General features: G+C 45.4%; 3 protein-coding genes and 1 pseudogene across 3 annotated transcripts; 2 read left to right on the top strand and 2 right to left on the bottom strand.

Annotated features, from left to right (window-relative positions):
- The first annotated feature begins 45,046 nt into the window (after positions 1–45,046).
- LOC137362617 (histone H1-like) lies at positions 45,047–45,736 on the top strand. The gene has a single exon (XM_068026970.1). The coding sequence runs from the start codon at positions 45,047–45,049 to the stop codon at positions 45,734–45,736; it is 690 nt and encodes a 229-aa protein (XP_067883071.1).
- Positions 45,737–47,539: 1,803 nt separating this feature from the next.
- On the top strand, positions 47,540–47,950 carry LOC137362636 (histone H3-like). The gene has a single exon (XM_068026985.1). It carries the CDS (start codon positions 47,540–47,542, stop codon positions 47,948–47,950), a length of 411 nt encoding a protein of 136 aa, XP_067883086.1.
- Positions 47,951–48,672: 722 nt separating this feature from the next.
- LOC137362611 (histone H2A.J-like) lies at positions 48,673–49,059 on the bottom strand (annotated as a pseudogene).
- A 1,281-nt stretch (positions 49,060–50,340) lies between these two features.
- Positions 50,341–120,583, bottom strand: LOC137362634 (putative uncharacterized protein DDB_G0282281). Its single transcript, XM_068026984.1, has 3 exons — positions 120,483–120,583; positions 81,323–81,611; positions 50,341–50,529 (listed from the first exon to the last, which is right to left on the bottom strand). The coding sequence occupies exons 1-3, from the start codon at positions 120,581–120,583 to the stop codon at positions 50,341–50,343; spliced, it is 579 nt and encodes a 192-aa protein (XP_067883085.1).
- Between the last annotated feature and the right edge of the window lie 23,596 nt (positions 120,584–144,179).

Below are 144,179 nucleotides of genomic sequence, written 5' to 3' on the forward strand. Positions count from 1 at the left end.
CAGTTCCCATTAGCTCATTGTACAAGGACATAGTGACAGAAATTGAGGATTTGGGGCAGGGGATGTCTGGCGAACACGGACTGAGTGGTGATGATCTGGAACTTACTTCCCATAAGGGAGCTGGAAGTAGAGACAATCAATTACTTCAAGAGATTATTGACACAGCTTTTGAAGGTATTAAACGTGCAGAGCTACAGGGATCGAGCGGTGGAGTGAGTGTGACTGGACTCAGCGGACACACAAACACAGTGACAATAGAGCCCGTCCCAGAGTTCCAGCTCCCGGTTGTTAAATGTCCTCATGTACACAGTCTTTGCTGTGAATCTCTGGGGTTAGTTGCCGATTCCTTGCCCTGTATCCCTTAAACACTCGGAGCCAGGAGATCATCGCTCTCCCTTTTGAAAGATTTATTGACAGGAATTTTTCTAAACTTTGGCTGAGTCGATCATAACCTGCTGTTCAATCATAGTATTATTCAAAGAATTAATGAGACATTCTGTTCACTACTTGGGTCTTGAACCCGTTTTGAGCAGATCAACATTGAAAGGTTCAACATTTTTGCAGAGATAACAGACAGAGCTGGATAGAGGGACTCAGGGTTAATCCTGCACACACAGGACAGTAGGAGTGACAGTCACACAGGGACGGGAACTGATCTCGATTCCGTTGCCTACTCACACAACAAGGACAGTTCGGGACTGACTAAACATCCAACTCACTATAATTCAGTGCCGGAGAAAGACAGCGGCTTGTCCACTCCATCTTTCCTTACTGTATCTGGGACATTATGTAAGGGAAAGTGTTCCAGTGCCTCTCACTCGCAGACAGCAACTGACATGTGTTGAGACAGTCAGTGTTAGTCTTTCACTTACCATGAATAGGCGCCTCTCCAAGAACCTGTAAATCCAATATCCCGAAGCAGCTGTTCTACTCAGAACTTGGTCAAGGTAGGAGAACCCCAGGAGAACAGTGGAAACACTTCAGAGATGTCCTCAAATCATCCCTCATTTGGGAAGACATTGTACACTTCAGGGATATTTGTCAGGAACATGCAAAAGTGAACTCGAGGCAGCGAAGGGAGCACCCAAACCTCCGATACAGTCATTTACCTGATCCTTCCAGCACCACCTGTCCCTGATGTGACAGAGTCTGCAGATCATGCATTGGACTTATCAGCCATTTCAGAACCCATAAAACTGGAGTGGAAAAAAGTCATCCCTGATCGCGAGGGACTGTCTGAGATGGCAGAGAATAAATAAGCCAATATAATGATCAGCAATAATAATGAACTGGATAGGGAGGAGATCGAGAGCAGGGCGATAGAATAGGGAGGGGAAGTGGCCTGTGACGTTTATACAATGTAACACATTGACAGAGATCCTGTTCTATTTGGGTAAATACTTATTCAAGATAGAAAAATGTGAACTAGTCTCTCGCTGACATATTGTACCAGAGCCAACCTCTCTATTATTTCCAAACTCAAAACAGGGCCAGATTATGAACAAATACTGTATTTCTCACTGAACCACTTTTACCTGTTGGACTCTCTGCAGATTCGCAGGTTGAATCTACACACATTACAGATGTTACCCGATTCTTTCTATTTTAGCAAGGATCCTAAAGGTTACATTCTTGCTGATGCCAGAACTTTTTTTTCTTTAATTCTGCCTTCATCTCATCTCTCTGCCTGCAAGGAGTGCTGGTGTCTCTCCCATTGTTCTCACACAAAGGTTTAAACAAAGTATAGACTTGAAAACACATTTCATAATAAAGCAAGCAACAGATCAAACAGACTTCAATATATTGATGTACAAAGCATATCATTCGTCCGATTACTTTCGCTGTCCTTATTTTTTACAAACGTAAAATATGTCACGGTCCATCGCCCCCACATTGTGGATTCTCCTCCAGCTACATGACTTGCCTTTTTTTCCAATGGCTACGTGCATCTTCCACACTGACACATTTCTCAACATGACATTTTGACATAGTTCAGTGAAGCTGAGCGTCATGCTTTACAATCCAACCTTGACATTGCGGTTCTTGCATAAATGTAAGCTATGTAAATGCTCTAAACTTTACACAGCGGTGAGCAGTGTTCAGTGGTGCAGTGGTTAGCCTCACAGCTCCAGTGACCCGAGTTCAATTCTGGGCACTGCCTGTGTGTAGTTTACAAAGTCTCCCTGTGTTTGCGTGGGTTCCCTCTGGATGCTCCAGTTTCCACCCACATGCCAAAGACTTGCAGGTAGATAGGTAAATTGGCCATTAGCCAATGTGTAGGTAGGGAAATATAGGACAGGTGGGGATGTGATAGGAATATGGGATTAGTGTAGCATTAGTATAAATGGGTGGTTGATAGTCGGCACAGTCTCGGTGGGCCGAAGGGCCTGTTTCAGTGGTGTATCTCTAAACTAAACTAAAATCTGGTGTATTGGACAGAAACTATCAGTTGATCTATCAAAGTCTCTTGGTGTTATGCTCCTAGCCATGCTTACAACACAACTATTCTTTTCTTCTTGAAAAGCTTGGATAGATGGCTCTGGATTGTGTATCTCAGTAAGTGGTTGTTCTCCTTACAGCAATGTGGATTGAGGGGAAATTTGATACAGGTGTACGTAATTTAGACAAGGAGAACCTGTTCCCATTAGTTGATGGTGCAAGAACTAGGAGAGAGAGAAAATTGGTTTTGGGGAAGAGATGCAGGGGAATGTTGTTTTACCTGCTGCAACTGTCTGTCCACAAGTGTGGTGGAAGCAGAGACAATCAATGATTTCAATAGGAAACTGGAGAAACACTTGAAGGAAACAAACTTGCTGCAGAGCGACGTCGAACAAGCAGGAGAATGAATCTGATTGGATGATGAGAATATTTTATCAACTTCAATTCTGTCATAGCTTTGACATTTTATTCCTTTGTAAAATACTGCAACATAAAGATGACCTGCGATTGGACATTGCGGTGACCAAGCTCAACAGCTCCTTGCAGATCTCCACAATGTACAAAAATAAAGCACCATGCACACCGGCTCTGTTAAGATCCACTGACAGCCTCTCAGAAAAAAATCGATTTACTGCAGTTATTTGAATACCAACTGCTCACATTTCAGCTGAAGGTAACTTAGAGATCTCCGACAAGACCGTTAATGGATCAGTTCGATCATTGCGTCACTTTTTAATTCCCTGCCTTAAAATAAATACCGACCAACGATCTGTATTGTACCTGTCAGTTCCTGGGATGTGAATGTTGATTTTACTCTGTACCTGTCAGTTCCCGGTATGTGAATGTTGATTTTACTCAGTACATTGCAGTTCCTAGTATGTGAATGTTGATTTTCTTCTGTACCTGTCAGCTTCTTGTATGTGAATGTTGATTTTACTCTGTACCTGTCAGTTCCTGGTTTGTGAATGTTGATTTTACCCTCTACCTGTTAGTTCCTGGTATGTGAATGTTGATTTTACTCTGTACCTGTCAGTTCCTGGTTTGTGAATGTTGATTTTACCCTCTACCTGTTAGTTCCTGGTATGTGAATGTTGATTTGACTCTGTACCTGTCACTTCCTGGTATGTGAATGTAGATTTTACTCCGTACCTGTCAGTTTCTGGTATGTGAATGTTGATTTTACTCTGTATCTGTCAGTTCCTGGTATGTGAATGTTGATTTTACTCTGTACCTGTCAGTTCCTGGTATGTGAATGTTGATTTTACTCTGTACCTGTCAGTTCCTGGTATGTGAATGTTGATTATACTCTGTACCTGTCAGTTTTTGGTATGTGAATGTTGATTTTACTCTGTACCTGTCAGTTCCTGGTATGTGAATGTTGATTTTACTCTGTACCTGTCATTTCCTGGTATGTGAATTTATATTGTACTCTGGACCTGTCAGTTTTTGGTATGTGAATGTTGATTTTACTCTGTATCTGTCAGTTCCTGGGATGTGAATGTTGATTTCACTCTGTAACTGTCAGTTCCTGGTATGTGAATGTTGATTTTACTCTGTATCTGTCAGTTCCTGGTATGTGAATGTTGATTTTATCCTGCATCTGTCAGTTTCAGCAATGAGAGGGGTCAACAGAAGATCGTTAGCTCTTAGAAGGAGAAGGTCGAACACAGTCAAGAAAACACAGCAAAGGAAGAAGAAGGAGAGAAGTCCGTGCCGCAGCAAGCACAGAAACAAGAACGGATGTTGTGTGTTACTGAATATCTATTACCATTGTTAAGTATTAACTTTGTGCATCTTAGTTAAGCCTAATAAACTCTCTGACTTGGTCACATAATTTGAGTTTGTACCTTGTAGGTCTGTCTTGGTCAGGAATCTAAAGGTGAGATGTGTTGGGTATTCTCTGTCTCACCTCTGTTCAGGTAACATCTACCTAAAACTTACAGCTCTTTACTATATGCATACATTGCTATGTATTTTGTCCTCCTCAAACTTCGAAAATGTGGGCCCGATAAAAACATTATTCTTTGTACAGTTTTCTGCGTCACCCCACTGCATAGTTCTGCCTAGTAAGCAAAAAGGATCAGTTCACGACGAAATTCTAAAGTAAAAGCAAAATAATGCGGATGCTGGAAATCTGAAATAAAAACAAGAAATGCTGGAAATACTCAGCAGGTCTGGCAGCATCTGTGGAGAGAGAAGCAGAGTTAACGTTTCAGGTGAGTGACCTTTGATAAGAATATTTGCAGCACTTTCTGTTTTTATTTCAGATTTCCAGCATTCACAGTATTGTCTTTTTATTAACGTAAACTTATTGCTCAGGTACAAGTTAAAATGATTGCAAAGCGTTCTGTTAATCACACCGACGCCCGAAGCAGACCGTATCGTAAGCGATGGTGGTAAAGCGGTGAGCACAGCTGCCTTCCAAGCGTTTGACTTGTGTTCGATTCCCGGCCGTCGCACACTTAAATTGCAGGTTTACTTCATGTTGCAGTATTTTACAAAGGAAAAAAATGTCAAAGTCTTGACAGAATTGAAATTGATAAAATATTCTCATCATCCAATCAGATTCATTCTCCTGCTTGATCAGCGTCGCCCTGTAGCAAGTTATTTTCCTTCAAGTGTTTCTCCAATTTCCGATTGAAATCATTGATTGTCTCCGCTTCCACCACACTTGTGGGCAGATAGTTGTCGCAGGTAAAGCAAAAAGTGCTTCCTCACATTTCCCTGCATCTCTTTCCCAAAACCATCAATCTGTGTCTCCTAGTCCTTGCACCATCAACTAATGGGAACAGGTTCTCCTTGTCTAACTTACCTATACCTGCATCAGATCTCCACTCAATCCACATTACTGGAATGAGAACAACCACTTACTGAGATAACACAATCCAGAGCCATCTATCCAAGCTTTTCAATAACAAAATAATAGTTGTGTTGTCAGTAAAATAGATGGGAGCATAACATCAAGAGCCTTTGATAAATCTGATTGTCTCTGCCCAACGCACCAGATTTTCTGTATCACCTGAACACTGCTCACCGCTGTGTAAAGTTTAGAGTATTTTCATAGCTTACATTTATGCAAGAACTGCAATGTCAAGGTTGGATTGTAAAGCATGACGGTGATCTTCACTGAACTATGTTAAAATCTCATCTTGAGAGATGTATCAGTGTGGAAGATGCACGGAGCCATAGGAAAAAAAAGACAACCCATGCAGCTGGAGGGGGATCCACAATGTGGGGGCGATGGACCGTGACATATTTTGCGTTTGTGACAAATAAGGACAGCTAAAATAATAGGATTAATGATATGCTTTGTACATCAATATATTGAAGTCTGTTTGATCTGTTGCTTGCTTTATTATGAAATGTGTTTTCAAGGCTATACTTTGTTTAGACATTTGTGTGAGGTCAATGGGAAAGAAACCAGCACTCCATGCAGGGAGAGAGATGGGAAAAATTCAGAATTAAAGAAAAAAATGTCTGGGATCAGTAAGAATGTAACCTTTAGGATCTTTGCTAAAATAGAAAGAATCGGGAAACATCTGTAATGTGTGTAGATTCAACCATGAACTAACTAGTGTCAAACAATGATGTCAACCTGGACCAATTAAGACACTTAGAACAATTCAAAACTAATATGGTAACATCTTTGCACCACAAGAAGGATAAAAGAAAGGGTTTAACAGTACATCGTCAGCACACTTAGACAGGGGTCAACAGATGATCGTTGGTACTTAAAAGGAGAAGATAGAATACAGTCAAGAAAACACAGCAAGGGATGAAGAAGGAGAGAAGTCCGTGCCGCAGCAAGCACAGAAACAAGAACGGGTGTTGTGTTTTACTGAATATCTATTGCCTTGTTAAGTATTAACTTTGTGCATCTTAGTTAAACCTAATAAACTCTCTGACTTGATCACGGAACCTGAGTTTGTACCTTGTAGGTCTATCTTGGTCAGGAATCTAAAGGTGAGATGGATTGGGTATTCTCTGTCTCACCTCTGTTCAGGTAACAGCTACCTGAAACTTACAGCTCTTTACTATTTGCATGCATTGCTGTGTATTTTGTCCTCCTCAAACTTCAACATTGTGGGCCCTATCGAAGTAATGTTCTTCGTACAGTTTTCTGCGTCACCCCACTGCATAGTTCTGTCCAGTCAGCAGAAAGGATTAGTTCACTACTAAACTCTAAAATAAAAGCAAAATACTGCGGATGCTGGAGATCTGAAATAAAAACAAGAAATACTGTAAATACTCAACAGGTCTGGCAGCATCTCTGGAGAGAGAAGCAACGTTAACGTTACCGGTCTGTGACCTGACTTCAGAACGAGCAAATATTCGAATTGTCAAAGGTTATAAGCAAGTAAAGCGGGGGTGGGGCAAGAGATAACAAAGGAGAAGGTGTAATTAAGACAAGGTCACAGAGTAGCTTCCTATCCTTTAACCAACTACCATCTCATACCAGTGTCAATTTTAACATGCATTTCTATTCTACATGTAAGTCTGTTATTCACTGCTTGATTGAATGCCTTTGGAAGAGCATATATCCAATAATTACTGTACTACCTTCAGTCACTTCAACCACAAGAATTCAATCATGTTAGTCGCACATGATTTGCCCTGAGCAAATCCGTACTGGTTGTCCTTTATTAACTCACCAGTGATGTCAAAAACAATAGTCTTTGTTACCAGATTTTTCCTTCCCCTGATTCTGCCTGCTTGTAATCATGGTAATAGGGTGGATATGGGATATTTTGTACAAATCATTATCATCATTCTTTCAATAATTGTCGCTGCAAACAACCTTTGAATTATATAGATCAAAAGCAAATTAATGGTAACGTGTGTGACACTGAGACTGGAACATGGTCGGAATAAAGCGGAGGAAGGGGTGAGGGGGCGGCTCCTAAACTGTCCAAACGGATCTCGTCGAAGTGCAAAAGTGAATCCGAGTTTTTGAGGGATGAAAGTTAAACATCTGATAGTCTCTGCTTAATGTCATCAGAATGAATCTCTCAGTGACTGAAAATATATCTGAATGGCCTTGTCCTGCGAATCTGCAGAGAGTCCAACAGGTAAAAGTGGTTCAGTGAGAAATACAGTATTTGTTCATACTCTGGCCCTGTTTTGAGTTTGGAAATAATAGAGAGGTTGTCTCTGGTACAATATGTCAGCGAGAGAGTAGTTTACATTTTTCTATCTTGAATATGTCTTTACCCAAATATAACAGGATCTCTGTCAATGTGTTACATTATATAAACGTCACAGGCCACTTCCCCTCCCTATTCTATCGCCCTGCTCTCGATCTCCTCCCTATCCAGTTCATTATTATTGCTGATCATTATATTGGCATATTTATTCTCTGCCATCTCAGACAGTCCCTCGCGATCAAGGATGACTTTTCTCCACGCCAGTTTGATGAGTTCTGAAATGGCTGATAAGTCCAATGCATGATATGCAGACTCTGTCATATCAGGGACAGGTGGTGCTGGAAGGGTCAGGTAAATGACTGCATTGGAGGTGTGGGTGCTCCCTTCGCTGCCTCGACTTCGCCTTTGCATGTTCCTGACAAATATCCCTGAAATGTATAATGTCTTCCCAAATCAGGGATGATTTGAGGACATCTCTGACGTTTTTCCACTGTCCTCCTGGGGTTCTCCTACCTTGACCAAGTTCTGAGTAGAACAGCTGCTTCGGGATATTGGATTTACAGGTTCTTGGAGAGGCGCCTATTCATGGAAAGTGAAAGACTAGCACTGACTGTCTGACCACATGTCAGTTGTTGTCTGAGAGTGAGAGGCACTGGAACACTTTCCAATACATAATGTCCCAGATACAATAAGGAAAGATGGAGTGGACAAGTCCTGTCTTTCTCCAGTACTGAATTATAGTGAGTTGGATGTTCAGTCAGTCCCGAACTGTCCTTGTTGGGTGAGTAGGCAACGGAATTGAGACTATTTCCCGTCCCTGTGTGACTGTCACTCAAACTGTCCTGTGTGTGCACGATTAACCCAGAGTCCTTCTCTCCAGCTCTGTCTGCTATATCTGGAAAAATGCTGAACCTTTCACTTGTTGATCTGCTCAAATCGAGTTCAAGACCCAAGCAGTGAACAGAATGTCTCATTAATTCTTTCAATAATACTATGCCTGATCAGCAGGTTATGATCGACTCAGCCAAATTTTATAAAAATTCCTGTCCATAAATCTTTCAAAATGGAGTGTGAGGATCTCCTGGCTCCGAGTGTTTAGGGGATACAGGACTAGACATCGGCAACTGAGCCCTGAAAATTCACAGCAAAGACTGTGTACATGAGGACATTTAACAACCGGGAGCTGAAACTCTCGGATGAGCTCTATTGTCACTGTGTTTGTGTGTCCGGAATAATCGCGGCAGCTCCGTGTCTCTTGTTTAGAATGAAACGATGAAGATCGCAATTCTGTCTTACTCACATTGACCGCGGGTTTCACTCCGTTTAGACAAACCATTGCTGACTGAAATTAATTCTACAAGGTCCCAGCAAACACACCGACTCCCTCCTTCCTCCCATGTTTCTGTCGGATTGTTTTGAGAGGAGGGTCTCAATAATAACAAACACCCTGCAGGGAGAGACGGTAATTTGAACATCTAAATGGGATACACTCCCGGCTTTCTAGGTTATAGATTCCCTCCACCCCTCCCCACCCTCCCTCCACCCTAACCCCATGTTCAGTTTCATTGTTCACACATTGACGAGGGTGAAATGGGGAAAGTTGCCATTGAGTTTTGAACGCTGAATTGTTGCAGAGATCTGCGCAAGCGCAGTATAGCTCCGCCCACTGGGACGTCATAATGAAGTGAAGAGCGCATGCGCACCCCTCACCCAACACTGTCTCTGAGTGTCATTCAGTGAGTGAGCGGAAGATTGTTCAAATCATCTGCGAATGGAGACATCCGGGTCCCGGGGTAAGTGAACAAACAACATCTGCGTCCAGCAGCAACACCAGGTTTGAGAGCGAGTCTGCAGATGTGTTCAGAGATTAACATTGAATAGCGGGAAGTTCATCGGGAGTCGGGGACTGTGTGGAATGTACACTAGAGGCCTGGATACCCGTGTCCAACCCGAGCGGGACCCGAGCACATGTGTCCACCTCGGCTCGGGCCCAGCTTGCGGCTCCGGCTTTCGGACTCGGGTTCGGGTCGGACACACTCGGTCAGTCTCTGCTGGTCAGTATTGAAATTTTAAAAAACCGACCGGAGCTGGGAGTCCGGGTCGGAATTGAGTCTGCGCGGTGAGCCGGTGCCGTCACTTTGCCCTCATCATGCATGCACTGCAGCTTCTTGCAGGCTGAGTGTCAGGAAGGGAAGAAAAGGAATGGTCGGGTAAGGTCGGGTTCGGGTCCGCTGTGGTTCGGTCAGGTACTGTGTGTGTGTGTGTAGACTAGAGTCCTGACAGTGAATAGGTTATATTTTTAATACAAATACTGTATATTTTATCATCATTTTGTAATAATTAATCACTCAGAACATTACTGCACTTTGCATCTCAGCTGCTCACTGGATAAACTTGCAGCAAGTATTTCAACCTGGAAAGCAGGAGTCTACATAATGTATAATGATATTTACTGAGCCTTTGGGCAATCACTGTGTTTATTTTAAGCAATACAGATACTGGTACAGTGTGGCACAACTCCATGGGTTTCTGTTTAACTCATGACCAAACAATCACTGACGTCGTGGCTCCAATCTTCATCTTTTTAAACAACCTTTCAAGTCCGATTAATACTGTGTTTGTCCGAACCGAGCCCAAGAGCTCGACCCGGAAGAGTGATCGACCCAAACCCGACACACGTCGTCAGGTCCTGTTTTGTTCGGGTCCAGTCGCAGGCCTTTAGCAGGTACTGGTCCTGGGACATGGAGTGAGCCAGGAGAAGAGAGAGGTATTTCTCAGACAGTGTCTGGACAGGGTGAGAGAGACAGAATGAGAAGAACTCACCATTGAAAATCATTGCTGCTTTCTGTCTCCAAACTGTCATGAATGTTCCCGGTTCAGATCCAGAGTCTCACTGTTCATTGTTATTGGACAGTGAACAGCAGTAAAAAATGGCTGCACTACAACGATGCGGCGGTTTTTTAAAGACTGGGTGAGAAGTTTAAGGACACATTTTAAACAGTGTCTGCTTGTTTTCCCTTCAACAACAGGACTTGGAAGTAGAAATCTGACTTCAAGCCTGGCTGCCTGACCGAAACACGATTAAACCCGACTACATGTGTCCAAAGGTGATTTTACACTTCAGTGCACTATGGATGTAAAACAAATGCTGTCGACTGGAGAATGTTTAGCAGTGGAAAGTCCTGTAGCCAGAAAACGTAAATCTTCTGTGTGGGAACATTTCAATGTTGTTGTTTTCCGCAATAGTAAAAGTTCAAGTGGATTTGTACAATGCAAATCTTGCAAACTTCTACTAAAATTTTAAAAGTTGTACTTACTGTTTTCCTTGTGTTCAAGTTACTTTTGGCGCGGGAGGAACCGGAAGCTGGACGGCAGCAAGGACTCCTGGGTAGGTATTTTCTTTAAAGGTGCGCAAGCGAGACGCACGGATGGTTTGTTGCCTACCTGGTGCCAGGGTCCGTGATGTTTGTGATCGCGTCTTCAGGATCCTTAAAGGGGAGGGGGAGCAGCCAGAGGTCGTGGTGCACATTGGCACCAACGACGTAGGAAGGAAGGGTGGCACAGATGTTAGAAGTGAGTTTAGGGAGTTAGGCTGGAAGCTGAAAGCTCGGACGGACAGAGTTGTTATCTCTGGTTTGTTGCCGGCGCCACGTGATAGTGAGGCTAGGAATAGGGAGAGAGCACAGCTGAACACGTGGCTGCAGGAATGGTGTAGAAGAGAGGGCTTCCAGTTCTTGGATAATTGGACTGCATTCTGGGGAAGATGGGACCTGTTCAAACAGGACGGGCTGCATCTGAACCAGAGGGGCACCAATATCCTGGGAGGGAGGTTTGCTAGTACTGTTCGGGAGGGTTTAAACTAGTTTGGGAGGGGGATGGGAACCGGACTTGTAGTCCAGGGACCAGTGGGTCCACTCAGAAAGACAAAGAGTGTAGTGAGGTATTGGGGAAGGTAGCACTGTCGCAGAGGACAGATGGGCACGGAGAAGGGTTAAAGTGCGTATACTTCAACGCAAGAAGCATCAGGAATAAGGTGAGTGAATTGAAGGCGTGGATGGGCACTTGGGACTACGATGTTGTGGCCATCACTGAAACGTGGATAGGTGAGGGGGAGGAATGGTTCTTGGAGGTACCTGGTTATAGATGTTTTCATAAGATTAGGAATGGTGGTAAAAGAGGTGGGGGGGTGGCATTGTTAGTTAGAAATAGTGTAATAACTGCTGAAAGAATTTTCGAGGAGGATCTGCCGACTGAGGCACTGTGGGTTGAGGTCAGGAACAGGAAAGGAGCAGTCACCTTGATGGGAGTTTTCTATCGGCCCCCCAATAGCAGCAGGGAGGTGGAAGAGCAGATTGGGAAACAGATTTTGGAAAGGAGCAGAAGTCACAGGGTAGTAATTATGGGGGATTTCAACTTCCCAAATATTGATTGGCAACTCTTTAGATCGAATAGTTTGGATGGGGTAGTGTTTGTGCAGTATGTCCAGGAAGCTTTTCTGACTCAGTATGTAGACTGCCCGACCAGAGGGGAGGCAATATTGGATTTGGTACTAGGTAATGAACCAGGGCAAGTGATAGAGCTGTTGGTGGGCGAGCACTTTGGAGATAGTGATCACAATTCTGTAGCATTCACTGTGGTAATGGAGAGGGATAGGTATGTGCAACAGGGCAAGGTTTACAATTGGGGGAAGGGTAGATATGATGCTGTCAGGCAGGAACTGAGGAGCATAAGTTGGGAGCATATGCTGGCAGGGAAGGGCACGGTCGAAATGTGGAACTTTTTCAAGGAGCAGATAGTAGGGGCCATTGATAAGCATGTCCCTGTCAGACAGGGAAGGGATGGTCATGTGAGGGAACCGTGGTTGACAAGAGAGGTTGAGAGTCTTGTTAGGAAGAAGAAGGATGCGTATATAAGGTTGAGGAAAAAGGGCACAGGCATAGCTCTGGAGGGATACAAGATGGCCAGGAAGGATCTGAAGAAAGGGATTAGGAGAGCTAAGAGAGGGCATGAAAAATGCTTGGCGGGTAGGATAAAAGAAAACCCCAAGGCCTTTTACGCGTATGTCAGAAATATGAGGATGACTAGGGGGACCGTAGGTCCGGTCAAGGACAATAGCGGGAGACTGTGTGTTGAGCCGGAAGAGATAAGTGAGGTTTTGAATGAGTACTTCTCTTCGGTATTTACGAATGAGAAGGGGTGTATTACTGAAGAGGACGGTGTGAAACAGACTGGTAAGCTCGAGGAAGTGCTCGTTAGGAGGGAAGATGTGTTGGGGTTTTTGAATAACTTGAAGATAGACAAGTCTCCCGGGCCTGACGGGGTATATCCAAGGATGTTATGGGAAGCAAGGGATGAAATTGCAGAGCCGCTGGCAATGATCTTTTCATCTTCTCTGTTGACGGGGGTGGTACCAGGTGATTGGAGGGTGGCAAATGTTGTGCCCCTGTTCAAGAAAGGGAATAGGAACAACCCTGGGAATTACAGGCCAGTTAGTCTTACTTCGGTGGTAGGCAAGTTGATGGAAAAGGTGCTGAGGGATAGGATTTCTGAGCATCTGGAAAGACACTGCTTGATTCGGGACAGTCAGCACGGTTTTGTGAGGGGTAGGTCTTGCCTCACAAGCCTGATTGAATTCTTTGAGCAGGTGACCAAGCAAGTGGATGAGGGTAAACCAGTGGATGTGGTGTACATGGATTTTAGTAAGGCATTTGATAAGGTCCCCCATGGTAGACTTATGGAGAAAGTCAGGAGGCATGGGATAGTGGGGAATGTGGCCAGTTGGATTAAGAATTGGCTAACTGATAGAAGGCAGAGAGTGGTCTTAGATGGTAAATACTCAGCCTGGAGCCCAGTTACCAGTGGCGTGCCACAGGGATCAGTTCTGGGTCCTCTCCTGTTTGTGATTTTTATTAACGACTTGGATGAGGAAGTCGAAGGGTGGGTCAGTAAATTTGCAGATGATACAAAGGTTGGTGGAGTTGTGGATACCGAGGAGGGCTATTGTCGTCTGCAAAGGGACTTGGATAGGTTGCAGTGCTGGGCTGAAAAGTGGCAGATGGAGTTTAACCCTGAAAAGTGTGAGGTCGTCCATTTTGGAAGGACAAACACGAATGCAAAATACTGGGTTAACGGTAGGGTTCATGGGCATGTTGAGGAGCAGAGAGACCTTGGGGTCTATGTGCATAGATCGTTGAAAGTTGCAACTCAAGTGGATAGGGCTGTGAAGGAGGCATATGGGGTGTTAGCGTTCATTAGCAGAGGGATTGAATTTAAGAGCCGTGAGGTGATGATGCAGCTGTACAGGACCTTGGTAAGGCCTCATTTGGAGTACTGTGTGCAGTTCTGGTCGCCTCATTTTAGGAAGGATGTGGAAGCCTTGGAGAGGGTGCAGAGGAGATTTACCAGGATGTTGCCTGGAATGGAGAATAAGTCTTACGAGGAAAGGCTGAACATTCTAGGCCTCTTCTCATTAGAACGGAGAAGGATGAGGGGTGACATGATAGAGGTTTATAAGATGATCAGGGGAATAGATAGGGTAGACAGTCAGAAACTTTTTCCCCGGGTGGAGCAAAGCGTTACAAGGGGTCATAAATTTAAGGTGAAGGGTGGGAGATATAAGGGGGATGTCAGGGGAAGGTTCTTTACCCAGAGAGTGGTCGGGGCATGGAATGCCTTGCCTGGGGAAGTTGTTGAGTCAGAAACTTTAGGGACTTTCAAACGGCTTTTAGATAGGTATATGGATAAAGGAGAATGATGGGGTATAGATTAAATTGTCCTTGACAGAGGACAAAGGATCGGCACAACATCGTCGGCCGAAGGGCCTGTTCTGTGCTGTATTTTTCTATGTTCTATGTTCTATGTTCTATGTTCTATGTTCTATGTTCTATGTTCTAAGTTCTATGTTCTAAAATATCACAGCAAAAAGACAGGAAATTCATCTTTGCAGCGGCATACTGTAAAAGGATGTACTCGACCCGCAGCAGGGCCAAGGCGGTCAGACTTAACTTCCTTTGTAGGGACAAAAAAAAAGATACCCACTCACAAGAAATCAGAAATTATAGACAAATGCGTGAGTTTCTGTTGCAAGGATATTCGATCTTTCCACACTGTCTCTGGTGAAGGGTTTGTTGAGCTAGCACAAGAGCTTATCAATATGGGTGCGACATACGGTCAAGTATCAGCATCAAGTGTGTTACCAAATCCAAGTACAGTTTCAAGAAGGTGTCGTGATGTGGCCAAAGAAAAGAGAAAAGAACTAATTTCTCAGATTACTGACATACTGAAGGATGTGAATGTGGGAATGACAACTGACATGTGGACGGACGACTACAATAAAATCCATTAGATGTCGATAACTTGTCATTCCATCACAGTAGATTTTAAACTTCATGTCAAAGTTTTAACAACAGCAATGTTTCCACTGGAGGACGTCAAAACTGGCAGAAACATCAGGCAGGAGATTTTAAATCTGCTCGTGAATACATTTGGATTCGACCCAGCAAATTTAAATAAACTAGTCTGGGTGATAGATCAAGGCACTAACATAGTGTTTTCTCTTAGACCAGATCGACGTCTGGATTGTCAGGACCATGTATATAACACGGTCCTTCAACATTCACTTGATCCAAAGGAATTAGCTTCTGAAGCTCCGGATGTTGTAGAAACTATACATCATGCCAAAAACTTGCTGAGATATATTAAACAGTCTGGTCTTGCTGCACAGTTGTTTAAAACTTTAAATCCAATGGAAGAAACGAGGTACAGTACTGTGTATCTGACACTGAATTCAATTCAGGATATTTATCATGAGCTGCACGAGAAACTGGAACAGCGTGAGGAAAGCTCCAGGCTGGAAAATATCACCCCTGATGTCTTGCAGTTTTTGGTGGATTTCCTCCGACCATTTTATGAAGCTCAGAGGGAACTCGAGGGAGACCAATATCCTACATTGAACCTGGTAATTCCGTGGTTTGAGAAAATTAAACGACTCTGTATGCCACTGTCTTCAGATACTCCAACACAAGCAGTTGTCAGGGAACGGAACAGACAGTGGCTTCTCAAGAAAGTTAAAATAAATGACGAGCACAAAATACCGACATTTCTCTGGCCGAAATTTAATCAGCTGCGAATGTTATCCAGCCATGAAAGGGAAGAAGTTTATTCTGAAGTGCGCAGACTTATCAAGAACAATAAAACAGAAGACCCGGTGAAGGAAACGACACTGGTTGATAATGAACCTACAGCTGCCAAAAAAGCAGTGACTGCATTTGCTGAATGGGAGAATGTTCATGAAGAAATAGACACAAATGATGAAGTGCAGCAGTACACAGCACAGAGACCTGCTGTGTCGGCGATGGAAAACGAACGTGATCTGTTGGGCTGGTGGAAGGAACACAGTGTTACATACCCTAAATTGACCAAGCTGGCTAGAAGTATACTTTGCATTCTGGCGAGCTGTCGCATCAGGGAGAGGAACTTCAGTGTAGCTGGAAGGACAATCAACCAGTGGAGGACTGTCCTTCAGCCTTCCACTGTTGACTCTATTCTTTTTTTACATGACAATTTATAAGACCTTTTGTTCTTTTCTTTGCTATGTCTATAACAGAGACTACTGACTTGCTGTGGCTGTGACTGAGACTACATACTTGCTCTGCCTGTAACTGAGACTACTTACTTGCTATGTCTGGGACTGGGACCACTTACTTGCCCTGTCTGTGACTGAGACTACTTACTTGCTATCTCTGTAACTGAGACTACTTACTTGCTCTGTCTGTGAATGGGACGACTAACCTGTTATCTCTGTAACTGAGACTACTTACTTGCTCTGCCTGTAACTGAGACTACTTACTTGCTATGTCTGTAACTGAGACTACTTACTTGCCCTGCCTGTAACTGAGACTACTTACTTGCCCTGCCTGTAACTGAGACTACTTCCTTGCTGTGTCTGTGAATGGGACGACAGACCTGTTATTTCTGTAACTGAGACTACTTACTTGCTCTGCCTGTAACTGAGACTACTTACTTGCCCTGTCTGTAACTGAGACTAATTACTTGCTATGTCTGTAACTGAGACTAGTTACTTGGTCTGCCTGTAACTGAGACTACTTACTTGCCCTGCCTGTAACTGAGACTACTTACTTGCCCTGCCTGTAACTGAGACTACTTACTTGCTATGTCTGTAACTGAGACTACTTACTTGCTCTGTCTGTAACTGAGACTACTTACTTGCTCTGCCTGGAACTGAGACTACTTACTTGCTCTGTCTGTAACTGAGACTACTTACTTGCTCTGCCTGGAACTGAGACTACTTACTTGCTCTGTCTGTAACTGAGACTACTTACTTGCTCTGTCTGTAACTGAGACTACTTACTTGCCCTGCCTGTAACTGAGACTACATACTTGCTATGTCTGTGAATGGGACGACTGACCTGTTATGTCTGTAACTCAGACTACTTACTTGCTCTGTCTGTAACTGAGACTACTTACTTGCTATGTCTGTGAATGGGACGACTGACCTGTTATGTCTGTAACTGAGACTACTTACTTGCTCTGCCTGCAACTGAGACTACTTACTTGCCCTGCCTGTAACAGAGACAACTTACTTGCTATGTCTATGAATGGGACGACTGACCTGTTATGTCTGTAACTGAGACTACTTACTTGCTCTGTCTGTAACTGAGACTACTTAATTGCCCTGCCTGTAACTGAGACTACTTACTTGCTATGTCTATGAATGGGACGACTGACCTGTTATGTCTGTAACTGAGACTACTAAATCCAATGTTCACCTCACTGCTGATTGGGTGCCTCGTTGGAGTAGGCTGTTTGTTTTCTTTGTAATCTGCGGTTTGACACGATTTGTTTCTGTTTTATTTGGTTATTATCACAGTGCTGTTTGTGGGAACTTGCTGTGGGCAATGGCTGTTGTGTTTCCTACTTTAGAACAGTGACTACAATTCACAAAGAACTTCATTGGGTGGAAAGTGGTTTGGGACGTCCTGTGATTGTGAAAGGTGCTCCAGAAGAGCAAGTCTTTCTTTGTGGAGAGAAAATGGAAAATCTCATGAGAAGACTGCTTAAAAATCATGAGGGAGTCAAGACATTGTTTTAAAGTCTCAGAAGGGACAGGCTGATATTTCTGACAGAAAAGAGAAACTATGTCTGTATTTGAAAGTTATCTACAAAAACTTACTTCCACTCTGAGAGTTGAGATCTTTAATTTTATGTACTCAAGGAGTTTGAAGTCAGATTTTCAATAAATACATAACTGTATTTGATAACTTTTAGATTATTTGTTTTGCATTTTAATACTTCAAATCAGGGTTTCTGGGATGTTTTATCTCTTCTGAGACTGAACTGTAATCTTATAGAGGAACAAGACAGTCCAGTGTGGAAAACAATTAACAAGCATCACTTGCGGATTGTTTATCTGGCAGTGCTACAAAAACTTACAAAGATCTAAAGCATAGATGGACAATCTGAAAGCTTTGGAGGGTTGAGATTCACCTGTGACATCAAATAATCTGTGTTAAGAAAATTTTCTTTAAAAAAGTGACAGGAAACTTTATGTAAAAATGTTTTAAATGTCAATGCTAGAAATTGTTCAACATACTTTGTCAACATGAACATATATGTTTTGTTTTCCTTTGCAGGCTATTCAATGTGCAGGCCATTATGTGTATGCTGATCAACCAGATGTCTTCAATCAATCAGTACTGTAGATCTGCAGTACTGTAAACTAATGATCAGACAGCACCGGGAATCTGCAGTACTGTAGACTAATGATCAGACAGCACAGGGAATCTGCAGTACTGTAGACTAATGATCAGACAGCACTGTGAATCTGCAGTACTGTAGACTAATGATCAGACAGCACTGGGCATCTGCAGTGCTGTAGACTAATGATCAGACAGCACCGGGAATCTGCAGTATTGTAGACAAATGATCAGACAGCACCGGGAATCTGCAGTACTGCAGACTAATGATCAGACAGCACTGAGAAAGCCTGCTATCTGATCTGTCATTTTTCCAACCAATCAATCTTTCCTTTCACTGAAGATAACTTGCAGGTACAGCAAGCAATTAACAAGGTAAATGGGATGTTGGCCTTCATTGCAAGAGGATGAGTATAGGAGTAAATATGTCTTGCTGCAATGAAATAGAGACTTGTTGAGACTGTACCTGGAGTATTATGTGCAGTTTTGGTCTCTTACTTATAAAAAGATATACTTGTCATAGAGGTAGTGCAAGGAAGGTTCACCAAACTAATTCCTGGGATGAAGGGATTACCTTATCAGGAAAGATATAGCAGACTGGGCCTTTATTCTCTGGAGTTTAGAAGAATGAGAGGTGATCTCATTCAAACATACAAAATTCTTACAGGACTCGACAGGGTAGATGCAGGAAGGATGTTTCCCCTGACTGGGGATCTAGAACCAGGGGACACAGTCTCAGAATAAGGAGCAGGCCATTTAGGACTGAGATGAGGAGGAATTCCTTCACTCAGAGGCTGGTGAATCTTTGGAATTCTCTACCTCAGAGGGTTGTGGATGCTCAGACATTGAGTATGTTGAAGATGGGGATCGGTACATTTCTATATATTAAAAAATGTCAAGGGTTACAGGTGTTGAAGCAGACCAATCATGATCTCATTGAATGGTGGAGAGGGCTCAAAGGGCTGAATGGCTTATTCCTGTTCCGAGTTCATATGTTCTTGTGCTGTGGTCAGGGTAAGGGGGAACAAAACTGAGCTGCTGTACGTCAGTGCTGTCCAACACTGACACTTTGTGTCACCGGGTTCCCACTGTGTAAATGACAATGATGAAACTGTAAAGTTCTAACCCTCACCTGTTCTTGTCTTACAAGGAATACTTCTCCTTTGTGCAGGAACCGGAATCGATGTGATGTTTCCCAGGACCAAGGAACAGTGCAGCCCAGATCCTTCTAACACACAGTAGGTACGTGATCATTCCCAGAGTGTAAAGGCACAGACAGCTCACCAGTTCCACTGTCAGGGACACCAGAAGGAATCAGTCTCACACTGATCCCAAGATCCAGACACACATTTTCAATCCCAACAAGGTAAACAGGGCAGGTGAGACAGACATTGTATCCAGTTCAACCCAATTCAGTGCTGCTGAGAGGTAGAGACATGAATCCCAGGTCAACTATCAGATTTAAACAGAATCAGACAGTCATTTACAGCCCAGAGGAGGCTATTCGGCCAATTGACTCCATGTTTACCCTCCACGAAGGAATACAGTCAGTCCCACTCCATGGCTGGATCCCCATAGCCCTGCAATTCTATTTCTCTCGGGTGACCATTCAACATCCTACTGAAGTCAGTGATTGTCTCCACTTCCACGTCCCTTGTGGACAGTGAGTTCCAGGTCATTACCACCCCCTGTGTAAAACTGTGTTTCCTCATATTCCCCCTGAATCTCTGGTCAAAAACATTCAATCTGTGTAACCTAGTCCTTGTACCATTTGTTAATGGGAACAGTTTTTCCCTTCCCAGCTTGCCTGTTAATATCTTGTACACTTGAGTTAAATCTCCCCTCAATCTCCTTTGTTCTGAGGAGAACAAGCCCAGCTTTTCCAACCTTACCTTGTAACTAAAATCCTCCATCCCTGAAACCATTCTGGTAAATCTCCTCTGCACCCTCTCAAGGACCCTCCCATCCATGCTGAGGGATTGTGACCAGAACTGGACACAGTAATCCAGTTGGGGGTCTAACCAGAACTTTATAAAGGTTCAGCATAACCTCCCTGTTTCTGTACTCAATGTCTCTGTTTATAAAGCCCAAGATCCCATATGCTTTACTAACCTCTCTCTCAATATGTCCTGCCAGCGACAATGATCTCTGCACTTGCACCCTCAGGACCCTCTGTTGCTGCAAATTCTTTAGAACTGTGCCAATAATTATATATTGCCTCTCCCTATTCCTTCTGCCAAAAACATCACCTCACACTTGTCAGTATTAAATTCCATCTGCCACCTCTCTGCCCATTCTACTAGCCTATCTATGTCCTGTTGCAGGCGGTAAATATCATCCTCACTGTTTGCCTCACCTTCATGTTTGGTGTTGCCATCAAATTTTGAAATAGACTCTGTGCAGGCTGAGCTACAAATTAAATATTAGAAAGATCTGACACACTGTACTCGATTGAAAGGTGTTGGATTCATACCAGGTAGATGCTCCAGGACACAAATTAAAATGTCACCCACTTTACCTACAGTATGAGTTTAAACAATATTCATCCCAATAGTGTAACCTCACACCAAGCTTCGATGCAAGTTCAAAATTCTGTGCAGTATCAGATTGAGTGATGCTGTAAAATAAAGAAACCCCGAGGGACAACTTTGATCACAGTTCAGCATTCATCCACATTATACAGCTGCAAGATGCAGTATCAATTGTTTTCAGCCCAGAGCTACACATTACATCCCATTTCAAACTGAAAGATACTGTGTCAATTCCATCACTGTACATTGAGTTCCAGAATACAAGCCAGTCAAAAAACCTCATGCACTATCATTAGTGCTGTAAAGCTTGGACTAATAGTATGTCTCTCTCTTGTGATTATAGGGAGACTGAGACAAAACTAGTTAAAAAGACTCTCATAATAGTTAAATAAAACCAACAGCATCAAACACTGTGTTGCCATCATTTAAATTAAATGTCAAGCAAATATATTGTGCGGGATTAATTCTATTACTTTCAGTGTCTGTTACTGTGTGAGAGTGTGGGATTAATTCGGTATCTGTCAGTGTCTGTTACTGTGTGTGAGTGTGGGATTAATTCTGTATCTGTCAGTGTATGTTACTGTGTGTGAGTGTGGTATTAATTCAGTATTTGTCAGTGTCTTACTGTGTGTGAGTGTGGGATTAATTCTGTTTCAATCAGTGTATGTTACTGTGTTTGAATGTGGGATTAATTCTTTATTGGTCAGTATCTGTTACTGTGTGTGAGTGTGGGATTAATTCTGTATCTGTCAGTGTCTGTTACTGTGTGTGAGTGTGGGATTAATTCAGTATCTGTCATTGTCTGTTACTGTGTGTGAGTGTGGGATTAATTCAGTATCTGTCAGTGTCTGTTACTGTGTGTGAGTGTGGGATTAGTTCAGTATCTGTCAGTGCCTGTTCCTGTGTATGAGTGTGGGATAAATTCTGTATCTGCCAGTATCTGTTACTGTGTGTGAGTGTGGCATTAATTCAGTATCTGTCAGTGTCTGTTGCTGTGTGTGAGTGTGGGATTAGTTCAGTATCTGTCAGTGTCTGTTACTGTGTGCGATGATGTGATTAATTCTGTATCTGTCAGTATCTGTTACTGTGTTTGAGTGTGGGATTAATTCTGTATCGGTCAGTATCTGTTACTGTGTGTGATGATGTGATTAATTCTGTATCTGTCAGTGTCTGTTACTGTGTGTGAGTGTGGGATTAGTTCAGTATCTGTCAGTGTCTGTTACTGTGTGTGAGTGTGGGATTAATTCTGTATCGGTCAGCGTCTGTTACTGTGTGTGATTGTGGGAATAATTCTGTATCTGTCAGTGTCTGTTACTTTGGGTGAGTGTGGGATTAATTCTCTCGCTGTCACTCTCTCGTACAGTATGTTGTTTGGGTCTAAGTCTCTAGCTGTCATAATCTGTTACTGTGTAAGTGTTAAATTAGTTCTGGATCTTTCTGTCTCTCTCTCTGTTGTCCGTGTGTGTGGAATTTATTCTGTATTCACTCTGCTCTGCTATAGTATGTTAGTGAGTGTTTCGGTCTGTATATGCCACTCTATGGGAATCCGGATTCATTCTGTCTCTGACTTTTTCTGCTATTGTATCTTTGTGTGAGAGAAATTGATTCTGGATCTCTCAGTCCCTGGTGCAGTTTGTTCGTGTGAGATTCATTCTGCCTCTGACACTCTGATTCAATATGAATGAGAGATTAATTCTGTATCACACACTGTCTGGTACTGTGTGTGTTTTTGTATTTTACCTGCATCTGTCAGTCTCTGCTATTTTTTCATGTTTGGGATTAATATTGTTACTGTCAGTCTCTGTTGCAGTATGTGAGCATGGGATGGATTTTATATTTATATCAGTCTCTGCTACTGTGCGTGTCGAATTCTACCTGTATCTGTCTGTCCATGGGAAAGTGTGTGTGTGTTTTGGATTCATTCTCCGTGTTCATTACTCTATGAGAGTGTTGGATACTTTCCCTATCTGTCTCTGCTACTGTCTGTGAATGTGGGGTTCATTCTGTATCTCTCAGTCACTGGTACTGTTTGTGTGTGTTAGATTCTTTCTGTCTATGTCAGTTTGTGCTAAAGTACGAGTGAGTGATTAATGCTGTTTGTGTCATTCTCTGTTGCAGTCTATCAGTTCGAGTTTAATTCTGTATTTCTCAGTGTCTGGTATTGTTTGTGAATATGGGATTCATTCAGTATTTGTCAGTCTATATAGTTTATTGTCAGTGTGCACTATATTTTTTATCTGTAAGTCTCCGTTACTGCATCTGAATGTGTGTGTGTTTTCTGTGAGAGAGAGAGAGAAATTCATTCTCTGTAAGACTCTGGTAATGTGTATAAGTGGGATTAATTCTGTTTTTTTCAGTCTCTGGCACTGTATGTGAATGTGTGGTTCAGTTTGTCTATGTCAGTAGTGTGTGTGTGTGGCATTCTGTCTGTACCTATCAGTCTGTGGTACTGTTTGAGGGGTCTGACATTCCCTGCTACAGTGTGTAAGCATGTGATTCACTCTGTTTGTGGAACTGGAGGAGAGTGTGAGATTTAGTCTGTATCTGTCAGTCTCTTGTATGTTTGTGCATCTGCTGGTCATTTGTCAGATGTATTTCATTTGCATCTCACCTCTGGTCTCTCAAATAATATATTTAACATTAATACCTCAGTAGGTATTTACGTCACATTTAATTTAAATGATGACAACACTGGGTTTGATTCTGTAGATGTTATTTAACGAATATGAGAGTGTTATAACTACCATTGACTCAGTTTCACTGGAAACACATCAGTGATACATAATTTTACCCCAACCTTTACAGCACTAATGATAGTGCATGAGGTTTTCAGACTGGCTTGCATCCTGGAGCTCAATCTGCAGTGATGGAATTGACACTGTATCTTTCAGTTTGAAATGGGATGTAATGTGTAGCTCTGGGCCGAAAACAATTCATACTGCATCTTGCAGCTGCATAATGTGGATGAATGCTGAACTGTGATCAAAGTTGTCCCTCGGGGTTTCACTATTTTACAGCATCACTCAATCTGATACTGCACAGAATTTTGGACTTGCATCTAAGCTGGGTGTAAGGTTACACTATTGGGATGAATATTGTTTAAACTCATACTGTAGGTTAAGTGGGAGACATTTTAATTTGTTTCCTGGAGCATCTAACTGGTATGAATTCAACACCTTTCAATCGAGTCCAGTGTGTCAGATCTGTCTAATATTTAATTTATAACTCAGCGTGCACAGAGTCTATTTCAAAATTTGATGGCAACACCAAACATGGAGGTGAGGCAAACAGTGAGGATGATATGAACCGCCTGCAACAGCACATAGACAGGCTAGGAGAATGGGCAGAGAGGTGGCAGATGGAATTTAATACTGACAAGTGTGAGATGATGCATTTTGGCAGAAGGAATAGGGAGAGGCAATATATAACTATTGGCCCAGTTCTAAAGATTTTGCAGGAATAGAGGGGCCTGAGGGTGCAAGTGCATAGATCATTGCAGGTGTCAGGAGGTATTGAGAGAGTGGTTAGTAAAACATGGGATCTTGGGCTTTATAAACAGAAGCATTGAGGACAAAGGCAGCGAAGTTATGCTGAACCTTTACAAAGCTCTGGTCCAGTTCTGGTCACCATACCTCAGCATGGATGGGAGGGTCCTTGAGAGGGTGCAGAGGAGATTTACCAGAATGGTTTCACGGATGGTGGATTTTAGTTACAGGGTTAGGTTGGAAAAGCTGGGCTTCTTCTCCTCAGAACAAAGGAGATTGAGGGGAGATTTAACTGAAGTGTACAGGATTTTAACAGGCACGCTGGAAAGGGAAAAACTGTTCCCATTAACAATTGGTACAAGGACTAGTTGACACAGATTGAATGTTTTTGACCAGAGATTCAGGGAGAATATGAGGAAACACTGTTTTACACAGAGGGTGGTAATGACCTGGAACTCACTGCCCACAAGGGAGGTGGAAGTGGAGACAATCACTGACTTCAGTAGGATGGTGGATGGTCACCTGAGAGAAATAGACTTGCAGGGCCACGGGGATCGAGACAGGGAGTGGGACCGACTGTATTGCTTTGTGGAGAGTAAACATGGAGTCAATTAGCCGAATAGCCTCCTCTGCTGTATATGACTCTATTTATATCTGAGAGTTGACCTGGGATTCATGTCTCTACCTGTCAGAATTACTGAATTGGTTTGAACTGGATACAATGTCTGTCTCTCCTGCTCTATTTACCTTGTTGGGATTGAAAATGTGTGTCTGGATCTTGGGATCAGTTTGAGACTGACTCCTTCTGGTGTCCCTGACAGTGGAACTGGTGAGCTGTCTGTACCTTTACACTATGGAAATGATCACGTACCTACTGTGTGTTAGAAGGATCTGGGCTGCACTGTTCCTTGGTCCTGGGAAACATCACATCTATTCCGGTTCCTGCACAAAGGAGAAGTATTCCTTGTAAGACAAGAACAGGTGAGGGTTCGAACTTTACAGTTTCATCATTGTCATTTCCACAGTGGGAACCCGGTGATACAAAGTATCAGTGTTGGACAGCACTGCAGTACAGCAGCACAGTTTTGTTCCCCCTTAACCTGACTACAACACATTAACAGAAGAACTAGGAGCAGGAGTAGCTCATTCAGCCCTTTGAGGCCTCTCCACCATTCAATGAGATCATGGTTGGTCTACTTCAACACCATTTTCCTGCACTATCCCTGTAACCCTTGATGTTTTTAGTATATAGAAATGTATCGCTCTCCTTCCTGAACATACTCAATGACTGAGCATCCACAGCCCTCTGGGGTAGAGAATTCCAAAGATTCACCAGCCTCTGAGTGAATAAATTCCTCCTCATCTCAGTCCTAAATGGCCTGCTCCTTATTCTGAGACTGTGTCCCCTGGTTCGAGATCCCCAGTCCGGGGAAACATCCTTCCTGCATCTGCACTGTTGAGCCCTGTAAGAATTTTGTATGTTTGAATGAGATCACCTCTCATTCTTCTAAACTCCAGAGAATAAAGGCCCAGTCTGTTTAATCTTTCCTCATAAGGCAATCCCTTCATCCCAGGAATTAGTTTGGTGAACCTTCATTATCTCCCTCAATGACAAGTATATCTTTTTCTAGGCAAGAGCCCAAAACTGCACACAATACTCCAGGTACAGTCTCAGCAAGGCTCTATTTCATTGCAGCAAGACATCTTTACTCCTATACTCATCCTCTTGCAATGAAGGCCAACATAACATTTACCTTGTTAATTGCATGCTGTACCTGCAAGTTACATTCAGTGAAAGGAAAGATTGATTGGTTGGAAAAATGACAGATCAGATAGCAGGCTTTCCCTGTGCTGTTTGATTGTTAATGTACAGTACTGCATAATCCCGGTATTGTCTGATCATTAGTCTACAGCACTGCAGATTCCCGGTGCTGTCTGATCATTAGTCTACAGTACTGCAGATTCCCGGTGCTGTCTGATCATTGGTCTACAGTACTGCAGATTCCCGGTGCTGTCTGATCATTAGTCTACAATCCTGCAGATTCCCTGTGCTGTCTGATCATTCGTCTACAGTACTGCAGATTCCCGGTGCTGTCTGATCATTATTCGACAGTACTGCAGATTCCCGGTGCTGTCTGATCATTAGTCTACAGTACTGCAGATTCCCGGTGCTGTCTGATCATTAGTCCACAGTTCTGCAGATTCCCGTTGCTGTCTGATCATTAGTCTACAGCAATGCACATCCCGGTGCTGTCTGATCATTAGTCTACAGTACTGCTGATTCCCGGTGCTGTCTGATCATTAGTCTACAGTACTGCAGATTCCCGGTGCTGTCTGATCATTAGTCGACAGTACTGCAGATTCCCGGTGCTGTCTGATCATTAGTCTACAGTACTGCAGATTCCCGGTGCTGTCTGATCATTAGTCTACAGTACTGCAGATTCCAAGTGCTGTCTGATCATTAGTCGACAGTACTGCAGATTCCCGGTGCTGTCTGATCATTAGTCTACAGTACTGCAGATTCCCGGTGCTGTCTGATCATTAGTCTACAGTACTGCATATTCCCAGTGCTGTCTGATCATTAGTCTACAGTACTGCAGATTCCCGGTGCTGTCTGATCATTAGTCTATAGTACTGCAGATTCTCGGTGTTGTCTGATCATTAATCTACAGTGCTGCAGATTCCCAGTGCTGTCTGATCTTTAGTCTACAGTACTGCAGATCTACATTACTGTTTGATTGAAGACTTCTGGTTGATCAGCAAACACATAATAGCCAGCACCTCGAATAGCCGACAAAGCAAAACAAAACATATATGTTCACATTGACAAAGCATGTTGAACAATTTCCAGCATTGACATTTAATACAATTTTGCATGAAGTTACCTATCACTTTTTTTAAAGAAAAATATTCTTAGCCTAGATTATTTGATGTCATGGATGAATCTCAAACCTCCAAAGCTTTCAGAGTGTCCATCTATCTTTTGACATCTTTGTAAGTTTTTGTGGCACTGTCAGATAAACAATCTGTTTCAGCTGGTTGAAAGATTGTTTAAAAGATGATGATTGAAGCACAATGTCAGTGATTGTTTGGTCATGAGTTGAACAGAAACCCATGGAGTTGTTTCCACACTTTACCAGTATCTGTATTGCTTAAACTAAACACAGCGATTGCCCGAAGGCTCAGTAAATATCATTATACATTATGTAAACTCCTGCTTTACGGGTTGAAATACTTGCTGCAAGTTTATCCAGTGAGCAGCTGAAATGCAGAGAACAGGAAGGTCCTGAATGAATAATTATCATAAATTGATTATAAAATATACAGTATTTATATAAAAAAATTAAACTGTTCACTGTTAGGACTTGAGTCCACACACACACCAACAACCCGACCGAACATCAGCGGACCCGACCCAACACTTCTTGACCCCCAACCGGCAAAAATCTGCAGCGCATGCGTGATGACAGTAACGGCACCGGCTCACTGCGCAGACTCAATTCCGACCCGGACTCCCAGCTCCGGTCAGTTTTTTTTTATTTCAAGACAGACCAGCAGAGACTGACCGAGTGTGTCCGACCCGAACCCGAACTGGACCCGAGCCCGAAAGCCGGAGCCGCAAGCTGGGCCCGAGCCGAGGCGGACACATGTGCTCGTGTCCCGCTCGGGTTGGACTCGGGTATCCAGGCCTCTCGTGTTCATTCAACACAGTCCCCGACTCCCGTTGAACTTCCCCGTTATTCAATGTTAATCTCTGAACATATCTGCAGACTCGCTCCCAAACCTGGTATTGCTGCTGGAAGCAGATGTTGTTTGTTCACTTACCCCGGGACCTGGATGTCTCCATTCGCAGCTGATTGAAACAATCTTCCGCTCACTCACTGAATGACGCTCAGAGACAGTGTTGGGGGAAGGGGAGCACATGCGCTCTTCTCCTCATGATGACGCCACCAGTGGGCGGGGCTATTCAGCGCGTGCGCAGCTCTCTGCAACGAAAATTAATGGGAACTTACCCCATTTCACCCTCATTAATGTGTGAACAGTGAAACTGAACATGGGGTTAGGGTGGAGGGAGGGTGGGGAGGGGTGGAGGGAATCTATACCCTAGAAAGCCGGGAGCTGATCCCATTTAGATGTTCAAATTGCCGTCTCCCCCTGCAGGCTGTTTGTTATTATTGAGGCCCTCCTCTCAAAACAATCCGACAGAAACATGGGAGGAAGGAGGAAGTCGGTGTGTTTGCTGGGACCTTGTAGAATTCATTTCAGTCAGCAAAGGTTTGTCTAACCGGAGTAAAACCCGCGATCAATGTGTGTAATACCGAATGGCGGATCTTCATCGTTTCATTCGAAACAAGAGAGACACGGAGCTGCCGCGATTATCCCGGACACACAAACACAGTGAAAATAGAGCCCGTCCCAGAGTTTCAGCTCCCGGTTGTTAAATATCCTCATGTACACAGTCTTTGCTGTGAATTTTCAGGGCTCAGCTGCCGATTTCTACTCCTGTATCCCTGAAACGCTCGGAGTCAGGAGATCCTGGAACTCCCTGTTGAAAGATTTATGGACAGGAATTTTTCCAGCCTTTGGTCCAGTCGATCATAACCTGCTGTTCAATCATAGTATTATTCACACAATTAATGTGAAATTCTGTTCACCACTCAGGCCTTGAACTCGGTTTGAGCAGATCAACTACTGAAAGATTCAGCATCTTTCCAGATATAGCAGCCAGAGCTGGATCGAGGGACTCAGGGTTTACTCCTGCACACACACAACAGAAGGAGTGACAGTCACACAGGGATGGGAACTGGTATCGTTTCTGTCGCCTACTCACCCAACAGGCAGAGTTAGAGACTGATAAAACATCCAACCCACTGCAATTCAGTACTGGAGAAATACAGAGGCTCTTCCACTCCATCCTTCCCTCCCATACACACGGCAGATTGACAGCACAAGGCCTTTCAGGTGTCATTTCCGTGACCAAGAGTTTCACTCCGCATGATATTAAACAGATATTTATTCTTCATCCTGGAAATACTCGGACTCACTCTTACATTTCGACCAGAATGTTTTGGCCAAATGAGGAGCCGCCCCTGCACCCGCTCCCCTGCCTTTTTCAGACAACCTTGCAGTCTCAGCGTCACACACGTTACCAATAATTTGCTTTTGATGAATATGACTCAAAGATTGTTTGCAGCGCCAATCACTTCAATAATAATGGCAGTACAAATATCCCATATCCTCGACATCACCATAATTCCTTCCAAGCAGAATAGTGAAAGTGCAGGTAAAAAAAGAAAAATGTTTGCAAGAGATTATAAGAAAATATTAATGAGTAACAACAGAGAGAAACAAAAATCATTGATAAATATACAAAAATACGAAATGATGGTGCAAGAAATTGCGGACCATTTAAGGATAAAGAAAGGAAATCTCCTTGTGTTGGAAAAGGTAATGAGAGCGTTATATGTCTGTTCATAAAAGCAAGGATGAAGTTAATGTCCCGGTAGAGAAGGGATACAGAGATATTGGATAGAATGAAAATAGACAGAAAGGAGGTTCTCAATAGATTGGGATCACTTCACGTTAATGAGTCCAGATAGAAAGCATCTCAGATTACTGATGCAGATAACAGAATTCCTGACGATAATGTTTGGATATTGAAGTAGATCCAGTTGCCTGAAACAGTGCAAATGTTACAGACCTGTTCTAGAAACGGGAAGGAAAATGCTGGTGACTGCAGACCAATTAATTTTATCATCAGTGGTCGAAAACAATTGCAAACAAGTGTCAAGGATCAAATGAACTTCAACTTGTAGAATGATGAGTTAATAAGGGACAAGCAGTACCGATTTGCCAAAGACAAATCATGTGCGACTAACCTGATTGAATTCTTGGGGTTGACTTTGCTGAAGGTAGTACTGTAGATATTGGATATCTGCTTTTTGAAAGGCATTCGATCAAGTAGTACATAACAGAGTTACACAGAAAATAGAAGTTCATGTTAAAAATTTATACTGGTATGCTGAGATGGTAGTTGGCTAAAGGATAGGTGACAGAGTGTAGTAGTGAACTGATGTCTTTTTAATGTGAAGAAGTATGCAGTCGGCTGACACAGAAACCTTTATTAACAACATTGCTTTCAAGGGACCATAATTTGGAAGTTTGAGGAGGACAAAATACATAGCAATGTATGTAAATAGTAAAGAGCTGTAAGTTTCAGGTAGATGTTACCTGAACAGAGGTGAGACAGAGAATACCCAACCTGTCTCACCTTGAGATTCTTGACCAAGATGGACCTACGAGGTACAGAGTCAAGTTCTGTGTTCAAGTCAGAGAGTTTATTGGGCTTAACTAAGATCTACAAAGTTAATCCTTAACAACAGCAATAAGTATACAGTAACACTCAGTACTGGTTCTTGCTTCTGAGCTTGCTGGGACATGGACTTCTCTCCTTCTTCTTCTCTTGCTGTGTTGACTATAGTCTATCTTCTCCTTCTAAGTGTGCCAACAATGTTCTGTTCACCCCTTGCTAAGTGTATCGATGACATCCCATATCACCCTTTCTTTTACCATATTAAGTTCTGAATTGCTCCGAGTATCCTAATTGGTTCAATCTATACACTTTTCAGATGCTTCCTGTGTCTTTCACATTTAGCAAGGATCCTTGTGTTCCTGGTTCTCGTCTCTCTCATAAGGGGAAACTTCCTCTCAGTATCCACCCTGCCAAGTGCTCTCAAGATCTTATGGATTTCAACAAGATCACTTCTCATTCTCCTTAACTCCAATGGATACAGGCCAACCTGTCCAACCATTTCCCAAAAGATAACCCCTTCATCCCAGCGATCAGTCGAGTGAACGTTCTCTGAACTGCTTCAAATGCAATTTCAGTGCTTTCATCAGTAAGGAGACCAAAACTACACAGCATTACAGATGCAGTCTCACCAATACCCTGGACAACTGTAGCAAATCTTCCTTACTTTAAGAGTCCATTCCCCTTGCAATAACTGACATCATTCCATTTGTCTTCCTAAACTCATGTTGTCCGTGCATACTAACTTTTTGTGATTCATGCAACAGATACCCAACTCTGTCGCGTTGTTTTACTGTCTGTTTCAGTTCCATGTTGATTCAGCGCATTATGAATGAAACGGCTGCAAGTGATAATGTATTCGTGAGGGCCGAGTCAAACCGAGCTGTAAGACAGTGGGGGATCTCGGACGAAATAAATGAAGCTGCAAGGAGTCAGATTTCATAATTCTTCCCGCCAAATTATGGTTTTTTTTAAATTTTTGCCTTGTTTTGCTATCTGAAATTGGCGGGCTTTTTGAGTTCGATTACATTTCAGTTACATTTCAACCAATCAGAGAGGGGCATTTCCCTCCTCCCTTTTCCTTCCCAGAGCTGGTTTCAAACTTGACTGATGGACGGGGCTGCATCCAATCACAACACTAGGGCGGTCCCTCTACTGTCTTAAATAGACAGTCCCTGAGCAGCCTCAACATTTACAGTGTCTTTGTTCCAGATCTTCTCCCATAATGCCCAGAACCAAGCAGACAGCGCGCAAATCGACCGGAGGGAAAGCTCCCCGCAATCAGCTGGCTACCAAAGCGGCCCTCAAGAGCGCTCCAGCCACGGGCGGAGTGAAGAAGCCTCACCGTTACAGACCCGGCACTGTGGCTCTGCGGGAGATCCGCCGCTACCAGAAATCCACTGAGCTGCTCATCCGCAAACTGCCCTTCCAGCGCCTGGTGCGGGAGATCGCGCAGGACTTCAAGACAGACCTGCGCTTCCAGAGCTCGGCCGTCATGGCCCTGCAGGAGGCCAGCGAGGCTTACCTGGTGGGGCTCTTTGAGGACACCAACCTGTGCGCCATCCACGCCAAGCGAGTCACCATCATGCCCAAAGACATCCAGCTGGCCCGCCGTATCCACGGGGAGCGCGCCTAAACTCACCCTGCCCCGAACTGAGTTTGGCATCAAATAACACAACGGCTCTTCGAAGAGCCACCAAATCGGCAAAACAAAGAGCTGCGATCACCTGTTATCAGAGAAATGTGGTCTGGAGCAGCGATACCAATGTGCACAGATCATTTTATTAGAGGGGCGATCATTTTAGGACTCAACAAAAGCTTTATTTGTGCAGAAACGCTGGAATTGTTAAAATGCCTGACAAATATCTCCAGTGGCAAGCGGCTAAATCCCGAATCATACCAACACAAAGCAGCGCTTGCTTTATAAAATTGCCGTCTCTCAGACAGGTACCAGCCCTTTCACAGATAAAGTGGGTGTCTCTGAAAAGAGCCTTTGGGCCAGCTGGAGTTGTCTGGGGATGATGCGGGACTTCGTGTTGTTGTCCCGGGCCGCGTTACCGGCCAGCTCGAGGATTTCAGCTGTCAGAGACTCGAGCAGAGCAGCCAGATAGACCGGGGTTCCGACACCCACACGCTCAGCAGAGTTCCCTATTTCTCAGGAGCCAGTGAACATGGCCCACCGCGAACTGCAATCCAACCCAGGAGGAATGAGACTTGGCCTTGCGCCGAGCTTTGCCACCGGTCTTCCCTCTTCCAGACATTATTTTCCCCCCCAAAAAATATACTTTATTCACAAAAATCTATAAAAACTACATTACAAAACAGTTGAGGAAGAATGATCAAATCTGCCCACTTATCCCTTCTGGATGAATGATAGTGAGGACACTGGTGATTGGTCACTCTGTGCAGCTTCTCATTGTGTTGTTCATGTTACCAATCAGATAGTTGCTTAGTTCACAAATCCAGAGACATCACGTTAATAAGGCGGAAAATAACCGCGCCGGATTGGCAGACTCCAAACCGTTTCTTTTTCAAATTTGAAAAGCCCGCCAACAGAATTCTAAAACAAGGAGCGGCTTCACTGCATATCAAGTTATTAGATCATATAGCCTTACGACAGGGATGTAAAAATATCCCCCATATTGTATTATTTAACATTTTCTCACAAGTTCCAGATTCGCTTTTCCAATCCGGCATCTATTCAGTTTCATTTTCTGTCCTGTTTTGAAACAGTCTGTAACCGGCAGGCAAAAAGCCTCATTCACAGCATTCTGTAACCGGATACATTTCAGATCAATGTTAACAAAAACACATCACACATTATAAATTGGTCCCGATTCGTGGGAGACAAAAGCGGAGTGTAGATTTTCAGTGTGTGGTGTTAAAGATTGAGACTGAGGGTTCCTGCACCAACGGGGTTTCTAAATAATGTACTTATTAATTATTGAAGCTGTGCTGATGGGTGTCTGGGCCTTTCTCTTTGTTCGTGTCCGATCTGTGAATTTGGAGTTTAATCTGTGCCTGTCAGTTTCTGCTCTGGAAGGTTGTTTGATTTTCCCTCTGTACATGTTCGTCAGTAATATGTTTGTGTAGCTTTGCACTGCACATGTTAATTGATGACAGGTGAGTCTGGTTTTCACTCGACATGTCAGTCTCTGGTTTGGAGGCCTCGACTATATTCTGTACCTATCAAACATCTATATATGAGGGTGGGTTTTAACCTGTTCCTGTCAATATGTTTTATGTCAGTACTGTTTATTATCTGTATCTGTAAGTTTCTGATGAATGAATGTGTACGGAATCGCATCCGAGTCATTGATCATTAAGAGTTATTTTACACTGTAACTGCCAGTATCTGATATGTGAGTGTGGGTTGTGATCTGCATCTGCCCGTTTCTGGTATGTGACATGAGCATTGTTTTTGCTCTGTGTGTGTTAGCCTCACGTGTCAGAAGCTGGGTTTAGTTGAACATCTCACTCTCTGCTGTATGATTCTGGATTTTCATCTGTAAAGTTATTGTCTGAGATGGGCATGTGAATTTTATTCTGTGTGCCAATTTCTGGGATGTGTGTGTGTGTTCTTTCTGTTCCTGTCAGTTTCTGACATGTGAATATGGATTTTCCTCTGTTCTGGTCAGTTACTGCAATGTAAGTCGCTCCTTTATTCTGTGCAGTCAGTTTCTGGTCTGGAAGAAAGATTTTTATTCTTTACCTTTTATATTCTGGCAAGTGAATGTGAGATCACCCTCTATCTGTCAGTTTGTGACATGTTACTGTGTCTTTTACTCTTCACCTGTCAGTTTATGATATGTGAATGTGGATTTTATTTTGTATCTGTCAGTTACTACAAAGCAAGTATGTATTTTATTCTGTACCTGTTTGTGTCTTGGAATTGATCGGAGCTTTTACCCTATATCTGTCAGTCTCTGGAATGTGAATGTTGCTATTACTCTGTGTCTGTCTGTGTCAGATTTGTCAGCAAGTATTTAACTTTCCCTTTCTGTTCCTGACATATGAATGTGGATTTTACTATGTATCTCTCAGTTACTGGTATGTGATTGTGGGTTTTATTCTGTATCCACAAGCCTATGATCAGTGATTGTGACTTGTGTCCTAGGCCTGTCACTATCTTGTTTCATATGTCCATTATTCTGTGCATGTTACTTTACGGAAAATGACTGCAGGATTTATTCTTTTCCTGCCATATTACCACTATGGCTTCAAAAGCTGGTCAGAAGCCGGATATTCTGTGGTTAGTAACTCATGTCCTAACTCCTTAAAGACTTTCCATCACCTACAAGCCACAAGTCAGAAGTCTGATGGATTATTCCCCAGTTGCCTGGATGTGTGCACCCCAAACAACACGCAAGAAACTCGATACCATCCAGGACAAAGCAGCAGGCTTGATTGGTTTACCATTCACCAGATTAATCATTTACTCCCTCCACCACCAGTGCACAGTGTGTACCATCTACAAGATATACTGCATCAACCTGAGGAAGCACCATGAAACAGCACCTTCCAAACCCCCGACATCTGCTACCAAGTAGAACATGGGCAGCAAATGTATGAGAACATTACCACCTGCAAGTTCATCTCCAGTTCATATGTCATCCTGGCTTGAAAATATAACACCATTCCTGCATCATCATTCAGTTCAAATTCTGCAACTCCCGACCTAACACCACTTTGGGTGTACCTGCACTCCAAAGACTGGAGGGAGCAAGAAGGCCACTCGACACCATCTTCTAAAGGGCAATGAGAGATGGACAACAATTACTCTCCTTTCTACAGATGCTCACATCCCATAAACATACACTTCAAATAATCATAAAGGTGTGTATATGAATAACATTTGTTCTGTATCTGTTCATCACTGGTACAGTATGAGTGTGGAAGTCATTCTCCATCTGTCTCTCTGAAAGACAGGATCTGTTTGTTTATATTTATGGAACAATGAAGGAACTCTTACACATCTAGATCTGTCCAACTATCTGTCCCTCTTTGTATGGTATGAGAGTGAAGGATTTATTCTTTATCTCAGAATGTGGAATGTGACTGTGGGTTTTTCTCTGTATCTGTCAATTACTGATAAACAGATGTGGGTTTTCCACTGCACCTGTCTACTTCTGATGTGAGTGTGATTTTAACTCTTTTCTGTCAGTATCCGATGTATGAGCACGTGCTTCAATCTACCTGCCAACTTCTGATGTGAGTGTGGGTTTTATTATGTATCTATCAGCTTCTGGTATGTATGTGTTGGTTTTGTCATGTACCTGTCAGTTTCTGCTGAAGTGAACAGTGGTTTTGGTTTGAATCTCTCACGATCTGTTATATGAGAATGAGTATTGTTTTGTCCTTGTCAATTTCTGGAATAGCAGAAAGCTCTTTACATTGCACATAATACAAAGGAAAATACTGTGAATGCTGGAATTTAAAAACAGAAAATGCTGTAAACACTCAGCAGGCCTGCCAACATCTGTGGAGACAGAAACAGAGTTCACCTTTCAGGTCAATGGCCTTTCATCATTGATCTGAAATGTGAACAGTCTCCCTCTCGCCACAGGTGCTGCCAGACTTGCAGAGTATTTCCAGCATTTTCTGTTTTCATTTACACTGTACCTTCTTTATTCTGGCGAGTGAATGTGGGATCACTCTTCACCCTTTCATTTCTGATGTGTGAGTGTGGATTTTACCCAGCGTGTTGTCATTTACTGCAATGCAAATATCTGTTTTATTCTGTACCTTTTTCTTTGTGGTAATTGATTGTGGATTTTAACCTGCATCTGTCAGTCTCTGTAATGTGAATGCTGCTATTACTCTGTATTTGTCTGTGCATGATTTGTGAGTATATGTTTTACTTTCCCTGTCTGTTTCTGGCATCTGAATGTGGATTTTGCTATGTACCTCTGAGTTTCTTTATGTCTATGTGGGTTTTATTCTATCTCTGCATGTCTCTGGTGAGTGTTACGTATTCCCTGTACCTATCAATATCACACTTGTCAGTGTGGCCATTATTCTGCACCTGTTGCTTTATCGTAGTGCATTTCCTATCAATCTCTGATATGCTACTATACATTTTATTCTGTACTTGTCAGATTCTGTGATGTGATGTTGTTTTTCTCTGTCTATGTGTGTCTGGTATGTCATTATCAGTTTTACTGTGTACCTATTAGCTTCTGGTATTTGAGTATGAGGCTCACATTCTATATTTCAATTTGTTCCGTGAATCTACTTCGGCTTTGAACTGACAGTTTCTATTCTGTGACTGTACATTTAAAGGATGATTGTTAATTTCTGCTCAATAGGTGTTCATTTAACTCTGTTCATGTCAGTCTCTGCAGTGGGAATTTGTGATTTATGCTGAAACTGCCATTTGTTTATCTTGATGGTATGCTCAATCCTGTTCCTGTCAGTCTCTGTTTTTAAGGTTTTTTTCTGAGTATTTGTCAGTCTCTGACGTGTGAGTGTGGGATGTCCTTTGTGTCTGTAAGTTTTTAATGTGAATGAGAGGTTTTTTAATCTGTACATGGCAATTCCTGAAAAACAAGTTTGGGTTTTACTCTGTAACCCTCATACTCTGGTATTTGTGTTTGTGTCTTTTTCTTCTCATTACCTGTCTGTTTCTGAAAAGTTGATTTGAATTTTACTTTGTACCAGTTACATACTGATCCCTGTTTGTGGGGCTTACTCTGCACCTCTCACTTTCTTATGTGATTCAGATTTATATCTGTACCAGTCAAACTCTGGTATTTGCATCTAGATTTTACTCCACATCAGTCTAACTCAGAATCGTGAGTGTTGTTTTTTTACCTTGTTTCCTTTGTACTTTGCAGTATGGAACTGTAATTGTCACTTTCTGGTATTTGTGTGTAGCTTTTCTTTCATGTCTCTCAGTCTCTGTTGTGTTTTTCCGTATTGTGGGTGAGTGGGTTTGCTTCATGCCTGTCAGTTTCTATATGTTAGTGCAGTTATATTTTCTAGTGGGTGAGTGTTTTTTTTTCACTTCTTTTGCTGTATTATTCAGTTCCTTGGATACGGGTGTAAGTTTCACTCGATATCTCTTAATCCCTGGTCTATAGTTTATCTCTGTCAGTTTCTGATTTTGAGTGTGGGTTTATCTGTACCTGTCACTTTGTTTTATGTAAGAAACGTTTTATTCTGTACCTTTCAGTTTCTGATGTTTGTTTGTGTGTCTTGAACTTGTGCCCCTCAGTTTATTGCATGTGAATGTGGGTTTGACTGTTAATCTAACACTCACTTGTATATGAGTGCTGTTTACTCTTTATCTTTGATTGTCTGGTTTGTAAATTTAAGTTTTAACCTGTGCATTTAAATTTCTAATGTGCAGGTCTGGTTTTTAACCTGTCTATGTCATGTTCTGGTATACAAGTACGTGTTTCAGTCTGGCTTTTGAGTGTGGATTGTACACCACATCTCTACATTCTCGAGAATGTGAGTGTGATTTTTAATCTGTACATGTCAGTTTCTGACATGTGTCTGTGAGGTTTACTTTGTACATTTCATTCTCTGGTCTGTGACTGCTGAATTTATTCTGTATCTGTCAGTTTATGGAAAGTGACTTTGAGTTTTAGTCTGTATCTGTCAGTATTTGGTATATCTGTTATCTTAATTATGTGTGTTTTATTCTGTATCTGTCAGTGTGTGAAGTGCAAGTGTTGGGTTTTCTTTGTACCTGTCAGTTATGGATGAGAGATTTTCACTCTCTACCAGAAAATTTCTTGGCATTCAATGTGGATTTCACTCTGTGTCTGTCATTCTCTGGTAGTTGAGTGTGGCTTTTATACTGCATTTGCTATTTTCTGATATGTAAATGTAGATTTTAATCTTTAGCTGTTATTTTCCAGTATGCGAGTATGGGTATCAATCTGTCACTGTCAGTTTCTCATATGTGAGGGAGGCAGTTATTCTGCACCTGTTACTTTCTGAAATGTGTGAAGGTTTTTATCTTTCCCTGTCAGTTTCTGGTATGTGATTGTGCCCTTTGTTCTGACCCGTTCTGTGAAAGGAATGTGGGTTCTGTTCCTGTCAGTTTCTGGTATGTGATTGTGGCCTTTGTTGTGTCCCTATCCGTTTCTGTGAATGGAATATGGGTTCTGCTCCTGTCAGTTTCTGGTATGTGATTGTTGCCTTTGTTCTGTCCCTATCTGTTTCTGTGAATGGAATGTGGGTTCTGCTCCTGTCAGTTTCTGGGATGTGATTGTTGCCTTTGTTCTGTCCCTATCTGTTTCTGTGAATGGAATGTGGGTTCTGTTCCTGTCAGTTTCTGCTGTGTGAATGTGGGTTTATTCTGTTTCTTTCAATCTTTGGAATTTGATTATGTGCTTTCTGCAGCACCTTTTAGCTTCTGTTAAGTGAATGAGATGCTAATTCTGCACCTGTCCATTGATAGTATATGAATGTTTATTTTACTCTGTAACTGTCAGTTTATGGAACATGAAGGTGTTCCCCCCCCCGATCCTCCGCCACCGCCCCCCCCCCCCACCTGCCAACTTCCAATATGTGACTGTTGTTTTTTTCTTTACCTGCCATTTTCTGTATGTGATTCTGTTTTTTGATCTTTACCTTTCAGTTTCTGTTACTTGAGTGAGTTTTACTTTGCACCAGTTGGGTTCTGGTATGTGTCACTTTTAAGCTGTACCTGTACAGTTAAGATATAACACTGTGGGTTTATTCTGTATCTTTCAAACTCTAGTGTGTGATATGGGGCTTTTCTCTGAACCTTTCGATTTTTGGTCCCTGTGTTTTAATCTGCAGCTTACAGTTCCTGATAGGTGTGTGCACATTTTCTTTTTTTCTGCAGCTATCAATGTCTACTACACAAGTATGTGTGTTATTCCTCTCATTCAATTTCTCTTATTGGAGAATTGATTTTTCTTTATCCCACTCAGTCCCTGGCATGTGTCCATGTGTCTTGCGTGGTAACTGCAGTTTCAGTTAGGTGACTCTGGTGTTATTCTCCATCTGACAGTCTCTTGCATGTGAGTGGTTTTATTTTCTTCTCTGGAGCTGTCAGTCTCTCTTCTGTGGCTGGAGGTTTTAATCTTTACTTTAACTCGTTAATAATTTGTAAATGTGAATTTTACTCTGTCTGTCTGTTTACTGTATCTGGGTATGTTTTTTTAAATCATCAGTTTCATAGAATCATAGAAAGTTTAAGGCACAGAAAGAGGTCACTTAATCCAACCTTCATTTGGTCCTGAACCCTGTAGCTTATGGCACTTGAGGTGCATACTCAGAGTACTTTTGAACCAGTTGAGGGTTCCTGCCTCAACTATCCTTTCAGGCAGTGAGTTCCAGACCCCCAACAACCTCTGGGTGATTTTCTTTCCCTCATCACCCCACTACTTTTTCTACCAATCACTTTAAATCTATGGCCCTCGTCAATGACCTCTCTGTTCAGACCCTTCACCTCCACTCTGTCCAGGTCCCTCAAAATTCTGTACATTTCAATCAGCTCTTCCCTCAGCCTTCACTGTTCCAAAGAGAATAATCCCAGCCTTTCCAATCTTTCCTCACAGCTGCATTTTTTCAGTCCTGGCAGCATCCTCGGAAATCTCCTCAGTACCCTCTCTAGTGCAATTATGTCCTTACTGTCATGAGGTGACCAAAACTGGACACAGTTTCAGGTATGTGAGGGTGAGATTCAGTCTCTATTTTACTGTCTCCAGGGTGTGTCTCTCTTGTGAGATTGATATAGTGTCTTTCAATCTGATAGTGGGTGTGCTTTTGAATTGCGATTGATGTACCTAACTTTCAGAAGTACAGAATTGGAATGGATTGCAAACAATGTCTGTCTCTTCTGCTTTGTTTGATTGCTGGATTGAAAATGTGTCTCTGAACTTGGGATCAGTGAGAGTTTGACTACTTCTGCTCCATGTGTCTCTGGAATTAACTGATGGCCTCTGGGAGTGATAACATATCTACTCTGTGTTGTATGGAGCTGAATGTACATTTCCTTGTGCCTGGGAATCATCACATTCATTCTGTTCCCTTGAAGTATTTGCCTGCAGAAAGGAAGAACAATATCTCTTGGAACTGAAGATCAGTTGAGGTGGAAGCTAGAAAAGAGATTAATGTAACATTTCAATTAATAATCATTATTACTGACCCAGAACGTTAACTCTGCTTCCTTTCCACAGATGCTGCCAGACCGCTGAGTGGTTCCAGCATTTCTTGTTTTTATTTCAGATTTCCAGCACCGGCTGTATTTTGCTTTTATTAAAGAGATTAATGTAACATTTCAATTAATAATCATTATGACTAACCACAAATACTCACCAGAAATACAAAGAATGTCAGTGTCTGATTTCACTGCAGATCTCAGCATCTGCTGACCAGGTGTTTTGACCGATTTACAACAATTTAGTGACATCCAGAAACAAGCCAACATCTGCACTTCTCCAAGATTGGGACTACCTGAGGGATGTTTGTGCAGATCAGGTTTCTATTTCCATCTGACATTATAACATAAGAACCTAAGAAGTAGGAGCAGGAGTAGGCCATTCAGTCTCTCGAATCTGATCCACCGTTCAATAAGATTATGGCTGATCTGATCGTGGATTCAGCTCCATTATCCTGCCTGCTCCCAGAACACATTACTCCCATGGAGATCAAAAGTTTAACTCATCCTTGAATATATTTAACAACTCAGCCTCTGCTGCTCTCTGAGGTAGAGAATTCCAAAGAATAATGACGCTTTGAGAGAAGAAATTCCTCCTTCACTCCGTCTAAAATGGGAGATGCCTTATTCTGAAACTGTGCGCCCGAGATCTTGATTCCACTATTCACTGTATCTTTTGGGCCTCCTTATCTCGAGAGTCAATGGATACGCGCCTGGAGGTGGTCAGTGTTTTGTGAAGCAGCGCCTGGAGTGGCGATAAAGGCCAATTCTAGAGTGACAGGCTTTTCCACAGGTGCTGCAGAGAAATATGTTTCTCGGGGCTGTTGCACAGTTGGCTCGCCCCTTGCGCCTCTGTCTTTTTTTCCTGCCAACTACTAAGTCTCTTCGACTCACCACATTTTAGCCCCGTCTTCATGGCTGCCCGCCAGCTCTGGCGAATGCTGGCAACTGACTCCCACGACTTGTGATCAATGTCACACGATTTCATGTCGCGTTTGCAGACGTCTTTATAGCGGAGACATGGACGGCCGGTGGCTCTGATACAAGTGGCGAGCTCGCTGCACAATGTATCTTTGGGGATCCTGCCATCTTCCATGTGGCTCACATGGCCAAGCCATCTCAAGCGCCGCTGACTCATTAGTGTGTACAAGCTGGGGATGTTGGCTGCCTCGAGGACTTCTGTGTTGCAGATACGGTCCTGCCACCTGATGCCAAGTATTCTCTGGAGGCACCGAAGATGGAATGAATTGAGACGTCGCTCTTGACTGACATACGTTGTCCAGGCCTCGCTGCCATAGAGCAAGGTACTGAGGACACAGGCCTGATACACTCGGACTTTTGTGTTCCGTGTCAGTGCGCCATTTTCCCACACTCTCTTGGCCAGTCTGGACATAGCAATGGAAGCCTTTACCATGCGCTTGTTGATTTCTGCATCTAGAGACAGGTTACTGGTGATAGTTGAGCCTAGGTCGGTGAACTCTTGAACCACTTCCAGAGCGTGGTCGCCAATATTGATGGATGGAGCATTTCTGACATCCTGCCAATGATGTTTGTTTTCTTCAGGCTGATGGTTAGGCCAAATTCATTGCAGGCAGCCGCAAACCTGTCGCAACACTCTCAGTAAACAGCGTGAAACAGGAGTTAAACCACGAACATGTATTACAGAACTGAGGCGAGAAACAGCAAAGATTTTCAACAGCAGCTTATTCACGTTCTGTGTCACTTATCTAGTTCACACACAGGCCGAGAAGTGCCTCTGCATTCCTCCGCTCACTCCATGTTGCGGGATCAGTTCATCCTCCACATTGCCTCTCACAAACAGCCCGCGACGCCCCCTGAACTTGCCCCGGAGTCAATGGCGATCTCTGATCCAGACTGCGGACAGGGTCCTAAAGCAATGTGCTGCTGGAAGCAGATTGCAGTTTGCTGCCTTACCCCGAGGCCGTAATATCTCCATTCCCTCTGTTAAAAACAAACTCTTTCCGCTCACTGAGTAAATGGCGTTCAACAGATTTGCTGACGGAGGGGAGCACGCATGCGTACATTCGCTCATTCACAATCACTGGTGGGGGAGGTGCTGTACCGCGCATGCGCTGCATTCGGCAATAGTTTGAAAAACAAAAATCAATCGGAACTTTCTCCAGTTCAGTTTTATCTGATTTTGAGCAATGGAACCGGGACTGTGGGCAAGATTAGAGAAGGTTTCCAGCTGGGAGATGAAACCTTTACCAAGCTCAACTTGAGATCATTCTCTGCACTATGTTTGCTGTTCATTAGCTCGAATTCTCAAACTGATCCTCCGAGGGAGTCGATGTGTTTGCAGGAAAAGGGCAGGAGTTAATATCTGACAGTTACAGTCAGAGATCAATTTAAGCAGATTGTAACTGTCTGTCACTGAGCGTCATAGCGAAGGGTTTGAGCTGAAAGATTACAGTGAGTTCAACAGGGCTGAGAAAGTTACATTTGGGACATTGTATGCCTCACTCTCTGACATATTCCCGGACTTTGAGATTAATAATGTGTCTTCCTCTGGCACCATATCAGTGAGAGATGAGATTGTAACGTCTGTTTCCCCAGGCGGATCTTTCGAGATAAAACGAATCTTACATTTCAGTCGACAGCTCAATAATTACAGGCCACTCAGTCTAACCTCAGTAGTGGGTAAATTATTGAAATCTATTCTGAGAGACAAGATAAACTGTCACTTAGAAAGGCACATACCAACTGAATTGAATTTTAAAAAGGATGTTAGCTGAGGGTGGTACTGTTGATGGATTCCACATGAATTTTAGCAAGGTTCTTGACAGGGTCCCAAAATACAGACTCTTTATAAAATTAAATTTCATGTGATCCAGGGAAATGCAGCAAGGTGGATGGAAAATTGCCTCAGTGGCAGGAACAAAGAGTAATTGTTGACGGTTGCTTTTGAGACTGGAGGGCTGTTTCCAGTTGTTTCCCCCAGGGCTCAGTAATGGGTCCCCTGTTTTTTTTGATGATCGATATGAACAAGTTGGACATAAATGTTGAGGGACACGATCAAGAAGTTTACAGACGACACCAATATTGGCCGTGTGGTAGATAGAGAGGAGGAGTGCTGTGGACTGGAGGAAGATGTTTATGGTCTGGTCAGAAGGGCAGAAAAGTGGTGCATAGAATTCAACCCGGAGCAGTGTGACGTGATGCACTTGGGGAGGTCAAACAATGCAAAGGAATACACGATTAATGAGAAAATACTGAGAGGTGCAGAGGAGGTGAGGGACCTTGGAGTAAATGTCCACGGATCCCTGAAGGTAACAGGGCAGGGTGAAAATATGGTTAAGAAGACATATGGAATCCATTCCTTTATTAGCCGAGGTACAGAATATAAGAGGAGGAAGGGTATGGTGGAACTTTCTCATCATTGGTTACGCCAGAACTTGAGTTCTGTGTGCCGTTCTGGTCACCTCATTACAGTAACTGCAAAGAGAGGATACAGAGGACATTTAACAGGATGTTGCCGGGACTTAAAAATGCAGCTCTGAGGAAAGATTGGATAGACTGTGGTTGTTCTCCTTGGAACAGAGAAGGCTGACGGGAGATCTGATTGAAATGTATAAAATGTTGAAGGGCCTGGATAGAGTGGAGCTGAGGGGTCTATTTACCTCAGCAGAGAGCTCAAAACCTGTCCTGGGAACTCTACATTTAGCGAACAGTTCGACATGAGAATGCGTAGATGTGAATATTGTGTAAGAGAGAGTGTATTAAAGGTGCTGGCGGGTTAGTCTAATGTCACTGTATTTGTGGGACCGGTCTCATCGCCGGATTTCCGAGTCCCTCTTGTGTCAAGTAACAAGATTTTGCAGTCAAAGAAGCACATTGCTCCCCTTCTCATCCCCAAAGTGGGAATTCAGTGTAGTTTCTTTGTTCATTTCAAGATTTCAGTCAAAAAGTGGAGAACATGTCAGTTTTCGGGGGAGAGAGCGCCATCAGTGCAGCAATAAAACGAATTTCAGTCAAAAATGGAGTCTTTACTTCAAGTGCAAACTGTTGGACAGCAAGCATTGTCATGTCAGAGACAGGAAGGATCTAGTCTGGGACTCTGCAGTACCCGAATTTCAGTGGTATTGGAGAGTTTAGGACCAGAGAGAAAAACAGAGAGGCAGCAGGAGCCGGGAGTTGACAGCAGGTTGTCTCCACCACCGTCCGCTCACTGCCTTTAAGTTGCTCAGTGCCGCCAACACCGGCTTCATTTCTGACCCAGTTCTGACTGTCAGAGAGAATTTGTGCAGAGTCCCGGTTATGACCGATACAGCAGCCGCCGAAACGGCTCTTCCAGCCGCCGCCGCTCAAGTCAAGACTCCGAAGAAGAAGAAAGCGGCTCCCCGGAACAAGTTAGCTGGTCCCATGTTGAGCGAGCAGATCCTCAAGAATGTGGCGGATTGCACCGATCGCAGGGGGACCTCACTGCCCGCCATAAAGAAGGTTCTGTGTAGGAGCGGTGTGGATGTGGGGAAATTCAGAACCCAAATCAAGCAAAGTATCAGGAGGAATGTGAACAAAGGCTCCCTGGTGCACAGCAGCGGTACGGGCGCATCCGGCTCCTTCAAAATCCCTAAGCAGGGAACCAAGGGAAATGTGGGAAAGAAAGTGAAGTCACGAGCAGCCAAAAAACCTTTCGAAAAGCAAACAGCTGGCAAGAAAGTGACAGCAAAGAAATCAGCAGGCAAGAAATTACCAGTCTGGAAACGAGCAGCCAAGAAATCGGCAGCGAAGAAAGATGCAGGCAAGAAAGTGACCAGCAAGAAGGCGGCAACGCCAAAGAAATCCCCAGGCAAGAAAGCAGCACTTCCGAAAAAGTCTCCTGCGAAGAAGGCCAAAAAACCCAAGAGTGCCACGGGCGGAAAGGCGCTCAAGAAAGTTCAATCATCAAGGGGCAAGACCAAGCCGAAAGCAGCAAAGGCTCAGAAAGCAGCCCCTGGAAAGAAGTGAAACTGCACGGGAAACTTGTAGACATCTGAACCCAAAGGCTCTTTTCAGAGCCACCCACATCTCTCAGGAAAGAGCTGATCCCCCTATCACATGATCCCTGTCCCGCCGCCGTGTGCACATTTCACATAGAAATGATGGGAAGTAAATGCAGGATCCCTGGTGACTCGTTGACATACACGACACTCAGCCCTTCCCCCACTCTCTGTAACAAAACAGAGGGATGTCCCGGCCTCACTGTAACTGGGGATCTGTTCGGTACAGTCTCAGTTCATGCTCGTTTCAGTAATTCAGAGTGAGAGGGTCTAACACATGAATACTGGCGAGAAACCGCGAATCACAACTCAAACCCCAATACATGAGTTTCTCTAATTCAGCTGGGATAAGTTGTTAGTAAACGTCTCAATCCGTCTGGGAGGGGAGGTGTGTGGAAACGGGTTGACTTGTGATCGGAAGCACTGTACTTAGGCGGATATATGATCAACTTTTAATTGTTATAGATCCTTATTTAAAAGCTCCGGGTTTCTGTTATCTTTGACTAGAAAGGCCGAGTCTGGAAGTTTTGTGCAAAGCTCTGTTGTTGAGATTTTTTTTTTTGAATTGGCGGTTCCAGCAAGTGGGAGGCGGAGCTGGAGGATGAAAATCATTTCTCTGCTCTGTCTGTTACTCAGTTTCCTCTCCGCCCCGCATCTCACTCTCTGTCCCTTTCTCAGTCAGGTCTGGGCGGGCTGTATAAAAAAGGCAGCAGAAACAGCTCGTTTCTCATTCAGCAGTGCTTTGAGTGAAGAAGCATCATGTCTGGAAGAGGTAAAGGAGGCAAAGGACTGGGCAAAGGCGGAGCAAAGCGGCACCGCAAATTGCTTCGTGATAACATCCAGGGCATCACCAAGCCAGCAATCCGCCGCTTGGCTCGCCGTGGTGGAGTGAAGCGCATCTCGGGTTTGATCTATGAGGAGACCCGCGGGGTGCTGAAGGTTTTCCTGGAGAATGTGATCAGAGATGCGGTCACCTACACTGAACACGCCAAGCGCAAGACGGTCACCGCCATGGATGTGGTGTACGTTCTGAAACGCCAGGGCCGCACTCTCTATGGATTCGGCGGCTGAACAAATCCACCCTTTCTACCAAACACAAAGGCTCTTCTAAGAGCCACCCAAAGACTCACAGAGAGAGCAGTGACATGGCAACTTGAATTAATAAGATCAAGTTATCTGAATATTGTTTATCTTTATTAACAACTGCTTTTGTACATCATTTCATTCTCTCAGTAAATTTACATGTCACAGAACTTTCACTGTCTTTTTCTCTTCATTATTTATCGAACACGTCATGAATTAAACGGTTGCATTTGTTAATTTTTCGTGAAGGTCTGAACTGCCGGCACGAAGCGGAATTTACTGCCGTTATAGTAAGTAATGACTGGCGCTTTATTCCTGCCAGAGACCACTGTTCAAACTGTGTTGCAAGACACAGAGGGGGAATCTTTGTACGAAAGAAATAAAGCTACAAGGAGATTTTATAATTGTTCCCGCCAGATTATGTGTTTTTTAATCTTTGCCTTGTTTGCTCATCGGAAATTGGCGGGCTTTTTGAAATTGATAAAATTTCAGTTTCAGTTACAGTTCAACCAATCAGTGCACAGCATTTCCCGCCGCCATTTTACTTCCCGGAGCTGGTTTCAAACTTGACTGATGGATGCGGCTGCATCCAATCACAACACTAGGGCAGTCCCTCTACTATCTTAAATAGACTGTCCCTGAGCAGCCTCAACATTTACAGGGTCTTTGTTCCAGATCTTCTACCAGAATGGCCAGAACCAAGCAGACAGCGCGCAAATCGACCGGAGGGAAAGCTCTCCGCAAGAAGCTGGCTACCAAAGCGGCCCGCAAGAGCGCTCCAGCCACGGGCGGAGTGCAGAAGCCTCACCGTTACAGACCCGGCACTGTGGCTCTGCGGGAGATCCGCCGCTACCAGAAATCCACTGAGCTGCTCATCCGCAAACTGCCCTTCCAGCGCCTGGTGCGGGAGATCGCGCAGGACTTCAAGGCAGACCTGCGCTTCCAGAGCTCGGCCATCATGGCCCTGCAGGAGGCCAGCGAGGCTTACCTGGTGGGGCTCTTTGAGGACACCAACCTGTGCGCCATCCACGCCAAGCGAGTCACCATCAGGCCCAAAGACATCCTGCTGGCCCGCCGTATCGGCGGAGAGCGCGCCTAAACTCATCCTGCCGCGAAACTGAGTTTGGCATCAAATAACAGAACGGCTCTTTTAAGAGCCACCAAATCGGCAAAACAAAGAGCTGCGATCACCTGTTGTCAGAGAAATGTGGTCTAGAGCAGATCATGTTATTAGAGGGCCGATCATTGTGTCAAAGCTTTCGTTTGTATCAACGGTAGAATTGCTAAAATCCCTGACAACTATCGCAAGAGGCGAGCAGTTAAATTACCGAATCCAGTACTGAGAAGGCTGAGGGGAGATCTGATTGAAATGTCAACATTTTGGCGGGACTGGAGAGAGTGGAGGTGAAGAGTCTTCGCAGAGAGGTCAGTGACTGTGCGACATATGCTTAAAGTGATTGGTAGAAAAATTAGAGGGAAAACGAGGATTCTATTTTCACCTAGAGGGTGGTGGGAGTCTGGAACTCACTGCCTGAAAGGGTAGTTGAGGCAGAGATCCTCAACTCATACAAAAGGAATCTGGATATGCATCTCAAGTGCTGTAATCTGCAGGGCGACGGACTGAATGCTGGAAGGTGGGATTAGCATAGGTGGGTCGCATTTCCGCCGACACGATGGGCCAAGTGGCCTCTCTCTGTGCCAATACAAAGCAGCGCTAGCATTATAAAATTGCCGCCTCTCAGACAGCAAGCAACCCTTTCACAGAAAAAGTGGGTGGCTCTGAAAAGAGCCTTTGGGTTCGCAGATTTAAGTCAGGCCGCTTCACTTGCTCTTGGTGCTCGGAGCGCTGGTTTTATTGGGCAGCAGCACAGCCTGGATATTAGGCAGCACCCCGCCCTGAGCGATGGTCACCCCTCCTAGCAGCCTGTTGAGCTCGTCGTTGCGCACTGCCAGCTGGAGGTGTCTGGCGATGATGCGGGTCTTCTAGTTGTCCCGGGCCGCGTTGCCGGCCAGCACGAGGATTTCAGCTGTCAGATACTCGAGCACAGCGGCCAGCTGGACCGGGACTCCGGCACCCACACGCTCAGCATAGTTCCCCTTTTTAAGGAACCTGTGAACACGGCCAACCGGGAACTGCATTCCAGCTCGGGAGGAGCGAGACTTGGCCTTGGACCGAGCTTTACCACCGGTCTTCCCTCTTCCAGACATTACCACAATCTGACAAACACTTTCAGGAAGAATGCTGAGAACCGCCCACAATATTCCCATTTATACCTTCGGGAGGAATGGAGTCGGGGGCACCGGTGATTGGTCACTCTGCACTGGGTGTCATTGTACTCTTCATGTGACCAATCAGAGAGCTGCTGAATTCACCAATCCGGAGACGCCAAGGAGATGAGGGCGGAAAATAATGGCGCGAAATTGTCAGACTGCATACGATTTCTCAAATTTGAAAAGCCCGCCAATATATTTGTAAAACACAGAGCGGCTTCAATATAGATCATCACATTTATAGGTAACTTGGTTTTACCGCAAATATTTTAAAATCTTTTTTATATTGTATTATTCCACATGTGGTAACAATTTCCAGATTCGCTTTCACAGTCTGCCATCTATTCGGGTTTACTCTCTATTCCTTTTGAAACATTCTATAACCAGCGGACAGAAAGCCTCTTTCACAGCATTCTGTAAACATTTCAGCTCAATGTTCCTAATGATACCACATCACTGATTATAGATTGATCCCTATTGGTGAGAGACAACAGCGGAGTGTATAATCTTAGTGTCAGGTGTCAAAGAGTGAGACTGAGGGTTCCCACACCACCGGGGTTTCTAGATAATGTGCTGATTACTTATTGAGGACAAACTTGATCTCGGGAGATGAGTGACTGAGAAATGATGCCTGTGCGTTAAATCAGATTTTATTATCGAAATACAGCAAAGGGGCCGAATATGAACGCGTCCGTGAACAAAGCTCACAAATGGTCAGTAATTAATGATCAGGACATTATTAAGTAGAGACAGGAAGATCGCACGGGCAGTGAAACTGTATTAACCAGAATCTGTGGGATTAAAACAGAGATCACAAAGGCAGTTAGAAAATACTTGCTAAAAATATCAAAACAAATTGATATTATAGAGATAATGTTGTAGCTTTTTGAGAGACGTTGTCGGTGGCTCTTAAAGGTCGGAACTCGCATTTGATACACATCCCCAGAGATCTATGTTAATGAAGGATGGGTGAAAACCATGTTCGTAATTGGCTGGTTTACAATGAAGTCAATTCTTGAGATTCTGTATTTATCTGATTGCTTACTTTAGATACGCAATCAAATTTAGTGCTCGGCGAAGCCACAATATTTCGCCGCAGTCAGCTCAGTCCATTGCTCTTGCCTGTCACCTATCCACCGATATCCCTGACTTTCTCACTCCCTCTGTTGCTGTCTTTTCAACTGTTTCAGTTCTGTTGGCACCAGTCCGTCACCTTTTTCATTCTGCACGGATCATTCCTCCGCACTTCAGCTTACTCACAGAAGACAAGGTGGCCGAGTGATTAAAACGATGAACTGCTAATCTGTTGCACTCTGCATGCTTGGGTTTGAATTCCATACTCCTTGTTTCTGAATGTTTAAAATAAGAGCATCGTCTTCGTGTTCCATTCGAGTGCGCTGGTTCTTTCTAAACAAGACATACGGATGTGTAAAATAAACACAGTGACGGTGTTGTAGTGGAGTATTGCGTCCAGTTCTGCTCATTGGAAGGAACAGAGGAGATTTATCAGAATGTGTGAAGTCAGTAGAGACGGGTTTGTTCTCCATTGAATCAACAACATTGAAACAGTTGAAGAGACAGTAGCAGAGGGAGTCAGAAAGTCAGGGATATTAGTGGATCGGTGACAGGCAAGATCAGTGGACGAGCTGACCGAAGGGAGATTTGCAACAAGTGTGAAACATCATGACAAGTGAGACACGGATAAACAGTTCCCATTAGCTCATTGTACAAGGACATAGTGACAGAAATTGAGGATTTTGGGCAGGAGATTTCGGGCGAACACTGAGTGAGTGGTGATGATCTGGAACTCACTTCCCACAAGGGTGCTGTACTGGAGACAATCAATTACTTCAAGAGATTATTGACACAGCATTTGAAGGAATTAAACTTGCAGAGCTACAGGGATCGAGCGGTAGATTGAGTGTGACTGGATTGCACTGTGGAGAGCTGTCATGGACTCGATGGGCCAAATAGCCTCGTTCTGTGCTGTAAATAACTTTATGTTTACTATTAGTTTCAGACTGAAAACTGATCAGTTTAAAGGCTATTTCAAATCTATAGTTATTCAAAAAAAAGAAGATAAATTTCCGGGAGACGTCCATGGATGATGAGAATCATTTTATAAATTGCATTGACTTGTTCAGTTTTAAAACTGTTTTTTTTTTTTTGTATTTTGTCTGTGTTTAGCTTGCACTCTGTCCCCGTCAGTTCCTGGTCTGTGAATGTGAGTTTACCTTATATTATTTCATTCTCTGTTATCTGAGTGTGGGTTCAATCTTTACCCAGAGCACCGTTTGTGAACTGAACTTTACCTATCTCCCTTTTTATTATTATTTAACAAAGATCTGCACACTCTTGTTTCTGACTGTGAACTCATTTATTAGTTTAGAGGACATGTCTTCTTCAACATAAATTTCATTGAAAGAAAATTGAAGTTCAGCATTGTGGGAGATGCACATGGATGATGAGAGTCTTTTGTAAGTTTTAATTTGGAAATCACATTGATCATTTTTAAGTTATAAAATGAAGCTGCATGATACCAGAATTGAGGTCTGACCTGCAGTACGGAACTCATGTCAACTGCTTGGAAAGCAGATATTCTCAGCACTATACCAACATCACTATGTGAGTTTAACGTATGTAAATGAGTACATTATTCTGTAACATTTATTTTCTGTTATGTGACTATGTCTGGTTCCAGTTCATCATGTCAGCCTCTGGTACTCTGTATGAGGTGGGATTAATGTGGTGTATGTCAGTTTCTGGTACTGCCTCTGAGTGTGAATATACTTCTGTATCCATCAGTCTCTCAAACTGAATGTGAGTGTGGATTAATTCATTTTTCATCCGTCTCCGCAACTGACAGTGAGAATGTGATTCATTCAATATCTCTGTGTCTCTGGTATTGTTTGTGAATGTGTTGCTTATTCTGTGTTTTTCTGTGACTGGTAGAGTTTGTGAGTGTGGCATTCATTCTGTACCTGTTAAGAAATATTATTGAATGGCATTGTGGACTCAGTGTTTTTTAGGCACTCCTACTCTATGTGAATCAGATTTGTACTGTGTCCATCTGTTTCACGTCATGTAAGTGAATGTGGGATGCATGATATAGTTGCCCGTATCTGGCTGTGACAGATAGATAGATAGATAGATAGATAGATAGATAGATAGATAGATAGACAGACAGACAGACAGATAGATGGATAGACAGACAAACAGACTGACAGACAGATAGACAGATAGATAGATAGATAGATAGATAGATAGATAGATAGATAGATAGATAGATAGACAGACAGATAGACATTTGATCTACAAAGCAGTAAAGGGTTATTGGGACAGCCAGGAAAGTGAAGTTAAGCACAATCAGATCTGCCATGATCATATTAAATGGCAGGGTAGGGTGGAGAGGCCAAATGGCCTACACTTGGTCATATCTGTTATGTTCTTAAGCTCTTCTCTTACTTGACATGATTGTGGGCCACATTCTGTATCTTTAAATCCCTGGTCCTGTGTGTCAATGTAGGTTCATTCTGAATTTGATAGTCTCTAGCACAGAATGTGTGTTTGCAATTAATTCCTTATGTATCTGCCTCTGGGGGATTGTGCAAGTGTGAGATTAATTCTGTCTCAGCCAGCATCCGTACTGTGTATGCATGTTGGACCCATTCAGTATATGTAAGTTATGAGTACTGTGTCTGTATTAAATGATGGAGAAAAAAGGATAAACAGAGACAGAGGGAGAGAGACAGAAAGGGAGGCAGTCAGATGCAGAGGGAGGGAGACAGGGAGAAAGCGAGGGAGACAGATACAGAGGGAGAGAGACAGATGCAGAGGGAGAAAGCGAGAGAGAGAGAGAGGGAGAGAGGGAGAGAGACAAACAGAGGGAGAAACAGAGACAGAGAGAGAGATACAGACAGACAGATAGAGAGAGGGAGGGCGAGATTATTGGAAAAACTTTACATCTAATAACGTTGAAAAAAGATAGAATGAATAAGTTAAACTGGCAGTGTGCAGGAACTAATTTTGAAAGGAATGATCAGGGGTTTAGTGTATGTGTTTTGGGGGCAAGTGTTTGATGAGTGATTGATATTTTCAAACTGAAATGACATTTAATATAATTGCAAAAAATATTATTAAACAATGACAAACACTAGAAGCAGGGGAAAGGGGATACAGTGTGTGAGGGGATCTTGACAAAACCTCAGTAACAATCCCCATTATCTGCACAGTCCTGTATTGGGGGTTTAGTGTGAGAGTTTAGGGGGCGAGTGCTGATCAGTGTTTGATATTTTCAAACTGCAGTGACGTTCCCAGCAAGGGCAAGATTTACAGGTTCACAATTAAACAAGAAATGGATAAAAAACATTTCTGGCCAAGGAGAGAGAGATGGTGTTCGAGACAGAGTCATGGAAAGAGGCAGAGAGAGAGGGAGAGGGCGAGGTAGAGAGAGAGAGAGAGAAAGATGGGAAGCAACAGACATGAGAGGGAGAGACAAGTTGTAACAATGATTAACAATCCTCATGATCTGCCCAGTCCTATTTTTGGAGGTTGGTATGAGTGTTTTAGGGGTGAATGTTGGATCACTGTTTCATATTTTCAAACTGCAGTGACATTCCCAACAATGCTGTTAAAGTATATAAGAGCAGGGAGGTTATGCTGGAAGTGTATAACTCATTGCTTAAGCACCATAATGAGACCTCCCAGGGCAGGTACAGTGTGAATTTAGATACAGAGTAAAGCAGTGGATTTAGAGAAGGAGGGAGAGACGGGCAGAAAGAGTGAGGAGATACGGGGAGGCAGGCAGATTGCAGGAGTAACTTTACATCTAGCCATGTGATAAAAATAAATAATTAAAAATGTAAATGGACTGCCCACTGAAAATATTGTACGCACACAACATCTAAAGTCACACACCATCCTAACTTGAAACTATATCGCCATTCCTTCACTGTTACTGGGTCAAAATCCTGGATCTCCCTTCCTAACAGCACTGTGGGTGTACCTACCCCACGTGGACTGCAGCTATTCAAGAAGGAGGCTCAACACCACCTTCTCAAGGGCAATTAGGGATGCGTAATAAATGCTGGCCTGGCCAGTAACGCAGACATCCAACAAATAAATAAGGCAAATAAAAAGTTGACACCGAGTCACTTAAGGAGATATTACACTAGACTAACAAAAACTTGGTCAAAGAGGTTGGTTTGAGGGAGCGTCTTCAAAGAAGAAAGAGAGTTAGTGAGACAGAGAGGTTCAGGAAAGGAATTCCTGAGTTCAGTTCTTGGCAGCTTGAAGGCACGGCCACCAAAGGTAGGACGATTCATATTGGGGATGGTCAAGAGACCAGAATTCGAGGATCACAGATATTGGTGCATTGCGGAGCTGGAGGAGATTGCAGAGATAGGGAGGGGTCATTTGTGGAAGAAAGTTCGAAACTTCTACCACCCTCTGTATGTCGAAGTGTTTCTAAATTTCATCTTTGAAAGGGATTTCGACTAATTTTTGATTTTTAGACAGTTCCCCCCATCCGAGACTGTCCCCATCGAATACTCACAGGGCAGGTACGCACGTGGTTAGATACAGAGTAAAGATCCATCTCCCAATGCCAGAGTCACTGTTCCTCGGTCTCTTTCTCCTCATCTCTCAGTGCCTGCAACACCCTTTCACTGCCTCTCTTTCTCACTCTTCCCATCCTGAGAGCAAGAGGGAGAGATTGAGATCGTGTGCAGAGGGAGATAGAGATAGAAAAGGGAGAGATAGATTAGGAATGTGAGTAACAGAGAGAAGAAATCGGGTTCCAGAGAGCAGAAGAGATGGGAAGAGAGAGATTGAGATGGAGAGAGATTACCAGCCAGAGAGTTCACCAGAGATTACCTCTCTTTATGTCCCGAAAGCTCCTTTCCAATTTGTTACGATCTCCATCTAGTTTTTTCACCCTACCCCGATGTTTCACGCTCCATGCCTCTTGCTCGAATGTCTGTGCATACTGCGGTGAAGGATTACATCAAATTATTATCTTTTAATTTGCTATTTCATTCTAACTGAACAATATCTCAGACTGTGAACAGAGGGGCCTTATAGTGTCTGTTCACTGATTCCTGAGGGTAAACGTCTGGTCGATAAGGTGGTTAAGAAGGCTTACAGAATACTTTCCTTTATTGGCCGATGTAGAGAATATAAGCGCAGGGAGGTTATGTTAAAACTGTATAGACCACAGCAAGAGTACTGTGTACAGTTCTGGCCACCACATTACAGGAAGGATGTGATCACACGAGAGAGCGAACAGAGGAGATTTACAGAGGATGTTGTCAGGAATGGAGAATTTCAACTATGAGTAAAGATTGGATAGGCTGGAATTATTTTCTTTGTAACATGGAAGGTTAAAGGGAAGATTTAATTGAAGTGCATAAAATAATGACGGGCCTCGATCGAGTGGCTAGGAAGGACCCATTTCCCTTAACAGAGTGGGTCAATAACCATGGGCATCGATTACATGATTTCCCCACCAATATCATGAGGGTGAGATGGCTTCCATGGTGGAATACCTTGCTGGATGTTTACAATGGAGAGTTTCCTTCCTGAACATCAAAACTGGCCGCCTGGGCCCCAACGTCATCCACATTGCTCCCACTCTACCAATATTTCACTCGACATACCTATCTTTCTCTGTTTGCGTACACAGCAGTGAAGGATTACAGCAAATGAATATATCTTACATTCTCCCTTTCAATCCACCCCAACAATCTCTCTCTTTCTCCAAACTTGTCCCCCTCGCCAGCCCTCTCTCTGCCTGCATATCTAAGCCTTTCTCCCTTTGTCTCCCTCTTAGCGACAGAGATAGCAGGAGGGAGAGATAGAGAGGGGAAGGCAGAGAGCAACACGGAGAACAACCCCAAATTCTCCAGTGTCTCCACGTAACTGAAGTCCCTCATCTCTGGAACCATTCTTGTGAATCTTTTCTGCACCCTCTCTAATGACCCCACATTCTTCTTAAAGTACGGTGTCCGGAATTGGACAATGCTCCAGTTGAAGGCAAACCAGCGTTTTACAAAGGTCATATTTTCCTTGTTTTTGTATTCAATGCCTCTATTTATAATCTCAGGACCCCTTATGCCGTTTAACCACTTTCTGAACCTGCCCTGCCACCTTCAGTGATTGGTGCACAGATGTGTCTGTTCCTGCACATCCTTTAGAATTCTATCCTTTACTTTATATCGTCTCTCCTCCTTTTTCCTAATCATGGAGGTGGAAGATGCGGGCATGGTTCTTAATGAATACATCATGATTGTCTTCACAAAAGTGGGGACGACACAGACATTGTAGTCATTGAGGGGGGGGGGGGGGGGTTTGAAGCATTGAATTGGATAATAGGGAGAGAGGAAATATTCAGGGGTTTAGCATCTTTGAAAGCTGATAATTCACCAGGCTCAGACTGTTAAGAGGTGCAAGAGAGGAAATGTCAGAGGCTCTGACCATCATTTTACAATCCTCTCTGGTTATAGTCGTGCTGCCAGAGGACTGGAGGACTGCATATGTTGTACTCTTGATTAACAAGGGAGAAAGTAATAGACTGAGTATTTACAGGCCACCCAGCCTAATCACAGTGGAGGGAGAATTATTGGGCACAAGGGAATGATTATTTGATTTCTAGTAAAGTGCTTCTAAGTGTCTCCATGTATTTGTCTCTGTCACAATTTGAGCACTACTCTTACATTGGTGAGTAGTCGGTCTCTGGAATAAATGTCCTAGTGTTCTGGTGACATAAAATGGCCACCGAGAACCAGCCTGAAATGGCTGACTCATGTTTGTGGACTTCCACAGATGTTTGAGAGAATAGAGAGAGGGACAGACAGACAGACAGAAACAGAGAGAAAGAGAGAGACACAGACCAAGACACAGAGAGTGATAGCAGGATATTTGTCATTTGACAGAGGAGGAGGAGGAGGAGGCCATTTGGCCCCACAACACTCTTCTCCCATTCAATAAGCTCATGGCTGATGTGTGATCTAGCTCCATGTCCCTATCTTTGCCCCTTAATACCTTTGGTTAAAAAAAATCTATCAAACTCAGATTTAAATACTATGTTCCAAACTGAGACCACACCTGGTGTGTTGAAGTATTTCTTCATTTCACTCGTGAAAGGTTTTTAGACTGCGGTTAGACGTTTAGAATATGCCCCCAAGTTCCGGACTCCTCAGCCAATGGGAATAGTTACTCTCTGTCCACCCGTTCAGTTTCCCTTATTATCTTCAAAACATTCATCAAATCGAACCATAACCTTCTAAATTCCAGGGAAAGGACATGTTGGAGCAGGAGGGGAGACTGGAGCAGATGGTTTGGGAAAGTGGATAAACTGAAGCAATGGATGAGGAGACTGAGGATTCAATGCAGTGAGAGGAGAGGCTGAGATTCACAGGGAGAGACTGCAGCAGAGTGTTAGAGGAAATCTAATCTATAGATCCCAGGAATACAACTCAATTAATACATTCAATCAATAATCCCTCAGGTTATTGGTGTTGGAGAACAGTTGAGAAATCAACACAGAGGATCAAGTCCAACAGGAAAATGAACACAATCTGACAACAGACAACTTCACCTCAAAGTTTCTCTCACTAATTGTTCTGGACATTCCAGCACTTTATGAGAGTGAATTATTCACACTGCTGCTTCTTTCTGTTTCTCTTTACTTCTGCTTACCTCTTTCCGTCGGTTTCGTTCTCTCTGTTCCCTTTCTTCTTTCCTCTTTCTCTGGAGCAATCACACTCTGAAAACTTGTACGAAATGTTACTTTTTGCATATGATTTATTCGGAACGTTCTGCACCTGTGTTCTGTTCACCAGCCCCAGGTTCAATGATTCTATTCTCAGAGTCAGTTTGTTCAATGGTGAAACCTCTGTGAATAATTTAATGTATCTACAGAACACCCAAGTCTCCACCTGTTCACCAACACTCTTCACTTCATCTACAATACATGGAATAAACAGGATCGAAAGCTTCTTCCAGACAAACCTCACAATCATTGAAATTCCTTCTCCTGGAATTATAAAGTAATCTGTTAGAATGTGGGATTGTTTAATTAATGAAAAAACAATATCAGCGCTGCAGCTGATAATCTACAGATAAATGGAAAGACCAACTGATAGAGTGAAAAGCAATAAAACATCACATCAATACTTTCTATTTTACAATGTAGTCCAGTGACAGTGAAGGTCCACAGTGAAGCAGAGAAGGAGAAGTGAAAGTGTCAGCAGCAAACTCAGTTCAGTAGCCAGACTTCTGAAGCAGCGTCAGACACACACACAGAGTGAAATAATATTTGATAACAGTGATAACCAATAAATACATTGAAATCCCAGTTAGACTGAGCCATGTTATTGGCGAGGGAGGATATTGTTCTGTCCCCTTGTAACAATAAGACCGTGAGCTATCTCATTATCAATGACTGAAAATAAAATCATAAAAATATTCCAGGACTGGTTAAATCCACATCATGAAACTGTTAAAAGCTCCTGATGGTCTGATTCCTGATCCTAACCAAGACCGCTCCTTCAAATGCATTCCATACACAGAATAATCCAGTAACAATGCCAGGGTTACTTAAAACAATACCAATCAACACATAATGCAGCTCCTGCAAGAATGAAAGTGCAGACAATGAGGAGATTCCATCAGTAAATTGCTGGAAAAGAGTTGGTGGATGTGCAACACACACAGTGAGAAATAATACCGAGTGTAGCCGCACAGTTAACATTGATTTACACCATTAACAGCTGAGATGCTGCCTCCCAGGAACTCCAATTGCTGCAAGTTGAGGATAGTAAATGCGTTTTATATCATACATGGCTGGATACCCTAATAACACTGGTCAAGTAATGCAGAGGCCCAACCAAATGGGACAGAGGCTCCAATCCCACCATGGCAGGTGTCTAACTTAGAGGGAGCTCGCCCTCAACGTATAAACAGGACGGAGCTCCCTCTCCATGTATCAAGTGGACTGAGTTCCCTCTCTATGTATAAAGTGGAGGGAGCGCCCTCTCTATGTATAAAGTGGATGGATATCCCTCTCCATGTATAAAGTGGAGAGAGCTCCCTCTCTGCGTCTAAAGTGGAGGGAGCTCCCTCTCTACGTATAAAGTGTTTCATATTTTTAAACTGCAGTGACATTTATTGTCGTTGAAAATATATTATCAATAATTGACAAACTTTAGAATCAGGGGAAAGGGGAGACAGGGTGTGAGGGGACTTTGACAGAACTTCAGTAACAATCCCCGTTATCTGCCCAGTCCTGTATTTTGGGTTTAGTGTGAAAGTTTCGGGGGCGGGTGTTGATCAGTGTTTGATATTTTCAAACTGCAGCGACGTTCCCAGCAAGGGCAAGAATTGTAGGTTCAAAATTAACCAAGAAATGGTTTAAAACATTTCTGTCCAAGGAGAGATAAAGGGAGAGATGGTATGAGTGAGGCACAGGCACAGTCATGGACTGAGTACAGAAGAGATTCACGAGAATGGTTCCAGGGATGAGGAATTTCAGTTATGAAGATAGATTGGAGAAGTTAGGACTGTTTTCCTTGGAGAAGGGAAGGCTGAGAGGTGATTTGACAGAGGTATTCAAAATCATGAGGGATCTGGACAGTGTAAATAGGGAGAAGCTGTTCCAACTTGTGAAAGGATCGAGAACGAGATGACACAGACAGAAAATATCTGGTAAGAGAAGCAAACGTGACATGGAGAAAAACTTTTTCATGCAGTGAGTGGTTAATGTCTGGAATGATCTGCCTGAGAACATGGTGGAGGCAAGTTTAATTGAAGCATTCAAAAGGGAATTAGACAGTGATTTGAAAAGGAAGAATGTGCAGGATTATGAAGAGAAGGTGGGCTAATGGAACTGAGAGAATTGCACTCTCGGAAAACCAGTGCGGACAAGATGGCCCGAATGGCGTCCTTAAGCACTGCAACAATTCTGAGACAGAGGCAGAGAAAGAGAAAGAGGGAGATATAGAGAGAGACAGAGGGAGAGAGAGCATGTGAGAGTGGGTGAGACAGAAAATGTGAAAGAGAGAGAGGGAGAGGCAGCGGCAAAGTGAGAGAAGGAAAAGCAGAGAGAGAGACAGACAGACAGAGGGAGACAGAGAGATAGAGACATGGAGCGAGAGAGAGACAGAGATGGAAAGAGAGAGAGCGAGAGAACGACAGATAGGGAGGTAGAGAAGGAGACAGAGTCGGAGGACGAGATAATCTGAGAGAAGAACAGAGTAAAGTATTGAGACAAAATAACAGCGACAGAGAGAGGGAGAAAAAGGAGAGACAGAGAAAGACAACGAGAGGCAGAGAAAGGGATAGGGAGAAAGAGAAAGAGAGATCACACGGTGGAGATACATTAATAACAGACCCTCTCAGTGACTCTCCCCGTGGAGATACGAGAATAACAGACGCACTCAGTGACTCTCCCTGTGTAGATACTATAATAACAGACGCACTCAGTGACTCTCCCTGTGGAGTTTCTGCAATAACAGACCCACTCAGTGACTCTCCCTGTGGAGATACTATAATAACAGACGCACTCAGTGACTCTCCCTGTGGAGTCTCTGCAATAACAGACCCACTCAGTGACTCTCCCTGTGGAGACACTACAACAATAGACCCACTCAGTGACTCTCCCTGTGGAGATACTATAATAACAGACCCACTCAGTGACTCTCCCCGTGGAGATACTATAATAACAGACCAACTCAGTGACGCTCCCTGTGGAGATACTTTAATAACAGACCCACTGAGTGACTCTCCCCGTGGAGATACTATAATAACAGATCAACTCAGTGACACTCCCTGTGGAGATGGTATAATAACAGACCGACAGTTACGCTCCCTATCGAGATACTATAATAACAGACCCACTGAGTGACTCTCCCCGTGGAGATACTATAATAACAGACCCACTCAGTGACGCTCCCTGTGGAGATACTTTAATAACAGACCAACTCAGTGACTCTCCCTGTGGAGATACTATAATAACAGACTCACTCAGTGACTCTCCCTGTGGAGATACTATAATAACAGAACCACTCAGTGACTCTCCCTGTGGAGATACTATAATAACAGACCCACTCAGTGACTCTCCCTGTGGAGATACTATAATAACAGACCCACACAGTGACTCTCCCTGTGGAGATACTATAATAACAGACCCACTCAGTGACTCTCCCTGTGGAGATACTATAATGACGGACCCACTCAGTGACTCTCCCTGTGGAGATACTATAATAACAGACCCACTCAGTGACTCTCCCTGTGGAGATACTATAATAACAGACCAACTCAGTGACTCTCCCTGTGGAAATACTACAACAACAGACCCAATCAGTCGCACTCCTCCCCCCTCTTTCGTGCTCCTCCCCCTCTTTCGCGCCCCTCCCCCTCTGTAGCGCTCCTCCCCCCTCTGTCGCACTCCGTCCCCCTCTGTTTTGCTCCTCTTCTCTCTGTCTCGCTCCTCCCCCCTTCTGTCGTGCTCTTATCCCCTCTGTCGCGCTCCACCCCCCCCCCTCTGTCGCGCTCCTACCCCCATGTCGCACTCCTCTTGCCTTCAGTCGCGATTCTCCCCCTTTCTGTCGCGTTTCTCCCCCCACCTCTGTCGCGCTCCTCCCCCTTCTGTCGCGTTTCTCCCCCCTTCTGTCGCCTTTCTCCCCCCTCTGTCGCGCTCCTCCCCCTTCTGTCGCCTTTCTCCCCCCTTCTGTCGCGCTCCTCCCCCCTTCTGTCGCGTTTCTCCCCGTTCTGTCGCGTTTCTCCCCCCTTCTGTCGCGTTTCACCCCCCTTTGTCGCGCTCCTTCCCCCTTCTGTCGCGTTTCTCCCCCTTCTGTCGCGTTTCTCCCCCCCTCTGTCGCGCTCCTTCCCCCTTCTGTTGCGTTTCTCTCCGTCTTCTGTCGTATTTCTCCCCTTCTGTCGCGCTCCTCCCACCTTCTGTCGCGCTCCTCCCCCATCTGTCGCGTTTCTCCCCCCTTCTGTCGCGCTCCTCCCCCTTCTGTCGCGCTCCTCCCACCTTCTGTCGCGTTTCTCCCCCGTTCTGTTGCGTTTCTACCCCCTCTGTCGCGTTTCTCCCCCCCTCTGTCGCGCTCCTCCCACCTTCTGTCGCGCTCCTCCCCCTTCTGTCGCGTTTCTCCCCCCTCTGTCGCGCTCCTCACCCCCTTCTGTCGCCTTTCTCCCCTTCTGTTGCGTTTCTCCCCCTTCTGTCGTGCTCTTCCCCCTTCTGTCGCGTTTCTTCCCCCTTCTGTTGCGTATCTCCCCCGTTCTGTCGCTTTTCTCCCCCCTTCTCTCGCGCTCCTGCCCCCTCTCTGCCGCGCTCCTCCCCCACTCTGTCGCCCTCATCCCCCCCTCCAGTCTGTCTCAAGGTCCCACTCATCGATATTCAGTCGTTCAGGAGGGATCTTCTTCCAATAGCTGGCCCGGCTATCTGGACTGCAGTGTCAGATAAAGGAAAGGGACCCCCTTATATCCAGGACTGACCCTCGCTCTCCCCTCGTGCACCATGTCACTGGGCTCAGTGTTAGGGTCTTTCCCTGCATGATCAATCACTGTGTGTGATCAATATCATTTCCTATACTGCCAGGACCACCCCACAAGCACATTGCAATTGCTTCTACATTCCAAGCATCACACGGACCTAATTTCTTGTCATTAAATGACTCCATTTTATTCTCCATTTTCTGCTTTCTTGTCATTCCAGTCCTTTGTTCATTTACTGTTCATATCTTGTCGTTGGAATGCAGCACATAGGACATTCCAGACCCATTTTCTGTCGAGAGCTTACTTGTACAAGTGAATTGACCATTTAATATTTTAACGTATTTAACCCTTGTGTTCCCACAAAGATCATGCTCGCAAATTCAACAGTGTCCACTTTGACTTCATCCCATCGTGTCTTCTGTACATTCTCACAGGATGGCAAGTATAACTGTAGTCATAGTATTCAGCTGAAAATTGATCAGTTACATTGTTATTTAGTCCATATTTACAGTACACACGGTACCTTAATGTTGTAATGAAGTCAAAAAGTATCTATTCATCCCACTGGGGCAAAATTTCACTTGCTCAACATTCTCACCAAATACTAAAACATTCCACAATGCAAGACTCTCAAATTCAACACAAGTTTCCTTTTCTGAGTCTCGCTGGTCTGTTCTGATGCTCTGAGGGATTACTGATGCTTATCCTCCACATGAGTAGTCGGCCTAATCCCGTGTGCCTGCCCTGCTTCCAAACCCGGCATCCACTTACATTAAGGCAAGTGAGACAGGAGCTTCTCAGTGACTGAGGCAGGTGAGTCTTGACGCTGTGTCCGGCACAGTGAGTGACTCGGGTTAATCCAACACTCCAGGGAAAGTTTAAACGGAGCTGTCCTCTGTATCTAACCTTGCTGTACCTTCTCTGAGATTGCTCGAGGGGGCAGGTGCAGAGGAGGAGATGTATTCCTGACCCAGTTAAAATATGGATAAGTTATTCCTCAAGTACATATCCGAGAGATTGTTTTAAATGTGATGAGGGTTTCTGCCTCTACCTGTGTCTGAGTTCCAGACACCCACCAGCCACTGGGTGAAGAAACTATTGATGTGTTCCGTTCAGTTAAGTTTGATGTCAATGTTTCCCTAGGATGTTGATGCTGGGGGATTCAGCAATGGGATAATGCTTTGAATGCCAAGGGGAGGTTAATGGAATCTCTCTTGTTGCAGATGGTCATTGCCTGGCATTTGTGTGACGTGAATGTTACTTTTCACTGGTCGACCCAAACCTGAATGTTGTCCGGGTCTTGGTGCATGTGGATTGCTTCATTATCTGAGGCAAAATACTGTGGATGCTGGAAATCTGGAAACCATCGAGCTGAATCACTAACTCTGTTCCACTCTCAACAGATGCTGCCTGACCTGCTCAGTATTTCCTGCATTTCCTGCTGGGATTTCATTATCTGAGCAGGTGCGAATGGAACAGAAGACTGTGCAATCAACAGTGAATATCCCCACTTCTGACCTTACGATGGAGGGCAGGTCATTGAGGAAGCAGCTGAAGATGGTTGGGCCTCGGACACTACCCTGATGAACACCTGCAGTGATGTCCTGGGACTGAAATGATTGACCTCCAACAACCACAACCATCTTCCTTTGTGCTCGGTATGACTCCAACCAGCGGATTCCTGCTGTCTTCAGTTTTACTCGGGCTCCTCGATGCCACACTAAGTCAAACGCTGCCTTGATGTTAAGGTCAGTCTCTCTTCCTCGTAGCAGACAGGAGTGTCTCGGTCCCTTTGACCCGTTGTGTACTGAACATGCTCTGCTTCTTCACAGCCTGATACAGGACTGTACACAGCCGATTAATGTAGCCCATCAAACACTCCCAGCGCAGGTTCAGCACAGCTTAGGAACAGAGTACATTTCCTCAAACATTCTCTCTCTGTCTTCCTCTCTCTATCTCTCCCTCCTGCTATCTCTGACACTAGGAGAGAGACAGAGGAAGTAAGGGTTAGACATGCAGACAGAGAGAGTGCAGTAGAGAGGGACAAGGTTGGATAGAGAGAGATTGATGGGATGGATTGGAAGGGAGAATGTGAGATATATTAATTTGATATAATCCTTCACTGCTGTATGCAGAGACATATAAGAGATAGATATGGAGAGAGAAACATCAGGAGTGCTCCAGAAGGAATATCCTCAATTTTTAACATCTATCAATCTATTCCACTGTGGGAGCCATCACACCCTTATGATATTGCTGTGCACATTTTGAAATCTATGCCCCGCTTATGGACCTCTCTGCTCATGGAAATAGGTCCTTCCTATCCACTCTATCGAGGCCCCTCAAAATTTTATACACCTCAATTCAATCTCCCTTCAGCCTCCTCTGTTCCAAAGAAAACAGCCCCAGCCTGCCCAATCATTCCTTTGGATTTCTTTGCAATTTTGCAACTCTCTTCTGCAAACAGGAATTCATGCTGGCTTAATTGTTAATTTTTAAATCTGTGATTGGTAGATTCTTGTTAACATAAGGTATTAAGAGATAAGAGGCAAAGGTGGGATATATGGTGTTAGTTAGATCACAGATCAGCCCTGATCTCACTGAATGCTGGAACAGGGTCGAGGGGTTAAATTGCCTCCTCCTCTTAATATGTCCGATGTTAAATATCCTTCTTTCTCTCTCAGTCATCCTGTCAGTCTGTGTGTCTCTATTTCTATCTTTCTACCTCTCTCCCTGTCTGTTTCAGACATCGTAGAGCGAGGTTCACTCTGTATCCACTCATGCAGCCCCTGCCCTGGGAGTGTTTGATGCGACAGTGCAGATGGAAATTTACTCTGTGTCAAACCCCACACTGTGCTTGCCTTGGGATGTTTAATGGGACAGTGTAAATGGAGCTTTACTCTTTATCCCTGAAATTTAGAAGGTTATGGGGTGATTTGATCAAAGCGTTCAGTCTAATAAGGGAAACCGATAGGGTGGACAGAGAGTAACAATTCCCAATGGTTGCAGAGTCAGGAACAAGTGGGCATGGTCTAAAAATCTAAAAATAGTCTATAACAATTCAGGAGTGAAATGAAGAAAAACATCAACACACCAGATGTGGTATCAGTTTAGAACTATCTTCCACAAATGGCAATTGATGCTGAGACACTTGGTAATTTTTAAATCTGAGATTGATAGATTTTTGCAAACAAAAGGTATAAAGTGATGTGGGGCAGAGACATGGAGTTAGATCACAGATCAGCCATGTTCTCTTTGAATGACAGAACATGGTTGAGGGGCCAAATGGTTTCCTCCACTTCCAATGTCCTCTGACAAATATCCAGCTATCACTTTCTGTGTCTGGGAGACTCTCTCGTTCTGTGTCTCCCTCCTTGTCTCTCTTTTTGTCTGTCTGTCTCTCTCTCTCTCCTTCCTCTCTCAGAACATCAGTCAGCTATTTTCAGTTTGTTTTTGGTGGTCATTTTATGTTCACACAGCACTGGGACATTTATTGCAGAGGCTGACTCCTCACTGATGAAAGGTTAGTGTTTGAAACTTGACAGAGAAACTGATCTTGGGATTCAATTGAATGCAGCTTCTCATCCTGAATAGTGTTCGCAAACATGTTGTGAGATGTGTCAAAAGCTGTTTCCATTCAGACATTCCTGCATTGTGGAGGTGTGAGCTATCTTTGCAGAGACAGGAAGTCGGGATGTTTGAATGGACCTGCAGGTTTTGGTTGCTGCAATAAGGTGAGAATTTGAATTGTGTCCCTTGCAGATACACAGAATTGAAGGTATTTACAGAACACCACATGAAGTAGTTTACCAATATCTGACAAACTTCAGAGACTTCAGACACATGGAAGAAGAGGAGAAGGGAACAATATACAAAATCTGAGAGTCAGACAACAGTAGTAGGAAAATCAATCTCTGATTATGAGTTTTAATTTGAAGGCCTGAGGTTATGATTGAAAAAGCAGGAGTTCAAATCCCACGCTGGGCTGTTGTGAATTTGAATTCTGTTTTTTCTTAAAAAACAAAAATCTGGAATTAAAAAACCTCCAGGATGGAATGATTTACTCCTGTCTACTAGTTCAAAGCCCGTGTGTGTCTCAGTTTTGCTGTATTTATTAACGATTTAAGAGCTGCTAGAACGCCACATACCCAAGTTTTCTACTGACACAAAAATAGGCAGCTTTGTAAGCAGTGGAGCTGGAAGCATAACATTGCAAAGAGATATTAATATCTGATGTGAATGGGCAAAACTGTGGGAGATAGATTTTAATGTCAGCAAAAAAGACTAGAACAGAGTACTTTATAAATGGTGAAAAGTTAGAAATACTGGAGGTCCAAAGAGACTTGGGGGTCCATATCCATTTGAGTGCTGCGTCGATTTACCAGAATGATAACTGGACTCCAAGGGTTAAATTACGAGGTGATATTACACAGAGTAGGGATTTATTCCCTGGAATTTAGGAGGATCAAGGTGATTTGATCAAAGTTGTTGAGAGATTAAGGGGAACTGATGGGGTAGCTCGGGAGAAACTATTTCAGCTGTTTTGAAACAGAGGAAGAGGAGTAGGCCATTCAGCCCATCGAGCCTGCTTCGCCATTCAATACTAGCATGGCTGATCATCCACTTCAATGTCTTTTTCCCACGCTATCCCCATATTCCTTCACTAGATTAGATTAGATTAGAGATACAGCACTGAAACAGGCCCTTCGGCCCACCGAGTCTGTGCCGAACATCAACCACCCATTTATACTAATCCTACACTAATCCCATATTCCTACCAAACATCCCCACTTGTCCATATATTTCCCTACCACCTCCCTATACTAGTGACAATTTATAATGGCCAATTTACCTATCAACCTGCAAGTCTTTTGGCTTGTGGGAGGAAACCGGAGCACCCGGAGAAAACCCACGCAGACACAGGGAGAACTTGCAAACTCCACACAGGCAGTACCCGGAATCGAACCCGGGTCCCTAGAGCTGTGAGGCTGCGCTGCTAACGACTGAGCCACTGTGCCGCACTGTGGTATTTAGAAATCTGTCAATCTCTGCATGAAACAATTATTCCCCACCCCCGCAATTATTCCCCTCCGCAATTATTTACCACAGCAATTATTCCCCCCTCCGCAATTATCCACCGCCCGCAATTATTCCCCTCCGCAATTATTTACCCCTGCAATTATTCCCCCCCCCGCAATTATCCACCGCCCGCAATTATCCCCCCGTAATTTATCGCCCCCGCAATTATTTCCCCCCCGCAATTATTCCCCCCGCAATTATTCCCCCCCACAAATATAGTAACCCTCCCCTGCAATTTTCTCCCTCCTCAATTTCAACCCCGCCTGCAAAATTTCCTCCAACCACAATTTATATCCACAATGTAAATTTTATCCCTTGTAATGCTCCCCCCCCCCGGAAAACATTTCCCTTTTCTACAGACCCCCACCCAATCTAAATAATCCTCATCTATCATCTGATATCTCCTGTTAACTGACCCCCATCTAATACCCTCACTATCAACAGACCCAAGAACAGAACCCCATCTAATTATCCCCATCCCCCTGTGACAAGACAACCCATCTAGATACCCTCCCCAGGACCGAGTCCCATCTAGATTCATCCCCAGGACTGAGTCCCATCTCGATAACCCCACACAGGAACAGACTCCCATCTAAATATCCCCCCAGGAACAGACTCCCATCTAGATTTCCCCGAGGGACCGATCCCATCTAAATACCCCCCCAGGAACAGACTCCCATCGAAATACCCAGCCAATAACAGACTCCCATCTAGATACCCCACAGGGACAGACTCCCATCTAACTACCCCCTCGGGGACAGACCCCCATCGAATTATACCTTGATAATATCCCCTGTTACAAATACATCCCCGGGGACAGACCCCCATCTAAATACATCCACGGGGACAGACCCCATCTAAACACATGCCCGGGGACAGACCGCCATCTAAATACATCCCCGGGGACAGACCCCCCATCTAGCTAACCCCCCCGGGGACAGACCCCCATCTAATTATATCCTGATAATACCCCTGTTACATAATACCTGATGGGAACAGACCCCCATCTAAATATTAACCCCGGGGACAGACCCCCATCTAAATACATGCCTGGGGAAAGACCCCGATCTAAATACATCCCTAGGGACAGACCCCAATCCAGATACGCCACCCGGGGACAGACCCCCATCGAAATACATCCCCGGGGACAGACCCCTATTTAGATAGCCCACCCGGGGACAGACCCCCATCTAATTATACCCTTATAATACCCCTGTTACAAATACCTGACGGGAACAGATCCCCATCTAAATACTAACCCCAGGGACAGACAGACCCCCATCTAAATACCCCCCCAGGGACAGACGCCCATCTAAATACCCCCTCCCCCTGGGAACAGACCCCCATCTAAATACTAACCCCCGGGACAGACCCCCATCTGAATACCCCCCCCGGGGACAGACCCCCAACTAAATACCCCCCCCGGGGACAGACCCCCATCTAAATCCCAAAGGGGACATCTAAATATGCAGAAACAGCAATAGTGGAGAATCAGAGATACAAAGTAAGATGTGTTCACAGAAAGGAGAGGGGTGTTCCGGGACAGGTGGGAGGGAAATTCAGAGATAATCTTGCACGAAAGGAGGAGCAGAGATGGAAAGATTCAGGGATTTGGAAGTGAGTGAGAGAAGAAATGGACTGAGAGAGGGACAGATAAAGATGCAGAGAGTTGCAGAAATAGAGTGACAATGGAAACTTGTGAGACTCCAGAGAGAGGCAAATATGGAAAGGATGCTGAGAGATACAGAGATAGGGATTTAAAGATGTGAAGAAACAGAGTTAGGAACAAGGAGGAAGGTGCAGGGAACAATTTGCAGCAAGAGATGGAGAGAGGGAAATCTATGGGATTACATTGACTGTTCTGGAGCAGCGATTCCCAAACTATTCTCTTTGGAGCACCATCCAGCCCCCTCCCTTGTTGTAAAAAAAATCCACAGACACCCGAAAACACAGAATCAAAATACTGCAGATGCTGGAAATGCTCATTATTTCCAGCACGGTTTTTATTTCAGATTTCCAGCACTTTGTTTTTCTATCAGCCCCGAAATCAAACAGTCTTCTTTTCTGTATCGAGAAATTAATTTGACAATGACAAATATATTTTTATTATTACTTTCCCTCTCCAGTTAAAGTTCTTGTCGGAGAATTCCACGTGGCCAAAATATTCTCCCTCTGCATCATCACAGCTGCAACTTCCGAAAAGATTCTCCTTGGGAATAAGAGAAATAAAATTGTTTCAAACAAAGCAAAGCATTTTTGCACAGAAATAAAACACAGCGAGAGCCCAGGACTCCCTTTCAAACTCACTGACATAAAACAATCTCTCAGTGACTGACAAACACATCCCCTGACACAGAGCCAGAGACTGGGAAGTGCAGATGTGTTTACCCTGTTATTTCCTGCTGTCTCTCTCTCCCTCTCTCTATTTCTCTGTGTGTCTCTCTACATCTGTTTCTGCCTCATTGTAAAAGCACACAAACACTGGAGACCCCCATCCCCTCTCCTGTAGAAGGATAGAGAGAGAAATCTACATTCCCATCCCTGAAAATCTGAATTCAAATGGTCCCCCGGTGTTTCATTTCACTGTCAAATTCAGCCCACAGCCTCAAACACCAGCAATATTCGGGAATGAGAACAAGCCCTTACAAACCTTCACATTTCACCCATTTCATTGCTGATTCACAGAAGTATTTGACACTCGTTACTGTTGCAACGTTGGAAATGCTGTAGACCATTGGTGCACAGCAAGATCCCACAAGCAGCAGTCTGATAACAGTGGGCTACCCCTTCTCTCCCCCTCTGATACCCTCCATGTTTCCCTCTCTCTCCTGCATCTCTCTCCCTCCTGTTACTCTCATTCAGAGAGACAGATGGAGAGAGAGAGAGTAATTCACGGCACTGCCCAAAACACCAGCATTATTCGGGAATTATACCAGCTTCAAGCTGCGGACTTAAATTCCAGGCCTTCAGGAGAGCTTTACACACAATGAATTCACTTCTAAAATGCAGTCACTGTCACAATGCAGGGAATTCTGCAGGCAACCTGTACACAGCAAGATCCCAGCAATGGTGAAACTTCAAAATTCAGTTTACCAAGATTTTGAGTGTGGATTTCTCTCTCTCTCTGTCTTTCTCCATCTTTCTCTGCCTTCCCTCCCTCATCCACACTCCGCCTGTCTCTCTCTCTCTCTGTTTAACCTGCCACCTCCAGCTGTTTCTCACTCTCCCTCTTTTTCTCTCCATCTATTTCTGCCTCAGTGTTGGAATGTAAGAATTGATGCAGGGAATGTATGCACAGCAGGATCCCACAATGTGATCATAGCCAGATATCCCATCACAGTCCTCTGAAAATGCTGAACTCCATCTTTCAACTTCTCACCAGTCTTGAAACAGCTTCACGTTCAGCTCTTGTAACAGTTGTAACATTCTGGTCAAAACACAGAGAAATCCACACTCAGACCCTCAGGAAGCTGAATTTTAAAGTGTCCTTATTGTTGTCATGTACGAAATGCTGCAGGGCACTAGATGCACAGAAAGATCCCACAAGCTGCAATGTGATAATCGCCACATTTCAGTCCCCAGAAAGGGTGAAACTCCCTCCTTAAACTGGGAACAAGTGGCTGATTCTGTCTCACCATTTCAAATAACGACAAATCATATTGCCGTGTGTGGCATTTTATTTTTATTTATTAAAGCTTTAATTGGAGAAGGAGAGTATGAAAGAGAGACAGAGAAGAGAAAGCATGGGGGGAGATAGAGACACAGGGAAAGAATGTGGAGACAGAGAGAAAGCTAACCTCAGAACTACAGTAAAATGAATTAAAATGGGCACCGTGCATCTTATTTCACTGTCAGCTTCCGAGCATTGCCCAAAACACCAGCAAACCTCACAGACAGGGCTGGAAGGAGCAAGTCGCAGGAGGGGACTCCTTCCTGGGGCTGCTCCTTTAACCACAGGCTTTCAATCTGTATAAAACACCAGCAGCCCCAATCCAACATGAAATGGTTAACCCAGGGCCCCAGAGAGGAAATTAAACGTCAGGCTAATAAACAGACACAACTCACGTGGGCCCTTTGGGTGCAGACTGTGGACAAGGCCTCAGTCCGTCCCCTCTGGAGGAAGCTCCTGTCCAAGGATTCCTCGTCCCAGACTTTCCCCCTTTTCATCTTCACCATGCAGTTTTCAGAAAGAAATTTCCTGAGGCAAGAGGGAGGGAGAGAAAAGTGATGAAAAGGCATTGTTAAACAAAATAGCACAGCAAGAGCCCAGGAATTGCCCTCGGTTACACAGACACTCTCTCAGCAACACCCAAATACAAACAAATCACAGTTAATAAACCAGAGGATAAAAGGATTGTGACAGCAACCTCCACCTCTGTGTGTGTGTGTGTGTGTGTGTCTGTCTGTATCTGTATCTCTCTCTCCCCTGTCTCTGAATCTCGCTCTGTTCCTGTCACATTCGTCCCCTGTCTCTCTTTCTCTTTGTCCGTATCTGTTTTTGTCCCTCTATCTCATATGCAATGTTGACTGAAAATAGCTATGAAATATTTCTGTCTCACCATTTAAAACAACAACAAATCACAAAGCTGTGTGTGTTTTTAACTATTAAAGGTTTAAAGAGAGAGACAGAGAGAGAAATCGAAACTCAGAACTTCAGTCAAATGAACTGAAATGAATCGGGAACATTTGACACTCAGTGAATTTATTGTTAAAGTGCTCGTCACTATTGCAATGTTGGAAACACTGCATGCCATTTGTGCACAGCAAGATCCCACAATTTCATTTCACCCTCAAATTCACAGCACTGCCCAAAACACCATCATTACTCGGGAATTATACCAACTTCAAGCACAGGACTTTAATCCCAAGCCTTCAGATAATGCAAAAATGCAGATAATCTGTTTTTAGTGCACAGCAATAACCCAGCAATGGTGACACTTCAATATTCAATGTACCAAGCTTTTGAGTGTGGATTTCTCTCTCTCTCTCTCTCTGTCTTTCTCCATCTTTCTCTGCATTCCCTCCCTCACACACACTCCGCCTGTTTCTCCCTCTCTCTCTCTCTGTTTAAGCTGCCACCTCCAGCTGTTACTCACTCTCCCTCTTTTTCTCTCCATCTGTTTCTGCCTCAGTGTTGGATGTAGGAAATGATGCAGAGAATGTATGCACAGCAGGATCCCACAATGTGATCATAGCCAGATATCCCATCACAGTCCTCAGAAAATGCGAAAGTCCATCTTTAAACTTAGAACAAGTCTTTATCCAGCTTCACGTTCAGCTCGTGTAATTATTATGAAATTCTTGTAAAAACACAGAGAAATCCACATTCAGACCATCAGGAAGCTGAATTTTAAACTGTTGTCATTGGACAAAATGCTGCAGGGCACTAGATGCACAGCAAGATCCCACGAGCAGCAATGTGATGATAGCCAGATTTCAGTCCCCAGAAAGAGCGAATCCCTCTTGAAACTGGGAACAAGCTGTTGATTCTTTCTCACCATTTCAAATAACGACAAATCACATTGCTGTGTGTGTGGCATGTTTTTTATTTATCAAAGGTTTAAATGGAGAAGGCAAGTGTGAAACAGAGACAGAGAAGAGAAAGCATGGGGGGAGATAGAGACACAGGGAAATAATGTGGAGACAGAGAGAAAGCTCAAACCTACAGTAAAATGAATTAAAATGGGCACTGTGCATCTTATTTCACTGTCAGCTTCAACGCATTGCCCAAAACACCAGCAAACCTCACAGACAGGGCTGGAAGGAGCAAGTGGCTAATGGGTCTCCCTTCCTGAGGCTGCTCCTTTCACCCCAGGCTTTCAATCTGTATAAAACACCAGGAGCCCTAATCCATCATGAAATGGTTAACCCAGGGCCCCAAAGAGGAAATTAAACCTCAGGCTAATAAACAGACACAACTCACGTGGGCCCTTTGGGTGCAGCCTGTGGACAAGGCCTCAGTCCGTCCCCTCTGGAGGAAGCTCCTGTCCAAGGATTCCGCCTCACAGACTTTCCCTCTTTTCATCTTCACCGTGCAGTTTTCAGAATGATGTTTCCTGAAGGCAAGAGGGAAAGAAAGAAAATTGATTAAAAGGCATTGTTAAACAAAATAGCACAGCAAGAGCCCAGGAATTGCCCTCGGTTACACAGACACTCTCTCAGCAACACCCAATTACAGACAAATCACAGTTATAAACCGAAGGATAAAGAGTTTGAGACAGCAACCTCCACCTCTATGTGTGTGTGTCTGTCTCTCTCTGTATCTTTCTCCCTGTCTCTGTATCTCTCTCTGTCCCTATTTCATTTGGCCCCCAATCTCTCTCTCTCTCTCTTTCTCTGTCCAGATCTGCTTTTGTCCCTCTATCTCAAATGTAATGTTGACTGAAAATAGCTGTGAAATATTTCTGTCTCACCATTTAAACCAACAACAAATCACCCAGCTGTGTGTTGCTTTAACTATTCAAGGTTTAAGTAGAGAGACAGAGGGAAAGAAAGCTGGAGAGAGATAGAGAGAGAAATCGAAGCTCAGAACTTCAGTAAAATGAATTGTTTGAATGGGGAACATTTGACACTCAGTGAACTGTTTAAGTGTTCATCACTATTGCAATGTTGGAAACACTGCATGCCATTTGTGCACAGCAAGATCCCACAATTTCATTTCGCCCTCCAGTTCGCAGCACTGCCCAAAACACCCGCATTATTGGGGAATTATACCGGCTCCTAATTCCAGGCCTTCAGGAGAGCTTTACACACAATGAATTCACTTCTAAAATGCAGTCACTGTTACAATGCAGGGAATTCTGCAGGCAAGCTGCACACAGCAAGATCCCAGCAATGGTGACACTTCAACATTCAGTCCACCAATGTTTTGTTTGTGGATTACTCTCCCTCTCTCTCTCGCTCTCTCTCTGCGTTTAACCTGCCACCTTCAGCTGTTTCTCACTCTCCCTCTTTTTCTCTCCATCTGTTTCTGCCTCGGTGTTGTAATGTAGGAATTGATGAAGGGAATGTATGCACAGCAGGATCCCACAATGTGATAATAGCCAGATATCCCATCACAGTCCTCAGAAAATTCTAAACTCCATCTTTAAATGTATAACAAGCCTTTATAAAGCTTCATGTTCCCCTCAGGAGCAGTTGACGCTCAATGAATTAATTTTTAATATGGTTCTCAATGTTTCAATGCAGGAAATCTGCAGGCAATCTGTGCACAGCAAGATCCCAGAGGCAGCAATATGACAATATGCAGGTAATCTGTTTTTAGTGATGTAAGTTTGGAGATCCCAGAGGGAGGAACATTCCTGCTGTTTGAAAATCACAAACACCCCTCTTCCTGTCTTTCTCCTGCTCCCTCCCCCCTGCACCCCATCCACATTTGTTTCTTTTTCTCTCGATCTGGGATTTAATCTGGATTGAAACGTCCTCTGAAGTGTTTCTGTCACCGTTTAAAATAACCACACGTCACATTGTGGCTCCTATTGATTAATGGTTAAAATAGAGACAGGGCAGGGGGAGAGAAAAGCAGAGGAAGATGGAGAGAAAACACATCGAAATCCACACTCAGACCCTCAGGAAACTGAATTTTAAGGTGTCCTCATTGTTGGAATGTAGGAAATGCTGCAGGGCACTAGATGCACAGCAAGATCCCACAAGCAGCTATGTGACAATAGCCAGATTTCCCCTCAGTCCCCAGAATGGGCGAAACTCCCTCTTTAAACTGGGAACGAGCCATTTGTGCAGAGCAAGATCCCACAAGCAGCAGGGTAATAACAACTGGCAACCCCTTTCATTCCCTCCATGTTTCCCTCATTCCCTGCGTCTCTCTCCGTCCTGTTACACTCATTCAGAGAGAGACAGAGAAATCCACTCTCAGAACACCACTCTCATTTCAAATGGCTGCTGCACATTTCATTTCACCATCAACTTCACGGCAAGGCCCAAAACATCAGCATTATTCGTGAATTATACCAGCTTCAAGCTCAGGACTTTAATTCCAGGTCTTCAGGAGAGCTTTACACACAATGAATTCACTTCTAAAATGCAGTCACTGTCACAATGCAGGGAATTCTGCAGGCAAGCTGTGCACAGCAAGATCCCAGCAATGGTGACACTTCAAAATTCAGTTTACCAAGATTTTGAGTGTGGATTTCTCTCTCTCTCTCTGTCTTTCTCCATCTTTCTCTGCCTTCTCTCCCTCATCTACACTCCGCCTGTCTCTCTCTCTCTCTGATTTACCTGCCACCTCCAACTGTTTCTCTCTCTCCCTCTTTTTCTCTCCATCTGTTTCTGCCTCAGTGTTGAAATCTAAGAATTGATGCAGGAAATGTATGCACAGCAGGATCCCACAATGTGATCATAGCCAGATATCCTATCACAGTCCTCTGAAAATGCTGAACTCCATCTTTAAACTTTTCACAAGCCTTTATACAGCTTCAGTTTAGCTCTTGTAATTATTGGCCCTCAGGAGCAGTTGAGAATCAATGAACTAATTTTTAAAGTGGTCCTCACTGTTGCAATGCAGGAAACCGGTAGGCAATCTGTGCACAGCAAGATCCCAAAGGCAACAATATGCTAATATGCAGATAATCTGTTTTCAGTGACGTAAGTTTCGAGATCCCAGAGGGAGGGACATTCCTGCAGTTTGAAAATCTCAAACACCCCTCTCCCTGTCTTTCTCCTGCTCCCTTCCCCCTGCACCCCATCCACATCTGTTTCTTTTTCTCTCGATCTGGGATTAAATCCAGATTGAAACGTCCGCTGAAATGTTTCTGTCACCGTTTTTTAATAACCACACATCACATTCGATTCATAGAGAGATACAGCACTAAAACTGTACCTTCGGCCCAACGCTGACCATCAGCCACCCATTAATGCTAATCCTACATTCATGCCATTTCTCCCCCTCTCACAACCCCACCTTCCCTCCATTCTCCGACCACCTACCTACACGAGGGGCAATTTTTATAATGGCCAATTTACCTATCAACCCGCAAGGCTTTGACATGTGGCAGGGAACCAGAGCACCCGGAGGAAACCCACACGGAGAACTTGCAAACTCTGCACAGGCAGTGCCCAGAACCCAACCTGGGTTGCTGGAGCTGTGAGGCTGCGGTACTGCACTTAGCCACTGCAGGAAAGTCCCACCCTCTGCGATCCCGATACTTACATCACTGAAAACACATTATCTGCATATTATCATATTGCTGCCTGTGGGATCTTGCTGTGCACACATTGTGGCACCTATTGATTAATGGTTGAAATAGAGAAAGTGCGGGGGAGAGAAAAGCAGAGGAAGATGGAGAGAAAACAGAGAAATCCACAATCTGACCCTCAGGAAGCTGAATTTTAAAGTGTCCTCATTGCTGTGCAGGAAATGCTTAAGGGCACGAGATGCACAGCAACATCCCAGGAGCAGCAATGTGATAATCGCTAGATTTCAGTCCCCTGAAAGGGCAAAATTCCCTCTTTAAACTGGGAACAAGCTGCTGATTTTGTCTGACCATTTCAAATAACGACAAATCACATTGCTGTGTGTGGCATGTTTTTTATTTATTTAAGGTTTAATTGGAGAAGGAGAGTGTGAAACCGAGACAGAGAACTGAAAGCATGGAGGGAGATAGTGACACAGGGAAAGAATGTGGAGAAAGAGAGAAAGCTCAGAACTACAGTAAAATTAATTAAAATGGGAACTGTGCATCTTATTTAACTGTTAGCTTCATCGCATTGCCCAAAACACCAGCAAACCTCACAGACAGGGCTGGAAGGAGCAAGGGGCAAATGGGACTCACTCCTGGGGCTGCTCCTTTAACCCCAGGCTTTCAATCTGTTTAAAACTCCAGGAGCCCCAATCCAACATGAAATGGTTAACCCAGGGCCCCAGAGAGGAAATTAAACCACAGGCTAATAAACAGACACAACTCACGTGGGCCCTTTGGGTGCAGCTTGTGGACAAGGCCTCAGTCCGTCCCCTCTGGAGGAAGTTCCTATCCAAGGATTCCTCGTCGCAAGCTTTCCCTCTTTTCACCTTCACGGTGCAGTTTTCAGAATGAAAATTCCTCAGGGGAAAGAAGGAGAAAAAAATTGGATTAAAATACAAAGCGAGGACATTTTTAAACAAAATTACATAGCAAGAGCCCAGAGTTTCCTCTCTCAGTCACACAGACAATCAGCAATATTCAAATACAATCAAATCACAGTTATAAACCAGATTGAGACAGAGAGAGCACACACACAGATGCACAGACACACACACTGAATCAGACTGGGGAATGTGTCCACTCTCTCCAGAGAGAGAATGAAAGGTGGGTTTTGTGATTGGAACTGAGATCTTCAAACCCAGTTTATATCCTGACTGAGCTGTTTGCAAACTCCACCCCTTGAGCCTCTGACATGTTGGGCTGTCTCTCAATCTCCTGCCTCAGGGGCGGGGGAGGGGGCCTGTCCATTGATATGTTAATCCCAGGACAGCAATGCTTTCAGCCATCTCTTAGTTCATTTTAAACCTTTAATTCTTTCCCTGCAGTTTCAAAATATCAAACACTGATCCAACCCTCCCCCCTCAAACCCTCACACTAAACCCACAAAAAAGACAGAGGTGCAAGGGAAGAGCCAACTGTGAAACAGCCCCGACAATCAAATTTCTCTGCAGCACCTGTGGAAGAGCTTGTCACTCTAGAATTGGCCTTAAAAGCCATTCCAGGCGCTGCTCCACAAACCACTGACCACCTCCAGGCACTTACACATTGTCTCTCGAGATCAGGGGCGGCACAGTGGCGCAGTGGTTAGCACTGCAGCCTCACAGCTCCAGCGACCCGGGTTCAATACTGGGTACTGCCTGTGTGGAGTTTGCAAGTTCTCCCTGTGTCTGTTTGGGTTTCCTCCGGGTGCTCCGGTTTCCTCCCACATGCCAAAGACTTGCAGGTTGATAGGTAAATTGGCCATTATAAATTGCCCCGAGTATAGGGAGGTGGTAGGGAAATATAGGGACAGGTGGGGATGTGGTAGGAATATGGGATTAGTGTAGGATTAGTATAAATGGGTGGTTGATGGTCGGCACAGACTCGGTGGGCCGAAGGGCCTGTTTCAGTGCTGTATCTCTAAACTAAAACTAAACTAAACAGGAGGCCAAAGAAGAAACCCACAATACAGGACTGGGCAGATAATGGGGATTGTTACTGAGGTTGTGTTTGGGGATTTTTACTGACATCAGTGTGGATTTTAAAGTGTGTCTCCCCTTCCCTCACATCTAAAGTTTCTCAGTGTTGTTGTTGTGTGTTGACAGCTTTTCCAGTGTCCAGTCCCTTTCAACTTTTAATAAAATCTGTGGAACACAAATAAATGTAAAGTTTCTCCTGCAAGCTGTTTTGTCCTCCCTCTTTCACTGTCATTCTCTGTCACTGCCCTATCTCTCTCTCTGTCTCTCTCAGGACTAGGCAGACACTGGGGATTGTTATTGACGTTCTGTTGGTCATTTTTACTGACATCAGTGTGGATTGTAAAATCTGTGTGTGTGTGTGTGTGTGTGTGTGTGTGTGTCTCTGTGTGTCGCTTTATGTATGTGTCTGTGTGTGTCTGGATGTGTGTGTGTGAGAGACAGATAATATCAGAGTCACCTCGCTACATCTCTATCTCTCCTTCTCTCTCTGTTTTTCCTTCTCTCTCCCTCTCTCAATCCACCTCTCTCATAAAAACATAGAAAATAGGAGCAGGAGCAGGCCATTCGGCCCTTTGGGCCTGCTCGGTCATTCAATAAAGATCATGACTGATGGTCTAATTCAGTACCCTGTTCCCACTTTCTCCCCATACCCCTTGATCCCTTTGAAATTAAGAAATATATCTCTCTCCTCCATGAATATATTTAATGACTTGGCCTCCACTGCCTTCTGCGGTAGAGAATTCCACAGGTTCACCACCCTCTACCCCATCCATCTCTCCCCCTCTATCTCCGTCTCCACCATCTATCTCCCTCTCCCCCACTATATCCCTCTCCCCCCTCTTTCTCCCTCTCCCCCTCTATCTCCCAATCCTCCTCTATCTCCGTCTCCACCCTCTATCTCCATCTCCACCCTCTATCTCCCTCTCCCCCCTCTATCTCCCAATCCCCCTCTATCTCCCTATCCCCCTCTATCTCCCAATCCCCCTCTATCTCCCTCTCCCCCTCTATCTCCCTCTCCCCCCTCTATCTCCCTATCTCCCACTATCTCCCTCTCCCCCCTCTTTCTCCCTCTCCCCCTCTATCTACCAATCCCCCTCTATCTCCTTCTCCACCCTCAATCTCCATCTCCACCCTCTATCTCCCTCTCCCCCCTCTATCTCCCAATCCCCCTCTCTCTCCCTCTCCTGCTCTCTCTCCCTCTCCCCCTATATCTCCATCTCCCCCCTCTCTCTCCCTCTCCCCCCTCTATTTCCCTCTCCCCCCTCTATCTCCCTCTCCCCCCTCGATCTCCCTCTCCCCCTCTATCTCCCTCTCCCCCTCTATCTCCCTCTGCCCCTCTATCTCACACACCCCCTCTATCTCACACACCCCCTCTATCTCACTCTTCCCCTCTATCTCACTCTCCCCCTCTATCTCACTCGTCCCCTCCATCTGTCTCTCCCCCCACTATCTCACACACCCCCTCTATCTCACACCCCCCCACTATTTCACACACCCCCTCTATCTCCCTCTTCCCCTCTATCTCACTCTCCCCCTCTATCTCACTCTCCCCCTCTATCTCCCTCTCCCCATCTATCTCCCTCTGCCCCTCTATCTCCCACTCCCCCTCTATCTCACTCTCCCCCTCTATCACACTCTCCCCCTCTATCTCCCTCTCCCCCTCCATCTCACACACCCCCACTATCTCACACACCCCCTCTATCACACACACCCCCTCTATCTCACACACCCCCTCTATCTCACTCGTCCCCTCTATCTCACTCTCCTCCTCTATCTCACTCTCCCCCTCTATCTCACTCTCCCCCTCTATCTGCCTCTCCCCCTCTATCTGCCTCTTCCCCTCTATCTCACACTCCCCCTCTATCTCACTCTCCCTCTCTCTCTGTCTCTCTCACTGCCTCTCTCTCTACCTCTTCCTGTCTCTCTCTCTCTTTCTCTCTCTCTCTCTCTCTCTGTCCATGACTCTGTTTGTGTCTCTCTCACACCATTTCTCTCTCTCTGCCTCTGTCTCTCTCTCTGTGTCTCAGTTTCCCCAATCTCTCACCATCGGACAGTCCCGTCATCCCGGAAACAAGTCTGGTGAACCTTCATTGCACTCCCTCTCTGGCAATAATATCCTTCCTAAGGTAAGGGGACCAAAACTGCACACAGTATTCCAGGTGCGGTCTAACCAAGGTTCTATGTGATTGAAGCAAGACTTCACTACTCCTGTACTCAAATGCTCTTGTGATAAAGACTAACATACCATTAGCCTTCTGAATTGCATTCTGCACCTGCATGTTAGTTTTCAGTGACTTATTGACGGGGACACCCAGGTCGCTTAGCACATCTACGCTTTCTAATCTCTTACCAGTTAATAAATACTCAATTCCCCCATCCCGGGTGTGATCAGATACTCTGCCCCTTCGGGAACGATTTCCTGCCCCTCCAACAGCTTGTGCCACTGCCCTATTTATCGGTGTGTTTGACCCTTCTGATGATGTTGAATTTGTTAGTGGCTTTTCTCCTTCTGAAGCTGTTGTATTTGTTAGATTTTTTTAGTCCTCGGGAAGCTGTTCTTTTCCTGTTGAAATTGTTGCATTTGTTGGTGTTTTTTCCCCTGTTGAGGTTGTTGTTGCATTTGTGGTTGTTTATTCTGCTGTTGAGGTTGCTGTTGCATTTGTTGGTGTTTTTTCTCCTGTTGAGGTTGTTGTTGCATTTTTCGGTGTTTTTTTTTCTCAAGTTTAAGTTGTTGTTGCATTTCTTGGTGCTTTTCCTCCTGTTGAGGTTGTCGCGGAATTGATTTGAAAATTACGTTTGCTCACACTGATCGGGATGAGAAGCTACATTCAACTGAACCCCAGGACCCGTTTCTCTGTCACGTTTAAAGCACTAACCTTGCATTAGTGAGGTGTCAATCTCTTACATTAATGTCCCAGTGCTGCTGGAACATAAAATGGCCACCGTGAACAAACCTAAAATGGCAGACTGATGTTCTGAGAGAGGAGGGAACGAGAGACAGACAGACAGACAGAAAGAAAGACAATCTGTAACCTCATGGCCCGGCATATCCCCCACTCTACCATTACCATAAAGCCAGGAGACCAACCCCGGTTCAGTGAAGTGTGCAGGAGGGCATGCCAGGAGCAGCACCAGGCATACCTCAAAATGAGGTGTCAACGTGGTGAAGCTACAACCCAGGACTATCTGCATGCCAAACTGCGTAAGCAGCATGCGACAGACAGAGCTAAGTGATCCCAAAACCAACGGATCAGATCTGAGCTCTGCAATCCTGCCACATCCAGAGAAAAGGAGTGATCAGCATGAAAAGACTGCTGGAGATTTATGTTCCTGGTAATCTCTCCATCTCCACCTCTCTTTCCTCTGTCTTTTACTCTCTCAAGCCCTGTCTCACCTCTCTGTTCCTCCTTATCCATGTGTTACGAACACTGGACTTTGCCTTTCTCCCATCTTCACTCTTCATCTCTACTTCTCCCTCTGTTACCCTCTGAATCACAGTCTCTCCCTCTCCGTTACCCTCTGAATCACAGTCTCTCCCACTCCGTTACCCTCTGAATCCCAGTCTCTCCCTCTCCGTTCCCCTCTGAATCCCAGTCTCTCCCACTCCGTTACTATCTGAATCCCAGTCTCTCCCTCTCTGTTACCCTCTGAATCCCAGTCTCTCCCTCTCTGTCTCTCTCTCCCAACCTCTCTGTTTCTTTCTCTCTCTCTGGCTTTCTCCGTCTCTCAGTGTCTCTCCCTCTCTCTCTCTCTGCCTCTGTCCATGACTCTGTCTCTCTCACACCATCTCGCACTCCCTCTCCCTGTCTCTCCCTCTCTCTGCCTCTCCATATCTCTCTGTCTCCTTCTTTTACTTTGCCTCTCCCTATCTCTCTTTCTCATCCTCTGTCCATGACTCTGTTTGCATCTCTCTCTCTCTCTCTCTCTCTTTCCATGACTCCATTTGTGCCTCTCTTACACCATCTCTCCCATTCTCTCTGTCTCTGTCTCTCTCTCTCTCACTGGCTCTCTCTCTCTCTGTCTCTCTCTCTCTGTCCCTCCATCTTTCCTTCCCTCCCTGTCACTCCATCTCTCTCCTTCTCTCTCTGTCTCTCACTTTGTCCCACCATCTGGCTTTCCCTTCCTGACACTCCCCCTCTCTCCTTCTCTCTCTGTCTCTGCCACTCTCTCTGTCTCCCTCTCTGTCCCTCCATCTGTCTTTCACTCACTGTCTCTCCGTCTCACTCCTTGTATCTCTGTCACTCCCACTCTCTCTCTGTCTCTCTCTCTCTCTGTCCCTTCATCTGTCTTTCCTTCTCTGTCGCTCCCACTCTCTCCATCTATCTCTCCTTCTCTCTCTGCATCTCTCTCTGTCTCTCACTCTGTCCCTCTGTCTGTCTTTCCCTCTCTGTCACTCCCTCGCTCTCCTATCTCTGTCTCTCTCTCTCTATCCCTCCATCTGTCCTTCCCTCCCTGTAACTCCATCTCTCTCCCTGTCTCTCTCAGTCTGTCACTCCATCTGTCTTTCCCTCTCTGTCCCTACACACTCTCCCTCTATCTCTGACTCTATCGCTCTCTGTCTTCCCATCTGTCTTTCCCTCCCTGTCACTCCCTCTCTCCTTCCATCGCGGCCTCTCTCTCTGTCTCTCCAACTGCCCTTCCCTCTCTGTCTCTCCCACTCTCTCCTTCTCTCTCTGTCTCTGCCTCTTTCCATCCCTCCATCTGTCCTTCCCTCCCTGTTACTCCATTTCTCTCCTTTCTCTGTTTCTCACTCAGACCCTCCATCTGTCTTCCCCTCTCTGACACTCCCTCCCTCTCCTTGCCACTCTCTCTATCTATCTCTCTGTCCCTCCATCAGTCTTTCCCACACTGTCACTACGTCTCTCCTTCTCTCTGTCTCTCCCTCTCTCTCCTTCTCCCTCTCACTGTCCCTCCATCTGTCTTCCCCCCTGTCACTCCCTCTCGCTCCTTCTCTCCCTGTCTCTGCCACTCTCTCTGCCACTCTCTCTGTCCCTCCATTTGTCTTTCCCTCTCTGTCACTCTCTCTCTGTCACTCCCTCTCTCTCCGTCTCTGCCACTCTCTTTGTCTCTCTCTCTGCCCCTTCATCTGTCTTTCCCTCTCTGTCACTCCTCCTCTCTCCTTCGATCTCTGTCTCTCTCTCTCTCTGTCCCTCCATCTTTCCTTCCCTACCTGTCACTCCATCTCTCTCCTTCTCTCTCTGTCTCTCACTTTGTCCCTCCATCTGACATTCCCTTCCTGACACTCCCCCTCTCTCCTTCTCTCTCTGTCTCTGCCACTCTCTCTGTCTCTCTCTCTGTCCCTCCATCTGTCTTTCCCTCTCTGTCTCTCCGTCTCACTCCTTCTATCTCTGTCACACCCGCTCTCTCTCTGTCTCTCTCTCTGTGCCTCCATCAGTCTTTCTTTCTCTGTCTCTCCCTCTCTTTCCTTCTCTCTCTGCCTCTCTCTCTGTCTCTCTCTCTGTCCCTCCGTCTGTGTTTCCCCCCCGTCACTCCCTCTCTCTCCTTCTATCGCTGTCTCTGTCTCTCTGTCTGTCCCTCTATCTGTCTTTCCCTCTCTATCACTCCCTCACTCTCCTATCTCTGTCTCTCTCTCTCTATCCCTCCATCTGTCCTTCCCTCCCTGTAACTCCATCTCTCTCCCTGTCTCTCTCTGTCTGACCCTCCATCTGTCTTTCCCTCTCTGTCTCCCCACTCTCCTTCTATCTCTGTCTCTCTCGCTCCCTGTCTCTCCAACTGCCTTTCCCTCGCTGTCTCTCCCACTCTCGCCTTTTCTCTCTGTCTCTGCCTCTCTCTATCCCTCCATCTGTCCTTCCCTCGCTGTCACTAAATCTCTCTCCTTCTCTCTGTCTCTCACACTGTCCTTCCATCTGTCTTCCCCTCTCTGACACACCCCCTCTCTCCTTCTCTCTCTGTCTCTGCCACTCTCTCTGTCCCTCTCTCTGTCCCTCCCTCGGTCTTTCCCTCTCTGTCACTCCCTCTCTCCATCTCTATGTCTCACCATCTCTCTCCTTCTCTCTCTGTCTCTGCCACTCTCTCTGTCTCTCTCTCTGTCCCTCCGTCTGACCTTCCCTCCCTATCACACCATCTCTCTCCTTCTCTCTCCGTCTCTCACTTTGTCCCTCCATCTGTCTTTCCCTCTCTGTCTCTCCCTCTCACTCCTTCTATCTCTGTCTCTCACTGAGTCCCTCCATCTGTCTTTCCCTCTCTGTCTGTCCCTCTCCCTCCTTCGCTCTCTGTCGGTCCATCTGTCTTTCCCTCTCTGTTTCTCCCTCTCTCTACTTCTCTCTGTCTCTGCCTCTCTTTCTGTCTCTCTCTCTGTCGCTCCATCGTTTTTTCCCTCTCTGTCACTCCCTCTCTCCTTCTCTCTGTCTGTCTCTCTGCCCCTCCATCAGTCTTCCCCCCCGTCACTCCCTCTCTCTCCGTCTCTCTCTCTCTATCCCTCCATCTGACCTTCCCTCCCTGTCACTCCATCTCTCTCCTTGTCTCTCTGTCTCTCACTTTGTCCCTCCATCTGTCTTTCCCTCTCTGTCTCTCCCTCTCACTCCTTCTATCTCTGTCACTCACTGTGTCCCTCCATCTGTCTTTCCCTCTCTGTCTCGCCCTCTCTCTCCTTCTATCTCTGTCTGTCCATCTGTCTTTCCCTCTCTGTCTCTCTCTCTCTCTGTCCCTCCATCTGTCTTTCCCTCTCTTGCACGCCCTCTCTCTCCTTCTATGTCTGTCTCTCACTTTGTCCCTCCGTCTGTCTTTCCCTCTGTCATCCTCTCTCTCCTCTCTCTCCATGTCCCTCCATCTGTCTTTCCGTCCCTGACACTCCCTCACTCTCCTTACATCTCTGTCTCTGCCTCTCTCTCTGTCTCTCCATCTGTCTTAATAAAAGCAAAATACTGCGGATGCTGGAAATCTGAAACAAAAACAAGAAATGCTGGATTCACTCAGCAGGTCTGGCAGCATCTGTGGAAAGAGAAGCAGAGTTAACGTTTCGGGTCAGTGACCCTTCTTCGGAACTGACAAATATTAGAAAAGTCACAGATTATAAACAAGTGAGGTGGGGGTTGGGCAAGAGATAACAAAGGAGAAGGTGCAGATTGGACCAGGCCACATAGCTGACCAAAAGGTCACGGAGCAAAGGCAAACAATATGTTAATGGTGTTTTGAAAGACAAAGCATTAGTACAGATTAGGTGTGAATATACTGAATATAGAACGTCAGCAAGTGCAAACCTGAAGAAAAACAACCTGAAAAAAACAGTGGGTAAGCAAACTGAACAAACTAAGATGAAATGAAATAAATGCAAAAAATGTAAAAAGGAATGCAAAAAAAAGGAAGAAAAAGTAACTAAAAATGACTAAAAATGAAAGTAAAGTGGGGGGCTGTCATGCTCTGAAATTATTGAACTCAATGTTCAGTCCGGCAGGCTGTAGTGTGCCTAATCGGTAGATGAGATGCTGTTCCTCGAGCTTGCGTTGATGTTCACTGGAACACTGCAGCAATTCCAGGACAGAGATGTGAGAATGAGAGCAGGGGGGAGTGTTGAAATGGCAAGCAACCGGAAGCTCAGGGTCCTGCTTGCGGACTGAGCGGAGATGTTCCGCAAAGCGGTCACCCAGTCTGCGCTTGGTCTCCCCAATGTAGAGGAGACTCTCTGTCCCTCCATCTGTCTTTCCCTCCCTGTCACTCCCTCTCTCTCCTTCTCTCTCTCTGTCCCTCCATCTGTCTTTCCCTCCCTGACACTCCCTCTCACTCCTTCTCTCTGTGTCTCTCTCTTCTGCTATCACTGACACGAGCAGAGCGACAGAGGGAGGGAGGGTTAGATATGACGGCAGAGAGAGGACTGTAGTGAGGGACAAACGTGGACAGAGAGAGATTGTTGAGGTGGGTGAAGAGGATAATGTAAGATATATTAATTTGATGAAATCCTTCACTGCTGTGTACACAAACATATTTGAGATAGGTATGGAGAGAAAACGAACATCGGGAGAGGGAGGAATGCAGATGAAGTTGGGGCCCAGGCGGACACTTTTGATGATCCAGAAAGAAAAGCCTTCATTTTAAATATTCAGCAAGCTATTCCACTGTGGTAGCCATCACACCCTCATCATATTGTTTGTGGAAATTTGATGCTGGCTTATAGGTTAATTTGTAAACCTGTCATTGATAGATACTTGTTAACCAAATGTATTAAGAGATAAGGGGCAAAGGTAGGATATGGTGTAAGTTTGATCACAGATCAGCCATGATCTCATTGAATGCTGGAACAGAGTTGTGTGATTAAATTACCTCCTCCTCTTCCAATATCCCCTGTTAAATATCCTACTTTCTCGGTCAGTCACCCTGTCAGTCTTTGTCTCTCTGTTTCTCTCTTTCTGTCTCTCTCTCTGTCTCTATCGGATAGTGTAGAGTGAGATTCACTCTGTATCCACCCCATGATATTCCTGTCCTGGGAGTGTGTGATGGGACAGTGTAGAAGGAGCATTACTCTGTATCTAATCCATGCTGTACCTGTCTGGGGAATGTTGATGGGAGAGTGCAAACAGAGAGGTCTGGGACCAGGGTCCTCATGGGGAGGACTTAATGGTGACTCCTAATTGACCAGTTGGCAATATTGGTGCTCCAGGGATGAAAGGGTCATTGGCTGAGTGGATACGACATTGGCTGAGAGAGTGCACAATGGTTGTTTCAGACTGGAGGGAGGTATTCAGTGGAGGTTTATATTAGGACCACTGCTCTTTTTGATATATACCAATGACTTGGACTTGTGTTTTCAGGGCATAACTTCAATGTTTGCCAATGTTTGTGACATCTTCAATGTAATAAACCGGGAAGGGACTAGTAGCAGTCTTCAGGAGGATAGAGGCAGTCTGGTGAAATGGAACACACAAGAACAAATTAATTAGGAGCAGGAGTAGGCCAATCGGCCCCTCAAGCCTGCTGTGCCATTGAGTGGCTGATCTGATTGTGAACTCAACTCCACTTTCCTGTCTGCATCCCATAACCCTTGACTCCCTAACTGATAAAAAATCTATCGACCCCACTCTGAGAGAAACACATTTCTCCTCAGCTCAGTTTTAAATTTGACGTCCCTAATTTCTAAACTGTCTCCCCTAGTTCTATTCTCCCCAACAAGGGGAATCATCCTCTCAGCATCCACCCTGTCCAGTCCCCTCGGGACCTGAGATGATTCACTCAGATCACCTCTCATTCTTCTAAACTCCAGTGGGTATAGACCCAACCTGTTCAACCTTTCCTCATAAGATAACCCCTTCATCCCAGGAATCAGCCCAGTGAACCTTCTCTGAACTACTTCGAATGCAATTATGTAATTTCTTCAGTAAGGAGACCAAAAGTGTCCACAATCCTGCAGATGTTGCCTAACTTATGCCCTGTACAGCTGTAACAACACCTCCCTACTTTTATATTCTATTCACCTTGCAATAAACAACAACATTCCATTTGTCTTCCATATCACACGCTGTTGCTACATGGTAACATTTTGTGATTCATGTACCAGGACACCCAGATCCCTCTGTACCGTACAGTTCTGCAGTCTCTCTCCATTTCAATAATATACTGATTTTTATTCTTCCTGCTAAAGTGGACAAGCTAACATTTTCGCACATTGTACTCCATCTGCCAATTTTTTGCTCACTCACTTAACCTATGGAAATCTCTTTGGAGACACTTTATGTCCTCTTGACAGCTTACTATCCAACCGATCATTGGACAGACACAGGGCAGGTTAACTTCAATGCTGAGAAATGTGAAGTGATGCATTTTGGAAGGAAGACTGAGTGATATAAACTAAATGGTACAATGTTAGAATGGGCGACAGGACAGGGAGATCTGGGATTTCATCAATGTTACCTGTTCTACCCAAAAGTTCAGTTTGGTGCTTGGAATCTGTGAGTTGAATTTAGCTTCATCCTGAAAAGTGTTGGCAAACGTGTTTGGAAATGTGTCAAAAGCTGTTTCCATTCAGACATTCCTGCATTGTGGAAGTGTGAGCTATCTTTGCAGAGACAGGAAATAAAGTTGTTTGAAGGGACCTGCAGGTTTTGGTTGATGCAATAAGGTGAGAAATTGAATTGTGTCCCATGCAGATACACAGAATTGAAGGTCTTTACACAGCACCACATGAAGTAGTTTACCAATGTCTGACAAACTTCAAAGACTTCAAACACATGGAAGAAGAAGGGAAGGGAACAATATACAAAACCTGAGACAGTCAGATAACAGCAGTCGGAAAATGAATCTCTTTTTATGGGTTTTAATTTGAAGGCCTGAGCTGATGATTGAAAAAGTAGGAGTTCAAATCCCACGCTGGGCTGTTGTGAATTTGAATTTTGTTTTTTCTAAAAATAAACATAAATGTAGAATTAAAAAACCTCTAGGATGAAATGATTCACTCCTGTCTACTCGTGCAAAGCCCGTGAGTGTGTCAGTTTGGCTGTATTTATTCACGATTTAAGATGATGTGGTAAAATGCAACATTCCCAAGTTTACCAATGACACAAAAATAGACAGCATTGTAAGCAGTGTGGCTGGAAGCAGAACAATGCAAAGAGATATCTGAAGTGAATGGGCAAAACTGTGGTAGATAGATTTCCATATCTGTTAAAAAGACTAGAACAGAGTACTTTATAAATGGTGAAAAGATAGAAACACTGGAGTTCCAAAGAGACTTGATGGCTCTGTGTCCATTTGAGTGCAGCGCAGATTTACCAGAATGATAACTGGACTCCAAGGGTTAAATTACAAGGTATTATTACACAAACTAGGAATTTATTCCCTGGAATTTAGGAGGATCATGTTGATTTGATCAAAGTTGTTGAGATATTAAGGGGATCTGAAGGGGTAGTTTGCGAGAAACTATTTCGGCAGCTTTGGAATAGATGAACAGGAGTAGGCCATTCAGCCCATCGAGCCTGCTCCGCCGTTCAATACTATCATGGCTGATCATCCACTTCAATGTGTTTTTCCCAAACTATCCTCATACCCTTTATGTCATTGGCATTCAGCAATCTGTCAATCTCTGCTTTAAACATACTCAATGACTGAGCTTCCACATCCCTCTGGGATAGAGAATTCCGAAGATTCACAACCCTCTGAGTAATGAAATTTCTCCTCATCTCTGTCCCAAGTGGCTTCCGCCTTATTTTGAAATTATGTCCCCCGGGTCGAGACTCCTCAACCAGGAGAAACATCTTACCTGCATCTACCCTGTCTATCTGTAAAATTACCCCAGGGTTCCCACACAGCCTGTCTCCCCGTCCCCCTGCTTCGAAAGTCTCTCAGGGTCTCCTGGCACTTTCTATCTCTCTGCTTCTGTCTCTATCCCTCACTATCTCTCTGTTCTCTCTCCATTTCTATCTCTCCCTATGTCTCTGTTACTCTACCTCAGTTCCTCTCTCTCTGTCCATCACTCTCTTGCACCATGTTGGTTATCATTGGGGGTCGAGTTAAATCACAGACAAAATAAACACTTCACCTGTCTGCCCCGAAATAAATAGCAAAATTTGTGGCTATTTTATGTCTGTGTTCAGACTTGATCACAGTGATGCAGACAGCAAAATTTATTACATGATGGGATGCTGCAAATCGATTTACACTCGGACTGTCTGAAAAACTACTTGAAAAGAATTATTCACAAGTCTCGTCCAACTTAACGACAGATTTGACCCGATAAGGTAATAAATGCCAAAAATCTGGAGTTTTTTAGAATACGTTGAGCTTTACTCTGTCTGGCTTTCAGAAATTAAACATTACACATGCTCTGCAAGATTAATGATTATACATAGGTTAGGTTACATAGAATTTTGGAAGAACTAACAAGGCTAGGGAATATCCAATGAGAACCTAAATTGTAGTTCCAGTGTCCAGGCTGTTGAGAGTAGTGAGGTAGGGGATAAGGTTACAGGGACGCAAGAGGGCACTGGCAAGCAAGACCTTGGTTTAAAGTGGGTCTACTTCAACGCCAGGAGCATCCGGAATAAGGTGGGTGAGCTTGCAGCATGGGTTGGTACCTGGGATCCTGATGTTGTGGCCATTTCGGAGACATGGGTAGAGCAGGGGCAGGAATGGATGTTGCAGGTTCCGGGATTTAGATGTTTCAGCAAGAACAGAGAAGAGGGTAAAAGAGGGGGGGGGGTGTGGCATTGTTAATCAAGGAAAGTATTACAGCGGCAGAAAGGACGTTTGAGGACTCGTATACTGAGGTAGTATGGACCGAGGTTAGAAACAGGAGAGGAGAGGTCACCCTGTTGGGAGTTTTCTATAGACCTCCGAATAGTTCCAGAGATGTAGAGGAAAGGATAGCGAAGATGATTCTCGACAGGAGCGAGAGTAACAGGGTAGTGGTTATGGGGGACTTTAACTTTCCAAATATTGACTGGAAATACTATAGTTCGAGTACTTTGGATGGGTCTGTTTTTGTCCAGTGTGTGCAGGAGGGTTTTCTGACACAGTATGTGGACAGGCCAACCAGGGGCGATGCCACATTGGATTTGGTACTGGGTAATGAACCCGGACAGGTGTTAGATTGAGATGTAGGTGAGCACTTTGGCGATAGTGATCACAATTCGGTTAGGTTTACCTTAGCCATGGGCAGGGACAGGTATATACCGCAGGGCAAGAATTATAGCTGGGGGAAAGGAAATTATGACGCGATTAGGCAAGATTTAGGATGTGTAGGATGGGGAAGAAAACTGCAGGGAATGGGCACAAACGAAATGTGGAGCTTATTCAAGGAGCAGCTAATGCGTGTCCTTGATAAGTATGTACCTGTCAGGCAGGGAGGAAGTTGTCGAGCGAGGGAGCCGTGGTTTAATCAAGAAGTTGAAGCGCTTGTCAAGAGGAAGAAGGCGGCTTATGTTAGGATGAGACGTGAAGGCTCAGTTAGGGCGCTTGAGAGTTACAAGCTAGCCAGGAAGGATCTAAAGGGAGGGCGAAGAAGAGCAAGGAGAGGACACGAGAAGTCATTGGCGGATAGGATCAAAGAAAACCCTAAGGCTTTCTATCGGTATATCAGGAATAAAAGAATGATAAGAGTTAGAACAGGGCCAATCAAGGATAGTAGTGGGAAGTTGTGTGCGAAATCAGAGGAGATAGGGGAAGCGTTAAATGAATATTTTTCGTCAGTATTTACAGTGGAGAAAGAAAATGTTGCCGAGGAGATTACTGAGATACAGCCTACTATGCTAGATGGGATTGAGATTCACAAGGAGGAGATGTTAGCAATTTTGGAAAGAGTGAAAATAGATAAGTCCCCTGGGCCAGATGGGATTTATCCGAGGATTCTCTGGGAAGCCAGGGAGGAGATTGCAGAGCCGTTGTTGTTGATCTTTATGTCGTCATTGTCGACAGGAGTAGTGCCGGAAGACTGGAGGATAGCAAATTTAGTCCCCTTGTTCAAGAAGGGGAGTAGAGACAGCCCTGGTAATTATAGACCTGTGAGCCTTCATTCGGTTGTGGGTAAAATGTTGGCAAATGTTATAAGAGATAGGATTTATAATCATTTTGAAAAGAATAAGTTCATTTGCGATAGTCAGCACGGTTTTGTGAAAGGTAGGTCGTGCCTCACAAACCTTATTGAGTTTTTCGAGAAGGTGACCAAACAGGTGGATGAGGGTAAAGCCGTGGATGTGGTGCATGTGGATTTCAGTAAGGCGTTAGAGAAGGTTCCCCACGGTAGGCTATTGCAGAAAATACGGAAGTATGGGGTTGAAGGTGATTTAGAGCTTTGGATCAGAAATTGGCTAGCTGAAAGAAGACAGAGGGTGGTGGTTGATGGCAAATGTTCATCCTGGAGTTTAGTTACTAGTGGTGTACCGCAAGGTTCTGTTTTGGGGCTACTGCTGTTTGTCATTTTTATAAATGACCTGGATGAGGGTGTAGAAGGGTGGGTTAGTAAATTTGCGGATGACACGAAGGTCGGTGGAGTTGTGGATAGTGTCGAAGGGTGTTGTAGGGTACATGGGGACATAGATAGGCTGCAGAGCTGGGCTGAGAGATGGTAAATTTAGTTTAATGCGGAGAAGTGTGAGGTGATTCACTTTGGAAGGAGTAACAGCAATGCAGAGTACTGGGCTAATGGGAAGATTCTAGGTAGTGTAGATGAGCAGAGAGATCTTGGTGTCCATGTATATAAATCCCTGAAAGTTGTTACCCAGGTTAATAGGGCTGTTAAGAAGGCATATGGTGTGTTAGCTTTTATTAGTAGGGGGATCGAGTTTTGGAGCCACGAGGTCATGATGCAGCTGTACAAAACTCTGGTGAGGCCGCACCTTGAGTATTGCGTGCAGTTCTGGTCACCGCATTATAGGAAGGATGTGGAGGCTTTGGAAAGAGTGCAGAGGAGATTTACTAGGATGTTGCCTGGTATGGAGGGAAGGTCTTACGAGGAAAGGCTGAGGGACTTGGGGTTGTTTTCGTTAGAGAAAAGGAGGAGGAGAGGTGACTTAATAGAGACATACAAGATAATCAGAGGGTTCGATAGGGTGGATAGTGAGAGTCTTTTTCCTCGGATGATGATGGCAAACACGAGGGGACATAGCTTTAAGTTGAGGGGTGAAAGATATAGGACAGATGTCAGAGGTAGTTTCTTTACGCAGAGAGTAGTAGGGGCGTGGAACGCCCTGCCTGCAACAGTGGTAGACTCGCCAACTTTTAGGGCATTTAAGTGGTCATTGGATAGACATATGGATGAAAATGGAATAGTGTAGGTCAGATGGTCGGCGCAACATCGAGGGCCGAAGGGCCTGTACTGCGCTGTAATGTTCTAATTAAAAAAAAAAATGGTAGGACCATAGGAAATACCGAGTGTCAGAGGGATCTTGGTGTACTTGTCCATAGATCACTGAAGGCTGCAGCGCAGGTAGACAAGGTGGTTAGGAAGGTATATAGGATACTTGCCTTTATTAGTTGAGGCATAGAATATAAGAACAGAGAGGTTATGATGGAGCTATATAAAACACTGGTTCGGCCACAGCTGGAGTACTGTGTACAGTTCTGGGCACCACACTATAGGAAGGATGTGATTGTACTGGAGAGGATGCAGAGGAGATTGACCAGGATGTTGCCTGGGCTGGAGCATTTCAGCTATGAAGAGAGACTGAAAAGGCTGGAGTTGTTTTCCTTAGAGCAGAGAAGGCTGAGGGGGGACCTGATTGAGGTGTACAAAATCATGAGGGTCATTGATAGGTTAGAAAGGAAGAAACATTTTCCTTTAGTGGAGGGGTCAATAACCAGGGGGCATGGATTGAAGGTAAGGGGCAGGAGGTTTAGAGGAGATTTGAGGAAAAGATTTTTCACCTGCAAAGTTATTGGGTGATTTGATGAAGGTTGGGAAAATAATAAGGGAAACTGATGGGGTGGACTGAGAGTAAATATTCCCACTGGCTGCGGAGTCAGGAACTTGGGGCATAGTCTAAAAATATAAAGAGTGGCCACTTTGACTTCATACCATCGTGTCGTATGTACATTCTCACATATAGCAGGTATAGCAGCACATATATAACAGGATAGCAGGTATAACTGTAGGTATAGTATTCAGCTTTAGTTTAGTTTAGAGAAACAGCACTGAAACAGGCCCTTCAGCCCACCGAGCCTGGTCCGACCATCAACCACCCATTTATACTAATCCGACACAAATCCCATATTCCTACCACATCCCCACCTGTCCCTATATTTCCCTACCACCTACCAATACCAGGGGCAATTTATAATGGCCAATTAACCTATCAACCTGCAAGTCTTTGGCATGTGGGAGGAAACCGGAGCACCCGGAGGAAACCCACGCAGACACAGGGAGAACTTGCAAACTCCACGCAGGCAGTCCCCAGAATTGAACCCGTGAGGCTGCGGTGCTAACCACTGCGCCACTGTGCCGCACAATTCAGCTGAAAATTGATCAGTTACATTGTTATTTCACTCCATATTTACAGTACAGACGGTACCTTACTGTTGTAATCAAGTCATATAGTGTCTATTCATCCCACTGGGGCAAAATGTCACTGGCTCAACATTCTCACCAAATACTAAAGCATTCCACAATGCAAGACTCTCAAATTCAACACAAGTTTCCTTTTCTGAGTTTCGATGGTCTGTTCTGATTCTCTGAGGGATTACTGATGCTTATCCTCCACATGAGCAGTCGTCCTAATCCCGTGTGCCTGTCCTGCTCCCAAACCCGGCATCCGCTTACATTAAGGCAAATGATACAGGAGCGTCTCAGTGACTGAGGCAGGTGAGTCTTGAGGGTGAGCCAGGGACAGTGAGTGACCCGGGTTAATCCAACACTCCAGGGACAGTTTAAACGGAGCTTTACTCTGGATCTAATCCTTGCTGTACCTTCTCTGAGAGTGTTTGATGGGGCAGTGCAGACGAGGAGAGTTATTCCTACCCCATTTTAAATATAGAGAAGTGAATATCCAAGAGATCGTTTTAAGTGTGATGTGGGTTTCTGCCTCTACCATCCTTTAGAGTCATAGAGACATACAGCACTTATACAGGCCCTTTGGCCCGCCCAGTCTGTGCTGGCCATCAACCACCCATTTTATACTAATCCTTTCAGGCAGTGAGTTCCAAACACCCACCAGCCACTGGGTGAAGAAACTATTGATGTGTTTCGTTCAGTTAAGTTTGATGTCAATGTTTCCCCAGGATGCTGACGCTGGGGGAGTCAGCGATGGGATAATGCTTTGAATGCCAAGGGGAGGTGGTTGGATTCTCTCTTGTTGCATATGGTCATTGCCTGGCACTTGTGTGACGTGAATGTTACTTGCCACTGTTCGGCCCAAGCTTGAATGATGTCCGGGTCTTGGTGCATGTGGCTATGGATTGCTTCATTATCTGAGGCAAAATACTGTGGATGCTGGAAATCGGGAAACCATCGAGCTGAATCACTACCTCTGTTTCTCTCTCCACAGATGCTGCTTGACCTGCTCAGTATTTCCAGTATTTTCTCCTGTGATATCAGCTGAAGATGGTTGAGCCTCGGACACTACCATGAGGAACTCCTGCAGTGATGTGCTGGGACTGAGATGATTGACCTCCAACAACCGCAACCATCGTCCTTTGTGCTCGGTAAGACTCCAACCAGCGGATTCCTACTGACTTCAGTTTTACTCTGTCTCCTCGATATCACACTCGCTCAAACGCTGCCTTGATGTTAAGGTCAGTCTCTCTTCCAAGTAGCAGACAGGAGTGAATCGTTCCCTTTGACCCGTTGTACACTGAACAAGCTGTGCTTCTTCACAGCCTGATACTGGACTGTACATGGCCGATTAATGTAGCCCATCAAACACTCCCAGAGCAGGTTCAGCACAGCTTAGGAATAGAGTATAGTTCCTTCAACATTCTTTTTCTGTCTTCCTCTCTTTGTCTCTCCCTCCTGCTATCTCTGATACGAGGAGAAAGACAAAGGGAGAGAGCGTTAGATATGCAGACAGAGAGAGTGTTCTGGAGAGGGACAAGGTTGGAGAGAGTGAGATTGCGGGGTCGATTGAAAGGGAGAATGTAAGAGAAATTAATTTGATGTAATCCTTCACTGCTGTGTGCACAAACATTTAAGAGATAGGTATGGAGACAGAAACATCGGGAGATATGTCTGTCTTTCTCTCTGTCTCTCCATTTATCTTTCCCTCTCTGTCTCTCCCACTCTCTCCATCTCTCTCTGTCTCTCTCTCTGTCCCTCCATCTGTCTTTCCCTCTCTGTCTCTCCCACTCTCTGCTTCTCTCTCTGTCTCTCTCCCTGTCCCTCCATCTGTCTTTCCCTCTCTGTCTCTCCCTCTCTCTCCTATCTTTGTCTCTCTCTCTCTGTCCCTCCATCTGTCTTTGCCTCCCAGACACTCCCTTTCTCTCCTTCTATCTCTGTTTCTCTCTCTCTCTGTCCCTCCATCTGTCTTTCCCTCCCTGTCACTCCCTGTCTCTCCTTCTATCTCTGTCTCTCTCTCTCTATTCCTCCGTCTGTCTTTCCCTCCCTGACACTCCCTTTCTCTCCTTCTATCTCTGTTTCTCTCTCTCTCTGTCCCTCCATCTGTCTTTCCCTCCCTGTCTCTCCCGGTCTCTCCTTCTATCTCTGTCTCTCTCTCTCTGTCTTTCCATCTGTCTTTCCCTCCCTGTCACTCCTTCTCTCTCCTTGCATCTCTGCCCCTCTCTCTCTGTCTCTGTCTTTCCAACTGCCTTTCCCTCTCTGTCTCTCCCAATCTCTCCTTCTCTCTTTCTCTCTGCCTCTCTCTCTGTCTCTCTCTCTATCCCTCCATCTGTCTTTCCCTCTCTGTCTCTCCCTCTCTCTCCTGGTATCTCTCTCCCTCTCTCTCGAGCTCTCCATCTCTCGTTCCCTCCCAGTTACTCCCTCTCTCTCTTTCAATCTCTGTCTCTCCCTCTCTCTCCTTCTATCACTGTCTCTCTCTCTCTCTTTCCATCTGTCGTTTCCTCCCTGTCCCTCCCTCTCACTCCTTCCAACTCTGCCCCGCTCTCTCTCTGTCTCTCCAACTGCCTTTCCCTCTCTGTCTCTCCCAATCTCTCCTTCTATCTCTGTCTCTGCCTCTCTCTCTGTCTCTCTCTCGATCCCTCCATCTGTCTTTCCCTCCCTGTCACTCCCTCTCTCTCCTTCCATATCTGCCTCTTTCTCCATCTCTCCATCTGTCTTTCCCTCTCTGTCTTTCCCTGCCTCTCCTTCTTTCACTGTCTCTCTCTCTCTGTCTTTCCATCCGTCCTTCCCTCCCTGACACTCCCTCTCTCTCCTTCTCTGTCTTTCTCTCTCTCTGTCCCTCCATCTGTATTTCCCTCCCTGTCACACCCTGTCTCTCCTTCCATCTCTGCCTCTCTCTCTGTCTCTCCATCTGTCTTTCCCTCTCTGTCTCTATCTCTCTCTCATTCTATCACTGTCTCTCTCTCTCTGTCTTTCCATCTGTCTTTCCCTCCCTGTCACTCCCTCTCTCCTTCGATCTCTGCCCCTCTCTCTCTATGTCTCTCCAACTGCCTTTCCCTCTCTGTCTCTCCCAATCTCTCCTTCTCTCTCTGTCTCTGCCTCTCTCTCTGTCTGTCTCTCTCTGTCCCACCATCTGTCTTTCCCTCTCTGTCTCTCCCTCTCTCTCCTTCTATCTCTGTCTCTATCTCTCCATCTCTTTTTCCCTCCCAGTCACGCCCTCTCTCTCCTTCAATCTCTGTCTATCCCTCTCTCTCCTTCTGTCTCTGTCTTTCTCTTTGTCTCACCATCTGTCTTTCCCTCCCCATCACTCCATCTCTCTCCTTCAATCTCTGTCTCTCCCTCTCTCCTACCATCACTGTCTCTCCATCTGTCAGTCCCTCTCTGTCTCTGTCTCTCTCTCTCTCTCCTTCTCTCTCTGTCTCTCACTTTGTCCCTCCGTCTCTCTTTCCCTCCCTGTCACTCCCTCTCTCTTATTCTATCTCTGTCTTTCTCTCCGTCCCTCCATCTGTCTTCCCACCCCCACCCATCTCTCCATCTCTCTCCTATCTCTGTCTCTCTCTCTCTATCCCACCGTCTGTCCTTCCCTCCCTGTCAATCCATTTCTCTCCCTGTCTCTCTCTCTCCATCCCTCCATCTGTCTTTCCCTCCCTGACACTCCCTCTCTCTCCTTCTCTCTCTGTGTCTCTCTCTATCCCTCAATCTGTCTTTCCCTCCCTGACACTCCCTCTCTCTCCTTCCATCTCTGCCTCTCTCTCTGTCTCTCCATCTGTCTTTCCCTTTCTGTATCTCCCTCTCTCTCCTTCTTTCACTGTCTCTCTCTATCTGTCTTTCCATCTGTCTTTCCCTCCCTGTCACTCCCTCTCTCTCCTTCCATCTCTGCCTCTCTCTTTCTCTCTGTCCCTCCATCTGTCTTTCCCTCTCTGTCTCTCCCTCTCTCTCCTTCTATCTCTGTCTCTCTGTCTCTATCTCTCCATCTCCCTTTCCCTCCCAGTCACTCCCTCTCGCTCCTTCAATCTCTGTCTCTCGCTCTCTCTCTGTCCCTCCAACTGTCCATCCGTTCTTCCCTCGCTGTCACTCCATCTCTCTCCGTCTCTCTCTTGGTCTCTCCATCTGTCTTCCCACCCACCCCCATCACTCCATCTCTATCCTTCTATCTCTGTCTCTCTCTCTCTATCCCTCCATCTGTCCTTCCCTCACTTTCACTCCATCTCTCTCCTCCCTCTGTCTCTCACTCAGTCCCTCCATCTGTCTTTCCCTCTCTGTCACTCCCTCTCTCTCCTTCTATATCTGTCTCTCTCTCTCTATCCCTCAATCTGTCCTTCCCTCTCTGTCACTCCCTCTCTCTACTTGTATCATTGCCTCTTTCTCTGTCTCTCTCTCTGCTATCACTGACACTAGGAGAGAGACAGAGGGACGGAGGTTTAGATATGAAGGCAAAGAGAGGGCTGGAGAGAGGGACAAACTTGGAGAGAGACAGATATTGTTGAGTTGAATGAAGAGGATAATGTAAGATATATGAACTTGATTTAATCCTTCACTGCTGTGTACAGATACATATTTGAGATAGGTATGGAGAGAAAAAAAACATCGGGAGAGGGAGGAATGCAGATGAAGTTGGGGCCCAGGTGGACACTTTTGATGATCCAGAAGGAATAGCCTCCATTTTAAATATTCAGCCAACTATTCCACTGTGGGAACCATCACACCCTCATGATATTGTTTGTGGAAATTTCATGCTGGCTTATTGGTCAATGTTTAAACCTGTGATTGATAGATTCTTATTAATCAAAGGTATTAAGAGATAAGGGGCAAATGTGGGATATATGGTGTTAGTTAGATCACAGATCAGCACTGATCTCACTGAATGCTGGAACAGGGTCGAGGGGTTAAATTGCCTCCTCATCTTCCTCTGTCTGATGTTAAATATCCTACTTTCACTCTCAGTCACCCTGACTGTCTGTGTCTCCCTCTATTTCTCTCTGTCTCTCTCTCTCTCTGTCTGTTTCGGACAGTGTAGAGTGAGATTCACTCTGTATCCTCCCCATGATGTTCCTGTCCTGGGAGTGTCGGATGGGACAGTGTAGAAGGAGCATTACTCTGTATCTAATCCATGCTGTACCTGTCTGGGGAATGTTGATGGGAGAGTGCAAACAGAGAGGTCTGGGACCAGGGTCCTCATGGGGAGGACTTAATGGTGCCTCCAAATTGACCAGTTAGCAATTTCGGTGCTCCAGGGATGAAAGGGACATTGGCTGAGTGGATACGACATTGGCTGAGAGAGTTGTTGCAGACTGGAGGGAGGTATGCACTGGAGGTTTATATTCGGACCACTGCTCTTTTTGATATATACTAATGACTTGGACTTGTGTTTACAGGGCATAACTTCAATGTTTGCCAATGTTTGTGACATCTGCAATGTAATAAACCGGGAAGGGACGAGAAGCAGACTTCAGGAGGATAGAGGCAGTCTGGTGAAATGGAACACACAAGGACAAATGAATTAGGAGCAGGAGTAGGCCATTCGGCCCCTCGAGCATGCTCTGCCATTCAATGGCTGATCTGATTGTGAACTCAACTCCACTTTCCTGTCTGTGTCCCATAACCCTTGACTCCCTAATTGATCAAAAATCTATCGAACTCAGCCTTGAATATATTCAATGATCCAGCCTCCACTGGTCTCTGGGGAAGAGAATTCCACAGACAGACCCCCGTCTGAGAGAAACACATTTTTCCTCAGCTCAGTTTTAAATGGAACGTCCCTAATTTTTAAACTGTGTCCCCTAGTTCTAGTCTCCCCAACAAGGGGAAACATCCTCTCAGCATCCACCCTGTCCAGTCCCCTCGGGACCTGTGATGTTTCACTCAGATCACTTCTCATTCTTCTGAACTCCAGTGGGTATAGACCCAACCTGTTCAACCTTGCATCATAAGATAACCCCTTCATCCCAGGAATCAGCCCAGTGAACCTTCTCTGAACTACTTTGAATTCAATTATCTAATTTCTTCAGTAAGGGGACCAAAAGTGTTCACAATCCTGCAGACGTCGTCTGACTTATGCCCTGTACACTGTAACAACACTTCCCTACTTTGATATTCTATGCACCTTGCAATAAACAACAACATTCCATTTGCCTTCCTAATCACTCGCTGTAGCTGCATGGTAACATTTTGTGATTCATGTACCAGGACACCCAGATCCCTCTGTACCGTACAGTTCTGCAGTCTCTCTCCATTTCAATAATATACTGATTTTTATTCTTCCTGCCAAAGTGGACAATCTGACATTTTCCCACATTGTCCTCCATCTGCCAATTTTTTGCTCACTCACTTAACCTATGGGAATCTCTTTGTAGACACTTTATGTCCTCTTGACAGCTTACTATCCAACCTATCATTGGATAGACACAGGGCAGGTTAACTTCAATGCTGAGAAATGTGAAGTGATGCATTTTGGAAGGAAGACTGAGTGATATAAACTAAATGGTACAATGTTAGAATGGGTGACAGGACAGAGAGATCTGGGATTTCATCAATGTTCCCTGTTCTCCCCAAAAGCTCAATTTGGCGCTTGGAATCTGTGAGTTGAATTTAGCTTCATCCTGAAAAGTGTTAGCAAACGTGTTGGGAAATGTGTCAAAAGCTGTTTTCATTCGGACATTCCTGCATAGTGGAAGTTCGAGCTGTCTTTGCAGAGACAGGAAATATCGTTGTTTGAATGGACCTGCAGGTTCTGGTTGATGCAATAAGGTGAGAAATTGAATTGTGTCCCTTCCAGGTACACAGAATTGAAGGTCTTTACACAACGCCACATGAAGTAGTTTACCAATGTCTGACAAACTTCAAAGACTTGAAACACATGGAAGAAGAGGAGAAGGGAACAATATACAAAACGTGTTGAAGTCAGACAACAGCAGTCGGAAAATGAATCTCTTTTTATGGGTTTTAATTTGATGTACTGAGCTGATGATTGAAAAAGCAAGAGTTCAAATCCCACACTGGGCTGTTGTGAATTTCAAATTTGTTTTTTCTAAAAATAAACATAAATCTGGAATTAAAAAACCTCTAGGATGGAATGATTCACTGCTGTCTACTAGTCAAAGCCCGTGAGTGTGTCAGTTTAGCTGTATTTATTAACGATTTAAGATGATGTGGTAGAATGCAACATACCCAAGTTTACCAATGACACAAAAATAGGCAGCATTGTAAGCAGTGTAGCTGGAAGCACAACATTGCAAAGAGATATCTGAAGTGAATGGGCAAAACTGTGGTAGATAGATTTCAATGAAAGTAAAAAAGACTAGAACAGACTCATTTTTAAATGGTGCAAAGAGGGATCCCAGTCCATTTGATTGCAGTGTAGATTTACCAGAATGATAACTGGACTCCAGTGGTTAAATTACAAGGTGATATTACACAAACTAGGGATTATTACCTGGAATTTAGGAGGTTCAAGGTGATTTGATCAAAGATGTTGAGATATTAAGGGGAACTGATGGGGTCGTTTGAGAGAAACTATTTCGGCAGCTTTGGAATATCGGGACAGGATTAGGCCATTCAGCCTATCGAGCCTGCTCTGCCATTCAATGCTGTCATGGCTGATCATCCACTTCAATGTGTTTTTCCCAGACTATCCTCATACCATTTATCTCATTGGTATTTAGAAATCTGTCGATCTCTGCTTTAAACATACTCAATGACTGAGCTTCCACAGCCCTCTGGGGCAGAGAATTCCGAAGATTCACAACACTCTGAGTAATGAAATTTCTCCTCATCTCTGTCCCAAGTGGCTTCTGCCTTATTTTGAAATTGTGTCCCCTGGTTCTAGACTCCCCAACCAGGAGAAACATCTTACCTACATCTACCCTATCAATCTATAATGTTACCCCAGGGTCTCCACACAGCCTGTCTTCCCGTTCCCCTGCTTCTAAAGTGTCTCAGAGTCTCCTGGCACTTTATTTCTCCCTGCTTCTGTCTCTATCCCTCACTATCTCTCTTTTCTCTCCATTTCTGTCTCTCCCTATCTCTCTGTTACTCTACCTCTGTTCCTCTCTCTCTGTTTATTACACTCTCCCACCATGTTGGTTTCCATTGGGGGTCGAGTAAAATCACAGACAATATAAACACTTCACCTGTCTGCCCCGAAATAAATAGCAGAATTTGTGGATATTTTATGTCGGTATTCAGACAATATAGACAGCAGTGTATATTATCTGATGGGATGCTGAAAATCGATTTACACTAGTACTGTTGGAAAAAGAACTTAAAAAGAATTATTCACAAGTCTAGTCCAACTTAACAAAAGATTTGACCCGATAAGGTAATAAATGCCAAAAGTCTTGAGTTTTTTGGAGTACGTTAATCTTTACTCTGTCTGGCTTTCAGAAATTAAACATTACCCATGCACTGCAAGATTAAAGATTATGCACAGGTTAGGTTACATAGAATTTTGGAAGCACTAACAAGGCTAGGGAATATCCAATGAATGGTAGGACCATAGGAAGTACCGAGCGTCAGATGGATCTTGGTGTACTTGTCCATAGATTACTGAAGGCTGCAGCGCAGGTAGACAAGGTGGTTAGGAAGGTATATAGGATACTTGCCTTTATTACTTGAAGCATAGAATATAAGAACAGGGAGGTTCTGATGGAGCTATATAAAACACTGGTTAGGCCACAGCTGGAGTACTGTGTACAGTTCTGGGCACCACACGATAGGAAGGATGAGATTGCACTGGAGAGGATGCAGAGGAGATTGACCAGGATGTTGCCTGGGCTGGAGCATTTCAGCTATGAAGAGATACTGAATAGGCTGGAGTTGTTTTCCTTAGAGCAGAGAAGGCTGAGGGGGGACCTGATTGAGGTGTACAAAATTATGAGGGGCATTGATAGGTTGGATAGGAAGGAACTATTTCCCTTAGCGGAGGGGTCAATAACCGAGGGGCATATATTGAAGGTAAGGGGCAGGAGGTTTAGAGGGGATTTGAGGAAAAGATCTTTCACCCAGAGGGTGTTTGGAATCTGGAACGCTCTGCCTGAAGGGGTGGTAGAGGCAGGAACCCTCACAACATTTAAGAAGTATTTAGATGAGCACTTGAAACGCCATAGCATAAAAGGCTACGTGCCAAGTGCTTGGAAATGGGACTGGAATAGGTCGGTGCTTCATGGTGGCAACAGACACGATGGGCCGAAGGCCTGTTTCTGTGCCGTATAACTCTATGATTCAAACTGTCGTCATCGAATTCACGTCAAAATTGATCAGTTACATTGTTATTTCAGTCATTTCATTCCATATTTACAGTACACACGGTACCTTACTGTAGTATTCAAGTCATATCGTTTCTATTCATCCCACTGGGGCAAAATGGCACTGGCTCAACATTCTCACCAAATACTAAAGCATTCCACAGTGCAAGACTCTCAGATTGAACACAAGTTTCCTTTTCTGAGTTTCGCTGGTCCGTTCTGATTCTCTGAGGGATTACTGATGCTTATCCTTCACATGAGCTGTCGTCCTAATCCCGTGTGCCTGTCCTGCTCCCAAACCCGGCATCCGCTTACATTAAGGCAAATGATACAGGAGCGTCCCAGTGACTGAGGCAGGTGAGACTTGAGTCTGAGCCGGGGACAGTGAGTGACCCGCGTTAATCCGACACTCGAGGGACAGTTTAAACTGAACTGTACTCTGTATCTAACCTGTTCTGTACCTTCTCTGAGATTGTTTGATGTGGCAGGGCAGATGAGGAGAGTTATTCCTTACCCATTTTAAATATGGAGAAGTGAATATCCAAGAGATTGTTTTAAATGTGATGAGGGTTTCTGCCTCTACCATCCTTTAGAGTCATAGCGAGATACAGCATTTATACATGCCCTTCGGCCCGCCCAGTCTGTGCCGGCCATCAACCACCCAGTTTATCCTAATCCTTTCAGGCAGTGAGTTCCAGACACCCACCAGCCACTGGGTGAAGAAACTATTACTGTGTTTCGTTCAGTTAAGTTTGATGTCAATGTTACCCCAGGATGTTGACACTGGGGGATTCAGCGATGGGATAATGCTTTGAATGCCAAGGAGAGGTGGTTGGATTCTCTCTTGTTGCAGATGGTCATTGCCTGGCACTTGTGTGACATGAATGTTCCTTCCCACTGGTCGGCCCAAGCCTGAATGTTGTCCGGGTCTTGGTGCACGTGGCTATGGATTGCTTCATTATCTGAGGCAAATTACTGTGGATGCTGGAAATCTGGAAACCATCGAGCTGAAACACTACCTCTGTTTTTCTCTAAACAGATGCTGCTTGACCTGCTCAGTATTTCCAGCATTCTCCTACTGGGATCTCAGCTGAAGATGGTTGAGCCTCGGAAACTGCCCTGAGGAACTCCTGCAGTGATGTCCTGGGACTGAGATGATTGACCACGAACAACAACAACCATCTTCCTTTGTGCTCGGTATGACTCCAACCAGCGGATTCCCACTGACTTCAGTTTTACTCGGGCTCCTCGATGTCACACTCGATCAAACGCTGCCTTGATGTTCAGGTCAGTCTCTCTTCCCAGTAGCAGACAGGAACGAATCGTTCCCTTTGACAAGTTGCAGACTGAACATGCTGTGTTTCTTCAGAGCATGATACCGGACTGTACACGGCCGATTAATGTAACCCATCAAACACTCCCAGAGCAGGTTCAGCACAGCTCAGGAATAGAGTATAGTTCCTTCAACATTCTTTCTCTGTCTTCCTCTCTCTGTGTCTCCCTCCTGCAATCTCAGACACGTGAGAGAGACAGAGGGAGAGAGGGTTAGATACGCAGACAGAGGGAGTGCTGTGGAGAGGGACAGTGTTGGCGAGAGAGAGAGATTGCGGCGTCGATTGAAAGGGAGAATGTAAGAGAAATTAATTTGATGTAATCCTTCACTGCTGTGTGCACAAACATTTAAGAGATAGGTATGGAGACAGAAATATCGGGAGAGATCTCTGTCTCTCTCTCGTCTCTCCATCTGTCTTTCCATATCTGTCACTCCCACTCTCTCCTTCCCTCTTTGTCTTTCCCTTTCTGACACTCTATCTCTCTTCTTCTCTCTCTGTCTCTCACTCTCTCTGTCCCTCCATCTGTCTTTCCCTCCATCTGTCTTTCCCTCCCTGACACTCCCTCTCTCTCCTTCTATCTCTGTCTCTCTCCTTGTCCCTCCATCTTTCATTCCCTCGCTGTCACTCCCTCTCTCTCCTTCCGTATCTGCCTCTCTCTCTCTCTGTCCCTCCATCTGTCTTTCCCTCCCTGAAACTCCCTCTCTCTCCTTCTATCTCTGTCTCTCTCTCTGTCCCTCCATCTGGCTTTCCCTCTCTGTTTCTCCCTCTCTCTCCTTCCATCTCTGCCTCTCTCTCTCTCTCTCTCTCCATCTGTCTTTCCGTCCCTGTCGTTCCCTGTCTCTCCTTCTATCTCTGTCTCTCTGGCTCTGTCTCTCCATCTGTCTTTCCCTCCCTGACACTCCTTCTCTGTCCTTCTATCTCTGTCTCTCTCTCTATCCCTATATCCCTGCATCTGTCCTTCCCTCCCTGTCACTCCATCTGTCTCCTACTCTCTCTGTCGCTCACTCTGTCCCTCCATCTGTCTTTCCCTCCCTGACACTCCCTTTCTCTCCTTCTATCTCTGTCCCTCTCTCTCTGACCCTTCTTCTGCCTTTCCCGCCCTGACACTCCCTCACTCCCCTTCTATCTCTGCCTCTCTCTCTGTCTCTCTCTTTCTTTGTCTCTCCATCTGTCTTTCCCTCCCTGTCACTCCCTCTCTCCCCTTCTATCTCTGCCTCTCTCTGTGTGTGTCTCTCTCTCTATCCCTCCATCTGTCTTTCCCTGTCTGTTTCTCCCTCTCTCTCCTTCCATCCCTGCCTTTCTCTCGCTGTCCCTCCATCTGTCTTTCCCTCTCTGTCTCTCACTCTCCCACCTTCTCTCTCTGCCTCTCTCTCTCTGTCTTTCCATCTGTCGTTTTTACTTTGTCTCTCTCCCTCTCTCTCCTTCCCTCTCTGTCTCTCTTTCTCTGTCTCTCCATCTATCTTCCCCACCCCCTGTCACTCCCTCTATCTCCTTCTATCTCTATCTCTGCCTCTCTCTCTGTCTCTCTGTCCCACCATCTGTCTTTCCCTGCCCTGTCACTCCATCTCTCTCCTTCTCTCTCTGTCTCTCACTTTGTCCCTCCATCTGTCTTTCCCTTCCTGACACTCCCTCTCACTACTTCTATCTCTGTCTCTGCCACTCTCTCTGTCTTTCTCGCTTGTCCCTCCATCTGTCTTTCCCTCTCTGTCTCTCCATCTCTCTCCTTCTCTCTCTCGCTGCCTCTCTCGTCGTCTCTCTCTCTGTCCCTCCATCTCTCTCTCCCTCTCTGTCTCTCCCTCTTTCTCCTTCTATCTCTGTCTCTCTTTCTGTCTTTCCCTCTATGTCTCTCCCTCTCTCTCCTTCTCTCTCTGTCTCTGTCTCTCTCTCTGTCCCTCCATCTGTCTTTCCCTCTCTGTCTCTCCATCTCTCTCCTTCTCTCTCTGTCTCTGCCTCTCTCTCTGCCTCTCTCTGTGTCCCTCCATTTGTCTCTCCTTTCCTGACACTCCCTCTCTCTCCTTCTATCTCTGTCTGTCTCTCACTCTGTCCATCAATCTGTCTTTCCCTCTCTGTCTCTCCATCTCTCTCCTCTCTCTGTCTCTCTCTCTGTCCCATCATCTGTCTTTCCCTCTCTGTCACTCCCAATCTCTCCTTCTATCTCTGTCCCTCTCTCTGTTCCTCCATCTGTCTTTCCCTCCCTGTCACTCTCTCTCCTTCTCTCTGTCTCTCCGTCTCTCTCCTTCTCTCTCTGTCTCTGCCTCTCTCTCTGTCTCTCTCTCTCTCTATCCCTCCTTCTGTCTTTCCCTCCCTGTCACTCCCTTTCTCCCCTTCTATCTCTCTCTCTCTCTCTCTGTCCCTCCATCTGTCTTTCCCTCCCGAACACTCCCTCTCTCTCCTTCTATCTCTGTCTCTCTCTCTCTAATCCTCCATCTGACTCCCCCCACTGTCACTCCATCTCTCTCTCTCTATCGCTCCATCTGTCCTTCCCTCCCTGTCACTCCATCTCTCTCCCTCTCTCTCTGTCTCTCTGTCCCACCATCTGTCTTTCCCTGCCCTGTCACTCCATCTCTCTCCTTCTCTCTCTGTCTCTCACTTTGTCCCTCCATCTGTCTTTCCCTTCCTGACACTCCCTCTCACTACTTCTATCTCTGTCTCTGCCACTCTCTCTGTCTTTCTCTCATGTCCCTCCATTTGTCTTTCACTCTCTGTCTCTCCATCATTCTCCTTCTCTCTCTCCTTCTCTCTCTTTAGCTGCCTCTCTCTCTGTCTCCTTCTCTGTCCCTCCATCTGTCTTCCCCTCTCTGTCTCTCCCTCTCTCTCCTTCTCTCTCTGTCACTGTCTCTCTCTCTGTCCCTCCCTCTGTCTTTCCCTCTCTGTCTCACTGTCTCTCTCCTTCTCTCTCTGCCTCTCTCTCTGTCCCTCCATCTGTCTTTCCCTTCCTGACACTCCCTCTCTCTCCTTCTATCTCTTTCTATCTCTCACTCTGTCCCTGCATCTGTCTTTCCCTCTCTGTCTCTCCATCTCTCTCCTTTCTCAGTCTCTCTCTCTGTCCCTCCATCTGTCTTTCCCTTCCTGTCACTCCATCTCTCTCCTTCTGTCTCTGTCTCTCACTTTGTCCCTCCATCTGTCTTTCCCTTCCTGACACTCCCTCTCACTACTTCTATCTCTGTCTCTGCCACTCTCTCTGTCTTTCTCGCTTGTCCCTCCATCTGTCTTTCCCTCTCTGTCTCTCCATCTCTCTCCTTCTCTCTCTCGCTGCCTCTCTCGTCGTCTCTCTCTCTGTCCCTCCATCTCTCTCTCCCTCTCTGTCTCTCCCTCTTTCTCCTTCTATCTCTGTCTCTCTTTCTGTCTTTCCCTCTATGTCTCTCCCTCTCTCTCCTTCTCTCTCTGTCTCTGTCTCTCTCTCTGTCCCTCCATCTGTCTTTCCCTCTCTGTCTCTCCATCTCTCTCCTTCTCTCTCTGTCTCTGCCTCTGTCTCTGCCTCTCTCTGTGTCCCTCCATTTGTCTCTCCTTTCCTGACACTCCCTCTCTCTCCTTCTATCTCTGTCTGTCTCTCACTCTGTCCATCAATCTGTCTTTCCCTCTCTGTCTCTCCATCTCTCTCCTCTCTCTGTCTCTCTCTCTGTCCCATCATCTGTCTTTCCCTCTCTGTCACTCCCAATCTCTCCTTCTATCTCTGTCCCTCTCTCTGTTCCTCCATCTGTCTTTCCCTCCCTGTCACTCTCTCTCCTTCTCTCTGTCTCTCCGTCTCTCTCCTTCTCTCTCTGTCTCTGCCTCTCTCTCTGTCTCTCTCTCTCTCTATCCCTCCTTCTGTCTTTCCCTCCCTGTCACTCCCTTTCTCCCCTTCTATCTCTCTCTCTCTCTCTCTGTCCCTCCATCTGTCTTTCCCTCCCGAACACTCCCTCTCTCTCCTTCTATCTCTGTCTCTCTCTCTCTAATCCTCCATCTGACTCCCCCCACTGTCACTCCATCTCTCTCTCTCTATCGCTCCATCTGTCCTTCCCTCCCTGTCACTCCATCTCTCTCCCTCTCTCTCTGTCTCTCTGTCCCACCATCTGTCTTTCCCTGCCCTGTCACTCCATCTCTCTCCTTCTCTCTCTGTCTCTCACTTTGTCCCTCCATCTGTCTTTCCCTTCCTGACACTCCCTCTCACTACTTCTATCTCTGTCTCTGCCACTCTCTCTGTCTTTCTCTCATGTCCCTCCATTTGTCTTTCACTCTCTGTCTCTCCATCATTCTCCTTCTCTCTCTCCTTCTCTCTCTTTAGCTGCCTCTCTCTCTGTCTCCTTCTCTGTCCCTCCATCTGTCTTCCCCTCTCTGTCTCTCCCTCTCTCTCCTTCTCTCTCTGTCACTGTCTCTCTCTCTGTCCCTCCCTCTGTCTTTCCCTCTCTGTCTCACTGTCTCTCTCCTTCTCTCTCTGCCTCTCTCTCTGTCCCTCCATCTGTCTTTCCCTTCCTGACACTCCCTCTCTCTCCTTCTATCTCTTTCTATCTCTCACTCTGTCCCTGCATCTGTCTTTCCCTCTCTGTCTCTCCATCTCTCTCCTTTCTCAGTCTCTCTCTCTGTCCCTCCATCTGTCTTTCCCTTCCTGACACTCCCTCTCTCCTTCTCTCTGTCTCTCTCTCTGCCACTCACTCTGTCTCCCTCTCTGTCCCTCCATCTGTCTTTCACTCTCTGTCTCTCCACCTTTCTCCTTCTATCTCTGTCTATCTCTGTCTATCCCTCTCAATCTGTCCTTCCCTCCCTGTTTCTCCATGTCTCTCCTTCTATCTCTGTCGCCCTCTCTGTCCATCAATCTGTCTTTCCCTCTCTGTCACTCCCTCTCTCTCCTTCTATCTCTGTCTCTCTCTCTCTATCTGTCCATCTGTCTTTCCCTACCTAACACTCCCTCTCTCTGCTTCTATCTCTGTCTCTCTCTCTGTCTTTCCATCTGTCTTTCCCTCCCTGTCACTCCCTCTCTGTCTCTCCCTCTCTCCTTCTATCTCTGTCTCTCACTCTGTCCCTCCATCTCTCTTTCCCTTCCTGTCACTCCCTCTCTCTCCCTCTATCTCTGTCTCTCTCTCTGTCCCTCCATCTGGCTTTCCCTCTCTGTTTCTCCCTCTCTCTCCTTCCATCTCTGCCTCTCTCTCTCTCTCTCTCTCTCTCTCTCTCCATCTGTCTTTCCGTCCCTGTCATTCCCTGTCTCTCCTTCTATCTCTGTCTCTCTGGCTCTGTCTCTCCATCTGTCTTTCCCTCCCTGACACTTCATCTCTGTCCTTCTATCTCTGTCTCTCTCTCTATCCCGATATCCCTGCATCTGTCCTTCCCTCCCTGTCACTCCATTTTGTCTCCTACTCTCTCTGTCGCTCACTCTGTCCCTCCATCTGTCATTCCCTCCCTGACACTCCCTTTCTCTCCTTCTATCTCTGTCCCTCTCTCTCTGACCCTTCTTCTGCCTTTCCCGCCCTGACACTCCCTCACTCTCCTTCTATCCCTGTCTCTCTCTCTGTCTCTCTCTCTCTCTCTGTCCCTCCATCTGTATTTCCCTCCCTGGCACTCCCTCTCTCTCATTCTATCTCTGCCTCTCTCTGTGTGTCTCTCTCTTTCTTTGTCTCTCCATCTGTCTTTCCCTGTCTGTTTCTCCCTCTCTCTCCTTCCATCCCTGCCTTTCTCTCGCTGTCCCTCCATCTGTCTTTCCCTCTCTGTTTCTCACTCTCCCACCTTCTCTCTCTGCCTCTCTCTCTCTGTCTTTCCATCTGTCGTTTTTACTTTGTCTCTCTCCCTCTCTCTCCTTCCCTCTCTGTCTCTCTCTCTCTGTCTCTCCATCTATCTTCCCCACCCCCTGTCACTCCCTCTATCTCCTTCTATCTCTATCTCTGCCTCTCTCTCTGTCTCTCTGTCCCACCATCTGTCTTTCCCTGCCCTGTCACTCCATCTCTCTCCTTCTCTCTCTGTCTCTCACTTTGTCCCTCCATCTGTCTTTCCCTTCCTGACACTCCCTCTCACTACTTCTATCTCTGTCTCTGCCACTCTCTCTGTCTTTCTCGCTTGTCCCTCCATCTGTCTTTCCCTCTCTGTCTCTCCATCTCTCTCCTTCTCTCTCTCTCGCTGCCTCTCTCGCCGTCTCTCTCTCTGTCCCTCCATCTCTCTCTCCCTCTCTGTCTCTCCCTCTTTCTCCTTCTATCTCTGTCTCTCTTTATGTCTTTCCCTCTATGCCTCTCCCTCTCTCTCCTTCTCTCTCTGTCTCTGTCTCTCTCTCTCTGTCCCTCCATCTGTCTTTCCCTCTCTGTCTCTCTGTCTCTCTCCTTCCCTCTCTGTCTCTGCCTCTCTCTCTGCCCCTCTCTGTGTCCCTCCATTTGTCTCTCCTTTCCTGACACTCCCTCTCTCTCCTTCTATCTCTGTCTGTCTCTCACTCTGTCCATCAATCTGTCTTTCCCTCTCTGTCTCTCCATCTCTCTCCTCTCTCTGTCTCTCTCTCTGTCCCATCATCTGTCTTTCCCTCTCTGTCACTCTCTCTCCTTCTCTCTGTCTCTCCGTCTCTCTCCTTCTCTCTCTGTCTCTGCCTCTCTCTCTGTCTCTCTCTCTCTATCCCTCCTTCTGTCTTTCCCTCCCTGTCACTCCCTTTCTCCCCTTCTATCTCTCTCTCTCTCTCTCTCTGTCCCTCCATCTGTCTTTCCCTCCCGAACACTCCCTCTCTCTCCTTCTCTCTCTGTCTCTCTCTCTAATCCTCCATCTGACTCCCCCCACTGTCACTCCATCTCTCTCTCTCTATCGCTCCATCTGTCCTTCCCTCCCTGTCACTCCATCTCTCTCCCTGTCTCTCTCTCTCTCTGTCCCACCATCTGTCTTTCCCTTCCTGACACTCCCTCTCACTACTTCTATCTCTGTCTCTGCCACTCTCTCTGTCTTTCTCTCATGTCCCTCCATTTGTCTTTCCCTCTCTGTCTCTCCATCATTCTCCTTCTCTCTCTCCTTCTCTCTCTCTAGCTGCCTCTCTCTCTGTCTCCTTCTCTGTCCCTCCATCTGTCTTCCCCTCTCTGTCTCTCCCTCTCTCTCCTTCTCTCTCTGTCACTGTCTCTCTCTCTGTCCCTCTCTCTGTCGTTCCCTCTCTGTCTCACTGTCTCTCTCCTTCTCTCTCTGCCTCTCTCTCTGTCCCTCCATCTGTCTTTCCCTTCCTGACACTCCCTCTCTCTCCTTCTATCTCTTTCTATCTCTCACTCTGTCCCTGCATCTGTCTTTCCCTCTCTGTCTCTCCATCTCTCTCCTTTCTCTGTCTCTATCTCTGTCCCTCCATCTGTGTTTCCCTTCCTGACACTCCCTCTCTCCTTCTCTCTGTCTCTCTCTCTGCCACTCACTCTGTCTCCCTCTCTGTCCCTCCATCTGTCTTTCACTCTCTGTCTCTCCACCTTTCTCCTTCTATCTCTGTCTATCCCTCTCAATCTGTCCTTCCCTCCCTGTTTCTCCATGTCTCTCCTTCTATCTCTGTCGCCCTCTCTGTCCATCAATCTGTCTTTCCCTCTCTGTCACTCCCTCTCTCTCCTTCTATCTCTGTCTCTCTCTCTCCATCTGTCCATCTGTCTTTCCCTACCTAACACTCCCTCTCTCTACTTCTATCTCTGTCTCTCTCTCTGTCTTTCCATCTGTCTTTCCCTCCCTGTCACTCCCTCTCTGTCTCTCCCTCTCTCCTTCTATCTCTGTCTCTCACTCTGTCCCTCCATCTCTCTTTCCCTTCCTGTCACTCCCTCTCTCTCCCTCTATCTCTGTCTCTGCCACTCACTCTGTCTCTCTCTCTGTCCCTCCATCTGTCTTTCCCTCTCTGTCTTTCTGTCTTTCTCCTTCTATCTCTGTCTATCTCTGCCTATCCATCCATCGGTCTTTCCCTCTCTGTCTCTCCATCTGTCTCTCTCCATCTTTCTCTGTCTCTCTCTCTCTCTATCTGTCCATCTGTCTTTCCCTCCCTATCACTCCATCTCTCTCCTTCACTCTCTGTCTCTCAGTTAGTCCCTCCATCAGTCTTTCCATCCCTGTCACTCCCTTTCTATCCTTCAACTCTTCTTTCTCTCTGTCTCTCCATCTGTCTTCCCATCCCCATCACTCCTTCTCTCTCCTTCTATCTCTGTCTCTCTCTCTGTCTTTCCATCTGTCTTTCCCTCCCTGTCACTCCCTCTCTCTCCTTCCATCTCTGCCTCTCTCTCTCTCTCTGCCTCTCCAACTGACTTTCCCTCTCAGTCTCTCGAAATCTCTCCTTCTCTCTCTCTCTCTGCCTCTCTCTCCGACCCTCCATCTGCCTTTCCCTCTCTGTCACACCCTCTCTCCTTCTATTTCTGTCTCACTCTCTCTATCCCTCCATCTGTCTTTCCCTCTCTGTCACTCCCTCCCTCTCCTTCTATCTCTGTCTCTCTCTGTCTGCTATCACTCACAGTAGGAGAGAGACAGAGGTCCGGAGGGTTAGATATGAAGGCCTGTAGAGAGGGACAAACTTGGAGAGAGAAAGAGATTGTTGAGTTGGATGAAGAGGATAATGTAAGACATATTAACTTGATTTAATCCTTCACTGCTGTGTACACAAACATATTTGAGATAGTATGGAGAGAAAAAAAAATCGTGAGAGGGAGGAATGCAGATGAAGTTGGTGCCCAGGCAGACACTTTTGATGATACAGAAGGAACAGCCTCCATTTTAAATATTCAGCCAACTATTCCACTGTGGGACCCATCACACCCTCATGATATTGGTTGTGGAAATTTCATGCTGGCTTATTGGTTAATTTTTAAACCTGTGATTGATAGGTTCTTGTTCACCAAAGGTATTAAGAGATAAGGGTCAAAGGCAGGATATATGGTGTAAGTTACGTCACAGATCAGCCATGATCTCATTGAATGCAGAAACAGAGTTGTGGGGTTAGATTGCATCCTCCTCTTCCAATATCCCCTGTTAAATAACCTTCTTTCTCTGTCAGTCACCCTGTCAGTCTCTGTCTCTCTGTTTCTCTCTTTCTGTCTCTGTACCAGTCTCTATCGGATAGTGTGGAGTGAGATTCACTCTGTATCCAAACCATGATGTTCCTGCCCTGGGAGTGTGTGATGGGACAGTGTAGAGGGAAATTTACACTGTGTCAAACCCAACATTGTGCTTAGCTTGGGAATGATTAATGGGACACTGTAGCTGGAGATTTACTCTGTATCCCTGGAATTTTGAAGGTTATGGGGTGATTAGATGAATGTTTTCAAGACAATAAGGGAAACTGATAGGGTAGACAGAGAGTAACTATTCCCACTGGCTGCGGAGTTAGGAACTTGTGGGCACCGTCTAAAAATCTAAACTTAGTGTCAAAACCTTTCAGGAGCGAAATGAAGAAACACTTCAACACACCAGGTGTGGTAACAGTGTGGAACTCTCTTCCACAAACAGCAATTGATGCTGAGACATATGTAAATTTTTAAATTTGAGTATCATAATTTTTTTTAACCAGCGGTATTAAGAGATAAATGGCATATGGTGTTAGCTAGATCACAGTTTAGCCCTGATCTCATTGAATGCTGGAACAGGGTCGAGGGGTTAAATTGCCTCCTCATCTTCCTATGTCTGATGTTAAATATCCTTCTTTCACTCTCAGTCACCCTGTGTCTGTGTCTCCCTCTATTTCTCTAATTCTCTCTCTTTATCTCTCTGTCTGTTTCGGACAGTGCAGAGTGACATTCGCTCTGTATCCACCCCATGATGTTCCTGTCCTGGGACTGTCGGATGGGACAGTGTAGAAGGAGCATTACTCTGTATCTAATCCATGCTGTACCTGTGTGGGGAATGTTGATGGGAGAGTGCAAACAGAGAGGTCTGGGACCAGGGTCCTCATGGGGAGGACTTAACGATGCCTCCTAATTGACCAGTTAGCAATATTGGTGCTCCAGCGATGAAAGGGGCTGTGGCTGAGTGGATACGACATTGGCTGAGAGAGTGGACAATGGTTGTTTCAGACTGGAGGGAGGTATACAGTGGAGGTTTATATTAGGACCACTGAACTTTTTGATATATACTAATGACTTGGACTTGTGTTTTCAGGGCATAACTTCAATGTTTGCCAATGTTTGTGACATCTGCAATGTAATAAACCGGGAAGGGACTAGTAGCAGACTTCAGGAGGATAGCGGCAGTCTGGTGAAATGGAACACACAAGAACAAATGAATTAGGAGCAGGAGTAGGCCATTTGGCCACTCGAGACTGCTCTGCCATTCAATGGCTGATCTGATTGTGAAATCAACTCCACTTTCCTGTCTGCGTCTCATAACCCTTAACTCCCTAATTGATTAAAAATCTATCAAAATTGGCCTTGAATATATTCTATGATCTATCCTCCAAAGCTCTCTGGGGAAGAAGAATTCCACAGACTGACCCCCCCCCCCCCCCCGACCTCTGAGAGAAACACATTTCTCCTCATCTCAGTTTTAAATGGGACGTTCCTAATTTTTAAACTGTGTCCCCTATTTTTAGTCTCCCCAACAAGGGGAAACATCCTCTCAGCATCCACCCTGTCCAGTCCCCTCGGGACCTGAGAAGTTTCACTCAGATCACCTCTCATTCTTCTAAACTCCAGTGGGTATAGACCCAACCTGTTCAACCTTTCCTCATAAGATAACCCCTTCATCCCAGGAATCAGCCCAGTGAACCTTCTCTGAACTACTTCGAATGCAATTCCATAATTTCTTCAGTAAGGAGACCAAAAGTGTCCACAATCCTGCAGACGTCGTCTAACTTTTGCCCTGTGCAGCTGTAACAACACTTCCCTACTTTTATATTCTATTCACCTTGGAATAAACAACAACATTCCACTTGCCTTCCCAATCACTCGCTGCAGATGCATGGTAACATTTTATGATTCATGTACCACGGCACCCAGATCCCTCTGTACCGTACAGTTCTGCCGTGTCTCTCCATTTCAATAATCTACTGATTTTTATTCTTCCTGCTAAAGTGGACAAGCTCACATTATCCCACATTGTACTCCATCTGACAATTTTTTGCTCACTCACTTTACCTATGGACATCTCTTTGCAGACAATTTATGGCTTCTTGACAGCTTACTATCCAACCTATCATTGGACAGACACAGGGCAGGTTAACTTCAATGCTGAGAAATGTGAAGTGATGCATTTTGGAAGGAAGACGAGTGATATAAACTAAATGGTACAATGTTAGAATGGTTGACAGGACAGAGAGATCTGGGATTTCATCAATGTTACCTGTTTTACCCAGAAGCTCAATTTGGCGCTTGGAATCTGTGAGTTGAATTTAGCTTCATCCTGAAAAGTGTTAGCAAACGTGTTGGAAATGTGTCAAAAGCTGTTTCCATTCACACATTCCTGCATTGTGGAAGTGTGAGCTGTCTTTGCAGAGACAGGAAATATCGTTGTTTGAATGGACCTGCAGGTTCTGGTTGATGCAATAAGGTGAGAATTTGAATTGTGTCCCTTGCAGATACACAGAATTAAAGGTATTTACAGAACACCACATGAAGTAGTTTACCAATGTCTGACAAACTTCAAAGACTTCAAACACATGGAAGAAGAGGAGAAGGGAACAATATACAAAACCTCAGTCAGTCAGACAACAGCAGTCGGAAAATGAATCTCTTTTTATGGGTTTTGATTTGAAGGCCTGAGCTGATGATTGAAAAAGCAGGAGTTCAAATCCCACACTGGGCTGTTGTGAATTTTAATTCTCTTTTTTCTAAAAATAAACATAAATCTTGAATTGAAAAGCCTCTAGGATTGAATGATTCACTGCTGTCTACCAGTGCAAAGCCCGTGTGTGTGTCAGTTTATCTGCAATTATTAACGATTTAAGATGATGTGGTAGAATGCAACAGAGCCAAGTTTACCAATGACACAAAAATAGGCAGCATTGTAAGCAGTGTAGCTGGAAGCAGAACAATGCAAAGAGATATCTGAAGTGAATGGACAAAACTGTGGTAGATAAACTTCAATGAAAGTAAAAAAGACTAGAACAGACTCCTTTATAAATGGTGAAAAGGGAGGTCCGTGTCCATTTGAGTGCAGTGCAGATTTACCAGAATGATAACTGGACTCCAAGTTTTAAATTACAAGGTGATATTACACAAACTGGGGATTTATTCCCTGGAATTTAGGAGGATCAAGGTGATTTGATCAAAGTTGTTGAGATATTAAGGGGAACTGATGGGGTAGTTTGCGAGAAACTATTTCGGCAGCTTTGGAATATAGGAACAGGAGTAGGCCATTCAGCCCATCGAGCCTGCTCCGCCATTCAAGACGATCATGGCTGATCATCCACTTCAATGTGTTTTTCCCAGACTATCCTCATACCCTTTATGTCATTGGTATTCAGCAATCTGTCAATCTCTGCTTGAAACATACTCAATGACTGAGCGTCCACAGCCCTCTGGCTTGGAGAATTCCGAGGATTCACAACCCTCTGAGTAATGACATTTCTCCTCATCTCTGTCCCAAGTGGCTTCCCCCTTATTTTGAAATTATGTCCCCTGGTTCTAGACTCCTCAACCAGGAGAAACATCTTACCTACATCTACCCTGTCTATCTATAACGTTACCCCAGGGTCCCCACACAACCTGTCTCCCCGTCCCCCTGCTTCTAAAGGGTCTCCTGGCACTATCTCTCTGCTTCTGTCTCTATCCCTCACTATCTCTCTGTTCTCTCTCCATTTCTATCTCTCCCTATCTCTCTGATACTCTGCCGCTGTTCCTCTCTCTCTGTCTATCACTATTTCCCACCATGTTGGCTATCATTGGGTGTTGAGTTAAATCGCAGGCAAAATAAACACTTCACCTGTCTGCCCCGGAATAAATAGCAATATTTGTGGATATTTTATGTCTGTATTCAGACAAATTAGACAGCAGTGTATATTATATGATGGGATGCTGCAAATCGATTTACACTCGTATTGTCGGAAAAGCAACTTAAAAAGAATTATTCACAAGGTGAGTCCAACTTAACGACAGATTTGAGGCGATAAGGTAATAAATGCCAAACGTCTTGAGTTTTTTGGAGTACGTTAAGCTTTACTCTGTCTGCCTTTCAGAAATTAAACATTACACATGCACCGCAAGATTAAAGGTTATCCATATGATAGGTTACATAGAATTTTGGAAGGACTAACAAGGCGAGGGAATATCCAATGAATTGGAGGAGCATAGGAAGTACCGAGCTTCAGAGCGATCTTGGTGTACTTGTCCATAGATCACTGAAGGCTGCAGCGCAGGTCGACAAGGTTATTAGAAAGGTATCGAGGATACTTGCCTTTATTCGTTGAGGCATTGAATATAAGAACAGGGAGGTTATGATGGAGCTATATAAAACACTGGTTAGGCCAGAGCTGGAGTACTGTGGACAGTTCTGGGCACCACTCGATAGGAATGATGTGATTGCACAGGAGAAGATGCAGAGGAGATTGACCAGGATGTTGCCTGGGCTGGAGTATTTCAGCTATGAAGAGTGACTGAAAAGGCTGGAGTTGTTTTCCTTAGAGCAGAGAAGGCTGAGGGGGGACCTGATTGAGGTGTACAAAATTATGAGGGGCATTGATAGGTTAGATAGGAAGAAACTTTTTCCCGTAGCGGAGGGGTCAATAACCAGGGGGCAGAGATTGAAGGCAAGGGGCACGCGGTTTAGAGGGGTTTTGAGGAAAAGATTTTTCACCCGGAAGGTTATTGGGTGATTTGTTGAAGGTTTATAAAATAATAAGGGAAACTGAAAGAGTGGACTGAGAGTAAATATTCCCTTTGGCTGTGGAGTCAGGAACTTGGGGCATAGTCTAAAAATATAAAAAGTGGCCACTTTGACTTCATCCCATCATGTCGTATGTACATTCTCACATATAGCAGGTATGGCAGCACATATAGAACAGGATCCAGGTATAACTGTAGTCATAGTATTCAGCTGAAAATTGATCAGTTACATTGTTATTTCAGTGCATATTTACAGGACACACGGTACCTTACTGTTGTAATCAAGTCATATAGTATCTATTCATCCCACTGGGGCAAAATGTCACTGGATCAACATTCTCAACAAATACTAAAGCATTCCACAATGCAAGACTCACAAATTCAACACAAGTTTCCTTTTCTGAGTCTCGCTGGTCTGTTCTGATTCTCTGAGGGATTACTGGTGCTTATCCTTCACATGAGCAGTCGTCCTTATCCCGTGTGCCTGTCCTGCTCCCAAACCCGGCATCCGCTTACATTAAGGCAAGTGATGCAGGAGCGTCTCAGTGACTGAGGCAGGTGAGTCTTGAGGCTGAGCCGGGCACAGTGAGTGAGTCGGGTTAATCCTTCACTCCAGGGACAGTTTAAACGGAGCTTTACCATGTATCTAACCTGTGCTGTACCTTCTCTGAGATTGTTTGATGGGGCAGTGCAGATGAGGAGAGTTCTTCCTTACCCATTTTAAATATGGAGAAGTGAATATCCAAGAGATTGTTTTAAATGTGATGAAGGTTTCTGCCTCTAACCATCTTTTAGAGACACAGAGACATACAGCACTTATACATGCCCTTTGGCCATCCCAGTCTGTGCCGGCCATCAACCACCCATTTTACACTCATCCTTTCAGGCAGTGAGTTCCAGACACCCACCAGCCACTGGTTGAAGAAACTATTGATGTGTTTCGTTCTGTTAAGTTTGATGTCAATGTTTCCCCAGGATGTTGACGCTGGATGATTCAGCGATGGGATAATGCTTTGAATGCAAAGGGGAGGTGGTTGGATTCTCTCTTGTTGCAGATGGAAATTGCCTGGCACTTGTGTGACATGAATGTTACTTCCCACTGGTCGTCCCAAACCTGAATGTTGTCCGGGTCTGTGGCTTTGGATTGCTTCATTATCTGAGGCAAAATACTGTGGATCTTGGAAATCTGGAAAGCATCGAGCTGAATCACTACCTCTGTTTTTCTCTCCACAGATGCTGCTTGACCTGCTCAGTTTTTCAGTATTTTCTCCTGGGATCTCAGCTGAAGATGGTTGAGCCTCGGATACTACTCTGAGGAACTCCTGCAGTGATGTCCTGGGACTGAGATGATTGACCTCCAACAACCACAACCATCTTCCTTTGTGCTCGGTATGAGTCCAAGTAGCGGATTCCCACTGACTTCAGTTTTACTCTGGCTCCTCGATGTCACACTCGGTCAAACGCTGCCTTGATGTTAAGGTCAGTCTCTCTTCCAAGTAGCAGACAGGGGTGAATCGTTCCCTTTGACCCATTGTACACTGAACAAGCTGTGCTTCTTCACAGCCTGATACAGGACTGTACACGGCCGATTAATGTCGCCCCTCAAACACTCCCAGAGCAGGTTCAGCACAGCTTAGGAATAGGGTATAGTTCCTTCAACATACTCTCTCTGTCTTCCTCTCTGTCTCTCCCTCCTGCCATCTCTGACACTAGGAGAGAGACAGAGGGAGAGAGGGTTAGATATGCAGAAAGAGGGAGTGCTGTGCAGAGGGACAAGGTTGGAGAGGGAGAGATTGCGAGGTCGATTGAAAGGGAGAACGTAAGAAAAATTATTTTGATGTAATCCTTCACTGCTGTGAGCACAACGATTTAAGATATCGGTATGGAGACAGAAACATCGGGAGAGATCTCTGTCTCTCTCTCTGTCTCTCCATCTGTCTTTCGCTCTCTGTCTCTCCCACTCTCTCCTTCTCTCTCTGTCTCTCTCTCTGTCCCTCCATCTGTCTTTCCCTCTCTGTATCTCCCTCTCTCTCCAATCAATGTTTCTCTGTCTGTCCCTCCATCAGTCTTCCCTCCCTGTCAATCCCTCTCTCTCCTTCCATCTCTGCCTCTCTCTCTCTCTCTGTCCCTCCATCTGTCTTTCCCTCTCTGTCTCTCACTCCCTCTCCTGCTCTCACTGTCTCTCCATCTATCTTCCCCACCCCCTGTCACTCACTCTCTCTACTTCTATCTCTATCACTGCCTCTCTAACTGTCTCTCTCTCTGTCCCGCCATCTGTCTTTCCTTGCCCTGTCACTCCCTCTCTCTCCTTCTATGGCTGTCTCTTTCTCTCGATCCCTCCATCTGTCTTCACCCTCTCTGTCTCTCCGTCTCTCTCCTTCTCTCTCTCCTTCTCTCTCTCTCTCTCTGCCTCTCTCCCTGTCTGTCTCTCTCTGTCCCTCCATCTGTATTTCCCTCTCTGTCTCTCCCTCTCTCTCCTTCTATCTCTGTCTCTGTCACTCTCTCAGTCTCTCTCACTGTCCCTCCATCTGTCTTTTTCTCCCTGTCTCTCCGTCTTTCTCCTTTTATCTCTGTCTCTGCCTGTCTCTCTGTCTCTCTCTGTTCCTCCATCTGTCTTTCTCTCTCTGTCTCTCCTTCTCTCTCCTTCTATCTCTGTCTCTCTCTCTCTATCTGTCCATCTGTCTTTCCCTACCTAACACTCCCTCTCTCTACTTCTATCTCTGTCTCTCTCTCTGTCTTTCCATCTGTCTTTCCCTCCCTGTCACTCCCTCTCTGTCTCTCCCTCTCTCCTTCTATCTCTGTCTCTCACTCTGTCCCTCCATCTCTCTTTCCCTTCCTGTCACTCCCTCTCTCTCCCTCTATCTCTGTCTCTGCCACTCACTCTGTCTCTCTCTCTGTCCCTCCATCTGTCTTTCCCTCTCTGTCTTTCTGTCTTTCTCCTTCTATCTCTGTCTATCTCTGCCTATCCATCCATCGGTCTTTCCCTCTCTGTCTCTCCGTCTCTCTCCATATTTCTCTGTCTCTCTCTCTCTCTATCTGTCCATCTGTCTTTCCCTCCCTATCACTCCATCTCTCTCCTTCACTCTCTGTCTCTCAGTTAGTCCCTCCATCAGTCTTTCCATCCCTGTCACTCCCTCTCTATCCTTCAACTCTTCTTTCTCTCTGTCTCTCCATCTGTCTTCCCATCCCCATCACTCCTTCTCTCTCCTTCTATCTCTGTCTCTCTCTCTGTCTTTCCATCTGTCTTTCCCTCCCTGTCACTCCCTCTCTCTCCTTCCATCTCTGCCTCTCTCTCTCTCTCTGTCTCTCCAACTGACTTTCCCTCTCTGTCTCTCGAAATCTCTCCTTCTCTCTCTCTCTCTGCCTCTCTCTCCGACCCTCCATCTGCCTTTCCCTCTCTGTCACACCCTCTCTCCTTCTATTTCTGTCTCACTCTCTCTATCCCTCCATCTGTCCTTCCCTCCTTGTCACTCCATCTCTCTCCTTCCATCTCTGCCTCTCTCTCTCTGTCTCTCCATCTGTCTTTCCCTCTCTGTCACTCCCTCCCTCTCCTTCTATCTCTGTCTCTCTCTCTCTGCTATCACTCACAGTAGGAGAGAGACAGAGGTCCAGAGGGTTAGATATGAAGGCCTGTCGAGAGGGACAAACTTGGAGAGAGAAAGAGATTGTTGAGTTGGATGAAGAGGATAATGTAAGACATATTAACTTGATTTAATCCTTCACTGCTGTGTACACAAACATATTTGAGATAAGTATGGAGAGAAAAAAAAATCGTGAGAGGGAGGAATGCAGATGAAGTTGGTGCCCAGGCAGACACTTTTGATGATCCAGAAGGAACAGCCTCCATTTTAAATATTCAGCCAACTATTCCACTGTGGGACCCATCACACCCTCATGATATTGGTTGTGGAAATTTCATGCTGGCTTATTGGTTAATTTTTAAACCTGTGATTGATAGGTTCTTGTTCACCAAAGGTATTAAGAGATAAGGGTCAAAGGCAGGATATATGGTGTAAGTTACGTCACAGATCAGCCATGATCTCATTGAATGCAGAAACAGAGTTGTGGGGTTAAATTGCATCCTCCTCTTCCAATATCCCCTGTTAAATAACCTTCTTTCTCTGTCAGTCACCCTGTCAGTCTCTGTCTCTCTGTTTCTCTCTTTCTGTCTCTGTACCAGTCTCTATCGGATAGTGTGGAGTGAGATTCACTCTGTATCCAAACCATGATGTTCCTGCCCTGGGAGTGTGTGATGGGACAGTGTAGAGGGAAATTTACACTGTGTCAAACCCAACATTGTGCTTAGCTTGGGAATGATTAATGGGACACTGTAGCTGGAGATTTACTCTGTATCCCTGGAATTTTGAAGGTTATGGGGTGATTAGATGAATGTTTTCAAGACAATAAGGGAAACTGATAGGGTAGACAGAGAGTAACTATTCCCACTGGCTGCGGAGTTAGGAACTTGTGGGCACCGTCTAAAAATCTAAACTTAGTGTCAAAACCTTTCAGGAGCGAAATGAAGAAACACTTCAACACACCAGGTGTGGTAACAGTGTGGAACTCTCTTCCACAAACAGCAATTGATGCTGAGACATTTGTAAATTTTTAAATTTGAGTATCATAATTTTTTTTAACCAGCGGTATTAAGAGATAAATGGCAAAGGTGGGATATATGGTGTTAGCTAGATCACAGTTTAGCCCTGATCTCATTGAATGCTGGAACAGGGTCGAGGGGTTAAATTGCCTCCTCATCTTCCTATGTCTGATGTTAAATATCCTTCTTTCACTCTCAGTCACCCTGTGTCTGTGTCTCCCTCTATTTCTCTAATTCTCTCTCTTTATCTCTCTGTCTGTTTCGGACAGTGCAGAGTGACATTCGCTCTGTATCCACCCCATGATGTTCCTGTCCTGGGACTGTCGGATGGGACAGTGTAGAAGGAGCATTACTCTGTATCTAATCCATGCTGTACCTGTCTGGGGAATGTTGATGGGAGAGTGCAAACAGAGAGGTCTGGGACCAGGGTCCTCATGGGGAGGACTTAACGATGCCTCCTAATTGACCAGTTAGCAATATTGGTGCTCCAGCGATGAAAGGGGCTGTGGCTGAGTGGATACGACATTGGCTGAGAGAGTGGACAATGGTTGTTTCAGACTGGAGGGAGGTATACAGTGGAGGTTTATATTAGGACCACTGAACTTTTTGATATATACTAATGACTTGGACTTGTGTTTTCAGGGCATAACTTCAATGTTTGCCAATGTTTGTGACATCTGCAATGTAATAAACCGGGAAGGGACTAGTAGCAGACTTCAGGAGGATAGCGGCAGTCTGGTGAAATGGAACACACAAGAACAAATGAATTAGGAGCAGGAGTAGGCCATTTGGCCACTCGAGACTGCTCTGCCATTCAATGGCTGATCTGATTGTGAAATCAACTCCACTTTCCTGTCTGCGTCTCATAACCCTTAACTCCCTAATTGATTAAAAATCTATCAAAATTGGCCTTGAATATATTCTATGATCTATCCTCCAAAGCTCTCTGGGGAAGAAGAATTCCACAGACTGACCCCCCCCCCCCGACCTCTGAGAGAAACACATTTCTCCTCATCTCAGTTTTAAATGGGACGTTCCTAATTTTTAAACTGTGTCCCCTATTTTTAGTCTCCCCAACAAGGGGAAACATCCTCTCAGCATCCACCCTGTCCAGTCCCCTCGGGACCTGAGATGTTTCACTCAGATCACCTCTCATTCTTCTAAACTCCAGTGGGTATAGACCCAACCTGTTCAACCTTTCCTCATAAGATAACCCCTTCATCCCAGGAATCAGCCCAGTGAACCTTCTCTGAACTACTTCGAATGCAATTCCATAATTTCTTCAGTAAGTAGACCAAAAGTGTCCACAATCCTGCAGACGTCGTCTAACTTTTGCCCTGTGCAGCTGTAACAACACTTCCCTACTTTTATATTCTATTCACCTTGGAATAAACAACAACATTCCACTTGCCTTCCCAATCACTCGCTGCAGATGCATGGTAACATTTTATGATTCATGTACCACGGCACCCAGATCCCTCTGTACCGTACAGTTCTGCCGTGTCTCTCCATTTCAATAATCTACTGATTTTTATTCTTCCTGCTAAAGTGGACAAGCTCACATTATCCCACATTGTACTCCATCTGACAATTTTTTGCTCACTCACTTTACCTATGGACATCTCTTTGCAGACAATTTATGGCTTCTTGACAGCTTACTATCCAACCTATCATTGGACAGACACAGGGCAGGTTAACTTCAATGCTGAGAAATGTGAAGTGATGCATTTTGGAAGGAAGACGAGTGATATAAACTAAATGGTACAATGTTAGAATGGTTGACAGGACAGAGAGATCTGGGATTTCATCAATGTTACCTGTTTTACCCAGAAGCTCAATTTGGCGCTTGGAATCTGTGAGTTGAATTTAGCTTCATCCTGAAAAGTGTTAGCAAACGTGTTGGGAAATGTGTCAAAAGCTGTTTCCATTCACACATTCCTGCATTGTGGAAGTGTGAGCTGTCTTTGCAGAGACAGGAAATATCGTTGTTTGAATGGACCTGCAGGTTCTGGTTGATGCAATAAGGTGAGAATTTGAATTGTGTCCCTTGCAGATACACAGAATTAAAGGTATTTACAGAACACCACATGAAGTAGTTTACCAATGTCTGACAAACTTCAAAGACTTCAAACACATGGAAGAAGAGGAGAAGGGAACAATATACAAAACCTCAGTCAGTCAGACAACAGCAGTCGGAAAATGAATCTCTTTTTATGGGTTTTGATTTGAAGGCCTGAGCTGATGATTGAAAAAGCAGGAGTTCAAATCCCACACTGGGCTGTTGTGAATTTTAATTCTCTTTTTTCTAAAAATAAACATAAATCTTGAATTGAAAAGCCTCTAGGATTGAATGATTCACTGCTGTCTACCAGTGCAAAGCCCGTGTGTGTGTCAGTTTATCTGCAATTATTAACGATTTAAGATGATGTGGTAGAATGCAACAGAGCCAAGTTTACCAATGACACAAAAATAGGCAGCATTGTAAGCAGTGTAGCTGGAAGCAGAACAATGCAAAGAGATATCTGAAGTGAATGGACAAAACTGTGGTAGATAAACTTCAATGAAAGTAAAAAAGACTAGAACAGACTCCTTTATAAATGGTGAAAAGGGAGGTCCGTGTCCATTTGAGTGCAGTGCAGATTTACCAGAATGATAACTGGACTCCAAGTTTTAAATTACAAGGTGATATTACACAAACTGGGGATTTATTCCCTGGAATTTAGGAGGATCAAGGTGATTTGATCAAAGTTGTTGAGATATTAAGGGGAACTGATGGGGTAGTTTGCGAGAAACTATTTCGGCAGCTTTGGAATATAGGAACAGGAGTAGGCCATTCAGCCCATCGAGCCTGCTCCGCCATTCAAGACGATCATGGCTGATCATCCACTTCAATGTGTTTTTCCCAGACTATCCTCATACCCTTTATGTCATTGGTATTCAGCAATCTGTCAATCTCTGCTTGAAACATACTCAATGACTGAGCGTCCACAGCCCTCTGGCTTGGAGAATTCCGAGGATTCACAACCCTCTGAGTAATGACATTTCTCCTCATCTCTGTCCCAAGTGGCTTCCCCCTTATTTTGAAATTATGTCCCCTGGTTCTAGACTCCTCAACCAGGAGAAACATCTTACCTACATCTACCCTGTCTATCTATAACGTTACCCCAGGGTCCCCACACAACCTGCCTCCCCGTCCCCCTGCTTCTAAAGGGTCTCCTGGCACTATCTCTCTGCTTCTGTCTCTATCCCTCACTATCTCTCTGTTCTCTCTCCATTTCTATCTCTCCCTATCTCTCTGATACTCTGCCGCTGTTCCTCTCTCTCTGTCTATCACTATTTCATACCATGTTGGCTATCATTGGGTGTTGAGTTAAATCGCAGGCAAAATAAACACTTCACCTGTCTGCCCCGGAATAAATAGCAATATTTGTGGATATTTTATGTCTGTATTCAGACAAATTAGACAGCAGTGTATATTATATGATGGGATGCTGCAAATCGATTTACACTCGTATTGTCGGAAAAGCAACTTAAAAAGAATTATTCACAAGGTGAGTCCAACTTAACGACAGATTTGAGGCGATAAGGTAATAAATGCCAAACGTCTTGAGTTTTTTGGAGTACGTTAAGCTTTACTCTGTCTGCCTTTCAGAAATTAAACATTACACATGCACTGCAAGATTAAAGGTTATCCATATGATAGGTTACATAGAATTTTGGAAGGACTAACAAGGCGAGGGAATATCCAATGAATTGGAGGAGCATAGGAAGTACCGAGCTTCAGAGCGATCTTGGTGTACTTGTCCATAGATCACTGAAGGCTGCAGCGCAGGTCGACAAGGTTATTAGAAAGGTATCGAGGATACTTGCCTTTATTCGTTGAGGCATTGAATATAAGAACAGGGAGGTTATGATGGAGCTATATAAAACACTGGTTAGGCCAGAGCTGGAGTACTGTGGACAGTTCTGGGCACCACTCGATAGGAATGATGTGATTGCACAGGAGAAGATGCAGAGGAGATTGACCAGGATGTTGCCTGGGCTGGAGTATTTCAGCTATGAAGAGTGACTGAAAAGGCTGGAGTTGTTTTCCTTAGAGCAGAGAAGGCTGAGGGGGGACCTGATTGAGGTGTACAAAATTATGAGGGGCATTGATAGGTTAGATAGGAAGAAACTTTTTCCCGTAGCGGAGGGGTCAATAACCAGGGGGCAGAGATTGAAGGCAAGGGGCACGCGGTTTAGAGGGGTTTTGAGGAAAAGATTTTTCACCCGGAAGGTTATTGGGTGATTTGTTGAAGGTTTATAAAATAATAAGGGAAACTGAAAGAGTGGACTGAGAGTAAATATTCCCTTTGGCTGTGGAGTCAGGAACTTGGGGCATAGTCTAAAAATATAAAAAGTGGCCACTTTGACTTCATCCCATCATGTCGTATGTACATTCTCACATATAGCAGGTATGGCAGCACATATAGAACAGGATCCAGGTATAACTGTAGTCATAGTATTCAGCTGAAAATTGATCAGTTACATTGTTATTTCAGTGCATATTTACAGGACACACGGTACCTTACTGTTGTAATCAAGTCATATAGTATCTATTCATCCCACTGGGGCAAAATGTCACTGGATCAACATTCTCAACAAATACTAAAGCATTCCACAATGCAAGACTCACAAATTCAACACAAGTTTCCTTTTCTGAGTCTCGCTGGTCTGTTCTGATTCTCTGAGGGATTACTGGTGCTTATCCTTCACATGAGCAGTCGTCCTTATCCCGTGTGCCTGTCCTGCTCCCAAACCCGGCATCCGCTTACATTAAGGCAAGTGATGCAGGAGCGTCTCAGTGACTGAGGCAGGTGAGTCTTGAGGCTGAGCCGGGCACAGTGAGTGAGTCGGGTTAATCCTTCACTCCAGGGACAGTTTAAACGGAGCTTTACCATGTATCTAACCTGTGCTGTACCTTCTCTGAGATTGTTTGATGGGGCAGTGCAGATGAGGAGAGTTCTTCCTTACCCATTTTAAATATGGAGAAGTGAATATCCAAGAGATTGTTTTAAATGTGATGAAGGTTTCTGGCTCTAACCATCTTTTAGAGACACAGAGACATACAGCACTTATACATGCCCTTTGGCCATCCCAGTCTGTGCCGGCCATCAACCACCCATTTTACACTCATCCTTTCAGGCAGTGAGTTCCAGACACCCACCAGCCACTGGTTGAAGAAACTATTGATGTGTTTCGTTCTGTTAAGTTTGATGTCAATGTTTCCCCAGGATGTTGACGCTGGATGATTCAGCGATGGGATAATGCTTTGAATGCAAAGGGGAGGTGGTTGGATTCTCTCTTGTTGCAGATGGAAATTGCCTGGCACTTGTGTGACATGAATGTTACTTCCCACTGGTCGTCCCAAACCTGAATGTTGTCCGGGTCTGTGGCTTTGGATTGCTTCATTATCTGAGGCAAAATACTGTGGATCTTGGAAATCTGGAAAGCATCGAGCTGAATCACTACCTCTGTTTTTCTCTCCACAGATGCTGCTTGACCTGCTCAGTTTTTCAGTATTTTCTCCTGGGATCTCAGCTGAAGATGGTTGAGCCTCGGATACTACTCTGAGGAACTCCTGCAGTGATGTCCTGGGACTGAGATGATTGACCTCCAACAACCACAACCATCTTCCTTTGTGCTCGGTATGAGTCCAAGTAGCGGATTCCCACTGACTTCAGTTTTACTCTGGCTCCTCGATGTCACACTCGGTCAAACGCTGCCTTGATGTTAAGGTCAGTCTCTCTTCCAAGTAGCAGACAGGAGTGAATCGTTCCCTTTGACCCATTGTACACTGAACAAGCTGTGCTTCTTCACAGCCTGATACAGGACTGTACACGGCCGATTAATGTCGCCCCTCAAACACTCCCAGAGCAGGTTCAGCACAGCTTAGGAATAGAGTATAGTTCCTTCAACATTCTCTCTCTGTCTTCCTCTCTGTCTCTCCCTCCTGCCGTCTCTGACACTATTGCGAGGTCGATTGAAAGGGAGAACGTAAGAAAAATTATTTTGATGTAATCCTTCACTGCTGTGAGCATAACGATTTAAGATATCGGTATGGAGACAGAAACATCGGGAGAGATCTCTGTCTCTCTCTCTGTCTCTCCATCTGTCTTTCGCTCTCTGTCTCTCCCACTCTCTCCTTCTCTCTCTGTCTCTCTCTCTGTCCCTCCATCTGTCTTTCCCTCTCTGTATCTCCCTCTCTCTCCAATCAATGTTTCTCTGTCTGTCCCTCCATCAGTCTTCCCTCCCTGTCAATCCCTCTCTCTCCTTCCATCTCTGCCTCTCTCTCTCTCTCTGTCCCTCCATCTGTCTTTCCCTCTCTGTCTCTCACTCCCTCTCCTGCTCTCACTGTCTCTCCATCTATCTTCCCCACCCCCTGTCACTCACTCTCTCTACTTCTATCTCTATCACTGCCTCTCTAACTGTCTCTCTCTCTGTCCCGCCATCTGTCTTTCCTTGCCCTGTCACTCCCTCTCTCTCCTTCTATGGCTGTCTCTTTCTCTCGATCCCTCCATCTGTCTTCACCCTCTCTGTCTCTCCGTCTCTCTCCTTCTCTCTCTCCTTCTCTCTCTCTCTCTCTGCCTCTCTCCCTGTCTGTCTCTCTCTGTCCCTCCATCTGTATTTCCCTCTCTGTCTCTCCCTCTCTCTCCTTCTATCTCTGTCTCTGTCACTCTCTCAGTCTCTCTCACTGTCCCTCCATCTGTCTTTTTCTCCCTGTCTCTCCGTCTTTCTCCTTTTATCTCTGTCTCTGCCTGTCTCTCTGTCTCTCTCTCTGTTCCTCCATCTGTCTTTCTCTCTCTGTCTCTCCTTCTCTCTCCTTCTATCTCTGTCTCTCCATCTGTCTTTATCTCTCTGTCTCTCCCTCTCTCTCCATCTCTCTCTGTCTCTGTCTCTCTCTCAGTCTCTCTCACTGTCCCTCCATCTGTCTTTTCCTCCCTGCCTCTCCGTCTTTCTCCTTCTATCTCTGTCTCTGCCTGTCTCTCTGTCTCTCTCTCTGTTCCTCCAGCTGTCTTTCCCTCTCTGTCACTCCCTCTCTCTCCTTCTATCTTGGTCTCTCTCTCTCTGTCTCTCCATCTGTCTTTCCCTCTGCGTCTCTCCCTCTCTCTCCTTCTGTTTCTCTCTCTGCCTCTCTCTGTACCTCTCTCTGTGTCTCTCTCTGCGTCTCTCTTTGTCTCTCTCTGTCTCTCTCTCTGTCTCTCCATCTGTCTTTCCCTCTCTGTCTCTCCATCTGTCTTTCCCTCCCTGCCCTGTCACTCCCTCTCTCTCTTTCTATCTCTGTCTATCTCTCTCTATCCCTCCATCTGTCCTTCCCTCCCTATCACTCCATCTCTCTCCTTCTATCTCTGTCTCTCTCTCTCTCTGTCCCTCCATCTGTCTTTCCCTCTCTGTCTCTCACTCCCTCTCCTTCTCTCTCTGTCTCTCTCTCTCACTGTCTCTCCATATATCTTCCCCACCCCCTGTCACTCCCTCTCTCTCTCCTTCTATCTCTATCACTGCCTCTCGAACTGTCTCTCTCTCTGTCCCGCCATCTGTCTTTCCCTGCCCTGTCACTCCCTCTCTCTCCTTCTATGGCTGTCTCTTTCTCTCTATCCCTCCATCTGTCCTCACCCTCTCTGTCTCTCCATCTCTCTCCTTCTCTCTCTCCTTCTCTCTCTCTCTCTCTCTCTGCCTCTCTCTCTGTCTGTCTCTCTCTGTCCCTCCATCTGTATTTCCCTCTCCGTCTCTCCCTCTCTCTCCTTCGATCTCTGTCTCTCCTTCTCTCTCCATCTCTCTCTGTCTCTGTCTCTCTCTCAGTCTCTCTCACTGTCCCTCCATCTGTCTTTTCCTCCCTGCCTCTCTGTCTTTCTCCTTCTTTCTCTGTCTCTGCCTGTCTCTCTGTCTCTCACTCTGTCTCTCCATCTGTCTTTCCCTCTGCGTCTCTTCCTCTCTCTCCTTCTGTTTCTCTCTCTGCCTCTCTCTGTACCTCTCTCTGTGTCTCTCTCTGTCTCTCTCTGTCTCTCTCTCTGTCACTCCATCTGCCTTTCCCTCTCTGTCTCTCCATCTGTCTTTCCCTCCCTGCCCTGTCACTCCCTCTCTCTCGTTTTATCTCTGTCTATCTCTCTCTATCCCTCCATCTGTCCTTCCCTCCCTATCACTCCATCTCTCTCCTTCTATCTCTGTCTCTCACTTTGTCCCTCCATCTGTCTTTCCCTTCCTGACGCTCCCTCTCTCTCCTTCTCTCTCTGTCTCTCTCTCTCTCTATCTCTCCATCTGTCCTTCCCTCCATGTCACTCCCTCTCTCTCCTTCTCTCTCTGTCTCTCTCTTTGTCCCTCCATCTGTCTTTCCCTTCCTGACACTCCCTCTCACTACTTCTATCTCTGTCTCTGCAACTCTCTCTGTCTCTCTGTCCTTCTCCTTCTCGCTCTGTCTCTCTCCCTCTCTCTCTGTCTCTCTCTCTGTCTCTCCATCTATCTTTCCCTCCCTATCACTGCCTCTCTATCCTTCCATCTTTGCCTCTCTCTCTGTCCCTCCATCTGTCTTCCCCCCGTCACTCCATCTCACTCCTTCTATCTCTGTCTCTCTCTCTCTCTGTCCCTCCATCTGTCTTTCCCTCTCTGTCTCTCCGTCTCTCTCCTTCCCTCTCTGTCTCTTTCTCTCTCTCTGTCTCTCTCTCTGTCTCTCCATCTATCTTTCCCTCCCTATCACTGCCTCTCTCTCCTTCCATCTTTGCCTCTCTCTCTGTCCATCCATCTGTCTTCCCCCGTCACTCCATCTCACTCCTTCTATCTCTGTCTCTCTCTCTCTCTCTCTGTCCCTCGATCTGTCTTTCCCTCTCTGTCTCCCCCTTTCCTCCTTCTATCTCTGTCCTCTCTCTTTCTGTCTTTCCATCTGTATTTCCCTCCCTGTCACTCCCTCCCTCTCCTTCCCTCTCTGCCTCCCTCTCTCTCTGTCTCTCCATCTGTCTTTCCCTCTCTGTCTCTCACTCTCTCTCCTTCTCCCTCTGCCTCTCTCTCTCTGTCTTTCCATCTGTCGTTCCCTCTCTGTCTCTCCCTCTCTTTCCTTCTCTCTCTGTCTCTCTCTCTGTCTCTCCATCTATCTTCCCCACCCCCTGTCACTCCCTCTCTCTCCTTCTATCTCTGTCTCTTTCTCTCTATCGCTCCATTTGTCCTACCCTCCCTGTCACTCCATCTCTCTCCTTCTCTCTCTTGTCTCTCACTTTGTCCCTCCATCTGCCTTTCCCTTCCTGACATTCCCTCACCCTCCTTATCTCTCTGTCTATCTCTCTGTCTTTCCATCAGTCTTTCCCTCCCTGTCACTCCCTCTCTCTGCCTCTCTGTCTCTGAATCTGTTTTTCCCTCCCTGACATTCCCTCTCCCTCTTTATCTCTCTGTCTCTCTCTCTGTCTTTCCATCTGTCTTTCCCTCCCTGTCAGTCCATCTCTCTCCTTCTTTCTCTGTCTCTCTCTCTCGTCCCTCCTTCTGTCTTTCCCTCTCTGTCTCTCCGTCTCTCTCCTTCTCTTTCTCTCTCTGTCTCTCTCTCTGTCTCTCTCTGTGTCTCTCTCTCTGTCTCTCTCTCTGTCCCTCCATCAGTCATTCCCTCCCTGCCCTGTCACTCCCTCTCCCTCCTTCTATCTCTGTCTCTCTCTGTCTATCCCTCCATCTGTCCTTCCCTCCCTGTCACTCCATCTCTCTCCTTCTCTCTCTGTCTCTCACTTTGTCCCTCCATCTGTCCTTCCCTTCCTGACTCTCCCTCTCACTACTTCTATCTCTGTCTCTGCCACTCTCTCTGTCTCTCTCTCGTCCATCCATCAGTCTTTCCCTCTCTCTCTCTCCGGCTCTCTCCTTCTCTCTCTCTCTCTCTGCCTCTCTCTCTGTCCCTCTGTCTGTCTTTCCCTCTCTGTCTCTCCCTCTCTCTCCTTCTCTCTCTGTCTCTGTCTCTGTCCCTGTCTCTGTCTCTCTCTCTCCCTCTGTCCCTCCATCTGTCTTTCCCTCTCTGTCTCTCCGTCTGTCTCTGCCGCTTTCTCTGTCTCGGCCTCTTTCTCTGTCTCTCTCTCATGCCTCCCTCGGTCCTTATCCTTCTATCTCTGTCTCTGCCTCTCTCCCTGTCGCTCTCTCTCTGTCCCTCCATCTGTCCTTCCCTCTCTGTCACTCTCTCTCTCTTCTTCTATCACTGCCTCTCTCTCTGTCTCTCTCTCTTTGTCCCTCCATCTGTCTTTCCCTGTCTGTTTCTCCATCTCTCTCCTTCCATCTCTGCCTCTCTCTCTCTCTGTCCCTCCATCTGTCTTTCCCTCTCTGTCTCTCACTCCCTCTCCTGCTCTCACTGTCTCTCCATCTATCTTCCCCACCCCCTGTCACTCCCTCTCTCTACTTCTATCTCTATCACTGCCTCTCTAACTGTCTCTCTCTCTGTCCCGCCATCTGTCTTTCCCTGCCCTGTCACTCCCTCTCTCTCCTTCTATGGCTGTCTCTTTCTCTAGATCCCTCCATCTGTCTTCACCCTCTCTGTCTCTCCGTCTCTCCCCTTCTCTCTCTCCTTCTCTCTCTCTCTCTCTGCCTCTCTCCCTGTCTGTCTCTCTCTGTCCCTCCATCTGTATTTCCCTCTCTGTCTCTCCCTCTCTCTCCTTCTATCTCTGTCTCTCTCTCAGTCTCTCTCACTGTCCCTCCATCAGTCTTTTCCTCCCTGTCTCTCCGTCTTTCTCCTTCTATCTCTGTCTCTGCCTGTCTCTCTGTCTCTCACTCTGTTCCTCCATCTGTCTTTCCCTCTCTGTCTCTCCCTCTCTCTCCTTCTATCTTGGTCTCTCTCTCTTTGTCTCTCTCTCTCTGTCCCTCCATCTGTATTTCCCTCTCTGTCTCTCCTCTCTCCTTCTATCTCTGTCTCTCCATCTGTCTTTATCTCTCTGTCTCTCCCTCTCTCTCCATCTCTCTCTGTCTCTGTCTCTCTCTCAGTCTCTCTCACTGTCCCTCCATCTGTCTTTTCCTCCCTGCCTCTCCGTCTTTCTCCTTCTATCTCTGTCTCTGCCTGTCTCTCTGTCTCTCTCTCTGTTCCTCCAGCTGTCTTTCCCTCTCTGTCACTCCCTCTCTCTCCTTCTATCTTGGTCTCTCTCTCTCTGTCTCTCCATCTGTCTTTCCCTCTGCGTCTCTCCCTCTCTCTCCTTCTGTTTCTCTCTCTGCCTCTCTCTGTACCTCTCTCTGTGTCTCTCTCTGCGTCTCTCTCTGTCTCTCTCTGTCTCTCTCTCTGTCACTCCATCTGTCTTTCCCTCTCTGTCTCTCTATCTGTCTTTCCCTCCCTGCCCTGTCACTCCCTCTCTCTCTTTCTATCTCTGTCTATCTCTCTCTATCCCTCCATCTGTCCTTCCCTCCCTATCACTCCATCTCTCTCCTTCTATCTCTGTCTCTCACTTTGTCCCTCCATCTGTCTTTCCCTTCCTGACGCTCGCTCTCTCTCCTTCTCTCTCTGTCTCTCTCTCTCTCTATCACTCCATCTGTCCTTCCCTCCCTGTCACTCCCTCTCTCTCCTTCTCTCTCTGTCTCTCTCTTTGTCCCTCCATCTGTCCTTCCCTTCCTGACACTCCCTCTCACTACTTCTATCTCTGTCTCTGCAACTCTCTCTGTCTCTCTGTCTCTCTCCTTCTCGCTCTGTCTCTCTCTCTCTCTCTCTCTGTCTGTCCCTCCATCTGTCTTTCCCTCTCTGTCTCTCCGTCTCTCTCCTTCTCTCTCTGTCTCTTTCTCTCTCTCTGTCTCTCTCTCTGTCTCTCCATCTATCTTTCCCTCCCTATCACTGCCTCTCTCTCCTTCCATCTTTGCCTCTCTCTCTGTCCCTCCATCTGTCTTCCCCTCGTCACTCCATCTCACTCCTTCTATCTCTGTCTCTCTCTCTCTCTGTCCCTTGATCTGTCTTTCCCTCTCTGTCTCCCCCCTTCCTCCTTCTATCTCTGTCCTCTCTCTTTCTGTCTTTCCATCTGTATTTCCCTCCCTGTCACTCCCTCCCTCTCCTTCAATCTCTGCCTCCCTCTCTCTCTGTCTCTCCATCTGTCTTTCCCTCTCTGTCACTCACTCTCTCTCCTTCTATCTCTGCCTCTCTCTCTCTGTCTTTCCATCTGTCGTTCCCTCTCTGTCTCTCCCTCTCTTTCCTGCTCTCTCTGTCTCTCTCTCTCTATCCCACCATCTGTCTTTCCCTGTCCTGTCACTCCCTCTCTCTCCTTCTATCTCTGTCTCTTTCTCTCTATCGCTCCATCTGTCCTACCCTCCCTGTCACTCCATCTCTCTCCTTCTCTCTCTGTCTCTCACTTTGTCCCTCCATCTGTCTTTCCCTCCCTGTCACTCCATCTCTCTCCTTCTTTCTCTGTCTCACTCTCTTGTCCCTCCTTCTGTCTTTCCCTCTCTGTCTCTCCGTCTCTCTCCTTCTCTTTCTCTCTCTGTCTCTCTCTGTGTCTCTCTCTCTGTCTCTCTCTCTGTCTCTCTCTCTGTCCCTCCATCTATATTTCCCTCTCTGTCTCTCCCTCTCTCTCCTTCTCTTTCTCTCTCTGTCACTCTCTGTGTCTCTCTCTCTATCTCTCTCTCTGTCTCTCTCTCTGTCCCTCCATCAGTCATTCCCTCCCTGCCCTGTCACTCCCTCTCCCTCCTTCTATCTCTGTCTCTCTCTGTCTATCCCTCCATCTGTCCTTCCCTCCCTGTCACTCCATCTCTCTCCTTCTCTCTCTGGCTCTCACTTTGTCCCTCCATCTATCTTTCCCTTCCTGACTCTCCCTCTCACTACTTCTATCTCTGTCTCTGCCACTCTCTCTGTCTCTCTCTCTTGTCCCTCCATGAGTCTTTCCCTCTCTCTCTCTCCGGCTCTCTCCTTCTCTCTCTCTCTCTCTGCCTCTCTCTCTGTCCCTCTGTCTGTCTTTCGCTCTCTGTCTCTCCCTCTCTCTCCTTCTATCTCTGTCTCTCCATCTGTCTTTCCCTCTCTGTCTCTCCCTCTCAATCCTTCTCTCTTTGTCTCTGTCTCTGTCTATGTCTCTGTCTCTGTCTCTCTCTCTCCCTCTGTCCCTCCATCTGTCTTTCCCTCTCTGTCTCTCCATCTGTCTCTGCCTCTTTCTCTGTCTCTGCCTCTCTCCCTGTCTCTCTCGCTCTGTCCCTCCATCTGTCTTTCCCTCTCTGTCACTCTCTCCCTCTCCTTCTATCTAGGTCTCTCTCTCTCTGCCATCACCGACACTGGGAGAGAGACAGAGGGACGGATGGTGAGATATGAAGGCATAGAGAAGGCTGTCGAGAGGGACAAACTTGGAGAGAGAGAGAGATTGTTGAGTTGGATGAAGAGGATAATGAAAGATATATTAACTTGATTTAATCCTTCACTGCTGTGTCCACAAACATATTTGAGATAGGTATGGAGTGAAAACAAGCATCGGGAGAGGGAGGAATGCAGATGAAGTTGGGGCCCAGGCGGACAATTTTGATGATCGAGATGGAATAGCCTCCATTTTAAATATTCAGCCAACTATTCCACTGTGGGAACCATCACACCCTCATGATATTGTTTGTGGAAATTTCATGCAGGCTTATTGGTAATTTTTCAACCTGTGATTGATAGATTCTTGTTGACCAAAGGTATTAAGAGAAATGGGGCAAAGGCAGGATATATGGTGTAAGTCAGATCACAGATCAGCCATGATCTTATTGAATGCAGCAACAGAGTTCTGGGGTGAAATTGCATCCTCCTCTTCCCTGTTAAATATCCTTCTTTCTCTGTCAGTCACCCTGTCAGTCTATGTCTCTCTGTTTCTCCCTTTCTGTCTCTCTCTCTCTCTCTCTCTCTCTCTCTCTCTCTCTGTTTCGGACAGTGTCTTGTGAGATTCACTCTGTATCCACCCCATGATGTTCCTGCCCTGGGAGTGTGTGATGGGACAGTGTAGAGGGAAATTTACTCTGTATCAAACCCAACATTGTGCTTGGCTTGGAAATGTTTAATGGGACAGTGTAGCTGGAGATTTACTCTGTATCCCTGGAATTTAGATGGTTATGGGGTGATTAGATGAATGTTTTCAAGATAATAAGGGAAACTGATAGGGTGGACTGACAGTAACTATTCCCACAGGCTGCGGAGTCTGAAACTTGGGGCATGGTCTGAAAATATAAACAGTGGTCACTTTGACTTCATCCCATCGTGTCGTATGTACATTCTCACATATAGCAGGTATAGCAGCACATATATAACAGGATAGCAGGTATAACTGTAGTCATAGTATTCAGCTGAAAATTGATCAGTTACATTGTTATTTCAGTCCATATTTGCAGTACACACGGTACCTTACTGTTGCAACAAAGTCATATAGTATCTATTCCTCCCAAAGGGGCAAAATGTCACTGGCTCAACATTCTCACCAAATACTAAAGCATTCCACAATGCAAAACTCTCAAATTCAACACAATTCTCCTATTCTGCGTCTCGCTGGTCTGTTCTGATTCTCTGAGGGATTACTGATGCTTATCCTCCGCATGAGCAGTCGTCCTCATCCCGTGTGCCTGTCGCGCTCCCAAACGCGGCATCCCATTACATTAAGGCAAGTGATACAGGAGCGTCTCAGTGACTGAGGCAGGTGAGTCTTGAGGCTGAGCCGGGCACAGTGAGTGACCCGGGTCAATCGGACTCTCCAGGGAATGTTTAAACTGAACTGTACTCTGTATCTACCCCGTGCTGTACCTTCTCTGAGATTCTTCGATGGGGCAGTGCAGACAAGGAGACTCTAATAGGGTAGACAGAGAGTAACTATTCCCACTGACTGCGGAGTCAGGAACTTGTGGGCATCGTCTAAAAATCTAAACGTAGACTCAAAACCTTTCAGGAGTGAAATGAAGAAACACTTCAACACACTAGGTGTGGTATCAGTTTGGAACTCTCTTCCACAAACAGCAATTGATGCTGAGACACTTGTAAATTTTTAAATCTGAGATTGACAGTTTTTGTTAAGCAAAGGTATTAAGAGATAAGGGGCAAAGGTGGGATATATGGTGTTAGTTAGATCACAGCTCAGCCCTGATCTCACTGAATGCTGGAACAGGGTCGAGGGGTTAAATTGCCTCCTCATCTTCCGATGTCTGATGTTAAATATCCTTCTTTCACTCTCAGTTACCCTGTCAGTCTGTTTCTCTCCGTTTCGCTGTTTCTGTCTTTCTCTCTCTCTCTCTCTGTTTTGGGCAGTGTAGAGTGAGATTCACTTTTTATCCACCCCATGATGTTCCTGCCCTGGGACTGTGTGGTGGGACTGCATAGAGGAAAATTTACTCTGTATCAAACCCAACATTGTGCTTGGCTTGGAAATGTTTAATGGGACAGTGTAGCTGGAGATTTACTCTGTATCCCTGGAATTTAGAAGGTTATGGGGTGATTTGATGAAAGTTTACAAAATAATATGGGAAACTGATAGGGTGGACAGAAAGTATATATTCCCTTTGGCTGCGGAGTCAGGTACTTGTGGCATAGTCTACAAATATGAGCAGTGAGGGCTTTGACTTCATCCCATCGTGTCAAATGTACATTATCACATATAGCAGGTATAGCAGCACATATATAACAGGATAGCAGGTATAACTGTAGTCATAGTATTCAGCTGAAAATTGATCAGTTACATTGTTATTTCAGTCCATATTTACAGTGCACACGCCACCTTACTGTTGTAATAAAGTCATATAGTATCTATTAATCCCACTGGGGCAAAATTTCACTGGCTCAACATTCTCACCAAATACTGAAGCATTCCACAATGCAAGACTCACAAATTCAACACAAGTTTCCTTTTCTGAGTCTCGCTGGCCGATTCTGATTCTCTGAGGGATTACTGATGCTTATCCTCCACATGAGCAGTCGTCCTAATGCCGTGTGCCTGTCCTGCATCCAAACCCGGAATCCGCTTACATTAAGGCAAGTGATACAGGAGCGTCTCAGTGACTGAGGCAGGTGAGTCTTGAGGCTGTGCCGGGCACAGTGAGTGACCCGCGTTAATCTGACACTCGAGAGACAGTTTAAACTGTATCTGTATCTTACCTGTGCTGTACCTTCTCTGAGAATGTTTGATGGGGCAGTGCAGATGAGGAGAGTTATTCCTTACCCATTTTAAATAAAGAGAAGTGAATATCCAAGAGATTGTTTTAAATGTGATGAGGGTTTCTTTCTCCATCATCCTTTCGAGTCATAGGGAGATACAGCCCTTATACAGGCCCTTCGGCCCGCCCAGTCTGTGCCAGCCAACAACCACCCATTTTATACTAATTCTTTCAGGCAGTGAGTTCCAGACACCCACCAGCCACTGGGTGAAGAAACTATTGATGTGTTTCGTTCTGTTAAGTTTGATGTCAATGTTACACCAGGATGTTGTTGCTGGGGGTTTCAGCGATGGGATAATGCTTTGAATGCCAAGGGGAGGTGGTTGGATTCTCTCTTGTTGCAGATGGTCATTGCCTGGCACTTGTGTGACGTAAATTTTACTTGCCACTGGTCGGCCCAAACCTGAATGTTGTCTGGGTCTTGGTGCATGTGACTCTGGATTTCTTCATTATCTGAGGCAATTTACTGTGGATGCTGGAAATCAGGAAAGCATCGAGCTGAATCACTACCTCTTTTTCTCTCTCCACAGATGCTGCTTGACCTGCTCAGTATTTCCAGCATTCTCTTTTGTGATCTCAGCTGAAGATGGCTGAGACTCGGACACTACCCTGAGGAACTCCTGCAGTGATGTCCTGGGACTGAGATGATTGACCTCCAACAACCACAACCATCTTCCTTTGTGCTCGGTATGAGTCCAACCAGCGGATTCCCACTGACTTCAGTTTGTCTTGGGCTCCTCGATGTCACACTCGCTCAAACGCTGCCTTGATGTTAAGGTCAGTCTCTCTTCCCAGTAGCAGACAGGAGTGAATCGTTCCCTTTGACCCGTTGTACACTGAACAAGCTGTGTTTCTTCACAGCATGATAGCGGACTGTACACGGCCGATTAATGTAGCCCATCAAACACTCCCAGAGCAGCTTCAACACAGCTTCGGAACAGAGTATGGTTCCTTCAACATTCTCTCTCTGTCTTCCTCTCTCTGTCTCTCCCTCCTGCTATCTCTGACACGAGGAGAGAGACAGAGGGAGAGAGGGTTAGATATGCAGAAAGAGGGAGTGCTGTGGAGAGGGACAAGGTTGGAGAGAGAGAGAGATTGCGGGGTCGATTGAAAGGGAGAATGTAAGAGAAATTAATTTGATGTAATCCTTCACTGCTGCGTGCACAAACATTTAAGAGATAGGCATGGAGACAGAAACATCGGGAGAGATCTCTGTCTCTCTCTCTGTCTCTCCATTTGACTTTCCCTCTCTGTCTCTCCCACTCTCTCCATCTCTCTCTGTCTATCTCTCTGTCTCTCCATCTGTCTTTCCCTCTCTGTCTCGCCAACTCTCTCCTTCTATCTGTCTCTCTCTCTCTGTCTCTCCATTTGACTTTCCCTCTCTGTCTCTCCCACTCTGTCCATCTCTCTCTGTCTATCTCTCTGTCTCTCCATCTGTCTTTCCCTCTCTGTCTCGCCAACTCTCTCCTTCTATCTGTCTCTCTCTCTCTGTCTCTCCATCTGTCTTTCCCTCTCTGTCTCTCCCTCGCTCTCCTTCTCTTTCTGTCTCTGCCTCTCTCTGTGTGTCTCTCTCTGTCCCACCATCTGTCTTTCCCTGTCTGTCACTCCCACTCTGTCCTTCTATCTCTGTCTCTATCTCTGTTCGTCCATCTGTCTTTCCCTCTCTGTCTCTCCCTCCCTCTCCTTCTATCTCTGTCTCTCACTCTCTATCTCTCCATCTGTCTTTTCCTCCCTGTCACTCCCTCTCTCTCCTTCCATCTTTGCCTCTCTCTCTCTCTCTGTCTCTCCAACTGCCTTTCCGTCTCTGTCTCTCCCAATCTCTCCTTCCCTCTCTGTCTCTGCCTCTCTCTGTCTCTCCATCTGTCTTTACTTCTCTGTCACTCCCTCTCTCTCCTTCTATCTCTGTCTCTCTCTCTCTATCCCTCCATCTGTCCTTCCCTCCCTGTCACTCCATCTCTCTCCTTCTATCTCTGTCTCTCTCTCTCCATCTGTCTTCCCATCCTCCCCATCACTCCATCTCTCTCCTTCTATCTCTGTCTGTCTCTCTCTATCCCTCCATCTGTCCTTTCCTGCCTGTCACTCCATCTCTCTCCATGTCTCTCTCTCTGTCCCTCCATTTGTCTTTCCCTCCCTGACACTCCCTCTCTCTCCTTCTCTTTCAGTCTCTCTCTCTGTCTTTCCATCTGTATTTCCCTCCCTATCTCTCCCTCTCTCTACTTCTATCTCTTCTCTCTCTGTCTTTCCATCTGTCTTTTCCTCCTTGTCACTCCCTCTCTCTCCTTCCATCTCTGCCTCTCTCTCTGCCTCTCCAACTGCCTTTCCGTCTCTGTCTCTCCCAATCTCTCCTTCCCTCTCTGTCTCTGCCTCTCTCTGTCTCTCCATATGTCTTTCCCTCTTCGTCACGCCTTCTCTCTCCTTCTATCTCTGTCTCTCTCTTTCTATCCCTCCATCTGTCCTTCCCTCACTGTCACTCCATGTCTCTGCTCTCTCCGTCTCTCACTCTGTCCCTCCATCTGTCTTTCCCTCTCTCTCCTTCTTTTTCTGTCTCTGCCTCTCTCTCTGTCTCTCTCTCTGTCCCTCCATCTGACAAATGGAGACAGAGAGGGAGAGAAAGAGATAGAAGGAGAGAGAGGGAGAGACAGAAAGGGAAAGACAGATGGAGGGACAGAGAGAGAGAAGGAGAGAGATGGAGTGACAGGGAGGGAAGGACAGATGGAGGGATAGAGAGAGAGAGACAAAGATAGAAGGAAAGAGAGGGAGTGACAGAGACGGAAAAGCAGATGGAGGGACAGAGAGAGAGACAGAGAAAGGCAGAGACTGAGATAGAAGGAGAGAGAGGGAGTGACAGGGGGGAAAGGTTGATGGAAGGACAGAGAGAGGGAGAAGGAGAGAGAGGGAGAGACAGATGGAAGTAAAAAGTGAGAGACAGAGAGAGAAGGAGTGAGGGAGTGACAGAGAGGGAAAGAGAAATGGAGGAACAGAGAAAGAGACAGAGATAGAAGGAGAGAGAGGGAGTGACAGAGAGGGAAAGACAGATGGAGGGAAAGAGAGAGAGGCGGAGACAAAAGGACAGAGACGGAGAGACAGAGAGGGAAAGACAGATGGAGGGAGAGAGAGAGAGACAGAGAGAGAGGCAGAGACATAGAGAGAAGGAGAGAGAGGGAGAGACAGATGGAAAGACAGATGGAGGGACTGAAAGAGAGACAGAGAGAGAGGCAGACAGAGATGGAAGGAGAAAGACGGAGAGACAGAGAGGGAGAGACCGATGGCGGGACAGAGAGAGATTTGCAGAGACAGAGACAGAAAGAGAGAGATTGAGAGGCAGAGAGAGAAAGACAGATGTTGGGACAGAGAGAGAGAGGCAGAGTTGGACGAAAAGAGAGGGAGTGACAGGGAGAGAAAGAGAGATGGACGGACAGAGAGAAGGTGAGAGATGGAGTGACGGGGAGCGAAGTACTGATGGAGGGATAGCGAGTGAGAGACAGAGATGGAAGGAGAGAGAGGGAGTGTCAGAGAGGGAAAGACAGATGGAGGGGCAGAGAGAGAGACAGAGAGAGAGGCAGAGACAGAGATTGAAGGAGAGAGAGGGAGTGACAGAGAGGGAAAGACAGATGGAGAGAGAGTGAGGGGCAGAAATGGAAAGAGAGGGAGAAACAGACAGGGAAAAACAGATGGACGGACAGAGATAGAAGGAGAGAGAGGGTGTGACTGGGAGGGAAAGACAGATGGAGAGATAGAGAGAGAGAGACAGAGATAGAAGGAGAGAGAGGGAGAGACAGAGAGGGAAAGACAGATGGATGGACAGAGAGAGAGAGTCAGAGATAGAAGGAGAGAGATGGAATGACAGGCAGGGAAGGACAGATTGAGGAATAGAGAGAGAGCGACAGAGAGCGAATGAGCGATTGGGAGCGACAGAGAGGAAAGGCAGTTAGAGAGACTTAGAGAGAGACAGAGTGAGTGGCAGAGACAGAGATAGAAGGAGAGAGAGGGAGTGACAGAGAGGGAAAGACAGAGGGATGGAGAGAGGGAGAGACAGAGAGAGAAGGAGAGAGAAGGAGTGATAGAGAGGGATAGACAGATGGAGGGACAGAGGGAGACAGAGAGAGAGACAGAGATAGAAGGAGAGAGTGGGACAGAGAGGGAGGGATATAGAAAGAAGGAAAAATGGGTGAAACCATCGCTGTGTTGGGAGCGAGGGTGGAATGGAGAGATGAAAAGAAAGAGAGAGGGGGAAAGAGAAAGGGAGAAATGGTGTCATAGAGACACAGACAGAGTTATGGACAGAGGCAGAGAAAGAGAGGGAGAGAGGGATAGACAGATAGAAGGAGAGAGAGGGAGTGACAGGGAGGGAAAGACAGATGGAGGGACAGAGAGAGAGAAGGAGAGAGAGTGCAAGACAGAGAGAAGGAGAGAGGGAGAGA

The sequence above is a fragment of the Heterodontus francisci genome, unplaced genomic scaffold (genome assembly GCF_036365525.1).
Source record: "Heterodontus francisci isolate sHetFra1 unplaced genomic scaffold, sHetFra1.hap1 HAP1_SCAFFOLD_452, whole genome shotgun sequence".
NCBI classification, from domain to species: Eukaryota; Metazoa; Chordata; class Chondrichthyes; order Heterodontiformes; family Heterodontidae; genus Heterodontus; species Heterodontus francisci.

What these genes read in the sequence shown, in the direction of transcription:
- LOC137362617 (XM_068026970.1), top strand. Translation starts at nt 45,047, where the DNA reads ATGACCGATACAGCAGCCGCCGAAACGGCTCTTCCAGCCGCCGCCGCT.
- LOC137362636 (XM_068026985.1), top strand. Translation starts at nt 47,540, where the DNA reads ATGGCCAGAACCAAGCAGACAGCGCGCAAATCGACCGGAGGGAAAGCT.
- LOC137362634 (XM_068026984.1), bottom strand. Translation starts at nt 120,583, where the DNA reads ATGGGTCAAAGGGAACGATTCACCCCTGTCTGCTACTTGGAAGAGAGA. An exon ending in TGTGACATCGAGGAGCCAGA is followed by an intron (nt 81,612 to 120,482) that starts GTAAAACTGAAG and finishes CAACCTCAACAG; the next exon opens with GAGGAAAAGCACCAAGAAAT. An exon ending in AATTCAACATCATCAGAAGG is followed by an intron (nt 50,530 to 81,322) that starts GTCAAACACACC and finishes TGTCTTGTTTAG; the next exon opens with AAAGAACCAGCGCACTCGAA.